The 113,814-nt window shown below is 47.7% G+C and overlaps 1 protein-coding gene across 1 annotated transcript; it reads right to left on the bottom strand.

Annotated features, from left to right (window-relative positions):
• Positions 1-28,222: 28,222 nt before the first annotated feature.
• LMCD1 (LIM and cysteine rich domains 1) lies at positions 28,223-86,412 on the bottom strand. The gene is made up of 6 exons (XM_061197174.1): positions 86,267-86,412; positions 57,381-57,469; positions 50,468-50,723; positions 43,771-44,100; positions 30,652-30,867; positions 28,223-28,899 (listed from the first exon to the last, which is right to left on the bottom strand). The coding sequence occupies exons 1-6, from the start codon at positions 86,306-86,308 to the stop codon at positions 28,741-28,743; spliced, it is 1,092 nt and encodes a 363-aa protein (XP_061053157.1). The 5' UTR covers positions 86,309-86,412; the 3' UTR covers positions 28,223-28,740.
• Positions 86,413-113,814: the final 27,402 nt, after the last annotated feature.

Here is a 113,814-nt window from a genome sequence, read left to right as displayed (position 1 = left end):
TAATTAGGATAAATTCCAAACATATCCAAGAGTAGAGAGAATGGTAAGTATAATGAGCCCCTTGTACCCGGCACCTGGTCTCAGCAATTATTAACGCAGGGCCAGTCTCATTTCATCTCTTACCACCTCCCTCCTTCTATTAATCCCACTGGGTTATTTGGAAGGAAATCCTAGAATTGTGTTATTTCATCCACAGGTACTTCTGAATGTACAATATTAGACGGAACCATATGCAATTGCTAATCGACAAACATATTTCTGTATACTTGGTTTGCTTGAGTGAGGATTTGAACGTGGTCCTTCATGTTGCTTCTCCTCCTCCCGCCACATGTCGTGTCTCCATCCTTTTTCTCATGTCCCCCAGGTTTATAGTCATTCCAAGATGGGAATTTGGGAAGGAGGTAGATTTGTCTTTGGAACCCCCAAGCTCTCCTGGGGGTTATCTGCCCTGCGGGCTTCCCACCCACCTCCTTTACCTGCTTAGGAACTTTGATTCCCAGCAAATTCTGATTCCCTGAAAAAAAAAAGAGGATCCAGGGATGAGAGAGCCAGTGGATTGGTTGGTAGAAGGGCCTCCTTGGTACTTCTGGGCCTAGTGGGGCTGACAGTTCTGTTTAAGAATTGACTGAGGCCTCGGCACTGCTCTGTGACCCTCGCCAAGTCACTTAACCTCTCTGGGCTCTAGTTGCCTCAAATGTGGCAAGAGAGAATATCTGTTCACTGGTTATTCCTTTCTTTTCCCGCTGTTAGACTCGAGTCACTGTAGCAGAATGCCTAGCACGTAGGGAGTGCTTACTCATCCGCTGGGTGAGCGGGTCAGATGCCCGAGACTCGCCAGTCCTGCCCCGCATCAGGATGTTTCTCATCCTACTCCTGGTTGTGGGGCATCTGCCATATCTGACTTTGCTTGGCTGATTGAGGAGAAAACAACTGCATACAACAGTGGAGGGAGAAGAGGTAGGCAGGGATGTTGGAGGCCACTTCCCCAGTGTCCTTGACTGGACGTCCCCTTCCTGGGTGACAGCCTGTATCCCAGCACTCAGCTCTATTTCAGTCGCCGTTTAGCATGGGTCGCCTTACAGGGGCCTGGGCTCTCGGGGACAAAAGGCCAAAATCTGCTACAAGAATGGTAATTTGAGGACCCTTGGCGCCCTGCCCCTGGGGCTTCGGTGTTCTTGGGACAAGTCAGTGATGATATCATGGACTTAATTACTTTCTAGAGCACGTAGGGCCCTTGTCTCTGGTCTCCAGCCGGTGTGAGGCCCCAGGGAACCTAATTTAGGAAAAGGAATCAGTGGGACGGCAGCTGTTGACAGTGCTTGGCTCCTGCCTTTAGCCAGGGAATTTAAGGGAAAGGCCTTTGGAGACATGCCGCTCAAGAGAGAGGTCTTCCCTCCCGAGGTCTCCCAGGAAAGGCTCAACTCGGAGATGAAAGGTCCCACAGAGGTCATCTTGGCTGGCCAATACCCTTCCCAACACCCCTAAGGAGGTGGTCATTCTTCTTGTACTTGATTACTTCCAGTGATGGGGAGCTCATTCTCTCTGGAGACAACTCGAACTGCTCGACAGCACCAACCTGACTTCTGACAGCCCAGTTTGCCTTGATGCCACTTCCATTGCCCTGGTTTCACCCTGTGGAGCCACAGGGAGCCCACTAAAGTCCCTCTTCGTTGTGACAGCCCTTCAGATCTCGGAAAGCCGCTCTCCTGTCCCCTCTGAGCTGCTTCTCCAGGCTAAACATAGCTCTTGCCGCCATCGCTCATATGACATGACTTCAGTCCGCCCGACTGTCCTCATCATTTTCCTGTGGATGGGTACCAGCTCTTTGCTGCCCTTCTGGAAGCGTGAGGCCCTGGAGGCGCTGCGCGGAGCAGAGAGAAGCCGGGCCCTTCCTTTATTCCGACCCTCGCGCAGCTACGGTCACAGCCCTGCTTGGCAGACACCCCTGCTCTGGACACACAGCGCAACCCCCATGCCTTTCTCACGCACGCTGCTGCTGTCAAGGGCTCCGCCCCCTCTGGGATTTGGGCAGCTGCCTTTCGGGGCCCAAGTGCAGGGCTCCCAAGCATCTGTCCCACTGAAGCTTCGCCTTGTTGGATTCATGCTCTTGCTCCAGGCTGTCTGGATATTTTTGGGTCCTAATTCTCTTGAGGTTGGCAGCCCCTCTCAGCTCTGTGCTGTCCACACCGTGGCTGAGAAACACGACCTGTGGGACTGAGCACGTGCGTCCCTGTCAGGCTCCGGTGAAGCCATCCTTCAGCGCCCTTTTGCTGGGTGGTCATTCGGCACCTTACAGGCCGGGCATCACGTAGCTCCCGTTTCTTCGCCCACCCACAGGGGTGCTTGGGGAAGCCGGGCTGTGGTCCAGATAGTCTGTGTCTATGCATAATCCCCACCAAAGTGACTTGTCGTTGTGTTAAAGCAGTGAGGGGGTCGTCCTGTGCGCGGCTAGCTGTGCTGCCCCTGGTAGTCCTCGTCATCTGTCTGGAGGACCAGGTCTTCAGGTGGCCCTGGAACCCAGAGGGAGGCAAGCCCGACACAGCAGCCGCGTGTGTGAGTCCTGGGGCCTGAGGTCACCAGGAAGGGCTGGGTCGGGGGTGACAGATGCAGGGAAAAGGGAGCCTCCTCTCTACAGGTCTGTTCACCTGTGGAACCTTTTCCAGGGGTTGGACTCAGTGGTTTTATAACTAGAGTGACTGTAGGTCTCACACTTCTCTGGTTTAGTTTTCTTCCTCCTTCCCGCCTTTTCCGCTTTCCCTGACTTCCTTTCCTTTTTCTCCTTTCTTTCAGTGCCCCCATCCCCAGCGCCCCCAGCACAGTTTGTCTCTGTACTCACCATCACCCAAGGTGCCTCTGTCCTCCACGTTGCAGGCCATTGGGCGAGGCACATGTCAGTCACCAGCATCCATGCCCCGGTGAGAGGCGGGCCCAAGGTGTCACAGGATGCTACGGGAACGCGGGGTTCCTGGGTAATCCCAGTGTCTGAAGTTCTGTCCCATGGTCTTCGTAAACCATTGAACTCTCCCTGGAAGCATCACACTTTGGTGTCCAAATGACACCTTCCTAGATTGACTTCACACTTGAAGGAGAATAAAATTCATCTGTTAGACTCTGGGCTTGTTTTTTGGCTTGGAAAATGTGTCCCTGTAATAGGTGACCTTAAAGTCAGCCCAGGTCATTTTGGGATTCAGAGTGCTGCTGAATTTGGGAACAAAGCCTGATAAACTGTAGGTCGCTGTGATAAATTGGAACCAGGACCTCCTGGGTCGCTGGGAGCCTGGGAGAGCCAGGAACTCTTAGGACCGTCTGGAAAGAATACAGATTCTCACATCAGTCTTGGGTTTGTATCGTGGCTCTTCCTTTCACTGTCTGTGTGACCTTGAGGCTCTTAACCTCTCTGAGCCTCAGTTTTCCACATCTGTAAAATGGGGGTAGTACTTTGCAGTATTAATTGTGAGGATTAATTGAGTTAGTGCAGTTTCTGGTATATAGCAGACAGTGTATTTATAACTTCACTCTTATGCCTCTAATAGCACTGTGAGCTCTTTCAGAAAATCTGACTCTTCTAAAAAGGAAAAAAAAATGTTGGAGAACATGAATAATATAGATTCCATAGGGTGCTTGAATTACGGTTTCAAAGTGATTTCTGATTTGTGTTTTTTATGCAGCTAACTGTAAATTGGCCTTTCTTTGCTCTTAGGTTTTGTTAGAGTCTTTTCAGAGGGGAAAGTACAACTGCCTCTCAGAAGAAAAATGCAGGCCTTGCCTTTGTTTGGGACAGCTGGACCCCACGGAGCAGGGGTCTGGGAGTTCTGATGACAGCGACAGGTGGGCCAGGGCTTGCCCTGACCTGTGCTATGAGATTGGGTGAAATCAGGGCGCCCCCGGGGTGCTGAGCTAGAAGAGCTTTTGCATGGCTAGGACAGGAGGACAGATCAGTGCCGTGGAGTGCCACACAGGAGGGACTTGGGGTTTTGCCACTGACTTCTCCTGGGCTCCTGTCTAGGGTTTGGGGTGGAGGAGCATCGAAGTGGGGACTTCCTCTGCTCCTCTGACCTTCACCTCCCTCCCCCTCTGACCTTCACCTCCCTCCCCCGTTTTCACGGCCAAGATCTGAGTTCCATGTTCTCCATCCCAGCCACCATCCCCACGTATCTCCGCCCAGGACTCAGCGCAGCCTGGCTACCAGTTCGCTGGAGGTCAAACGGACCCTTGTCTGAGGGTCATTACTCTCCTGGATTCACCTTCTTCCTTCCCCTTGCTCCTGGGTCCCAGCTGTGCACCATTTTATTAGCATTTCCCAACTCCGAATTCCATGACACGGTCAGCCCGTGCCATTCCTCACTGGGTCAAGGCAGTAGATTTCATCCTATTTATAGGATGAGGAGGCAATTCAGACCTCGCAGCCACAATGGACTTTGTTTTCTTTCCTCTTTTTTCTTTATTCTCTGAGGTTTTAAAAGTAATTATTCTCACAAGTGATATGCAAATATATTCTCACCAGAAAAGATTTTAAAAATAGAGAGATCTAGAAAGAAAACAGAGTGAAATATTTAGGTTACACTTCATTCTATTCTGACTGTTCACAGTCTGTAAGTTTCCTTCCAATCTTTCTTCTAGGCATTTATATACTTATCTGTGTAAGTACAAGCAAATATATGTGTGTATATGTAGTAAAGCGTTTCGCCTTGCCCCAAGGGAGGTCTGACCTTTACCCTCGGCTCCTGGGAGGCATCTTTGTTTGCCTGGGTCAGCCAGATAGTAACAGTGTGATTTAGGGTGGGGCTGGCCATTTCAGAAAGACCAACAAGGTGATTTAGGGTGGGTAGGTCAGTCTACCAGTTGACCTGAAGATTAGACCAACCATGGGGCAATCAATCAATTAATCAATCAGGTGTGCCTGTGTAATGGCACCACAACGAACATCCTTAACTCTGAGGCTTGGGTGAGCTTCCCTTGCTGGTGACACTCTGTGCATGTTATCCCATGTCAACATCAGGAGAATAAACTGTCCATGACCCTGTGCAAAGGGGGCAGTGGAAGCTCCACGTTTGGCATTTCTCCTGGACTCTGCCTTATGCACTTCTTCTCTTGGCTGATTTCAGTCTGTATCTTTTCCTTGTAATAAACCATACCTGTGAGTCTAAGAGCTTTCATGAGTTCTGTGGGTTCTAGCAAATTATTGAACCTGAGGGTTTCGGGAACCACTCCGAGTTTGCAGCTGGTGTCGGAAGTGAAGGTGGTCTTGGGGACAGTGCCCTCTAACTTTATATTTGGCTTAAACTCATCGCAGTGTGTGAATTTACACGTATGTGTGTGTGTGTTTAAAATTGCATAACTGGGAATTCTCTTCATAGCTCTGGGACTTGAATCATTTCATCTTTCACATGCTAGGAGACCTTCTTTAAGGCTCCTGTGTCTTACTTAATGTGTAAAATGGGGTTAATAGCAGCAGCTGCATCCATAGGGCTGCTCTGATGAGTAGATGAATATTTGTAAAGCTCTTAGGGCAGTGACTGCCGTGGAGTTAGAGCTACGTGAGTGACGATGATGGAGATGATGATGATTTCCACATCAGATCATTGAAATCTAGCTTATTGCTTTTATCACCTGATGAAAGGATATCACTTCTGTTGGTTCCCTCTGGGCTTCCCACAAAGAGAGTAGTAGGTTGGGGGCTGGGGTGCTTTATGGGAAAGTAGTCTTGTTGCAGGACAAGGTCGGGTGAATTAGCCAGCTGGTCTCGAACAAGTATTGATCAAGCACCCGTCATCTATTGAGCAAACATTAATTTGCCCACACTGTGTACAGAGGCCCTGTCCTGGTGACTGTGAGGTCACAAGCACAAGTGTGTTAGGGGAAGAAAGAGGAGAAGAGAATGACCCTCCATGGGAACTTTTACTAAGCGTCACACGCTGTCAGTCCCTGATTTCATTTTATCCTCACGACACCCTAGGAGGAAAATGTTATGACCCCCATTATCCAGTGAGAGTTTCAGGTTAAGAAATGGGCCCATGTTGACACAGCCAGAATATGGCAGGGATAGAATTGAAACCCAGGTATGTCTCGTATCAAAGCCTGTTCACTTTGAGCTGTGTTTCACTGCTTGACAAACCATGGACCTGGCCCTGAAAGAGCTCATTGTTTCTCTGGAGGAGGGGTGGGAGAGGGGGGAGACATGAGACAATTAAAGAATGCCCAAACTTGGGGAAGCAAGGTCCCACTTATAAAGTTGCCTTGTCACTCAGCATGTCACTGGACTGTTTAGAACAACTCTGACCTAGGCAAGCATTATGAGTCCCATTTACAAATGAGAAGACTGAGGCCCGAAGGGCTAAGCACCTTGCAGCTGAAACATTTCACGAGAACTTGCAGTTGAGTCTGCGCGCTGTGTCGCATGGGGGTAATAATATTGTGAATGACCATCTCTGCGACCAGGAAAGTCATGCTCCTTCAGGCAGGGGGCTCTTGTTCAGCCCCAGGACCTCTCCCACTGTCCCTGGAAGGTGGTCTGCCTCTTCTTTGACTCCCACCTCCTTTCTCCTCTGGTCTAGCTGCTCAAGTCCTCAGGACCCTGAAAGTAGATTCCTTTGGGCTCTTGGTAATGCAGCATTCCAAAACTGAACCTCAATTAAAAATAAAAGCCTTAATTAGGTTCCTTTGCAGCTTTATCTGCAAACAAATAAATGGCTGCCTCTGGAGGGTTTCCTTCGTTTTTCCAGGCATGATTCATTGTCAGATATACACATCCTCAAGATACAGTAGAAAACTAATGAGAATTTAATCTCTGCTGAGCAGAGTAGGAAAAACCCTAGTTGAAAGCAAGGACGCCCACAGGGCAGCCAGTGAGTGAGTTAGAATGCTTTTCTACATGACCTGAGTGTGGGCTTCGAAAGAGGGGCTGAGCTCTGAACTGCTAAAATAAGGTCATGAGTGAGATTGGCATTTAGTTTTCTATGTGAACTTCAGTTCATGAGACGCCCCATGGACTCTCCCCTCCCTGTGGAGGGGGCCTCCGTGGGCAGGCGGGGTACAAGCGCCACGGCCTTTGCAAGGATACCAACCGTTCCTCCCTCTGGCACAGCTGCTGCCGGCATAAAGGTGTCCCGATCTCTCCTGGATCTCGGGATCTGTTTTTCCTCTTTGGAATCACAGTTAGACCTGGGACAGATATCATGATCATCCTCTCAGGCTCTTGTCCTGAGAACCACAGGATTGCTGGGATTTGGAGAATTATTCAGGAAACTTCCGCTCTGAGCAAAACAATTAATTTGCCCATTCATCCAGCTTCTTTAAATTGGTACCTGCTATGTGGCATCCAAAGTGCTAGCAACTGGGAGCACAGCCAGGAACAGAACAGACGCAGACCTCCCAGGCAGCTTGTGTTCTCTTTCATCATGACAAAGGGTTGCACAGCCACAGTCTCAGCTGGTGCCCACAGCAAGGACGCTGAGGATGCAGGGATCGGTTATTCCCAGCTTCCAGATGAGGAAACAGAGGCTGGGGAGAAAGCAGAGTGACTCGCGGACAATCACAAACCAGTGTCGGAGCCAGGTCCTCCAAGTCACAGCTTTTTCTAAACCCTGAACTTCTAAGCCAATAAACTGTGTAGACTTCGGGGAAGTTTATTTAATGTTTCAAAACCTGAGTTTCCCCTCCCATAAGGGGGATGAGAGAATATATTCTGCAGAGTTGCTGAGACGGTTGAGTTTAATGAGGTAGCTGGATATTAATAGATAGATGTCTATCTGTAGAAAGAGATAAAATAGACAACGATATGCTTAAAGCCCTTGACATACTGCTGAGAACATAAGAATAACCACCATTACAGTAATAATACTAGCTAATAGTTATTGAATGCTTCCTATGTTTCAGTCAAGTTCCATTAGTATCTCCGTTTTACAGCTGAGAAAAACTAAGTGTAAGGAAGTGGGGTAACTTGCCTAAAGTTACACGGTTTATAAGGTGATAGAGCAAGGGTTTAAGGTTTATAATACAGGTATATTATATATGTATCTCCATCACCTCCTTCCCCTCTTATTTGTCCAGTGGAAAGAAAAGGCAATTATTTTGGAACCACCAGAGGAAAGGATACAAATTTTCATCAAATAATTTATAATACACATAGACTTTCCAGGGCTCGTGTAGGCTCCTGAAGGAAGAATGAGGCCTGTTTTCTTACCTGTTCAGTGGGGATTATTTTAATTCTCTCAAGGTGGTTTTGAATATGCAGTGAAAATGCCTTGCCCCGGAAGTGCTGTCCACACTTTGTATGTCTTTGCATGTCCAGCTCCCAGGACCACGACATTTTGTGTTCTAAGTGGGTAACGATGCCATTTGACACAGAGAGAAATCATTCTTCTGAGTCTACAGCCCAAAATATGATATCTTACTGGGGCAAAAGGACACCCAGCTGACCACCCTGGGAAAGTTCAAGTAAACTATTTAAATTAAATAAAGTAGATCACCCGAGGTTATTGATGCCCCGCTAGTCAAACGGAAGACCTGGCTTTTAATTTCATTTTTAAAACACTTGTTTCAGAAACTGTTTTCTCTTTCTCATTTTGCCTTTAACAACTTGTCTCTTAAAATAATGGTGTCACTGTGTTGAGGTACATAAAACAAAGGGAAACAAACAATAGAAAATTAAAATTTCTTCTCAGGAAACAAAAAAGAAAATAGAAATACCCTCTACTACTCCATCAGTTTTCAGATATGAAAGAAACTTCAGGTAATAATTTCGTCTTACAGATTTTCTTTTACAGAAGTTTTTTTTTATTGTGGTGCAATATACATAACAAAATTCACCATTTTAACCATTTTTAAGTGTACAATTCAGTGACATTAAGTCCATTTACAGCGTTGTACAACTATCATGACTATCCATTTCCAGAACTTTTTCATCATCTCAAACAAAATCTCTGTGACTGTTCCACACTAACTCCCCATTCCCCCTCCCCTCAGCCCCTGTTAACCTCTATTCTACTTTCTGTCTCTATGAATTTGACTATTTTGGGTACCTCATATAAGTGAAATCACATAATATTTGTCCTTTTGTGTCTGGCTTATTAGTTTAACGTTTTCAAGGTTCATCCATGTTATTGCATGTTAGAGCTGGATTTGGTGTCTCTCCTCCCCCCACCTGCTAAAATTCATAAGTTGAAGTCCTGATCCTCAGTACCTCAGAATATAACGACATTTGGAGAATGGGTCTTTACAGAGGTACTTAAGTTGAAATGAGGTCATGTGGATGGGCCCTGATCCAGTATGACTGGTGTCCTTACCAGAAGAAGAAATTTGGACACAGACGTGTACAGAGGGAAGACCATATAAAGACACAAGGAGAAGAGGGCCACCAAAAAGCCAAGGAGACCCTTTCCTCACAGCCCTCAGAAAGAACGAACTCTACCAGCACCTTGATCTTGGACTTCTAGCCTCCAGCACTGACTGAAGAAAATAAATTTCTGTTGTTTAAGCCATCCAGTCTGTGGTACTTTGTTATGACAGCTCTAGCAAACAGCATGTAGCAGAAAGTCCTTCCTTTTTATGACTGAAAAATACTCCATTTGTATATAGACCACATTTTGTTTATCCATTTATCTGTTGATGGACACTGGGTTATTTCCATCCATTGGCTGTTGTGAATAATGCCACTTTCAATATTGGTGTACAGGTGTCTCCTTGAGTCTCAGCTTTTGATTCTCTTGGATATATGCCCAGGAGGAGAATAGCTGGATTGTATGGTAATTCTGTGCTTAGCTTTTTGAGAAACTGCCAAACTCTTTTCTGCAGTGGCTGTGCCATTATACATTCCTGCCAGCAAAGCACAAGGTTTCTGATTTCTCCACATCCTTGCCAACACTTGTTATTTTCCTTTTTTTTTTTTTTTTAAGATATGTTTCTTTTAAAATTCTTTGTTCCATCAGAGGTGTTAAAATCAACAAGGACTTCCACCTCTGGGATGGCAGAGTAGGCTCCTAACAGGCTGATCCTCCCTCAGAGAACAACTATAAACTCTGAATAAAATACATAACCAGGACCTCAAGGCTCTGGAAAGTGCACAAAGTAAGTAGATTTTGGAGAGGGTCAAAACTTGAAAGAAGGGACCCAACATTGAGTAGTTTCCAGTTTTTATGGCTTTAGCTTGAAGGTAGGGTGCAGTCATGGTGAAATAAACAGTAGCTAAAACTCCAGTAGAAATCCTGCCATATCTGTGGCCTGGGAATCAGAGCTTGGTTCTGTGGGGCTACTGTGGCCACTGGAGAGTGACGGTGGAGTCCTGGGCAGGAGAGAGCTGGAGGGGAGAACCCCTAAATTCTCCATATTCTCCAAAATGTCTCTGGCTGAACACTGAAAATACATGTGCAGGGCAGATGTAAGCAGCTTCCAGCTAAGGCTAAACAAGATCAATTGTGTTTTTATGTATTGGCAGTAAACAATTAGAAAATGAAATTTTTAGAAATTACAGTATCACCAACAATTTAGGAATAAATTTAACCAAAGATAGCCAAGACTTTTATAATGGAAGACATCAGCAATAGGAGAATGAAGGAAGACCTGAATAGATGGAGTGGTATACCATATTCATGGATTGGGATACTCAGTGTTGTTGAGATAACAATTTTTCCCAAATTGAGCAACATAGTCCCAATCAAAATCGCAGCAGGTACTTTTGTAGGAATTGATGAGCTGATTCTAAAGTTTATGTGGAAATGCAAATGACCTAGAATCAACCAAAACAATTTTGGAAAAGAACAAAGTTGGGAAACTTCCTTTTCCTGGTCTGAAGACTTACTATATCAGAACAATCAAGACAGTGGTGTAGTATTGGTAAAGGGTAGACACATAGATCAGTGGAACAGAAGAGAGTCCAAAATAGACCTACATACATATGATAACTGATTTTCAACAAAGGCGCCTAAGCATTTGGATTGGGAAAGAATGGTCTTTGCATTCTATTGGCCACAGCAGGTCCCAAGGCTAGTCCAGATTCAAGGAATAGGGAAATAGACTATATCTCTTGGTGGGAGGGCAGCACATTTGCATTGCAAGGAGTGTGGAGACAGGGAGACACAAAGGACTGGAATCCTTCACGATGAAGGATGGATGAAGATCCATCTTTAAGATTCATTGGGAGTGGGCTTTGCTCGTGGCGCAGTGGTTGAGGATCCGCCTGCCAATGCAGGGGACACGGGTTCGAGCCCTGGTCTGGGGAGATCCCACATGCTGCGGAGCAACTAGGCCTGTGAGCCACAATTACTGAGCCTGCGCATCTGGAGCCTGTGCTCCGCAACAAGAGAGGCCACTACAGTGAGAGGCCTGCGCACCGTGATGAAGAGTGGCCCCCACTCGCCGCAACTAGAGAAAGCCCTCACACAGAAACGAAGACCCAACACAGCCAAAAATAAATAAATTAAAAAAAAAAAAAAAAGATTCATTGGGAGCACTCAGGAGATAACTCTGCCCGTGTGAGTTTCAGCTCAAAGGCCACCTCCTCTGAGAAGCCTTCCCAGATGGCTCTACCTCAAGGTGACCCACAATTACCATTTATCACACTACCCTGTTCAGCTCTTTCATATCTCTTCTATAATCTTGTTCATTTGTTTCTTTGTTTGTTCATTGTCTGTCTTCCACATTAGGATGTGATTATAGTTTAAGATGGCTTTGAAGAAAGTCAGAAGAATTGAGGCTGGAAAAGTAGCCAGAGCCTGGGCCATAGCGGGTTAGAATGCCCCAGTAAGGAGTTTAGATATGAAGTTGTAGAGAAACAGAGAATCAGAAGTTCACAGCAAGAGCATGACCTGATAAAATTGATATTTTCTAAAAGATTCTTGTGACAAGGGCAATGGAGTAAAATTCTTTGGGAGGTGTCTGAAGGGAGGATTAGAGGGGGTGAAAACAGGGGCATCTGAGGCTGTGACAGTCTGAGTGAGAGTGGACAAAGGGTCAGTGGGAATGGGGAGGCGGGTCTCTGAACTCTGATAAGACCAGACCTTCTGATTTTTCAACAGAATGTGGACATTTAGATGTTTTCTGTGGAATCTCACAATTTTTCATTGTTGGCAGCTAAAAAATGCTTAAACTCTGTTGGTGGGGAGTGGGGCTGGGCTATGGCCTGAGTCCCATTGGACAGCCTTTCTGCCAAGCATAATATAGTCATGATTTCACAGGCGTAATTGGAGTTTAACTTGAACACCCGGAATCCAGGTAATTGCTGCAAACGGCTTGTGTGTGCAGCCCAAGGTACGGCACTCAGGAGAGCAGGTCAGGAGGTGGGAGGGCGAGGAGCCAGAGGGGGCTGGGGGCCCTGAGGGGGGTGGAGGCCCAGCTCTTGGCCCTGACTCGGAGGAACCTTGGATTCTAATACACGATGAATAGTCAGGGTACAGCTCTGCCACTTCTTCGCTTCAGTGTCTTCCTCTGCAAAATGGGAATAGTAATCTGTCCTCAGAGCTGGTTGGTGGAGAAAACAAGGACATGTAATTACATATGTGGTGATGCCCACGTGCCACACGCAGCTCTGTACCCCCTGCCTAAACAAATTCACTTAACAGTCACAGTGACTCTCTGAGGGTGTTATTACCTATCCCTTTTCCCCATGAGGATGCACAGAGAAGTTAAGTAACTTGTCCAAGTCTGCACAACTAGAACGTGGCAGAACAGGATTCAACCCAGGCTTCCAGATCCGTGCTCCCACCCACTGTGCTATCCTCCCAGATGTGAATGTTCCTGGCACTTAGTCCTCCCTTGTTATTCATTTATTCAATTGGTATTTCTTACGCGCCCGCTCTGGGGTGGGCAGTGCGCTAGGCTCTGGAGGTAGAGCGGTGGGCTGGGTGGGCATGGCTTCTGCCCTCGTGTGATCTTTGTGGCGTGTTTGCTGAGTGCCAGGCTCTGTGTTTGGGGGTAGGAGACTGTATGAAAATGTAGGTTTCATTACTATTTATGTAGGATGCGGCCAACAGATCAGGAGAGGACGGCCATTGAAAAGAGAGTTGGGGGACTTCCCTGGTGGTCCAGTGATAAAGAATCCGCCTTCCAATGCAGGCGACGCGGGTTCAATCCCTGGTCGGGGAACTAAGATCCCACACCCCGTGGGGCAACTAAGCCTGCACGCCACAACTACTGAGCTTGCATGCCTCAACTGTAGAGCCTGTGTGCCGCAAACTACAGAGCCCACGCACCCTGGAACCCATGCGCTACAACTAGAGAGAAGCCCGCGCGCTGCAACGAAAGATCCCACGTGCCTCAACGAAGATCCCATGTGCCACAACTAAGACCCAATGCAGCCAAAAATAAATAAAATAAATAAATAAATAAGTAAACAGGTAATAAATCTTAAAAAAAAAAAAAGAAAATAGAGTTTGTTACTCATTCCCAAGAGGAGGGGGCACACCACGCCGTGGGGGGCTAGGCAGGGAAGCACCACATTCATCAGGAGGTGAAAGGAGAGAGGAGACAACGTGGGCAGGGGCCTTTACTGTGCTCTTCACGGGAAGGCACAGCGGAGGCAGGGTGAGTAAGCTCAGCTGCCGAGGGCTGGGTAGTTCGAATAATTTGGGAGGGCTCTGGGCTACAGGAGGGTCCCTACTGGTCACAGAAGGGTTTTGTGAATAGCCAGCGTACTGAGTTGGACAAACAGGGTTTTCCTTTAGTTGGTGTAGAGGACTTTTTCCGTCCCAGGGAGGGATATGACGCAGAATGACCAGGGACGGGACTTCCCTGGTGGTCTAGTGGGTAAGACTCTGTGCTCCCGGGGCCTGGGTTCGATCTCTGGTCAGGGAACTAGACCCCGCATGCATGCTGCAACTAAGAGTTCACGTGCCGCAACTGAGAGTCTGCATGCCGCAACTAAGAAGTCCGCATGTTGCAACTAAAAGATCCCGCATGCTGCAACGAAGATCCCGTGTGCCACAACTAAGACACGGAGCAGCCAAAATAAAAAAAAAAAAAAAAAAAAGGAATGACTGGGGACGGCCTCTCTGAAGAGCTGGCATCTGAGTCGATGCCCAATGGCAAGACGTGCGTGACGATCTGTGGAAGAAGGAGCATCCCCTTACACAGCAAGTGCAAAGGTCCTGAGGCTGTTACATCTCAGTGCCATGGAGAGGCCTGTGTGGCTGGAGCGTAGTGAGTGAGGGCGGGAGTGGTGGGAGATGAGATTGGGGAGGTTGGCGGGCACCGGATCATCCAGGCCATGACACGGGGGCTGGACTTGATTCTATGGGAGACACCACAGGGCTGTGAGTAGGGAGGGACTTAGGCGTGTCAATCACCAGCTGTGGAGAATGGGTCATGGGGGGACAAGGGTGCAGACCCGTTGGGAGGCAACTGAAGTCACCAGGTGAGAGGCGACAAGTGCCAGGTGCTACGCTGGACGATGAGGGTGCCCCAGGACAGGTCCTCCGGACTGAGTGGAGAAAAGAGCACCGGGGAGCAGACCCGTACAAACCTGGGACAGAGACATCCCCCACCCCATGCTGGCTTCGTGAGCTGGTCTTTCTCACGGGGCCATGGGGTTCCCAGAGTGCTCACCTTTCTCCTCAACGTTGCTCCCCTGCCGGGAAACCAGCAAAGCTTCTTACAAAGTGGCCCCCTGCGGAGCCTTCTTGAGGCCTGGCCAAGCTGGGCTTTTCCCTGAGTGCCAGGGAAGAGCCCGTGATGGAATGTTCTGGGCCCCGAGCTTCTGTCTCCACTGCCCTCGGAGCGAACTGTGAACAGAGTCCAGGGCCCTGGGCTCGTGCCTTGATCTGGGCGACTCAGCCGGGGTCGTGAGCCGTTTTCCTTGCCTCCTGTTAACACGTCCTCGTTGGAGTATGAGGCTCAGAAGTGTTTCCGGGCCAGCCAATATTTTAATGTGGATTCTGTGAGAATGGAGGTCATATTTGCCTCTCGGTTCATTGAACTGCAGTCAAACTGGCTAACACAGGGTTTCTATGAGCCCCTGGGGACCGGGCCAATGTGGATGAAACTAATTGGGGTGGTGGGATTTTGTTTACTTCTAAATTGAGAGCAGAGGACCAAATTGAACTGCAGGCAGAATATATGGGCAGAATTACAATAAAACAAGAAAAATGAGTGTGTGTTTAGGATCAATTCCTCCTTTGCTTGCCAACCTCAATTAAATTCTCTGACCTTTGGTCAAAAAATTACAAGGAAGACAACAAAAATAGTGACAAAAACATCCTTAATAACTGCTACTTGCTTCACCGGTTATCAGCACTGCTTTTTTTTTTTTTTTTCTTTTTTTTAAAGGATGAATCTAAGGTAGAAGTCCTTAAGCTTGTATGTGCATTAGAATCACCTGAAGAGCTGGTAAAGAGATTCCCAGATAATACCCTTTGAGGCTCTGATTTTGAAAGGATGGGGAAAGGACAGAAATCTACTTTTTTTTTTTTTTTTTAAATTACTTGATTTATTTATTTATGGCTGTGTTGTGTCTTCGTTTCTGTGCGAGGGCTTTCTCTAGTTGTGGCAAGCGGGGGCCACTCTTCATCGCGGTGCGCGGGCCTCTCACTATCGTGGCCTCTCTTGTTGCGGAGCACAGGCTCCAGACGCGCAGGCTCAGCAATTGTGGCTCACGGGCCCAGTTGCTCCGCGGCATGTGGGATCTTCCCAGACCAGGGCTCGAACCCGTGTCCCCTGCATTGGCAGGCAGATTCTCAACCACTGCGCCACCAGGGAAGCCCCCATCAGCACTGCTTTTACAGAGGAGGTGAAAGATCTCAGGACCAGGAACCAGGAAAACGGGCGTCCAGTCCCAGCTCTGCTACGTCCCAGCCGTGTGGTCCTCAGCAAGTCACAGTTCTCTTGGGGCTTCAGTTTCCTCATGTATAAAATCCCTACCACACAAGTTATCACCTCTCCTGGTTTGCCAGCTCTCCACCGAGTGACCCTCGGCTTGTTCCGTAACCTGTCTGAGCCAGAGTTTTATCATTTGCAAAAAGGAGATGAGTCACCCCTACTGCGGTGTAGGTAGAACATGTGTGAGGGTCCCCAGAAACACTGCTTCTAGGCTGCGTTACAGTACGGTAATGCCTGCCTACTTGAACTGTCCTGACGTTTTCCCCGGTGTAATCTTCCTTGGCTCCACACTGGATATCTGGCAATCTTCAGTGACACAGTCAAGGAAATAAACACAGTTGTTTTGAGCTTGCTTTTGCAAGAGCCACAGGGTTTGTCGGTTTGGGGGAAAAACAGGACTGAGCTAGCCCTTGCTAGCTATGTGAGGTCAGGAGCTGTGATGGTGTTTCACATTTAGGATCCGTTGTCTCCTGATCGAGTCCGAGGTCAGTCAGACAGAAGGGGTGACCCCCAGGGTAGCTCCAGGTCCTTTTCAAGGCTAGCTCCCCTCCTGACATCAGCATCTTGGGCGGGATGGGGCCCCAGTCCTCAACCTGCAAGACCCTGAAACTGGCCTGGGAACCGGCTGCTCCGAGGCCAAAATGCTTCTCCACCTGGTTGGCTAGTTAAGAAAATCGAACGTGTGCAAAGTTCCCTCAGTTCCCCTCTCATCCATCACCACGTGGGTTGTCTGGACAGAGCTTGGGTGGTAGTTCTCGCTTGCAGCGTGTGATGAAAGGCTGAGCTTGACAGGACTTGAAGGGGAGTCATGAACGTGACCTTTACAACCTGGGCCCAAATTGCCAGCCTCGTTTCAGGCCATTGGACGTTTCGGAGTCCTCTCCCCCAGTGACACCCCTTTCCGGCCCTCTGATTTGAACCATGTGGTCAAATAAATGGTCTGTTTTGCCTTCTCTTCCCTCCCAACGTCCTTCCTTAAGGAACTTCCAGAAGGAGATGGGTCTGGCTTCTGCTCCTGCCTCTCAAGGATGAGCCTTAGGGCACGATCTGGTCTAGAGCTTTCCCCCCTGGTTCCTGGGAGCCCTGGGGTCTGAGGGGAGGCCTCAGCTGTTGCCATCAGTTTGATGCGTAAGTGGATTGGGCGGGTCTCTGGCTGCCTGCCTCCTGCTCATGCTTACAGCCCTGCTTTAATTTATTTCATATACGAGGAAGCTGTATAAATATCATTGACATGAAGAGTTCGAAAAATGTTTGCACATGCCTGAGTTAGCCCATTATGGGCTGCTGAAAGAATGTTCATCTCAAACCGGATCAGGAGAAAGCCAATATTTCTTCTGAGAATATCAGATAAGCAGGCTGTGCATGAATAGGGCTCTTTACGATGTACACAAATCCTTCCTATCCGATCTCCCCTTTGGTCCACAGCAACGCTGAGGCGTGGGCGGGATGGATGCTCAGCCCCGTTTTGCAGGTGATACTGAGGTGAGAGCGCTCCCGTGACTTGCCAGGGAGCAGGAAAGCACAGGGCTGAGCTCAGGCTTTCTGCCTTCTGGGCCAGTTCCCTGTTGTCCCCTATCTAAGAACCCCCAAGAGAGAGGGCCCTGGCTAGAAAAAGTCTAGGTTAATGATGCTTGTGGGAATGCACCACCCCCACATGAGCTGAAGGCCATGGAGAAGCAGCAGAGGCAGGAAAAGCTGTCACAACAGGGCACAGAAGGACATTTAGAGTCACAAAGGAAATTTCTATTTGTAAAGATAGCTCCCTGTCGCATAATTGGAAGAGGAGGACTCTTAATAACTGTTATTAATGGAGAAAGCTTGGCCTTAAACCTGCCTAACAAACCGTCCTAAACAGCTCTAGTTTATTGGACTTGTCCCGGTTACCTTCCTGTAACTGCCCTGCCCCCATCCCCCAAAGCCCAAACCCCTTTGTTTTGTCTAAGATGCTCCATAAGCCTCATTCATCTGGCTGCCTTCTTGAGCCACAGTTTTCTTTGTGAACTCCTGGGCACAGGTATGCAATTAAAAGATTTTGTCCTCCTGTTAATCTTTCTTTCATCAGTTTGATTGGTGGGCCCCAGCCAATGAACCTAAAATGGGTAGAGGGGAAAAGAATTCTTCCCTCCCCTACCTTAGTCTGCCAGCAGGGCCCAGATACCAGGCCAGCAGAGAGATGGGTGCAGAGTGGTGTCCTCGTCATCAGGAACCTCAGAAAGTTCCTCTCTGTATGTAGCAGCTGGGGTTGACTCCTCCGATGGGTCCTTTGGGGCTGGGGTAATAGTGTGAGTTGTGTTTCCTCTTCCTAAACCTTTTCCTGCAACACTGCAGCTAGAGTGTTTGCAGAAGGGAAGAAGAACCCAGGTGTCTGGCCTCCAGATGTTACTGAATGCAAGTTCGTGTGCCTGACACACATCGAGACCAAACAAACTGAAATGTCAGAGTTTGGAGCAGAGAAAGGTTTATTGCAGGGCCACGCAAGGGGCGGGGGGGTGGCTCGTGCCCAGAAAACCCCAAATCCCTGAAGGGTTTCAGCAAAGTACTTTTAAAGGCAAGGTAAGGGAGGGGCGTGGTTGGTTGTTGCAGACTTCTTGGTGTTGGAATCCTTTGTTCTTGCAGCTGTCTACCTAGGTCGTAGGTCAGGTCGTGATGTTCCTGTAAATTTCCAATAAGACAAATGTTATCCTCTGTTCTGCAACTTTTTACCTCTACATGAATGGAAAAGTGTTATAACCTTAAAGGTCAGAGCCTTGAGAATGGGTTATCCTATATATTTAAGGCCATAGGCAACATTCTTGACTGAAGCAAAAGCAATAGAGCACAAAGGTTAAAGTAAAAGAAACAGATCTAATAGGGAGTCAGATTTGTTCTTCCCTATTACAAAGTTACTTGGGAGGGGGTATGACAACCCCTCTTCTTCCCTGCTGACAGGAAGCCCAGCGCTCCATGCATTTCTAATATGGTCCCTGAAATAATCATTCAGGTCACTGCGCGGTTGCCCGCAGATGACTTAGCCTTTTGAATAAAAGCCATCTAGTTTTAAAGAATTAGAGAAAATATCTCTAGTTCTTCATTATAAATGGAACAGATAAGGTTCACCTTTGCTCTCTTTCTAAATACTATTCCTTTCCTCTTGGAAAGTTTCCTAGCATGGAGGATGCCACATGGTGTCATAAAACCTTTGGAACTGGGTTTGCCTTTGGGATAGAAAGAAGTTTCCTAGAGTGAGCAGTGCCCCGACACCAGCGTGAGCTTGATCCCCAAGTCACTCTCCATATGAAGCCGATGGCCGATTTTTAGGGCCATGTGTGCATTCTCCTGCAGGATTCTCTCACCAGACATTAGAAGGCAGTCACAACTTGGGCAAAATCTGGAAGATCTCACCCTAACTGGCAGATGGACAGCATCTCAACGACCGAACCAAAACAGACACGTGTACCCATCAGAAGGCACTTGACACTCTGAATATGGAAGAAGCAGTAAGAGTTAGAAGAAACGCCGGCCTCCAAGGCCATGGTGGGCTGCCAGGTATTTTCTGACTTCACACCAGTTCAGTGGACGCGTCTCTGGAGCCACGTAAACTGCTGTTTGTCCTTCCAACATGAGGTGTTTTCCTTTTAGGACGTGGGTGTTTCATTTAGAACATTTGGCATTTTCTTCCAAGTCCTTATTTTAACAATCTTTTGGTTTTAAAAAGTGCTTTCTTTAAAAAATGTGAATATGTAGGTGCAATCATGGCTCATTCCCTCAGGCCCACACGCTCATTTGGAACTTGTGATAATTCAGCCTGTACTGAACTGATTCCTTTTAGGGAAGTTACACTGGTCATAAATGGTGGGAAAACCACTTTGGTGGGAGTAGGGCGTTGTGGTGGGTGGTGGAGGGGAGACGTGCAACTTCTGAAAGTCGACAACAATTTTCAATCTCTGGTTCCACGTGAATCCCGTCCGGTTACCAAAGCCAGCCATGCGGTTTCTCCTAGATGGAAAAGCGCTGGTTGCCCTGACCTAGAACTCTGGCTTGTCACACTCTGTCGCGCTGTGACAGAAGCCAAAGAACACCATGTCTTAGAGCAGCGCCCTTGTAGGAAGTTTTCCTTACATGAGTTGTTTCCAGTTGATGTGATGTCACCTCATCCGTGGATTTTAGCTCACTGCACGTACCATTCGCTCAAGTGACAACTTTGTAGGGGGCTGGAGGGCGAAACTCAACCACGGTAAACGTGCATCGTCACTCCGAGATGAGTCCCCATTCTAGGAATGCCGTGTTTTCATTTCATGTGTACTTTGGAACCAAGGAAACAAGATAGTTAACCTCTACAGACTCACAGAGGACAGCACTTTACATTCACAACTCTGTGTGTGTATGTAGAGCAGGATGCTGAAATGTCTCTCTCAGCGGGTAGGTTGGTCATATTTGGGCATTCGCCAGAAGGTCTCAGAGATTAGAAATAAGAAAAGGAAGTTTGCTGATGCACTTAAAATAAAAATACAAAATTAAAAACAACAGCAGAAAAAGAAAACCACTGTTTCCAAGAGTAGAGGAGATTCCAATTAAGCCATCTTCTTCCAAGGTCTGCTGTTGGGTAATACAAGCCACAGCGATGATGGAAGCCAGTACTTACTGAGCACTTACTGTGTGCCAGGGGCTGTTCTAGGTCTTTTAACATGCATATGCCCACTTAATCCTCAGAACAGCCCTGTAAAGGAAATGATATTACTATCCCCATTTTATAAAGGAGAAACTTGGGAACAAAGTGAAATGACTTATCTAAGTGACACAATGGAGTTGGGTTTAGACTTGAGGTACCTAGCTCCCGAGCCCGTGCCGTCAGTGGCTGTGCTTGCACTGCCAGACGTGTAGGATCTATTTGGTGAGCAAGGGAGAAACACCAGGCCTCCTACTGACCTATTTGCGAGGAGGCTGGGGAGACTTTGGGAAGGAACGCAAGCTGGGATTCTGCTGGGCTGCAGGCGTGTCTAAGTAGATGATGGTCTGTTATTGGTTGCTCTCCTCTGATGGATTTTGATGCCATTAGTGCAGAAACCATGTCTCCTTTTTCCACTATTGTATTTCCCAGGCCTAGCACAGTGCCTGGGGCATAGTAGGCCCTGGGTAAAAGCATGGTGAATGAGTGAATCAAAGAATGAACCAGTGAATGAGTTGCCTGTTGTTCGGAAGACAAACGTGGAGTCTGACATAAGTACAGTCTGGTCAAGGGCCACATCAGGCACACAGTTGGTTGAGACTCTGAACACCTGGAGGAATCAGCAAGGGCTTCCTGGAAGAGGGAGCGTTCCTGCTGAGTCTTGAAGTGGAGGCGGCTGAAGCGTGGCTTTTTGGGTGGGAACAAACGCTGAAAGCTCCGTGTTTACAAGCTCTGGCCCAAGATGTCACAGACACCTCCCCTGCCGAGGGGACCACACAGGCAACATACTGAACAAACACCTTCCTCCTTGGCCTGGGGCTCCGGCTGGAGCATATTCTTCTGTCCAGCTTTGGCACAGATGGTCTCTTTGCATTGGCCAAAGATGCCCGCCCACCCGCTGGCTCCTGCTCCCTCTCCCCTTATCAGCTGAAGATGAACTCCACAGAGCTCTCCTGTCAAACGACGCACAAACCATTCCCTTGTAGGGCAAAGGCTTGCAATTCCTTGCAACAATATTTCATAATTTATATATTTGATTAAAACCCGGAACCTGTGCCAGCAGCCTGCATAATCTAGCATATTGGGATCATTAGCTGCTTGTGTCACTCTTCTATTTTAAAACTTTCCATATTTGAACTCATGGAAGTACATCCTTCACATTTATTAAACTTTTCCCATAAAGACCGTTTAGTAAGTCTCCATCATCTTTCATGTAATTAAAAAAAAAGTCGCAATAAAATCCTTTAGGGATTACCATTTTATGCAGACCTTTAAAAACATTTGTCTTTTCTTGCCAGTAATTAAAAAAAATCAAGACAAATGAGAGTTTTAGTAGCATGATAATTAGTTCAAGATGAGTGTTGTGACTTGGCTTCTACCCTTGCTGTTTGCGGTGCTCCCCCCGGGAGCCTGCATTCCCCAGTCCCGGGATGGTCTTATCCTTAGATTCCTTGGCTTGGTTCTCTTCCAACTTCTCGAATTGCTCCTTCTCTGTGCTTTGCTCCTGTAGTTTTATCCGTCCTGTCTCTCTTTGCCCAGAAGGATTTCCTTTGCCACCTGCAGATCTAACAGGGACTCTCTTTTCTACAAGGGGCCTGATTTACGTGATTTGGGGGTGGCTGTCTTTTCTTTTCTTTTTTAAATTAATTAATTAATTATTGGCTGCGTTGGGTCTTCATTGCTGCACGCGGGCTTTTCTCTAGTTGCGGTGTGCGGGCTTTTCCTTGCGGTGGCTCTTCTTGTTGTGGAGCACGGGCTCTAGGTGCGCGGGCTTCAATAGTTGTGGCACACGGGCTCAGTAGTTGTGGCTCGCGGGCTCTAGAGCGCGGGCTCAGTAGTTGTGGTGCACTGGCTTAGCTGCTCTGCGGCATGTGGGATCTTCCCGGACCAGGGCTCGAACCCGTGTCCCCTGCAATGGCAGGTGGATTCTTAACCACTGCACCACCAGGGAAGCCCCAAGGGGTGGCTGTCTTTTCAAATCCCTTCTCCTCCCCTCAGGGGTTGGCTGGTTGGCACGTGATCAAGGCACTGCCGATCAGGGTACCCCGGCTGTCTGGGCACAATCATTGGTCGAGGGATAGGCACATGACCCATGTTGGGCCAATCAAAGTCATTCCCAGAAAGCCCCAGAAAGAGACACTCCCCTTTCATTGGGCTCACTGGCTCCAAGGGTGAATGTGACCTTTACTGGGTTCTGGGGGCCGCCATCTGCTACCATCTGGGCTGGTCTGCCTGAGGACGAAGCTGACATGGAGGAAAACAGAGGCGAGAGATGGAGAAAGGAAGCAGATTCTCAACGAGAACGTAGATTCTAGAATGTGGATTCCCTCCAGGTTTTTCTTTTCATTGTTGTTGTTTAAACTGGTTTGCATTGGACTTCCTTCCCTTGCAACAAGAGACGCCTGGATAATATTTCTTCTGTCTGCAAGTCCAAATCCTTTCTGCTGTTTAAGAACCAAAGTTGTGGGACTTCCCTGGCGGTCCAGTGGTTGAGACTTCACCTTCCAATGCAGGAGGTGTGGGTTCGGGGAGTTGAGATCCCACATGCCTCGTGGCCAAAAAACCAAAACGTAAAACGGAAGCAACATTGTAACAAATTCAATAACGACTTTAAAAATGGTTCACATCAAAAAAAATCTTAAAAAAAAAAAAAAAGAACCAAAGTTGTCCCAAACTCAGACCAAAGAAACACTGTATGCTGATGCGTGCAGATTCTATTATCATAGAACCGAGGGAATCGGTCCAGGAGATCATTTTGCTTCAAACTAGTAGCATCTGAATGAACACAGATCATGGTTGAGAAGAAGCAGCAAACACACTTCTTCCTTCAACAGCATCATCTCCAGGCTCAGCTCGTCAAAGGCATGGGTGGTCTGCACACATGCCATGGCACCCTCTCAGCTTCCATGGAACTGTCTCATATTTGAAGCCAAGCTTTTGGAGCCAAAGTCTGATAACCCAGTGAGTCAAGCACTCATGTCACTATCGCCTGTGTCCCCCCCAGACAGACTTGTTTAAACGTCCAAATGAACCAGGGGGTGTAATGGCTTCAGAAATGTTTAATTCACTCAAGCTAAAATGTGAAACATCTTGGGTATTAGTCCCATTGTTTCTAAAGAGAAACTATATGGTGAAGAAATGTATTACACAAGTAATAAATGTATAACCTAGCATAAAGAAGAAGGAAATTGTCTCATGTAACAAGAAAGCCAGAACTAAGTTCACTGGTATAACCAGTGGTATAACCAAGGATCTAGACTCTGTTTAAGTCTCAGCTCCATCACTCTTAGCTTATTAGCTTGGTTCACTTGTCTCTTCAAGGTTCTAAGATGTTCCAACCTGACAGCACCCAGCTTACGAAGACGAGACTCCTTGAGAAATGGCTGAATCCAAAACTGGGGCCGGAGAAGTATAAGATGAGCTGAGAGCTCCTTGTGGTGCCAGAATGTAAAATTATGTTCAAAGGATGATGGGGACCTGTTAAAAGGACATAATAGCCAGCTTGTAAAAGCTTTCGTTGGCCAAATTTGGGACAGTTTGAACATCAAAATAAATAATGATAATAATGGATTATAAACAATTTAATAAAATAGAAATCCATGACTCCAAACTGATATAAAATATGAATAAATACATAAATAGGGAGAAAACAGAGGTTTTCCTTATAGTAGAATGCTAACTAATAAACATGGAAGGAATGATTGAATTAGAAAAAAATCAACATTTGGCAACTGTCATAGTAATAATTCAGTGAAGAAACCTCAGTGGATACTGACAACCTATGGGTGGAATTTTGATGAGGAACAGGATGTTAACATAGTCTCAAAGTACCTTCCCACGAAATGCTCATTAAATACAAAGGGAAAAGGAGTAACTTGACAGTGGAAAAATTAAGTATAATCAAGTGTTGAAAATTAATAGAAACACTAATGGAACAAATAAAAGTATTACCTGATAGGAGGCAATGAAAAGAAAACAGCATCACTTCCATGGCCTTCCTGGCAAAAAAGCATAACCTGAATCTAATTCTAAGAGGATATCAAACAAAGCCAGTTTGATGGACATTCTACTCATTATGTGGCTTTTAATCTTTTAAGATGTTGAGATCATAACTGTCAAGGGAAGAACTAGGAACAGTTGAAGAAAACTAAAGAGACAAGTTAAACGCAGTGCATAATCCTGGACTGGATCTTTTTTTTTTTATAGAAGACATTATTGGGACAACTGGTGAAATTGTTATAAAAGACCTTATCGGGACAACTGGTGACGGGGATCTGAAGATTATATTGGTAGAACGTTAATCCCTAATTTTGATGGTTGTTTCATGGTTAGGTAGGAGGATGTCCTTGTTTGTAGGAATTACACACTGAAATATTGATGGGGTGATGGGGCATAGTGTCAGCAACACCCTCAAATGGTTCAAGAAGACAAGTCCTTTGTTCTCTTCTTGTGGCTTTTTTTCAAAGTTTGAAATAATATCAAAAGAAAAAGAAAGTAGGGCTCTTCCCTCCAGAGCAGCTCTTTTCATCGAGGAAGAGAATATTTCTAAGCAGCTCCCCAAAGGTGAAGCCCCGTTGGCCAGACTTGAGTCACACGCTGTTCCTCCAGCTGCAGAAGAGGCTGGGAAGGTGAGTTTGTACCGCGGGAAGTGTGCTCTCCCCACAAAGAAGAAGGAAAAGGGGCGGAGAATGGCCGCACATAGGCAGCCAACGGTGTGTGTCTGCCTCATTCTGAAGTTTTCATAGTTGATTTAGGCCCTTTTGGAACCCAGGGCCATTAGCATCAGTGAATCATTGAAGGGCCCTCGGCTGTTCATTCTTTGATTTTGTTGCTAGGCATTATTCTAAGGATTGGAGACTAAAGATGAGGAGAGTATTTTCTCAAGAAGTGCATGGGGGAGCCTTTCTCAAACTAATATTTATAGCACAGTAGAATCAGTGCAATCATCGCCGTAAGCCTGGGGTATTTTGAGAGCACAGATGAAGGGCAAGGGCACCTATCATACCCTTGTAGGGAGGGTGAGGCTGGAGAATGGGAGTGATGAGAATGGCAGCTGTGCTTCCTGCTGACATGGGGGATAAACCATGCAAGAATTAACGCCGTTACATTGTAGAGCATATGTCTTTCCAATTTTGGTGCAGCATCCCACTCAGTGATGGCAGCCCCATGGAAGAGGCAGTAATAGGGCACCGTGTGCGGAACTCCAGGCAAAGAGAACAGCCGGAGCAGCGGGCAGAGGTGGGGAAGGCTGGGTCACATAGAGGAACCTGCGTGCTATGCATTTGGCTTCTGAAAAGGGAGCAGTAAGCAAGGTGGGTTGGGGCCGGGAAAGTTAAGAAACTTGATTGCAAAGCTAAGAAGCTTTGACTTTCTCCCATGTGTGCACAGGAGCCCCTGTTCTGTAGAGGAGAGTGCATGGCGAGGATGTGTTTCTCAAGGGTCCAGCTGAGTGGTGTGTGGACAGGATGAGTTCGTGGCAGGGAGCCTCACCAGGAGATCGTTGTCAGTCTGGGCAGAAGATGTTCAAGGTGAAATACAACGTTGGGGATGAAAGGAAGAGGTGATGGGAGAGAGGACTGCACTGAGTGATCGTCAGAGGGGAAGGGGGCTGTCAGAGAGGATTCGGTGTTCCAAGTGCAAGGTTGGTGTCATTAGTAGACACCAGGAAGGCAGGAGCACATTCTGGGTGGCATCCACTGGGGTCTGTGGGGGACATTACTCCTGTCCACAGTGGTGTGGACAGAGGCACCAGGACAAAATCAGTCAGGCATCACGCTGGGGTTTCAACAGAGGAGAGATCATGTATCCCATAATATCTCTGTCCCGGCATTACCAACCCCTGCTGAAAACTCTCGGAAGGCTGCCCATTGCTCGTAGGACAGAAACCGGTCTTTTCTGTTGCCCACAAAGCTGGTGACCCTCTTGTGCCTCAGCATCCATCCTCCCTCTGTGGACCTGTCACACCCATCTTCTTTCAGTCCCATTCATGGTCACCACTGTATCTCCAACAGCAATAAGTAGATATTGAATAAACTGGTGCTGCTTCAGCCACAGGGCCTTTGCACATGCCATCCATGCATCCATCTTTAACCATCTTCCTTTCCCTCTTTGGCTACTGGGCGTCTACTGCCCTTTAGATCTCAGTTCAAGTGTCACTTTCCCAGGAGCACCTTTCCTGACATCCCTGATTAGATCCAGTCTCTTTCATTTGCTTTATAGAGACCCGATTCCCCACCCCCCCGCCTTTATACCATCCATAGAAGCAGTAATTTTACATCAGCTTGTGGGAATATTTGCCCAAGGCCCATCTCCCGCACAGACTGTAAAGTCCAGGGGCATTGTTCTTTCTGTGAGCACTGTACCCCCTGCACTCAGCTTGCGAATTGGAATTCTCTAGCGCTCAGTGAATATTTGTGGAATGAATGAATGAGGGAATGAACAAGTGCATGTTCCATGGGCGCTTCAGGGAGGGCTGCTGAGAAGCAGGTTATATTTCAGAAGCTCCTTCTAGGACAGATAGAATTTCTGTAGAAGGAATTGGTCTTCAAGGACCCAGCACAGACCAGGGCGGTGGTGGCAGGGGAGAGGGTCTTGATCAAAAGGAGTTTCTGAATGTTTAAGTGAAATAGGGAAGTCGAAATCTAGAGAAAGAAAGGGTTTTAAGACCAGAAAGACAGTTAAGCCAAGTGTTGGAAGGACTCACACGTCAGGGTGAGGACTTGGTTGTTAAGTTGAGGGGCAACAGGGATCCTGGAAGGATGGGTCCGAAAGCTCCTCTTTGAGCAGGTGGACGTGGCAGAGAAACACGGGGGCTGGAGAGATGAGCTGGAAGCAGAAAACCACCTGCGAAGGATAGGGCAATAGCTTTCGTCCAACTTGCAAAGCACATGAATGGAGGTATTGTAGACGAGGTAACGCGAGCGAAATTTGGGTGGTGAAATTAAAGAAGCTGGGCAATAGATGGGCAGTTTAAGAAAGAGAGGCCAGGACTTCCCTGGCGGTCCAGCAGTTAAGACTCCGCGCTTCCAGTGCGGAGGGCGCGGGTTCGATCCCTGGTCAGGGAACTCATGGCGTGACTAAAAAAAAAAAAAAAAAAAAAGGAAAGAGAGGCCGTGGTGATGAGACTTTGAGCTCCTAAGCCTCAGGTCTTTTTCACCCTTATATCCCCAGTAGAAAAAGAAAGGTCTTTTTTCTGAAATTGTGCGGAGGAAATGAATTTGGAGACTGTAAATGCACAGAGAGGCCATAAAAGAGAGACAGTCTCACCCAAAGAGCTATTCCGTTCGGCTCATTCAGTGTTCTGTTGGCAATGTTTAAAAAAGGGAGAGATTTCTCATAAAATCCACATGTCTTCAGGTTGGCCTGCACTGGTCACCGTGTCCCATGTGGCACCCGTTGGCTGCGCTTAGGTGGCCCTGTTTGGCTGCTCTGAGTCCCCTGCCTGGTCTTACACCCAGAGGGGCTCACTCATCACCTGCCGGGGCTTGGAGAACACCTGAGTTGCTGCTCCCCAGTTTTCAAGAGGCTGCTTTTAGGTGTCCCATGAAACACGACACGCTTGTTTCCATCAGTGCTCTCGGGGTACCCGGAACTGGGGGGATGGGAGTTCTGCCCCGAGGACCTTCAGTCCCCAAAGGAGTCTGATGAGACACAATTGATGAAGAGGCACACCGGCATTTCCAGTGCCTTCCGCTAGCACCAGCACTCAGGATCTTGGGGCAAAACAGATGCCGTGAAATGACTGCCAGGTGTAAATAATGAGATCAGGGCATGTGCGAACTTCGTAAAACTTTTATTGATATATTTATCATGCCAACATTTTTTTTATTTAAAATTCAAATTCCATTTGAAAGGGAGGCAACAAACGAGCGTTGGGATCCCAGGCGGCTCCTGGAGGAGCCCCCAGGTTCACGAGAAAGCACGCATATCCTCCAGCTACGTGATTTGATCACTCAGAGTTGCATTCTGGGAAACTCCTCCTAGAGAGCCCCACATCCGGGCAGGATGTGTTTCGTGGGTAGCTGGGAAACAACAACAGCAACAAAAACAAAATAACCGCATCCTAAGACTTCTCAGAACGTCTCCGGCTTTGAAACTATTGACCCTCAAAGATCCCTCCCCACCCGATCTAGAATATGTGTGTGTGTATATATATATATATATCCACTGAAAAAAGATCACTGTTTTTGTCGCTTGTTGGCTGTCTCGCCAGACCCTTAGGATGGCCTTGGCACACTTGGCTCTACTTCTCGGTGGGATCCTGTGGATTCCAGCCGTGGGTGGACAGCCCTTCAGGAGCGTTTGGACTTGCTGCACGTTGGGCACAGGAGCTGACCCTTGGTGATGATGTACGCCCGGCCACCCAGCTGCTGCTCGCAGCCCTCGCAGACGAAGTGCTTTCGGTGCCAGGCCAGGTCTTCCACGCGCTGGAAGTCCTCTGAGAATATTATCTGGGGAGGGGAGCAGAAGAATCGTACAGCTCAGGTTTTGTCCCTAGTAGACAGGGCATGGGAGACAAGCCGTAAGATGGTGGTCCCTCGTCCCCCATTCTTGTTTTGACCTTTCAGTGCCTCAGTGGAGAAATCTGACATAAATCTAAGACAGTAAGTACAGTATTTGGCGAAGGTCATGGTTGCATCTTAGCTTCTGGGATCAAAAAAAAAAAAAAAAAAATCCTCCGCTGTTGACAGGTTTTACGTATCTGGCATCTATGATGCTGTCTGGGCCAAATCCAAAGCCCGGTTGTCCTCTGAGACGGAATTACATACCCCAGTGAAGATGGCCTAACGGTAGCTGAGCGACCAATGGCCAGTCTTGAAGAGCAAGAACACCCAGAGTCACTTGGGCTTGGAATAAAGTAACACTTTGGAACATCTATACAATCTGGTGAGGAACCAGAGAGCAGAGCAGCGTGCTGGGTAAATGTGCTTTTCTGATTTTGGGGTCAAACAGGGACCAGGTGTGTGTTTTCACTTAAATACCAGCTGCATGACTTTGGGCAAATTACTCAACCTCCCTGTGCCTCAGTTTCCACATCTGTAGGATGGGGATATAAATACTACCCATCCCATGGGGTTTTATGAGTGCTGCATGTGTTGCTACAGATGGAGTACTCGGAATGGTAACAGAGACAAAGTCAATGCTGTGTGATTATCACTGACCTCTCTGAGCTGCACTTTTCTCAGATGTCAAATGGAGATAAGGATTCTCTCTCCCTGAAAGACTGTTGTGACATGTAAACGGTACATCACATACAACGACTGTAGCACATTAGGATGAGGTGTTGTTACCGCGAGCATCGTGTTGTCCTCACAGAAATGAGGTGGGTGGGACCAGGCCCGCTGACAGCCCTTTTCCTTCTGTAACATCCTTGCTCACACAGTTGTGAGGTAGGAGGATTACAGGCTCTTAACTTCACATGGAGACCAACACGTGAAAGGTGGGAGGAGGCAGATATTGGCTTAAAGTGAGGAAGACATTTCTAACCCTCGTATGTGCCAAAGATGAAGGTAGTGAGTTTCTCGTCACCAAAGGCATGCAAGCAGTAGTTATAATTGTCATAGCCATTATTGTCACTATTCATACACCTTAGAGTTTCTCTAGTCTAAACCCATGTTGGAGAGCTGAACCCCTTTCACAGCATCTCTAACTGTCGGATTGTGTTATGTTAATGCGACATGATTTTATTTTATCATCTTGTATTACATTATCCTAAGACTCACAGCAGCTTCCACTTGTTAGTTACTCGGGCCCCGTGCCAAGCATTCTCAGGCATGATCTCATTTATCCTCACAGCAATTCGGTGGGATGGGCACTGTTACCCTCCCATTTGGTAAGTTATAAAACTGAGGCACAGGAGTTAGGGACCCACATGCCTCACAGATGCAGAGCCAGGTTTGAATGTGGGCCATCTACCTCCTGGCGGCACCCCATAATGTTCTTCTGAGCCCTTACTTAGTGCCAAGCCTTGTGCCAAGGATGAGACTTGACAGGTCCTCTGTGTCTGACCCATCCCAACAGGCCCGGGGGTGGGAACTAATTTCTGCCCCACTTTGCAGATGGGAAAACAGAGGCTGAGAGTGTGAAGGGGGATCTGAGCCTCAGTTTTCCTATCTGTGGATCACATCATCACGAAGCCACACTCCCCTGGGCCTCTGGGTCCCCTCCTGCAGTCTGGGGGTGCCCCCCCCACTGGTCCTCACCTCGTCGCAGCCGGAGCACCGGGGCCGCAGGCTCTCGCAGTAATGACGGCCACACCAGGGCGCCCCGTCCTTCCAGAAGTAGATGAGGTCCACCAGCGGCTCGGAGCACTTGGTGCACACGAAGCAGGCAGGATGCCACTGCTTGCTGTAGCCTGCCCTGTCCGAGTAGACCACAGGGCTGTCGGCGGGGGCCACCCCCTTGCAGAGCTCACAGACCTGGAGGGGTGGGGGAGGACCCGAAGGACACAAGGTAGTCAGGAGTGCATCGTGACCTGGGTTCGAGTTTCGACTCCAGTCTCTTTACTTCCTGGGTGACCCTGAGCAAGTTACTATACCTCTCTGTTCCTCAGTTTTCTCATCTGCAAAGTGGGATAATAATAATACTGCCTACCTAGTAGGTAGTTGTGAGGACTCAATAAAGTACCGGTTTGGCCATGAAGTTCATTTGGCTTTTTCTGTAAGATCTTATGGAAAAGCCTGAATGAACTTTTTGGCCAACCCAATATTTGTTTACCACAGTCATTCTCACACTTTTTGTTCTCAAGACCCTTTAGACTCTTAAAAATTTTTGAGAACCCCAAAGAGTTTTTGTTCATGTGGGTAATAGCTATTGATATTTACCATACAAGAAATTAGAACTGAGGAAAAAAATTAAGTAACTATTAATTCATTAAAAAATAGTAAACCAACAGCATGTTAACATAAATATTTGTAATTAAAAATAACTATATTTTCCAAAACAGAAAAATTGAGTCAGAGTGTGGCATTGTTTACATTTTTGCAAATCTCTAAGGACTGGCTCAGTAGAGGATTTCTCAATTCTTATAACTGTTTTAGCTTTTCATCATTTGCATTATGTGGTTTTCTTTGAAATATATGAAAAAAATCTGACCTTACACTGATTAGATAATTGAAAAAGGGAGGCAGGCATTTTAAATAGACTTTCTAGATAACTGTGGAATATTTTTCTTTGCTATTACATCAAAATTAGACAAGTGTTAGTTTCTCAAAAGTTAGTTAATGTGGAGTCTGGAACCATATCAACCAACCTTCCATCCCGGTTACATTAAAACTCACTGGTCCACCTTGCACTTTGAATGGATCTTTTACCTATGTAGGATTAATTTTTAATAAACTTAAAATTTTAGAACAGTTTTCGACTTACAGAAAAATTGTGGCGATAGTACAGAGAATTCTCGTATACCCCGCACCCGCTTTCCTCTGTTCTTAGCATCTTACATTAATATGGTGTCCTTGTCACAATCAATTAACCAGTATTGATATGTTATTATCAACTAAAGTCCAAACTTCATCCAGGTGTGCTTAGATTCTACCTACTGTCCTTTTCCTCTTGTAGGATTGGATCCAGGATCCCACATTACAGTTAGCGATCACGTCTCCTTAGGCTCCTCTGGGCTGTGACAGTTTCTCAGACTTCCCTTGTTTTTAATAACCTTGGAGGAGTACCAGTCAGATATCTGGTAGACTGTCCCTCAGCTGGGATTTGCCTGATGTTATTATCGTGACTGCATTGGGAGGAAGACCACAGAGCTAAACGGCCGTTCTCATCACGTCCTATCCAGACGACATCCTCGATCTGTAACATCTTTCCAGTCATTTTGGAGTCTCACCTGCTCCTCAGAACTCAGGTGATGAGGATGATGCTGGCTGTCATCGCCCTGGGGCAGTTGTGTGTCCAACTCAGGTGCTGTCCCTCCTGACTGACACCCTTACGGAAACCCGAGAGAGTTACTTTCCCTTCTAGACTTATCTCCCTTTTAAGGAGACCTATATTTCCCCCCAGACATGGCCAAACCCAGGTTCACAGAGATTCAGTGATGGCTGAGTAGCAATAGCTGACAAGAGGCAAAGCTGGGATTTGAACACAGGCCAAGCCTGACCCCAAAGCCAAGGTTCTTTCTGCTCCACCGTGCGGCCTTTCCGTCAGAGTCAGCAAACTACGGCCAAACCCGGCGTCTGCCTGTTCTTGTAGGACCCACCGGCGTTGAATGGGTTTTACATATGAACTCTAATTTAGTGAAATGTTTTCTCCCCAAAAAGAATTCCATTTTTCTCATAGTAGACCGGGGTTTTGGACTGAATGGTGCCCCTCCCCCAGTTAACATGTTGAAGCCCTGACCCGCAATGTGACTGTATTTGGAGATGGGGCCTTTAAGGAGTTAACTGAGTTTAAATGAGGTCCTTAGGGTGGGGCCCTAATCAAATAGGACTGGTGTCCTTATAAGAAGAGAGACCAGAGATGGATGGCTGTCTCTTTCTCTCTCTGGGTGTACACAGAGGGGAGGCCATGTGAGGATACAGTGAGAAGGTAGCCCTCTGCAAGCTAGACAGAGGGGTCTCCCCAGAACGCAACCCTGCCAGCACCTTGATCTTGGACTTCCAGTCTCCAGAACTGGGAAAAAAAATACATTTCTGTTGTTTAAGCCACCTGGCCTGTGATATTCTGTTATGGCAGCCCGAGCTAGCTAATACGGCCTGTATTACAAAAACCTGTCTTAATTATACTACTGTATTTTGAATTTCAAAAAAAAATTGTGGATATTTATTTTCTCTCTTGTTACATAAAGTACCTACGTGATATCATCAACTCCAGCTCTTGGTCCACAACACCTGAGAGATAGATCACCTGGCCCTCTACAGAAAATGTTTGCTGAGCCCTGGCTTGAGATGAACACTCTGTCTTACTAAGCACAAAATTATGTGTCAGCCCAAATAGAGACATTTATTGTTTTGCTATGTAAAGATGAATAGGCATATATTCAGAACCTAAACACTTAGAATTCTTCACATACTTTAACTGCATACTTAATATACTCTTGTATATGAAGAGGAAATAGAAATTAAAATGGTGGCAATTGGGGAAAGAAAACCAAATGACCAAATATGTCCGCGTACTGAGTGTGGTCCCTAAGCACAGTCGTGGTTGAGCTCGTGTCAGGTGAGGAACGTGTTTGGTTAACTGCTCCCGGCTGCCTGACGACGATGTTCCTTAGCACGTGCTGGATTTTTGGGTTCAGTTATGCCCACAGGAATGACGGGTGTGAGTCCTTCACCAAAGTGAAACCCGTCCCTCTGCATGTGACTGAGCCCCAGCTCACCTGGAACTCATCAGAGGGTCTGAACCAAAAATAGGTGATGGGGACTTCCCTGGTGGTCCAGCGGTTAGGACTCCACGCTTCCATACCAGGGGGCACGGGTTCGATCCCTGGTGGGGGAACTAACATACCGCAAGCCTCACAGTGTGGCAAAAAATTAAAAACAAACAAACAAAACAAACCAAAAATAGGTGATGGATCCGCGTTCATTGACTGTCACATCTCCAGAAGTGTAAACTGTCTGGTGAGGGCTATTTGAGAAACAAGTGAATTTTCTGTCTGTTGGTCTTTCTAAATTTCATCGAATGAAATTTCCGGCCCCTTTCCTCCCACACGGAAGGGGCTTACTGTCCATCCACCACACCTGGTCGAGTATCACCAGGATACATCCGTGGGGCGCCTGACTCCAAGTTTCCAGATGTGCCTAACACAGAAGTGGGGAAAGGGAGGGATATAAATGCACCTGGATGTGTCTGGTGGGTACCAGCAGGCGCCCGCGACCCACAGAAGGAAACAGAGGGATGTGAGGTCAGGAAGCAGTTTGGAGGTGATCACGGGTGACTCTGAACTGTGGGTTGGGACTTCACTTTGGAGGTAATGGGGAGCCATTGCTGGTTCTGGAGGCCGGGAGTGCTGGGGTGTGGTTTGTACTGTGGGGAGATAACTCTGGGAGCGCTGTCTGAAAGGGCTTTGTCAGGAGCCTCTCTGGGAAGTGTCTCTTCCCTCGCTGTCCCCCAGCATCCCTGGCTGTGCACCCTGTTCCCATCAGTAGCCAGTCCTTTTTTAAGCAAACAGTGTCATTGACATTTTATGAAAACAGGCTGTCAGAGTAATGAGTCCTGTCATCAGGAACATGCATCAGGAACCAATTTCTTCTTCTGGCCTCTGAGCTATTTTCCATGCCCCCTTCCCTGTGGTCTCAAAGGACAAGAGATCTGACAGTGTCTTGGCTCTGTCAGCTGGTGGCCCTTCAGCCACTAGGGGCAGCCTGACAAGCAAGAGTCAGACTGCCCAGCCTGCCTGGGACCTGTGATCCTGGTCCTGCCTTTCTCTGCACAAACTGATTCTCCTACCATCCTTGGAAGGGAGGTTTACAGTTTCTAAATTGCAGTGGATGGTTCAGAGGGGGGCTAGCTGTGTGACCTTGGGCAAGTTACCCAACCTCTCTGCACCTTAGTTTTTTCACCTGTCAAATAATACTCGGAACATCACAGGTCTGTTGCATGGATTAAGTGAGATAATAGAATTAATGAACTTTACAAGGGTTCAGTAATAATTAGCGAAAATCTCCTGTTATCCCTACGAAGCCCTCCTTATAGAAAGTTGAGGAGCTAAATCCATTTCCTAAGATGACAAAGACGTCGAAGGCAGGATCTGCTTCTGGTTTGGAGGCCTGGGTTCCTTTCAGTAGCACCATGAGCACGTACATAGGCAGGAGGTCATTCCTCCCACCCATGAGCTCTGTGTTTTTCCATCTCTGTTCTTTCCCTCTGTGCAAGGCCAGAGAATCAAGTCATGTGAGTTTCATCTTCTCACTACCCCAGACTCAGCTACAGTCAGTGCCCGCCTTGGTGGGCCTGCTCCTCTCCCTCTCCCATCCCACCCGCTCCAAGACAGCGTTCTCAGCCTCGAGTCTGCCCCAGCATCCCTAGAGGGCTGCTCAAACAGAGTGCTGCACCTCCCCACCCCGAGTGTCTGATCAGTAGGTCTGGGAGGGGGCAGGGGAATTTTCAGACTCCCAGGGGATGCTGGTATGGTCAGGGGACCGCACTTCGAGACCCACTGTCATAGAGTGTTTGAACATGACCTTATATAAAAACTCAGCAAAAATGACATCACCAATTAGGTTCCGTTACAGCAAAAGCCAATTTGAATTCCTGGGATGCTTAAATTCTAGACTATTTTGAAGAAAGCCCAATGTGGTCATTCCCAGGCGACTTCCCCTCTGGAGGAGCCACTTTTGGTCGAGTAGGAGTCCTTTGGAACTAGGCTAAAAGGCACAGAGAAGACCATTGATCATTAGCATGTCAGTGGGTTCTCATTCAGACTCCCAACTGTGTAAAACTAGAGCCTTCTCATGGGAATCTGTCCAGCCTTTGCCACGTAACCTAGTTTGCAGACTCTGGTCCCTCCGGGGCAAGGAGCTGTAGCACAGACCTTTCATAGGTAGAACACATGACGTTTCTCCTGGTGCCACTGAAGTTTTGTCTTGCCCTGTTCAAATGGTGAGAGATTCTTCATCACAAGCGTCTAAATGAAAGAGTTTGTATATTCTGTACTTTGGGCCTTTGTAAACACTTGCACTGAGAAAGCTGAGGAGCATTCTAGATTCAGCTGCCTCCAAAGCTCAGACCCTGCAGGGCTGGGGTTCCCTCCGCCGTGATGTGTAGAAATGATGCCGGCAACTTCTTGGACCCTCCTCCAAGCAATACCCACATTCCCTTTCTTTGCATATGGTCCCGCCTTAATAACTCGCTTCTGTAGAACAGAATGTGGTGGAAGGGATGCTGTAGATCCCTGAGGTAGGTCATAAAGGCAACACAGCTTCCACTGGCTCTTTCTTGGGAGTCCTGAGGCCCGCATCCTAGGGCAGCCACACGGAGAAAACACAGAGATAGAGGGAGAGGCCGGGGCCCCTGCTGGTCCAGCCCTAGCCGTATCTGTCTTCCGAGCATCAAGGCCAGATGTCAAGGACAGAGACAAGCTCTCCCGCTGAGCCCTGCCCAGATTGCTGATCTGTGAGAAAACAGACGTCTTGGAACAGGTGTTCCAATCCGCTGCATCTCAGGGTGGTTTGCTGTGCAGCCCCAGGTAACAGGAGCGGCACACGTGGACACGCAGAGTTATTCAGGCTTCTGAAATGGAAGTCACCAAGACACAGAGTGTTTCAGGAAGCAGCAGATTCAGGACAGTGGCCCCGGGTTCCACGGCCAAAGAGCTGTCTCCAGGGATGAGCCACACTGGCCTTCAGGGACGGATCTGCAGATATTGAGAGCCCTGTAAACCAGCCGAAATCCGTCTGCCGCGGTTGCCAGCAGCTCTGTGCCAATCATGCGGTTCTTTTCTGGAAGGCCCTTATCCAAAGGCCTCCCCAGTCTAAACCCAGATTGCCTTGTGAAAAGCTCACCATTACAATACAGTAAATATTGACTCAAGGGCCTTGAATTCAGGCACTGTGTTCTTTCCAACACAAATACTCAACAATTTATTTATAAACAGCATCTCTCCATTTCCTCTTATGGCGATTATTCACCATCTTTGCTTTGCAGCCTCGTGTATCGGGAGTGTTTTGGGGTTTTTTTCCCTCTTTTTCTGGCCCAGTGTCATGGCTGGCATCTTTAGCCTCTTGCGTTCTCTTGCCCCACACGGGCATCTTCCCGAGGTTCCTTATGGTGCAGAATAGGTGGGTGGCCGCAGGCGCTGCGGTTAGGGTCCCGGCCTTTGCCCGAGGTCCCGCCGTAGCTTCATCTGGGGGGATCGCTGAGCCTCAGTTTCCGCATCTGTGACACAAGGTGGGCCCCGATCGTGGGAAGTGCTTTGCACGTGGGCTCAGTGCTGTGGGCCCACCCGTGCTTTGTCTCCCGCATCTTCTAGGGGCAGGTCCTTGAGGAGGGGGCTCTCTCCCAAGCGAGGCAGAATGTCAGGCGTTTCTAACCGCATCTCCCTCACTGGTTATCTGGTGAAGGGGGAGGATGGGGCCAGGAAGGCTTCCCAAATGCGACACTTGGAAGAGAGAACGTCAGCCTGGGGTGTTCTCGAATCCGGCTTTGACAAGTGTATCCCTACAACGGGATGCTGCTGAGTAGGGACAAGGCTTACGTGTGGTCATCTCTGTTGCAGAGGCCTCGCAAGGTGTCTGGGCCACACGGGGGCTCTGGAAGCGGGAGCTTCCGTCCTTTGGAGTCTGTGCGGGGTTTGAGGGGAGGCAGGCCTGAGTTCCAGTTCTGGCTTCACGGCTCACCAGCTAGACGACTAGAGAGGGGGATGATACATCTTGCCGGGTAGTTCTTGGGATTGAATAAAACAACCGTGCGAAGCCTCTGGCGTGCTGCCTGGCACAATGTAGGTCGTCAACGAATGGCAGATGACGCTATCCTCAGAATCATCATCATCACCAAGTAACCTCCAGCAGCATAATAAAATTGAACAAAGCCCTGGTCATTCATAAACAGTGAAAACCATTTTTTATGGCTCTTCTAGTTCCAGGGTCAGCAAAGTACATCCCTGGGGCCAGATCCAGCCTGCTGCCTGGTTTTGCAAATAAAGTTTTATTGGGACACAGCCCTGGTCATCTGTTGAGATATTGTCTTTGGCTGCGTCAGTGCCACAAGGACAGAGGCCAGTGGTTATGACTGAGACCTCGTGGCTCGTAAAGCCTAAAATATTCACAGTCTGCCCTTTATAGGAAAAGTTTGCCAACCCCTGTTTTAGTCAGTGGACTATTACGCAGCCCACTTTGGGGGGGAAAAAAAAGAGATAGTTGTGAAGCCTCATGTGGCAACACGGCAAAGTATTTATAGTATGAAAAGTAGGATAAAAGGAATTTTCTGTGGAAAATAAAATCTCCTTTAATGTCATTAAAATATCTCCCCTGTAAACAAGGTGGCAGGCAGATGCTGAGGAGCCTGGTAACCATGGCGATTTGGGGGCGGCTGCCTTTGATCCTCTGGCTTCCAGCTCAGGCAGGGCTCTCAGGCCTGGGGGTGCACGGTGGTTTCAAATTCGCAGAGAGGGGCTGGCAGGAAAGCCAGCCTGCCAGCCCACAAGCCAAACATCTGCTCGGACCAAGCTTTGGAAGTCCCTTGCCCACAAGTATGTCCCTTGTCGGGGCTGGAGTCGGGCTGAGCCGCCAGCGGCTGTTAAGTTTCCATCTGAGAGGCCCACCTCGTGGGAGGGAGGGGACCCACGCCTCCGATCCCTTCTTTGTGCATTCTTGTGGGGAAAGGGGGCAGGGGGATTACACTGTAATTTGGGACCAAATTAACACGTCTTTACGACTTCCAGCAATGTCTTCACTTCTTTTAGTCTCTTCTCCTTTTAATCACTTTTCTCTGGGGCCACGGCTTGGCCCATGAGGCAGGAGCTGGGGTCTCCCGGCAGGGATGAAAACTACGAAAGGGCGGAGAAGACATTAAATGCTATGTCCTGGCTTTCTTTCGTCTTTCTTCGGTTACAAGTTTGGGGTGTAGGGAAGGGCGGAAATTCCTGGGCAGGATGACCATGCCCAGGAAATCTGTATATTTAATTTCGGAGAAAATATCCAGTAAACTTTCTAAACGCAGGGAAATGGTCTGGTAGAGCTGTTTACCATCTGAGCATTGAGGTCCAGTGTCCGTAGGATCCATCCAGGTGGGAGAGGTCGGGAGCGGGGGCCTGGAAAGCAGATATGGGGCCCCGCCGTGCTGCTGTGGAATGGTCTGGGCTGCTGGGGTGGGCAGCTTCACGGCCACGGAACGCTTCGAAGCCCCCAAGCCCCCCGAGAACCCATGGTGGGTGGGACCGGGGTGGGGCAGGCACGTCCTTCCCTTGTTCGTGGCTCGCAGACAAGAGACCCTCAAGTTCTTCACCAGGCTGGGCTGGGAGTAACTGCACACTGCCACCCACCCCAGCAAACATAAATGCACGTGCCCTTGCTTTGTCCCCACCCCGCTGGGACCCGGCAGGGCTGGTGACGCGGAAGGACCTGGGCTGGAACCTCACCGGCAAACCAGTTAACCTCTCTGTGCCTCAGGCTCCACATCTGTGAAATGGGCATAACAACCCCACGCTGTCTTGCTGGTCGTTCGGAGGATTCAAAGAGATGAACGAGCCTGCTGTGCAATTCCCCACCACCCTCGCCGCTCCACGCACACACAGAGGGGCAAGTCAGGGAAAGAGAAGGCTAAATATTGGGGTTTTTTACTTGGCCTCACTGATTTAAAGGGCCTGCTTTGGGAGTGACAGCGGATGGTTAGTATCTGGGATTTTTGTGCCGTGGCGTTTCCTCATGAAGAGGGATGACTCTCATGGCATTTGCCATGCCACTGCCTCTCCTGAGCTCAGGGTCAGGATGACACTTTCAGGGACCTGCCCTGAGGTCGGCATGGGTGGCCGCAGCTTTGGGGTTCATTCCCAGACACGCCACGGCTGATTTCAGGTTGCCCGTCCTGTCACGGGGCCCGTGGGAAGGCCTGGCGGAGGGCCTTACTCAGATCTGAGTAAGTGAAGAGCCCCGGCCATGAGGGTGGGTCGGCTAGGAGGGCGCTGCTCCCGTCACCCAGCTGGCCCACCGCCCTCCGGCTTCACCCAGCGCTCAGCCCGTGGGTGGGGATTCCACACAGGCGACTTGGAAAAGCCTTTTGGCGATAATGCTCCTCTGGTCTGGACAGTCTGGTGGAGGGGCCTAGGGTTGGGGGGAGGACTTGGCAGCCAAGGTCTCCGAGGAAGGGCACGACTGTAACAGGCCGCCCAGCAGCAGGACAGAGCCGTGCGAGCTCCTGGGAGAACCACCGTGGGGTGTAGGCTACCGGCAGCTCAGAGAAAGCAGGGCTCGTGGCCTCCGGCTGCCAAGTGTAGAGTGTAGAGCGCTCTAGGATGGGGCCTTCGGGGCGGGTATAGAGCAGTGGGCTATGTGCTGTGCCTGTGTTTCCACCACTCCCCGTGGAAAGTTCAAGGAATTCAAGAGTGCTGTGCGGTGTTCTCAAAGCTGGACACCCTAAGCCTGGGGGCCGCATAAGTCTAGAAAATGCCCCTGTTAGCATCTCTTGGACCCTCCCTGTATACCAGATCGGCAGTATCATTTTGGCTGAGCTTAAACGTAAGGTCATTTTTAACCCTCTTTAGCAGTGGTTCTCAAAGTGTGGCCCCCAGCGTTGGCATCAACCTGGAGACTCGTTAGAAATTCAGATTCTCAGCCTCCGCCTGCACCAGCAAGTCTGGGGTGGGACCCAGGCCTCTGGATTTTAGCCAACTTCCAGGTGACTTTAGTTTGAGAACCACTGCCGTAGCCTCCTAAAGGCTCTGAGAAGTCCAGCCCTAAAGAAACCCATTTCGTTTTGTTTAGTCTGATGTCCCCTTTACATGGCCACATGGCCCGTTTATAGCTTCATGGCCATGAGCTTTCTAGAAATAAGCTTTGGGAAACAGAAAAGATGGGTTTGGGGGCTGACAGAGTTGGTTCGCATCCCATAGCCTCCCTTGGGCGGTTGGGAGCTTTACATCAGATACTCTCCTGCTTAGCGCTGTCCTCGGTCCAGAGAAAGCCCGCTAAATGGTAGCCGCTAACAACAGTAATAATGTCACCTTTAGGATGATAAAGTGTGATATGTTACCATCGTAGCTCCAGTGTAATACATTGCACATGTCCTTCTTTTTGCCGCCTTTTCTTTCATAAATCACTGTTTGATTTGGGGTGTCAATCCTATGCTTCCTCCCCGTACCTGGGTCCTCAAGTTGAATACCCTAACTGCTTCTAGCAAAGTTCGTGGCCCTCTCAAGGGAGCAAAAGTCAGGCTTCGTGCCTGACGCTTGTCTGTGGTAACTGTCCTACCTGCCCTTTTATGAGAACAAGAGGAGCCCAGAACACAGGACAGCCAGCACCCATGTCCCCTTGATATGCCGCCCCCTGGGGTAGAGCAGGGCGGTTCAGGCAGCGAGCCCACAGCCAGACCCAATGGCAGGGCTGCCAGGGACAAGCCATCTATGGCCTGGCAGGCTACTTAGCTACCTTAATAGAATTTGCTCCCTGGCTTCAAGGAGATAAACAGGGAGTTAAATACAGATAACAAGCAGGGTATTATAACTCAGCATCACGCAGTAGAAAGAGTATGATGATCCAGCTTCTGCCCTTAGAAACGATGGGGCCTCGGACAAGCCACGATTCTTCTCTGAATCTCTGACTGCTCACCTGTAAAATGGGGCTGGTGAAATCCACCTACCAGGTAACAGTTCGAATTAATCCAAGACCTGGAAGTAGTGAGCATAGCACGTGGCACACAGCAGGTGCTTAAGGCATGTGAACTTGAAATCTCATCGTCCTCTCAGGCCGCCCAAGTGGTCCCCATCTTTCGAGGGTCAATTTAGTTCGAACATGGGACTTCCCTGGTGGTCCAGTGGTTGAGAATCCGTCTTGCAATGCAGGGGACGCCGGTTCGATCCCTGGTTGGGGAACTAAGATTCCACATGCTGCGGGGTAACTAAGCCCGTGCACCACAACTACTGAGCCTGCGCACCACAACTAGAAAGCCTGCGTGCCGCAACTACAGAGCCCACGTGCCACAACTAGAGAAAAGCCTGCACGCCACAACGAAGGATCCTGCGTGCTTCAGCTGAGACCGGATGCAGACAAAAACCAAAAAAAAATTTAGTTTGAACATTCATTCACTCATTCCCTTGTTCAGTCATTCATGGATCGCATATTTATCAAGCACCTACTCTCTATATTATATTGATGGCTCCTGCTGCAGATACAGAGATGGACAAGACAGGACCTCAGCATTTAGAGGGGGTGACGGACGTGAGTCTACTAATGACATAATTCGTTATCTAATTAAGATTGGGGTTAGGGTCAGGAAGGAAAAGTCTGTCTTTCCAGCCAGCCCAACCCACCAATATCGGCTTCCTTCGGAGTCCCTATTTACTGCCTGGTCTTGTTTAAATGCTTCCAAAGTGTCACAGCCATTTCCTAAAGTTGACTGTTGCCAAGGCCCTGGGATCTCAGGCCGCCTCTGCCCCACTTCCACGCTGTCCAAACCCGTGGGCTGAGTCCAGGATAAAATACGTTCTCAGATCAGCATTTCTCTCTCGGGAATGGCAACTGGGAAATGTCACAGACTTAAAGACGTTGCGTTCCAGCTTGGAATTACGTAGTACTAATGTGTTAAAGACCGATGGCTGCTGGAGGGTGGATAGAAGGCAGGGCTGGGGAGGAGGCTAGTTTATGAAACATGGTAACTGGATCTAATGTTTTCAAAAGTTCCTGGCATGTGAATTCTTCCTGAGAAATGGGTCTTTTCAAGACCATCACCAATTTGTGCTAGTGAAAATCAATTTCATTCTTTTGTCTTTTTGTCTTTTTGTTCTTTTCATTGGATGGCAATCCCAAATGAATGTGCCCACAGGGCGGGGGTGGGAGATGCAGGATGCAGGTTTTGGATAACAAGTGTGAGTCACTACAGAGAAGAAAGACCCGGCCCCTTCTGGATGTACTGACAGCATCATTTGGGCTGGCATTTCCCTGGGGTGTCTGGCTTACATGGGTGACGGCTAGCCTGTTCCCAGCAAGGCAGGTGATTTGCTTGAGGACCCTATATATTGGGACTTTTATCTCCAAATGTCACATATAGGCATGAAGCCTCTTGGCTGATAGGGGTTGGGGGCCCATGAAAGTTAGCAGACAGCCCCACGTGGCCCCAATCTCAAGCCTGCCACCTCTCCCTATGGCCCTTGGAGTAAAGTTCTAAATCTATAGCATCCCAATACGGGGACAGCGTCCTCTGCTTGTTTGATTTCCTGGGGCTCGGTGGACAGTACAGGCCAATCAATGCTTGAGTGATGGATGGACGGAGGGCATGACTCTTCAGGAAGCATGCCCCTGCTGACCTCGCCAGCCTTGGGCCCCCCTGCCCCCTGGTACCACACTTTCAGCCACCTGGGACTTCATTCAGTCCTCTGACTGTGCTGTGCTCTCTGAGACTTTCACCTTTTTTTGCACATGATCACCTCTTTAAGGCAACACAGGTCTTCCCCGAAGAGCCTCAAGGCCTGGGGCACTCTTAATTATTCTTCCAAGGCCAGCGTGGGCCTCACCTCCTCCCCCAAGCCTACCCTCACCCCCAAGCAAGGATAGATGCCCTTTCTCTGCACTGCGACGGTTTGCTTGTCTGTGACCTCTCCTGGACCATGACCACGGATGAAGGCAGGAATGAGGGAACAGAGCCTGGAGCTGGGGCCCTGACCCTGCAGCCTGGGCCTGGGCGGTTTCAGCCAGACCCGATGGATGGCTGGATGGATGGGAGAGACTTACGTATTCCTTGGATGGGTCGCTGAGGCTGCCGTTGGTAGTCGGGGCGGCCGTCTCTGCGCCCTCGGGCTTCTCCTGCTGCTTCCCCTCCTCCTTGGGCAAGCCGCCCTGCCCGGGGAGGGCCACTTCGCCCACACCCAGGGCCTCGCTCTTGTACTGCTTCACAAACTCTTCCATCACTTTCAGCTCGTTCTCCAAAAGTCCGCGGCAGCGAGAGGGGTCCTGGTCGTAGATGGGCAGCTGGCGCGAGAGCTGGCGCCGGCGGTAGTAGGCACCCTCGGTGCCCGTCACTGGCTGCTTCTCCTTGGGGATGAGCTCCATGTACTGCAGGCCCTGGGGAAGAGGAGACCCAGCACCGTGATTCCCAAGCACCAGGCAGAGATCTGAGCCCTGGCAAGACCTGGGCTTCTTCAGGTCTCTGCAGAACCCAAGGATTATTCTCAAGGAAGAAACGGGGTGAATTTGGGGAACACTGGAAAGAGGCCTAAATAAGCTTCCACTCTCCCCTGAGTCACATTCACGATGAGAATCGGGTAATTTCAGTAGACGTTCCTTTTACATTTGCCGGCTTTGCAACAAGGATTTTGTTTCCTTGAAAACTGAATATTTTCACCTCATTTACCTCATGGCAATGCTTCTCATTTAAAACAAAAAAAGTCGATCTAGTTTAAAATTGCTTTTCTTGGCAAAGTATAATTAAATCACTATAGGCAGAAGGTATTTCATAGTTTATTAATTTAAAAATATGCAAAGGCACCTTCTAATAGTAGAATCGACAAGGTCTCAGGTCAATAACATTTCCACACCAACAGGGCTGGCAGAGATGGTAGACCATCTGAATATTAATATGTCCATGGATAACTGTCCAATGGCCTTTTGTTGGTTTGCTTGCTTACTTTTTTTTAAATGAGCAGAAATCTTACACTTGGGTGGGTCCCAGGGACGGGGAGATTAGGGGAAGATAAAGGTCAAGGCCACACAGCTTGAGAAAGTGTGAAAGGCCAGTTGTTTGTCCTCGACACCTGTTCTCCACCTGTGTGCCCGACCCTGACCCTGACGCGTACCTGACTCGCCCACCAGATGGCCTGATTCCCATGCCCCCATGGTTGCTGCCGTATTTACCCTCTTAGAATCTGGTGCCCCATATCTCGTCCTTGGGGCCGGACTCACACTGGAGTTGTGTTAACCAGCATGGAAGATGCGATTCATAATGGACAGTCCCAGCTACAGCCTGATTGTAGGGAGCGGGGGATGAGGACCTGGGGCTGGGGCGTGCTGGTCCAGAGCCTGGTTTGCTGAATGTCATAATGAATGGATTCCGGATAAGAGCCTTTTTAGAACAGGGAGAGGCAGGTGTGCGAATGCAGTGGAGGGGTGGCTGTGAGCGCCCCACCCTCGGCGGCTCAGCCCTAGATCCCGGGGGACCCGGCTGAGACCTCCCGGCACTGCGGGCTCACACACACCCTCTTCGTCCCTGTTCCTCTGCACAGCCCCTCACACTCTCAGGGCACTTTCTAGACACAGGAGATGGCCTGGGTGGTGCACAGAATCCCGGGGCGCCGGGAAATTTGGGCTTCTAGCTCCAGCCCTGCTGCTGCTACTCTCTGTGGAAGATCAAGGAAGCACCCAGCCTCTCTGGGCCTCCGTTTCCTCATCTGCAAAGTTAAGGGTAGAAAGCATGATCGTTAGGGTCTGGGCCATTGTGAGAAGTCAGTGGCGACCTCTCTCGGTCCTCCTCACAAGTAAGAGGAGAGCAGTGTCACTCAGCCGAGTCCGCAGCCCCGAAAAGGGGCCAAAGAGTCCCAGGCCCTTCACCCAACACTCAGAAGAGCCAGAAGCCCCGGGGAGTCCCCCAGCTGACGACACGTCTGGCAGGGGCTGATTCCTGCTGTGTCTTGGGAAGACCGTGGCTTTTCTCTTGATCAGTGTGAAACTGCAGGTGGCCTCCAACGAGAACAGGCCAGACGGGTAGATCTGAAGACCCTTGTCTCAAACTTTGGGGTGCATAGGACTCACTTGGCGACCTTGTGGGAAAGCTTCCCAGGCCCGCTCTGATTTAGGAGCCTGCAGGGGCCTGGAAGTGAGTGCTTGTATAGGTCCTCCTGGGGGAGTCTGAAGTAGGACATCCGAGGGCAGTGGGTGGGGGAAGGGATGGGACCAACAGAGGATAGGAAGCCGCAGCCCAACAGCCAGTAGGCTGGGGTGGGGCACAGGGCACTGGGGAGATGGATGAGGGTACCGTAGGGCACAGGACCCTGGGACGTGGGTGAGGGACTGCAAGGCACAGGGCCCTGGGGAGATGCAGCAGGGGCGGGGCAGGGGAAATACCCCCGCCAGCCCTTCCTATTTCTTGCCTGGGGCCCGCCCGGCTCCTAGAATCTCAGGAAGGATTTTGGAGAAGTGGAAACAGGAGCTTTGCTCATGCTGCCAGAATGGGCATCCAGACCTGGCCAATATCTCACTTACCCCGAGTGCTGAAGCAGCCCCAGTCGCACAGAGGATTCGGCTGAGGGGAGAGCAGCCTGTTCTAGGAAGGCTGCTTTCTTCCCCCAGTGGAGTGGTATGAGGAAGGGTAGGGACAGCTAACACCTACGTGCTGCTTACTGCGTTCCAGGCCTTCTTCTAAGCGCCTGACCTATGTTAACCCACTTAATTCTCACAACACCCCTAGGAGGAAGGTACTAATATTATCCCTTGGGAAACTGAGGCACAGAGAAGTTAAGTAACCTCCCGAAGGTCACACAGCTACTATGCAGCAGAGACAGCTTTGAACTCAGCAGCTTGGGTCTCAACTCCTTCTATACTGACTGTCTACAAGTTGGGTGATTTGCAAAGAGAAAAAAAATGTCCCCCAATCTCTGGGGGAGTTTCCTTTTGTCATCACTTCAGGGTGAGGGGGCTGTGGAAGCATTGCCTGGTGCCAGGATGCTGGAGTCCCTGGATCTGTGTGTGGCTCTGGTCTTCTAGGGCCTGCACCCTTCCCTGCTCGACTTTATAAGTCAGCCCTGTGGTCGAGGTTGAGCCTGCACTCACAGTGTCCTCAAAGCCCCAGCTGGGTACCGGCTCTCTGCCTTTGCATTGGCAAGGCCCCAGCATCCGGCTACCACGGGCATGCGTTCTGTGATGGCTGGCCTTGCCTGGCTGGCCTGAGACCCCTCCCACACTCGCTAGCCACACACTGATGGCAGACATTGCTAATCAACCCTGATGAGGGTCTCAGAACCCACGTCAAGGCAGCCCTCAGACGATCACTATCAGTTGGCATGGACTCGGGAAGGGAAGATGGGGAGAGAGGCTGGGTCAGAATCAGCTGCCGGTGCTGCTCAGAGCCTGTAAGAGAATCTCTCAGGTGTTTCTCCGTGAAGCTGACTAAGGTCATGGTCCCAAAACCTTTATTCAAGATGCCTTTTCTAGGATCAGTTGGAAAGATTGGTTTAGGTTTTAAGTTTTTCGTGAGAAACTTTCTGAATCATTTGGTGCTTTGCTGTCTGGCACAGCCATACTGGCTGAAGAGGTTCCTGGAACCAGGCTTTTTCAGGAGAGAAATCAAAAGAGCAGAGAGAAAAGTAGAGGAGAAAGATGCTCTTTTCCCAGGGTTGGGCAGTGGGACACACAGACTCTGGAGTCAGAAAACCCAGGCCTGATTCTGCACTTTCTGATTCTTCTCCAGCTGTCAGACAAAGACAGCAAATGGGCTTCACGTTCCATGTTAATCCTGGTCAATCATGGCAGCCTGGAGTGCTGTGTTGAGTAGGATTCTGAGGCCCAATGAGGGCTCAGTGGGAGACAGCGCTCTGACTGCCATGGGTACGGGAGCAGAGGATGGGGTGTGAGTGAATGCCAGCCCTGCATGCGCTCCTCACCAGCTTCTGTTTGCTCTCCTGTAAAATGGGGGCAGTAATGCACCCAGCGCACAGGGAGTGGTGAGGTGTTGATATCTTTCATATACAAATACTCCATGGATGCTTGTTCCCTTCATCTTCTCCGTCTTGCCTCCCCCCACATTCCCGGCTAGCTTTCAAAGACCCATTCACCTCTCTGAGCCTCAGTTTCTTCTTCTGTAGATGAGGGTGATAATAGTACAGCCCTAACAGTGTTGGAAAATCAGATGCGATTGTGCATGTGTAGCTCTTAGCGTAGTGCCTGGCTCATAGTAAGTACTCAATACATACTAGCAATTAGGTTTATTGTGACTTTAGTCTTTGAAGGCTTAAGCATTTCTCTGGCTTTTATTCTGGTTGGGAAGGGTGACAGAGCGCAAGATTCAGTCCCATTTCCAAAATATAATCAGCCCCGATCACTTGGTAATTAAAAAAAAAGTCGGAAGGGTGAGTGGGAAGAGAGTCGTCCAGTCTCAGAAATGCGATTTGCTCGGGCAGGCCAGACGCAGGGCAGACAGAGGGGCCTTTATCCCATGTGGTTTTATGAGCCGGCATTAATCACGGCCCGACGATGCCTTCCTCTGATTAGTCTGGGGCTGAAGCGTTTGGGGTTTTCACCAGTCAGTTCCTGACGCCCACAGCTGGCTCTTTTATGAGCTGCTTGATTTAGTTTCCACTGACATCTTGGAGACCCACTGATGGCTCACCCAGGCCCGGGTGCTGGAGGGCAGACCCGTGTTCGGAACCACCCGGCACTGCTGCTATTCCGTGCCACCCTCCGTGGCCCCCGACCTGCCCCTGCCTACCCACTGGAGCTGTCGAAGTCCAGTTCAGCATTCTGTGTTTCCTCACATGTAAACTAACCCTCACCTCACAGGGTGGCTGAGCTCATGCAGGCTGAAGTGTTCTTTTAAAATATGCTTCTCAAAAAGCAAAGCTTTAAAAAAAAAAGAAAAAAATCTTTGCCTCTCTTCACTTTATCTAGAAGGGATTTTTTTCCTCTCTTAAGCCCCAGCTTAGCACTGTGCTGCTCGAACCTTCTATGGTGAAGGATCAAGGTTTGTTTGGTGTTTTTTCCACGGATTGCAGGGTGATTTGTGGGCTCAGTGCCTGTGATGAGAATGTAGCTCAGGCCACATGAGGTTTCCACGTGAGGCTGACCACGCAGGAGCTCTGCCAGCCATCACGCACTTGGATGTCAAGTGCCACAGAATTTTCCCAACATTTATTCTCAATTTCCGTGCTTCCGATTGTGGACCAGTCACAAGGATTCTGTGGGGCAGTGCCAGCCCACAGACCACACGTGGAGTGTCCCTGGCTGGGAGGCGACATGGCACAAATACGCCTCAAGCCGGCTGCGTGCCCTGTGCGGTGTGAGGCGAGGGACGAGACGGTACACGGGACAGGCACGCGCGTGCTCCCGTGGGCCTTGCTTCACTCCAGTGTAGGGGAGAGGTGATGACGAAGCACAGACACGCGTGAGCCAATGACAGCTCGAAATAAGAGCTTCTAAAGAAACCATGGAGAACTGGGAGAGAGAAGAAATGTAGTAGGGGGGTGGGTGACATCTTCCACAGATCGGGTAGTGAGGGACAGCCTGTCTGAGATATGACTGGCAGAAGGAGCCAGCCATGCGAAGAGCCGGGAAAGGAGGTTTCAAGGAGAGGGAACAGCATGTGCAAAGGCCCCGAGGAGGGCAAGAGCCTAGAGAGCCCAGGCCTGCCGTAGAGTGGTCCAGGGCAGGAAGGTGGAAGGTCATTGCCATGCAAGGTACTCAGTGAGGGGGCGTAGCAGGAGCTGTGGGGGGAGCCTGCAGGGACAGGGACACACGGGTCTTGAAAGGCTCTCCTTTTCTCCCAGGAGAGATGGAATTCAACGTCAGGCTTGCATCTCTAACACTGTAGGGTTTTTTAAATCTCACTAACCTGTAGAAATCATCTGGGTCCTTGCCACTCCAGGTGTGCTCTGGGAGCCGGCAGCACCGGCATGACCTGGGAGCTTGGCGGGATTGCAGATTCTCAGAACGGGCCTGAGCCTACTCGATGTGTTTCTGCGAGCTCTCCAGATGGTTTATACGCTTGTGGAAATTTGAGGGGCGCTGGTCCACTGCTCTGGGTCTTGAAGGGGGCCCACGTGGGGTATTACCTGGGGCTTCGTTGAAATACTCGTGTCTGATAATTCTGATCCTGCAATCTGGAGCTTCCGATTTAATGGTCTGGGGTGAGGCCTGTGCATGGGGACTTTTCTTGGGTCCTTTTAGTGGGCAGCCACGGGGTGACCTTGTGCAAGTCACCTGCTCTCTCTGGGCCTTGTCCTTCTCTGGGTGCCTCTTCCCTAGGGTTGTGTAAAGCCAATTTACTTCTCTCTTCTAAGCCCAGGAATTAGGGAGAAGAGAGAAGTGTTCCTGTGCTCTCCCCGAGACTCGCAAAGGGCACATCCCAGGCCACTTTGAGGGAAAATGAAGAACTTATGGATGAACATGAGCACTCTGAGAGTTCTGAACAATAAACCATCCTCTGTTCAGAAGTGGGGAACCTAAAGGGAACCATGAGCAACGCTGTACTAGAGCTGGAAGGGCCCCTTAAAATTCACATGAACACCTCTACCCATTTCATGGATGAGGAAAACTGAGGCCCAGACAGTTTTCACTTCAAGATCACAGAGTGAGGCAGGAGCAGGTTTGAAACCATAGCTATTTTCCTACCATTTTTGCAACCTTGCCCTCTTCTTACCTTGTCTTTGACATCCAGGAACCTATGGCATGGCTCCTATTTACAAGGGTAGGGAAACAACCACTTGGTTGCAGGAAGCTCTCTTACCAGTTTCTGGGTGACTCCAGGGGGAGCCCACTCATAGGTGATGGTGTCAAAGGTGGGATCTTTCCCGGTGGCAATGGGGTTGGTCATGATCATTCGGTTCCTCTTGTAAATCCGGATGCCGTCCCCGCCTTTCACTCGGGCCGTGAGGGTGGAATACTTGGAGTCCATCAGCAAGCGGCCAATTTTCCGATCGTCTTCCAGGTCCGAGCTCAGGCAGTGGTCCTCTTGACTGCATTTGCATGACTTGCACATTTTCCTGGGGGGTGGGATGGGGACAAGTGAGATCAACCTCCAGAAAAGAGAGGCAGAATCTCCCGCTGGCAGCACCTACACTTTGGAAAGCAAGCTCAAAGTTTAACTTTAGTAACTTGAAAAGGTTAGCAGCAGACAAATGGTAACCGGAGACCAAAAGGCCTTTGAGATCAGAAACTCACGTCTTCCTATCAGTATGTCTATCTGTGGGGAATGTGGGTATGACTTTCGTGGGTAAAAAGAGCAGCACATTCTTCCTCTTGGTCATTGGGGTGGCAAAGGCTGGTTCGTCACTGGAGATGTTCTACAGCAGGAGTCTTCACAGCCTGTGGGCTACACCCGGCCCACAACTTGCTTCTGTAAATAAAGTTTTATTGGAACACTGCCAATAAATGAACACTGCCAATGAATGCAATGCCCATTCATTTACATATTGTCTTTGGGCGGCATTTGGGTGGCAACAGCAGATAAGTAATTGCAACAGAGATCACGTGGCCCACCGAGCCTAAAATATCTACTATCTGCCCCTTTATAAAAAAAAGTCTACTGATCCCTGCTCTAAAAAATTAATGAAATTGTCTCCCAAGATTCATGAGCCTCAGAGCTTCAGCAACTTGTAAACTCTTTAGCACTCATCCTGAAGTTAAAATACAGCTGGAAATTTTCTTCAAGAAACTGGTGGACAGGACCTGGGGGGAAGGGAATGAGTTTAGGAAACCCCTCGGGCGGGAGAGATTGATGTCCCTTGCCAAGGCTTTGTCCTGGGGCTGGGAAAAGAAAAAGCATCCTGGGGAAGCTTCACAGTGACTTGAAGGCTGACACTTCCCTCTGACAATTAAAAACAAAAGCAGTTGGCTGCTTTGTGTCCTGCTGTTAAGGTTTAGATATCCAGAGGGTTCCCTAGTGTGAGAGGAAAACTGCTCCCCTCCCTTCCTGGCCGTGTCCCCTTAGGCGTGTTGTGTCTCAGATGCTGGAACACACGTGATTTAGAGCTTGTTAGGTCAAGTGAGCTACATCGAGACCTACCGCGGGATGGGGCAGGCCTAAGCCAGAGACATGTCAGGGCAGTTGCATGAGCGCTTCACAGCCAGGCCTGCCTGGAGGAACCCTTCTTTTCTCTTCTAAACTCAGGAGATTGATGCATTTAATCATTTAGCACAAATTTTGACTGTGGGGCTACCAGACGCATGCCTTGATGGTCTACATCAGTGGTTCCCAACCAAGGTCAGAACTGTCCCCAGGGGACATTTGACAATGTGTGGAGACACTTTTTAAAAAAAAAATTTTTGTTGGAGCATAGTTGATTTACAATGTTGTGTTAGTTTCTGCTGTAAAGCAAAGTGAATCAGTTATACATATACATATTCCACTCTTTTTTTTTTTTTTTAGATTCTTTTTCCATATAGGCCATTACAGAGTATTGAGTAGAGTTCCCTGTGCTATACAGCAGGTTCTTATTAGTTATCTATTTTATATATAGTAGTGTGTATATGTCAATCACAGTCTCCCGATTTATCCCTCCACCCCCTATACCCTGGTAACCATAAGATTGTTTTCTACATCCATGACTCTACTTCTGTTTTGTAAGTATGTTCATTTGTACCCTTTTTTTAGATTCCACATATAAGCAATATCATATAATATTTGTCTTTCTGTGTCTGACTTACTTCACTCAGTATGACAATCTCTAGGTCCATCCATGTTGCTGCAAATGGCATTATTTTGTTCTTTTTTAAGGCTGAGTATGGAGACACTTTTGATAGTCCCAATGGGGTGCTATGACGTCTATAGCGTAGAGGCCAAGGATGCTGCTAAACATCCTACAATACACAGGACAGCTCCCTCCACAGCAAAGAATTATCCAGTCCCAAATGTCACTAGTGCTGAGGTTGAGAAATCCTAGTCTAATATGAAGAGAAGGAGGCCCCATCACAACCTTCAAGGAGACTGCAGTTGGGATGGGAGAGGGAGAGAAAATCAGGTGGAAACCATAACACAAGGTAGAATCAGGTTGGGCCACGTGGGAGTCGCATATGCTCTGGGGGGGTTCTGCTGCCTGGACCAGTTCCCCCAGGAGGTCAGGATGTGGCCCAGGGAAAGGGCTCAGCGGTGATGGAGGTCAGCAGGCTACAGAAGGTTAAACACATTTCCTCAGTGCAAGGCTGCTTCTTGTTTTTAACGCACGGGTGTGCAGTGTGACATTAAGGGGAAGAGAAGGCAGCATTTCCAGCGTTATTTGAGGAGAAGCTTCCACTCCAAGTTCACATTCAGTGGGCTGCCATTTGAGACATGTTAAAATCGCAGATCTCAATGATAATTCCAGAGAAATTATCTCTAAAGATGAATAGGACCCTAAAGACGGTACAGGGCAAATGCAAGAAGGCTTTTCTTTTCGTTCTCATGAGAAAGGGTTGCTTGTTTTATGGAACTGGGGCATTTTATTCATGACCCAATAATATTCTTTATGAGCCAGTCATGGAGGAAACTGATTCTTTTTTTTTTTTTTTTTTAATTAATTAATTTATTTTTATTTTTGGCTGTTTTGGGTCTTTGTTGCTGTGCGTGGGCTTTCTCTAGTTGCGGTGAGCAAGGGTTACTCTTCGTTGTGGTGCGGGGGCTTCTCATTGTGGTTGCTTCTCTTGTTGCGGAGCACGGGCTCTAGGCACGCGGGCTTCAGTAGTTGTGGCACGTGGGCTCAGTAGTTGTGGCTTGCGGGCTCTAGCGCACAGGCTCAGTAGTTGTGGCGCACGGGCTTAGTTGCTCCATGGCATGTGGGATCTTCCGGGACCAGGGCTCGAACCCGTGTTCCCTGCATTGGCAGGCGGATTCTTAACCACTGCGCCACCAGGGAAGTCCAGGAAACTGATTCTTTAAGAAGACAAGTGAGGGCACTTTTGGTTTATGGGGCGCGGTGAGGGGGGCAGCTGCAGAGCAGGAAGCGGAGAGAGGAGGACGAGGAAGGAAGTGAAGGAAAGCCCAGTGTCCCACCGGGTCCTCTGACGTCCCCAAACCTTCCATACGTGGAAGTGGGGGAGGAAGCTGCCCTTTGCTCTGTTGGTTCATGTAGACGCTCAGGATGCTGTGCGAGGCGTTGGGAATGCAGAACGCTTTGAAATGGAAAATGCTGACAAATAGATGTTCTTTGAGATTGTGTCCACATTATTTTTCCTTTCTTCATGCTCTTCATGTCACCAGACACGTTTCTGAGACTTTACAGATGAGGAGGACACCCCCTTGGTCCCACCCCACTCTTTCCAGGCACCCAGATTGCAGGGGACACAGACACATCTGGAAAGATCCTCAATGGTGTCACAACGGCCATTTCTGCAATCTGCCATAGGCAGCCTGGAATTATAGAAATGGCATGGCCTTGGGATCTAATCCCAGCCTGAACACTAGCCCACCACAGACCCCTGGCAAGTTTCTTATCTGTAAAATGAGAGGGTTGGTCTATATCAGGGGTTGGCAAACTACAGCCCACTGGCAGAATCCAGTCCATCACCTCTTTTTATATGGCCTGTGAACTAAGAATAGTTTTTACATGGTTGAAGAAAATTCAAAAGAAGGTTACTCTTTTGGGACACATGAAAATGATGAGAAATTTGAATTTCAGTGTCCCTAAATAAAGATTTATTAGAACACAGTCACATTCATTCATTTACGTATTGTCTGTGGATGATTTCCTGCTCCAAGGGCCAAGTTGAATAGTTGTGGCAGAGGCCATGTGGCTTGTGAAGCCGAAAACAATTACTATCTGGCTCTTTAAAGAAAGTTTGCTGACCCCTGATCTAGTTGATGAGTTTTCAAGCTTTGCTGCACACCCACATCACCTGGAGAGCTGTGTTAACTTGGGGATGCCCCGCTTGGCCTCCGCCAGTTAGATTCACGCGTCTGGAGTGGGATCTGGGCCCGGGCACTAGCGACCCTTTTCCAGAGGGGATTCTCATGCACCCCAAAGCGCGAGAGGCATGAGTATGTCCCTTTCAGGAACTTAGGCAACTCCGGCTGACTTTCTGTAGGTTGTCACTCCAAAAGCACAGGAAGCCCAGCTATTGTATTACTGCGCAGCCACCTATGAAGATCCTGACCCTGGTGAGAGGAGCAGAATTAACGTCAAAGGGGTGCCGCGATGAGGAGATTGGGGGAATCTATCCAGAGAGACCCACAAAGGATGTAAAATTTTGTAATTTGCAGAGCCAGTGGTCTCTCTTCCATTTTTCATAGTATGTCCCCTGCTTCCCTCAGATCAGGTTTTTTCCCTCTACTCACTGAAATTGGTGTGCCTTTAAAAAATAAAGCTATTAGAATGATGATGATGATGATAAATCTCTGCATGCGAGGAAGAAGCCTTGCCCTGGGCTCTCTCTGAAAAGCTTGGCCTTCTGGAGGCCCGCTTCCCTCCGCCCTGTATGGCAGCTCAGCATCCTGTGAGGCTGGCCATTGCAGGCAGGGAGTCTGGCATGGCCATTTGGAAAGCGGGATGCTGAAGGCTGCTGGGGGGACCTCCCCTGACATTTCCATGATATGTTTGTTCTGAAAGTCTGCTCTTGTCTTCACTCTGTACCCTCCTCTCTAAGTAATTCTACTTATTCTGTGCTGCGAATATGAAGACAATTCTAATTCTACTAACTACGTGAATCCGTAATTGGATTCCAGACAATTTGCCTGAAACTATGGAATTCTAAAGCTGGAAGGGGATCCTAGGGCCCACCAGCTCCAACCTTCCCATTTTTCAGATGGGAAATCTGAGGCTTAGAGAAGGGAAGTGTCTGTCTTATTCAAGCAGAGTCAGCACATGAATTCTGTTCTGTGATTATTAGTTAGGAAACTTTCCCATGAAACCAGACTGGCTGCCACTCTGATCCTTTAAATATCTTTCAAACTATTGAGAACATGAGAACTGAAGCATAAAAACGGTTTGACACGGTTTCCCTGCTAAGGTTCTGCGACCTCACTGCTCCACGAAGCCTCAAATTTGGGTCCCTATTAAGGTTGTTCCAAGGTGACACTGGATAGGCAGGACCTAAAAGCTGCAGTCTGTGTTTCTCAAGGACAAGTTCACTTGACATTCAAAGAACTTGTAGGATGATGAGGAAATGGGATGAAAACAATGCTGAGAGGTTTCTGCTCCTAGCCGAGAGGAACAGTGTCCAGAATTGCCCTCCTGCCATAAACAACTAGGAAACCAGACAAAATATATCAAACACCCATTTTCAGATGCCAGATAACAGCGCGGGACTGTGGTCCTTGAGAGAATGGAAACATTACTGCACTGACGCCATGTGTGCCTTTAGGGAACATTATCCCTCGGCTCCAAGAACTCTTGAGGGAGGCATCCTCGCTTGTCTTCAGAGAGCTGATGAGGGGCCAGCCTTGTTCTCTGACACCCTGGTGGCAGATTCAGGACCAACGGGGTGAAATGATAGGGAGGCGGACTCTTTTCAAGGCCAGAAGGAGCTCAAGTGGCCAAAATAGATGCGTGGGGAGCTCTTCGTCCTGGAGGACATCCTAGCTGTGGGAGGAATTTGTGCAGGGGACGGGTGTTGGGATTGGATGACCTTGACGGTCCCTGGCATCCAGAAGACCATATGAGCTCGTCTGAAGTGGGGACTGCCTGGGAATAGCGTCAAGGAACAATCTTGTGCTTGGACCACAGTACTGCATGCAGAATGGTTGACAGCATGGGATGGGGCTTCATACAGACCTGAGTCCGAATTCTGCCCTCTGGTAGCCGTTCCCCCATTACCCACCCTCAGTTTCCTGATCTGTAAAGTGGACATACTAATACCTCCTGCTTAGGGTTATTTTAGCATTTAAGTAGAAAAGATTTAGCTCAGCTCAATAAGTATTTTTTGTAACTGCTATCTCACAGTGGAAATCAACTTCTCTGAGACAAACATCTCCCCAATTTTGTTCTTCCACTGAGTACCCAAGGCAACCCTCTGACAGTGGAGACAAAAGCTCCTTTTTAGCTCTCGTGCCCTACAGGGCTTAGCCTCTCTCTCCCAGGGCTGCAGGGACGGTCCCCCAGGCTGTGCCCTGCACACCTCCAGGGCATACGATCCACACAGATGGTGATGTGAATAGTGCCCGGGGATTGTGCAGAGCGGCAGCCCTACCTCTTGTTTTCAGAGTCCTCGATGAAAAAAAGAAGAACAGCGCCGGGAGTCCAAGTGCAGCTCGATCTCACAGCCCTCCTGCCTGGATGTGAATACCAGGTCCTGGTTTCTAAGTACTGTGGACACAGTGACTTTTATTTCTGTCCCAGGGACACTCTTTGGTCAGAACCCCAGGGGGATGATGGCGCAGGAGGGGGAGATGAAGCCCATACACCGAACCCCAGGACAGACAGGTCTACCCGGCGTGGACCAGGCACCAGCTAACAACTGTCCACCGCTTCCCAGAGCACCCTCCCCGGGCTGAGCTTGGCAGCCTCCACCTGGAAACGGTTTATAAAGCTCTGAACTCCTTCTTCATCTTGGCTCCTCAAGGGCTTTTCTGTCATTTCTGAATTAAGCCAAGCAAGAAGGCATTCACCCCGGAGCCAGTCCACCAACAACACATGCATCCTAGGCAGTCCCAGCAGAGAATGGCCAGGGTTCCCAGAAAGGACAGCCAAGAAATGAAGGCAGGCAGAGCCTCTCCTCACAAACTCCGTTACCTCCATGAATGTGGCTCGAAGCCCGAACACGTCCCCTTGCATCTCAGACAAGGCACACCTCTTGCTGACTGCTGCTGGCCCAGGGACATCTGGAAAAGGAGACAGAAAAGAGGGTGTTTTCCTTCCAAACGTCTTGGACCGGGGATGCTTGACCTCTAAAGACTTGGCATGCCAGCAAAGCGATTGTGTGGGGTTCAAAGGTCTCAAGATGAATAAGCCATCACTTTACTGTTTACCAGGAATGGAGGAGACCAGTCGGGAAAGTGGCCATGGGGTAGGCAAGTGTGGAAGGGTGGAACTTTCCCAGTAAAAATGCCCTGGGGCTCATCCACGCCTTCCCCCACCCTCACCCACTCCCCTGATCCACTTGTCACTGGAATGGAATCTTCCAGTGAGTGCCTCCTCTCTCTCATTTATTTGTGATTTATTGATAGGGTGTGATTAAACCAAAGCTACAGGCACAAACAAAGGTTCATGCTGCCAAATGTTTATAGCTCAAAGCATAACTTAAATATTTTGCTAAATCATGGAAAATCAGGAGCATTTGAAATCTGGTCGTCTTTTGGAAGGAGAGCAACGCATGAGACAGGTTTTATTGTTCATTACCAGCCAAAGGTAACCAAAGTGCATTGGCTGCTGCTGGCTGATGTATTTAGACCCAGCTGGCTCTCAAATGGGGTCTTCAAACCAGCAGCATCACCAGAAGCCTGCAGGAAACGCCCCACCCATGAGGGTCTCAGACCTTTTGAATTAGAATCTGCACTTTAACACAATTCCCAGGAGATTCATATGATGTGAAACTTGGAGAAGCAGTGGGTTAGTCTATGGATCTGCCAGCTGAGAAATTGACCTGACTCTCCACTGGGGGTGGGCGCTGACTTGGGATGGGAACCGCATGTACCAGGAATTTATCAGAAGCAGTGTTCCATCAACTTGTAAGATAAAGGGATAAGCTTCTCATTCAACAAACTTGATTCATTTAACCATTTATTTAGCATCTGCTATGTGCCAGGCACAGGGATACATGGTAAGACTCGCGGTGCCCTAGAGGAATGCACAGTGTAGGGGGAGATGGAGAAACACACACTTATCCCCTTTCCTGGGAAGGGATTAGTTTGAGGCAAGGACAGCTGCCTGTTGTGTAGTAGAAAGGCATGGACTTTGGAGCCTGAGAAACCTGGATTCCAAACCCAGCTTCGTGACTTAACAGCCGTGTGGCCTTGGACAAACTGAGCCTCAGTTTCCTTACCTGTCAAATGGGTACAGAGATAATGCATGTAATGTGCCCAGCCACCTTAGCCACTACAAATGGTAGCTGCTATTATCTTGCACACAGACTTTAGGAGCACAGAGGAAGGTGTTAACCCGAATGGGAAGTCCAGAGAGGCTTCTCAGAGGCGGTGACTCAGGATTGGAGCTGTGCAAGGTGAGCAGGCAGAAAGGGAGGAGAAGGAGGTCCTAGCAGAAAGAGGAGGTATGCAAGGGCAGAAGGGTACAAAAGGGCTGGATGGGTAGGGTGTCACAATCTGAGCATGCTCTGTGGGGCATGACACCTCTACTCTCTCTGCTTGTAAGTGGGGAGAAGACAAGTCGTGAGGCTGTCCTCATTGCTAGTGTCAGAATTCAAAGAAGGACATAGGAAGAAACAGTTATCCTTCACAATATTTCTCTTCTCCCGCCCAAGTCTTCCCGCAATAATACCCAGCTCCACACCTCCTGCTTGCTGACTGTTGTTTATACCACGTCCTCGGACACTTCGCTGTTCTGTCTAATACACCTTCACAGCCTTGGGAGTAAGAGCCATGTGGCACATATTTGAAGGGATGCATGTTTATACTTGTGCCTATTCAGTGCTAGATTCATGTTAAAATGGAAAACCAAGACGATGCTCACCACCGTCTCGTTGTCTGAGCTGGGGAACTTTCATTCGTGGGCGGAACTTTGCTCCCTAAAGCTGTTGGCATAGAAAACCTTGCCTCTCGTTCCTGACACGTTGGATTCTACTAGCTGAAATACAACGATCCCATAACACTTCATGTTTAAGTGATTTGAAGTTTTGCAGGGAGGTGTATGTTTTATGAATCAGGCTTCATCACTGGATGGTTTTAGGTTTACCCGGAGGCAGCAAAGCCTGAAACAGAAGAGCTACGTGGGAGAATTTCCTAAGTGGCAAATCACCCCGCCCACTGGAGCACTGTTCTTCTAACGACTGTCGGATTTAACAGCCATCCTACAAGGGGATTAGCCCTGATGCTTGGCGGGGAGAGCTGAACTGCTGGCTCAGGGTTTGGTTTAGATGCAAGGCAGCCCAGTACAGCTGAGCTCGGGCCCGTGGGTCGGGGGGCTGGTCCTCTGGTGTCAACTCTGACATTTATTAGCTGTGCAGCTAGAGGCGAGTCGTTTCCCTGCCCAGCCCAAGGTGGTCCTCTGGGAAATGAGAAAACTGGCTTGGATCGGGGTGGCCCATATCCTGTTGCGTGGAATCGTCGTTCTGTGGGCTCTTACAAAGTGACTTATGGCGGAGGTGGGAAGGATTATATGATCAAATGAAAATGGTGGATGCTGGATAGACAGGGGCGTCCAGCGCCTTTCAAGAGCTAGCTTATGACAGAGGCAAGAAGAGAGATAGAGAGAAGGCAGCTGTTTCAAGTCAGGTCCGGGCTTCGGGGTCAGAGGTCTGGATTTTCGTCCCAGTTTTGTCCCTTCTGCTGGACTTGGGCCAGTGCCTGCATCGTGGAGGCTGTTTCTTCATCTGTGTCATGGGGACGATAAGAACCACCCTGCCCCGTGGAGTCACTGAGAGGGTTCAATGGGCTGCCGCACGGAAAGGGCTTAGCATGCACTTATCATGCACTGAGTGTTTGCTGTTGTCTGTATACCTCATATAAACATACTCTGAATCAGATGTTCTCACAAAAATTTTTTTCCCAGCTGCAGAGTTCTAGGCAACTTCAGAGGAACTACTTTTCTAACTGCACACCCCATATACTTTCTTATTGTCTCCTTTGTTTCATGATTATAAATGTTGCCTCTCTGACTGGATGCAGGAAGCAGGGTTGGGCTGAGTCTCTATCCTGCTAGTGGGACGGTTTCCATGGCAACAGAAGTCCGTGGGTGAGAAAAATAAATGGCCTTGCAAGGAAGAAACCGATTTGGGCCATCAGGCCACACTTGCTGCCGGTTTCCTGGCTGACAGTTTAACACAATAAACAGCCATTTGTCCACTACGTGCCATTCACCAAGGAGGCAGACAGACCCAGCTCTCCCTGACACAGAAAATGACCATCCTGTTTATCGACGAGGGGAAAACATCAACCAGAACAGGTGTTTCAAATGAGATATTCCGGTTTGTAAACAGTGGGTTTCTCTGATGTGGATGCCGTCTCAGATGAAAGATGGCAAAGTGGCTCACAGTAGCTGAGAAGACAAGCGCTTGAAAAGAGCCACCACTTAAAAAAATGGGTTCTTTGAATACAGCATCCATTCTGTCCTTTTTCCCGAGGGGAGGATAAAGTGTTTGGACAATTTTCTTTGGCTCGGGGTAGTAGGATGTGGTTCATCTGATGCTGTGGAACTGAATGGTGTCGGGGACTTAAAAGGACTTGGATGAGACCAGAAGCCCCTGGGATACAAAGGGTGGGGAGCGGCAGGGTCTCCTCCCTCCTCAAGCATTTACCTTCAGTGAAGCCCAAGGGAAGTCTGAAAGGGGAACAATGCCACCGAGAGCAATGGGGGGCTGAAATGAAGGGGAGCAGAGAAGGGCCAGGGTGAGATGGAGTTTCAGGACGAGCATGAGACTCGGAATTAGAAAACGGGATTCTCCTCTAAGCCCAGCTTCTCTCTCTCCTCGTGTAACTCAGTTTTCTCCTCTGGAAATGAGTTTCCTCTGCCCTTTTTGCCTCAGTAGGGCTGTTGTAAGCATCATGTAAGATGGAAAGGTTGTTTGTGAAGTGAGGTAAGTATTTACCATTGTTTAAAAAAAAAAAAAAAAAGTCCAAAACTTGGATGGAAGGCAGAAAGGTGGGTGGCACATCCTTCAATGTCATATGGTGGCAATATGACATTTTCTCCACCCCACCCCATCCCTGCAAGGATTATCTAGAGAAATTTACTTCTTGCTATTCTTAGACTCAGTGAAGTTCCATGTTAGCGTGTAGATTTTTGTCCAGTAGAGATACCAATACAAATAGTTTTTGTCCTTTTGAAAAAGATAACCCCAAGGGTTATGGTTGATTGTCCTGTAGGACATTAACTAGTTATATACCTAACCTATCAATCTTGTCCTAACATTAAATTGCCTGGGAACCCCTAACTCTTCAAATGCTTTTTGAACTGCTCTAAATAGCTTACTGGTTCCTTCATTATATAATGAGTTGAATATAATCTTTGCTAAGTTTCATTTTATAGTTGCACAAGAATCATGCTTTTACCTTTTGAAAACTGTATCTTAACACCCTCACATGCCCTCCTGACTATCCATGGGTTTGCTTTCTGAGCTGGGGTGTTCTGAACTGACACTAAATTCTCTTCCAAGCCAAGTATTCCGACTTGTCTTTTACAGGTAAACTCTATAAGCATACCTGTGTTACTGGTCAATGTGCTTTGTTACTTAAAAACGTCCCTTTTCCCCCCGGGGTCCCAGGAGAGAAGGTGTAGAGACAATGGAGATGGGTGGGGGAGGGGTGAAGTTATGAGAAGGTCCAGAAGAGAACTGAGATCATATACAGAAAAATGATCCCGAAATTACCTGACTACCCTCAACAGCCCCAAAATAAAAACAGCTCGACAGTCCACAAAGTGATTTCACTTCACAAAAGCATTCTCTTCCTTAACGATGATGACAACCCTGTGAGGTGTAGTCATTATTCCCAGTCAACAGGTGACGTAGGCCCGTGAGTCTGAGAGAGAAGCACCTTGCCTCTTCAGAATGGTCTGGACTGGAGCCCCTCTGGGAAGGGCGGTCTCCTTAGTCTGTCCTTACTTGTATTATAACTTTAAGCAAAACTCTTTTGTCTTTCCTAATGGTTATGATTGTTGCTAACATTGATTGAGTACATCTTAGGTGCGGGGTGTACACCAAGCATTTTCATAATATTTAATTTAAGCTTCTTGATGAACCCACCAGAGAGGCACTTCTAGTAACCTCATTTTCAGGTGAGGAAACAGGCCCAGAGAGGTTATGCTTCCGCTTCGAGATCCAACAGCCAGTAAGTGATGGAGCCCGGAAGTGAAACCAGGCACAGGTGTTGCTTCTTTGCTATGCTCTCATCTACTGTTCTGTGGCGCTTTCCGACACAGGTACAGCACTTTAGAGTTTACAAAGTGTATTCACATCCCTTATCTCACTTGCTTTTCACAACAACCCTAGGATGTCCATATCTTGCATTTGGATCAGGAGAAAAACAAGCTCACAGAACTGATAGGATACGATGCTCAGGACATGATTCACACTCATGTCTTTGGAATCTAGATCCTGTGACTTCTTACCACACTGGGCATCTCCAGACCCCAGACAGCCTCCCACGAGCCTAGCCTTGACTCGGGGCCTCGGGCCACTTGGGTCCAAGGGGGTGGGCAGCGTTTCTGGGAGGTCCTGGAAGGGTTAGGGGCAAGGGCAGTAGGACAAGGTCATGATCACCTTGGTTCCAGGATTTCTACCAATTAACCCTGTTCTGCCAAATAAAGTGTAGATGTTGAAGGCAACAGACAGGCTTCAGTGGGAGAGGTGGCAGCCAGAGGAGACAGAGAATCAGAACCACGGGCAGTGCCTATGGGAGAGAAAGCCAGGCCCTGGCTTCACCTAGTTTATCTGCCCTGCCCTGGAAGCCTGAAATGACTACTGGTGACGAATGCATAGGACCAGGCCAGGGAGCTGGCACTCACTGAAACTCTGACTGAAGTTTACATTTTAATTTAACCCATGCACTATAGGCAATGTTAAGAAACCTTTTCTAGATATTTTGGGGCCCGTACACTGACTTCTGTAATAACTCACATAAATATACAATTACAAATGCAATCCATGCCAGGAAGGAGAAAAGGCATGTGCCATGAGATTGTACTTGAGTAGGAGGATTTGACCTAGTCTGTGTGTGTGTGTGTGTGTGTGTGTGTGTGTGTGTGTGTGTGAAGCAGCGCTTCTCAAGTTAATCGACACTCTGATTAGCATACAGATCACCTGGGATCTGGCTAGTGTGCAGATTCTAGTCTAGCAAGTCTGGGGGACCACACTTTGAGTAGCCAGGGACTCCATCAGTGGTTCCCAGACTTGTCTGCCCATTAGAATCACCTGGGGATCTTTTCGCACTTCCAAAGCCTAGGCTGAATCCCAGGGCAGTTTAGCTCCTATCTCTGGGGATGGACCACGGGCTGTAGGCATTTGGGGAAGTTCCCCAGGGGATTTTAATGTGCAGACAAGTTTGGGAACATCGAGGCCTCACCACTGGGCCCTCAGCTGTCCAACGTGGGCTTGAAGGCTCTCAGCTCCTTGGCTTAATGTCTCCCCCTCCCATACTCCACTCGCAGACCACCCCCCCCATGTGAGTTTTTACAGGCCGCCTGAATTTTGCTATTGTCCTTGCATTTTGGTCCCATCTGCCCTGGCACAGGCCTGCCTCACAGGCTTCCTTGCCAGATGCAGTAACTTTCTTAACAGCGAGGCAGAAAGGAAACCACACCCTTCCTCTTCCTTTAAATTTCACTGGCTGCCTGAAGCCCCTCGGGGGCTCTCACGGATCCTGAGACCCTCTACCAGGCCTGAGGTCAGGGGTGGTCCTCCCCCTGCCCACCCGGGGCCAAAGCAGGGGCTGAGGGGTGGTGCCAGACGGAGGAGCCCAACCTGGCTATGGCTTCAGGTCTTGGCCAAGAGAACCCTGTTTCCCCAAATAGGAGAGGAAAGACTGGGATGTGTAGCCCAGACCCTGGCGGGTTCTGTCTTTTATTCCCTCCGCCTTAAGAGGACTGGCTCAGAACATGGTAGCAACAGACAAGAGTGTGCAGAAGCGAATGCTGGCAGTCTCTCCCCTTTGCCAAATTTCCATCCTGCGCCGTCTGACCCACGCTCTCTATGATGACGTGTAAGTCAGCCACGGAGACAGGTTTGGATAAAGTGCCCCCTAAAACCACAGCGAGTCCCAGAAGCAGTGGCAACATCCTTGTCTACATTAGAGGTCATATCTGGGGGCAGAGTGTGTGTGTGTGTGTGTGTGTGTGTGCGTGTGTGTGTGTGTGCGTGTGTGTGTGTGTACGTGTACGTGTGTGTCCAAATCTACTGTTTCTCCCCCACGTTTGCTCCTTGGGAATTTCTCTTCCTCTGTCTGGACAAGCACGGATGTGAAGAAATCTCTCCAATTAGGAAAAGAGACTCTCTTTTCGTAAATTGTGCAATGAGGATAAAAATGCACAGACTAAACAAATTCAGATGAGCCCTACTGATCTAGTGCTTAGAATTCTGTGCATGGAAAACTGTTTCTTTTTACTTTCTGGTTTTAAAGACCAATCCTATTTCAAGTGACAGAAAAGGAAAACATTGGGTGGGCGACGAACGGATTGCAGAAGTGGCTGAGTTGCTAGTATTTTAGGGTAAAGACTCAATTATTTTTCCTATTACATGTGTGTGTTGAAATTTATCCCATGGACTGGCTGTGGTTGGCAGAGTTAGTCTGATGGATTTAGCTCAGGATGTTAGGAGAGTCTGGTGTCCCAAAGAAAGTTGTTAACAAATGCCCAACAAGAGTACTTTTCACTCCTGTGAGAAATGATGTTTCATCTGGGTTTTGTTTTGGTTTTGTCCATCAAGATAGTTTGTACAGGTTCAGCTCTAGGAGAATTTGGGTTTGGGATAAAATATACCATGTTCTCCTTTGCTGTCCTTTTTTTTTTTTTAAGTTGAATATAGTTCCCTGTGCTATACAGTAGGACCTTGTTGTTTATCTATTTTATATACAGTAGTTTGTACCTGCTAATCCCAAACTCCTAATTTATCCCCCCCACCCCCTTCCCCTTTGGTAATCCCAAGTTTGTTTTCTATATCTGTGACTCTATTTCTGTTTTGTAAATAAGTTCCTTTGCATCATTCTTTTTTAGATTCCACATATAAGTGATATCATATGATTTGTCTTTCTCTTTCGGACTTGCTTCACTTCATATGATAATCTCTAGGTCCATTCATGTTGCCGCACATGGCATTATTTCATTCTTTTTTATGGCTGAGTAGTATTCCATTGCATATATGTACCACATCTTCTTTATCCATTCATCTGTCAATGGACACCTAGGTTGCTTCCGTGTCTCGGCTATTGTAAATAGCGCTGCTATAAACATTGGGGTGCATTAATTTTTTGAATTAGAGTTTTCTCTGGATATGTCCCCAGGAACTGTCCCCTGTCTCTCAATACCTCATGTTTAACAGGTAAAATTAAGTTAAAATCAGGGTGGCCAGGAAGGAGCATGGAATTCACGGATGCTCTAGAGCACGTGAAAGGTGAACAGGAAGCATGGTGGGCCCAGACCCTTTGTGGGGTGAGGGGCCTGCTGCTCCTGTATCTCCCACACCAGCTGTCCCTAAAGTGGGTCCCAATCATCTGCTCAGCCTCCTCAGCTCCAGGAAAGTTCTAGAAACCACCATCCAGTTCCTCTTCTCGCTTCCTTGATTTTCCTAGACTAGGTCCCCTCCCCCCTGCCCCCTTAAGTTCCTGACCGCCATATACGACCGTTTACGGAACATTTGTAATAGTTGTAATCACTTATTTGGTTCTGTTCCCCTCCGGGGGAGGAAATGATTGGAGATCCCCATGGTTCGCACCATGTGTGAACAAAAAGGGTTAATCTGGCTATGAAAACCAAGTAGGAAAACAAATCCATATGTGGACAGGGAGATATAAAATGAAAGCCTTCTCTGTTTAAGACCCTGCTTTTGCCTCCCCTCCCCCAGCCCTTGTCAGACAAACCTCACTGATTTGAGGCTGGTTCCAGAAAAGCACGAATGCCCAGACCCCCTGCCTTTGGGGTGGCTGGTTCTAAAACCTCACTCCACCCCCAGAGCTGACCCCATGCTCAACCGGCTGCATCCTGGAAGTTTCCCCCCGATGAAAAACGAATTATTGCCATCGTGATTGCCTCAGCTATCTGGCCTGCTTGGCTGAGTCTATTAGTAATGTCTGCCTTGTACCACATCATCACTTGGCAGGACGGTGCGGACACCGAATGCTCAGGCAGCCACGATAGGGGATTATCTACCCCTTTTTTCTTTGCCTTCTTTCTGTCTTTTCGATAAATTGACTCTTCTGTGTTTTTAGCACTTTCATCAAAAAATAATCCAAGAGGCGACAAGACTCAAATCAGTGCATTTTTCAAGGGTTGGCAGCTCATGGAAAGGCCTGACAGGAAGGCTGTTTGGACTGAAGAGCTGTAGCAATTCTATGAACCAGTTGGAGTGGCAGGGCTCCTCTCTCAGCTGGCACCGCCAGAGCCCTTGCAAGGGAGCAGCCTTGAAATATTCACAGAGTATCTTTTATTACCTTTCACAGGTGATGGGGCTGGGGTCACTTCGAAAAAAGAGCAGTACTGAGTGGGGCAAAAAAGTCCCATATCCTAAATTGAGCCACTGACGGCTGGGGGCTGGATCTGTGGGACAGCTATGGAAAATCTAGGGAGTTGTCAGCCCCGGCCCAGTACTCTGACTCCTTTGTTTAACATTCTAGTGGCAGGGCGGAAAGCAAACCAGCCTCTTGGGCTGCCAGCTTCTTGCTGATAGGGGATGTTTACGTGTGGTTGTATCCAAAGCAGGTCCACAAATCTTCTGTATGAGGGACCCTGCTGGACTCAGGTGATAGGATTTTTAGGACTGAACTCTTATTTCCCTTTGACTCTAGCTCCCTTTGAACCAACTGCAGACGCTGCCCGGGGTACCGTGCATAGCACATCGCCAAGCACAGACAGATCAAACCAGCCCAGGGGGCAAAACCCTTCTCTCCCGTTTTTGAGAATCGCCCGTTTCTAGAAAAGCCTGCCCATGATCTGAACATGTCGCTGGCTGCTTACTTAGTCAATGTGAGGAGAGGTCCTCCTGCCTCTCGCGCCGCCTGCCCACCCCCCCCCACCCTCCCCCCAGACTGTTTATGGACCTTTTGAGACCCTCAGCTTCCCAGAGCATGCGCACTGTTTCTTCAGCTGTGAAAGGGATTTGCACAGGGCAGGAGCTGACCTGGCATTTCTTGCCTAACTTAAGTGTTTCCAGAGGCTCCGACACAATCTTTTTTTCCTTGGAGTTGTCTTTTTTCTTTCTTAGATAGGCCCTGCCAGCTTTTGGGGAGATGTAAGTAAAGCCACCAGCCTCGCTCAGAGCCAGAAGTTATCCAGTCCTCCTGGGAATCTTATTTACAGGTTTACGAAGTAGCTCGGAGGAGTTGAGATAAAAGAAAAGAAAGTCCTTGCAGGGAGTCTTTACCGCCCCCCACCCCTTTCCCAAATGAGAGCAAGCTTGGTGCCCCCAGGTTACCCTCGGAAGTGAAAATCTCACTAGCTGCGGGGTTCTTAGGTTTGGACCCTTAATAGACTCCTCCTCAAGTATAAAACTGTAAGCTTGAGGCTGGCAATATTTACTCATTCTGTCTCCCCAGTTTTACTACGACTCTCCTGATTTTAGAGGCCTGATGTCTTAAGAACAGCTTCCTATAAGGATGTAATTTGGGGTGTGTGGTCGTGTGCATCTGAATTCTGAACTTGCAGCATCACTGAGCTTTCCAAGGATAACACACTGTTACTGGTGTTTTGGAAATGGGGGCGGGGCACTTAGCAAACCAAATTGGAGAATTTTTTATCTTGCCTATCTGAATCTTAATATCTTAAAAGGAAATGTGCGTGTAAATGTACAGCACTGTTATTAAATGTCTGAAGGCTTTGCTTATATAAATGATTCCTGCTGGGAATCTCATGGTTAACGTATAGGACAAGGGAAGCATTGAGACACACGTTTCCTTCAGCCGACACTGGTGCCTTGAAGGAAAAAAGCACTTGTGTTTTTGGGCGGTGTTTTTCATGAGACATTTTTTTGGTTTAAATCAAGTATCCTTCTTATAAATGACTTCTCTCTTCTCTCTTTATTGCTGTTAAAACTAACATTAAATACACTTTCAAATATTTTATCCTTTCCTTGATTTTCCCCCTACATAAAGCACTAGTTGTCCATACTCTATAGAGTTGAATTCAGCGTTTATGAAAACCTGACCCAAGAAAATCACTGATTCTTAGAAAGGGAAACACCTTAGAGAGGATTTAGGCCAAGTTTTTCATTTTTATGAAACAGAAGTTAGCAGATGGTCATTCACTTTGCCACTTTTCAAGGTCCCACCTTTGAAGCTCATGGAACACAATGAATATGTAAAATCAGAGATACTGAAGCCAAGTTCCTTTCCAGAAAATTATCTCTGGAGTAAATTTAGAATTATTCATTTAACCATATGCCCTAGAAAAGATGCCAAATTCCTCTATACCTCTAAGCCAGCCCATATGCAGTTCCCTCTGCTTGGACCATCTTCCTCATCTCTCTCCCTTCACCTAACACACTCCTGTTCGTCCTTTAGGTACCCCTATCACAGGGTCTTAGAAAAGCCTGTATCTTGTACTTCTTTGTGGTACCCATCACGATTGTAATTATTTAATCATGGATATAACTCTTTAATGTCATTCTTTCCTGCTGGGCCGTAAGTTCTATGGGGGCAGGGTCCCTGTGTGTCTAGTTCATTTCTCTATCACCAGTGCCTAAGGCAGTGCCTTGCACATAGTAGCTCCTCAATAAACATGGGTTTCAATAGCTTCCTTGGTAACGCTTTCAGTTTTGCCTTAGAGCAATGCTTCTTGGTGCCGTAAAAGCTAACACTTAATAGAGATCTTCCATTTGAGGCGGCTGTCTGCAGGACAAGTTGGAAGAAGATCCACCCTGGTTTCCTGTGGTTTCCAGAATTCTAGCCTCCCCTGGTCACCCAACCCGCCTGGGCAGCCCTTCTCTGCTCCCCTCACTTGCTCCCCTCCCCCCTCCAAGGTTCCAGCCCTGGCTCTGGTCTCCCCTTAGTTCTCAGGATGCTTCTCTCTTATGCATCAATCTGCTCAAACGGCTTCAACTCTTCCCTCCAGCTCTTGGCATCATTTCCAGGAGTGTGTTCAGCTCCTGCAAACTCTCTGTGGATAGACTGATGGAATTGCCAACTCACCTCCTTTGCCACCCAGACCCACTGGTTCTCCCACGTTTATGGAATCCCTGCTCATCCGGTCATCTGGACCTGCGGTCTGAACCCTAGTCAACTGCTGGAAGAAATGCTCTTCTTCCCGGGCGGAGGCTGGCTTTTCCTCCTTGAGGGGCCCATTTCTAGTTTGTGTCACCCCTTCTGTAGTGGACCCCAGAAGGTAGGAGATGTTGCCCTGATGGGAGGATCAGTTTCTGAACCTTCTGGAAGGGGACTCACTAGAAGGAGAGAGAGTCGGACTTCTCTAGAGAAACTCAGAATGGAGCAAACGCAGGCTTGTCCATGAAATAGAATATATACAAGCACGGGGAACTTGTGAAAACTCAGGCCAATCGGGAGAGTCATCAAGTTCTGCAGACTTTCCTTGGCCTTTCTGGCCTTGGCCCATTGCTTCGGAATAGCCCTTCATCTGCCCTTGACATGATGCGCCGGCGGAGTGCTGGCGGAGCACCATGCATGTTGGAGTTGACCCTGAACTCTGGCTGCTTTTTTCACTGCCTGTGTGACCATGGCGAGCAGTTCCTGCTCTCTGAACCTCGATTTTTTATTATTTTTTTAAAAATTTTATTTATTTATTTATGTTCGGCTGTGTTGGGTCTTCATTTCTGTCCCTCGCCGCGAGGGCTTTCTCTAGTCGCGGCGAGCGGGGGCCACCCTTCATCGCGGTGCGCGGGCCTCTCACTATCGCGGCCTCTCTTGTTGCGGAGCACAGGCTCCGGACGCGCAGGCTCAGTCGTTGTGGCTCACGGGCCCAGTCGCTCTGCGGCATGTGGGATCTTCCCAGACCAGGGCTCGAACCCGTGTCCCCTGCATTGGCAGGCAGACTCTCAACCACTGCGCCACCAGGGAAGCCCAACCTCGATTTTTTAAATGCATCATCTTGAAAATGGATAATTCCTACCAGCGTCATGGGGTTGTTGTGAGAATCCAATGTGGTAATTTATATAAGAGATATTGAAAATTGGAAAGTGCTGTAGAGATCAGGTATTATCAAGTATTAGGTGATTATGAAGCCCTATGTTCCTTCTTCCTAAATCCTATCCTCAGTATACCATCTGTGTGGTTGTTTACTTATAATTTTTCTTCAAACAGATCACTTTTAAAAAACCTATTTCTTAAAAAAAAACCTTTATCCCTAAAATGTATAAAAATAGGAATTAAGCCACAGACATAGAAAACAAATTTATGGTTACCAAAGGGGAAGGGTGGGGGGGAGGGATAAATTAGTAGTTTGGGATTAACAGATATATACTACTGTATATATATACTGTATATAAAAGAGGTAAACAACAAGGACCTACTGTATACAGAAATATTCAATACAGAAAACTATATTCAATATCTTATAATAACCTATAATAGAAAAGAATCTGAAAAAGAATATATATCTACACACACGTGTGTGTGTGTGTATAACTGAATCACTTTGCTGTACACCCGAAACTAATACATTACAAATCAACTATGCTTCAATAAAAAGTTGTTTGTTTTGAAAAAAATAGGAGGTAGCCATAAAAAATACAATAAATATGAAACAACAACATTAAATTCTAGCTAATACTCTTGCCGTTTTAAAGCTCTGAACCTGAGGACCGCTCTCCATCTGTTCAAAGTGACACTGGGCAAGGGATCCAGGTGTTAAAGCCATTTTAGCACCAGGTGCAGACTTCCTCCTGGATATAATCCAAAGGATGAAAGAACTGAAAAGGGAGACAAATTCTGACTAATGTGATTCAACATTGTTAATGCATGTCTGGGTACCAACTGAATTCATCTGTGACCAACAAGTTCATGGCCCATCGTTCTGGAACCCTGTAAACATGTTCGGTATAGATGAGAAATGGTTTAGAGGGAAGAGGGGGAGCTGAACATTTAATTCATGTTCATCACATTAGCTATGTCACTGTGGCAATTTACTTCATCCCTCTGAACCTTAGTTTACCCATCTGTAAAATAGGATTTGTGTAAAGATTAGGAAGAAACTATGTAGCACAATGCCTGGCACATAGCCTGTGCTTGATAAGTGCAGTTAATATGCCAAGTGCAAGGGCAAGGCTTCTGTTTTTGCCCCTCATACCGAGAGCAGAACTGGTTCAAGTTTCTGGTGATTTGGTTCCGAGGAGTATGGAATGACTAATAAAAGTGAGGAGAAAATTTGGGGCCATTTTTCTACTCGCAGAGTAAAGAGGAGAATTAAAGTGATTAACTGGACCATTCAGATTTTCAAAAGATGGGAAAAATAGCAGCCAACAAAGCAATTTCACCCAGCAGAGCTTTGAATAGGCTTATCTACTCTTTCAAAAAAGTGTTCACGGTCAGCACAGTGTCAAAGGCTGGGCTAAAATTGTAAAGTACCGAGAGGTGTTGATATTACGCATTTTTAAAGAAGGGAATGCCAACTCTGAGCCTTCAGGATGAGAAGAAATATGATGGGTCCAGGGCCTTCTCAGAATTTCTTGCACTTCATAGAGCATGTGCTTGGCAGTGATTCTGCCACTTTCCTGAGTTTGCTAACGTGGCTGAGGGAAGGCAAAACTCTTAAAATCCACACAGATGGAACTTTTCCACTGGCTCTATTTGGGTATAAATATTCATTAAGGACTAGAAACTTAAAGTAGATATCGGTCTGAGCTATGAGTGGTTTGGACTAAATTTCAGCCAATTTTCAGTCGTCCCTCTGGATCTTATCTCTCAGGAGGGCCAACCCTTCTGAGGTTCGGCTGCTGTTGTTTAGAGGTCCCAGCCAACTTCCTCCCCAGACCAGAGAAATCACTGGAGTTTGTTCTCAAGAGACTTCCAGCCAGAAACAGGGGGCCTCCAGGTTCAGATGAAGGTTTGAGTTTGTTGTCTGAAGGAAGGAAACAAATGAAGGCTTGGCTCATCTGCCATCTTAAAGTCCATCCTTTTATAGATGAGTTCGAAGGAGGAGAATAAAACTTGGGACCAGACTTCAAAAGTTCCGAGTCTGCTTTGCAACGGTGCCTTCCCCATCCCCCTCACTTTCGTTTCTTTTTCATCTTAAGATCCTTCCTAAATACTCCCAAGGAGTCTTCCTCCCACTCATCTGGCCCCGTTCCCATCATCTTGACAGTTCTGATCGTGGCCCACGAATCAGAAGGTTTTAGATTACGCAACGTGTATGGGGCTGTGAAAGAGGTTAATAGTCTCACCTACTCTATTCCATGTCTGTCTGTGTCCTCTGACCCCATCTTCTCTCTCTCCCTCTCTATCCTCTCAGGATTCCTTGTCTCTGTCAGGAAGGAGAACCAACTTGCTCTCACTTCTTTCGATACCTTTCCTTCTCTCTCCTGTATCCTGATTCCGTCCCATTTCCTTTTCTGTCCATAATATTACTGAGCCCTTACTGTATGCCAGCCTTTCCGGGGTGACACAAAGGAGAATTAAGGCATGGTCCCTGCCCTCAAGGAGCTTACTCATGGAGGATGTAGGGGCAAAAAAGATGTTACGGGACAGGAGTTAAGCGGGTGGGACAGTGATAGCATGTGTACCAGGACCATTTGGGAAACTAAACGTCCATTCAGTAGGAGAGCAAATCCATGCTGGGAGTTCAGAGGAGAGAGAACTTTATCTGCACTGCAGGCTTCATGGAGGAAGGCACTGAGGAATGGATGGGACTTTGGCCCATGGAGAAGAAGGCCTTTTAGTATGCAAGTGAGGAAGAACAAGCGTTTTCAGGGAAAAAGTGACAGATCAGGTTGGGAGAAACAGAATGTTGTAGTGATGGATAAGGCTGAACAGGGCCCCATCACGTAGAAACGGTAATGCCAGACTAAAGTCACTGGAGAGATTCTAAAGTGTCCTAGTGGCAGCTCCCTGGGACAAAGCTGTCTGTTAAAGTGGTACCTCCCCGGGGCTGAAGCAAGAACTCAGCCCTCAACCTCTTTGTCCCCACATCCTTCTGCTTGAATATGCAACCCATTCCAATTATTTGTCAAATATCGTCTTGATTATTTTCTAACAGTGCTTCAAGGTAAAATTTACATGCAGTAAAAATTCAGAAATCCCAAGTATTCACTTGACTACTTTATATGTATATCCCCTGGGACCACCATCCAGATAAAGAACACTTCCTGTGCTCCAGAAAGTTCCCTCATGCCCCTTTCTAGTCAATAACAACCTCTTCTTAGCCACTATTCTGACTTCCGTCACTGTAGATGGGTTATGCCTGTTTTTGAATCTCACATAAATGGAATTAGACAGTAGGTCGTCTTTTGAGTGTGACTTCTTCTGTCCAACTTACTTAAGATTACCCGTGTTGATGCATATATTAGTAGTTTTTTTAATACTAAGTAGTTTTCTGTTGTGTAGATGTAAAATAATTTATTTATTCATTCTCCTGTTGATGAAGGTATGAATTATTTCCAGAGTTTGGCTATTATGAATAAAACTCCTCCAACTACTCTTGTCCAAGTTTTTTGGTAGACATCTGCGCTCCTTTCTCATGGATATAGACCCTGCTGGGTCGCAGGGTAGGTGTATGTTCAATCCTATTAGAGGTTACCGAACAGTTTTCCAAAGTGGGTGTGTCATTTTACATTCTCCCTGGCAATGTATGTGAGTTTAGCTGCTCCACGTCCTTATCAACACTTGCTCTTGTCAGTGTTTAATTTCATCATTCTGTAGGGTGTATAATGCTATCTCATTGTGCCTTTAATTTGTATTTCTCTGATGAGTAATGAGGTTGAACACCTTTTCCTACGCTTATTAGCCATTTAGACATCTTTTTTTGTGACATGCCTATTGAAGTCTTCACCTATTAAAAAAAATGGATTGCTTTTTCAAAATGATTGATTTATAGAGGTTATTTATCTATTTGGGGTTACAATCCTTTGTCAGATATATGTACTATGAATATTTTCTCTCTCTGGGTTGTCTTTCGATTTCTTAGTGGTATCTTTTAATGAAATCGAGTTAATTTTGATGACCAGCTTTCATATTTATTTACTGAGCATTCCCTCCAGACGCAAGAGTCATAAGGATATAAAACTTAGACTACTTTCTTACTGTTCTAGCATTCCATATAGTAATAAGCTATGACAACTTTGCAAATCATCTTTAAAAGCTTTTCAGAAAGATATTACCCTATTTACCAAGGTTTTCTTCTTTACCTTCATAGCTGCCTCTGATTTCCTATTACCCGCCCACCCCCCCCTTACTTTTGATTAATCAGGTGCTTTGCATGTGGAACAGTGCTGATTTTTCATGAGTGTTTATGATATGGGTTTGGAGTTCTTCCCTTAGTGATTTAAAATTTCCTGTTTCCTCTCACTTGACATGTCTTTCCACTTAAAAAAAAAGAACTCTCTTCCAAGGAACGGGATAGTTTGGTGGCACAGAAGTGGCCTTCCCTATTGGGTGAGGATGGAAGTACCTACCTGGAGGCGGTGACACACGTCCCAAAACTGATGCCAAAACAAAAAGTGGGGGCTGTCTGTGGGCCATGTCACTCAGTTAAAAGCATATTCTAGGCCTCCCAGCAGGTAGGAAGTAACCCAGGAAATAGATGCTCTGACCTCAGTCTTGACCAATGTGTAGGACTTGGTCGGTGAACCAGAATCAGAATGTTAGAAAAACGTGGCCATTGCATCCTTGAACTAAGGAACTGAGGAAACAGAGAGGACCAATGGGGAGTGGCGGGAAGTTGCAGAGAGAGAGATTTTAGCTCAGAATAAGAAAGAGCTGTCTAATAATTAAAGGGGTTCAAAAAACCAGATCTCTTGATGAGGTTTCAGTGCTTGTCAGTGGTTCTTACAGCATCTGGCCCCCTGGTTCATCTCCCATTTAAGGTTTTGGATAGGCTACTTGGACAAAATAGTTTTTAAGTCCTTCTGAACCTGAGATGCTAAGACACCCTGAATTCTAATCCTAGCTCTTCTACTAATTACCTCTGTGACCTTGAGCACATCACCTAACCTGCTGGATCTCTCTCCTTGTTTGTTAACAAGGAAGTTGACCCAGGGAACCTGTAAGGCCCGTTCTACCTCTTAAAAATTAATTCTAATTGCTGAAATATACAGTATAATAATTATTCAAATAAGGATATGATGATTTCCCTTGTGATGGTCTCAGCCCTGGGCTGGGTCCAAGGAAGGGTACAGGGTGGTGACAAGAGCCGTTCTAATTAGCGTGAATCTTAGTATAAGGTGTGTTTTCTCCACAGGCTGTTTGGGCCTGTTGGCTGTGAATGAGGACAGACTTGAGGAAACACAACTTTTCCATCAAACCTCACCTCTTTGTCAGATCCTTGCAAACACAGGGATGGTCCCCAGAATTTTATTTTCCAGATAATTGGCAGGGAATCATCTGGGATTTTTATCCCCTCTCTGTGTAACGTACCACAAGCAACTGAAAAAATCAACTGACAACAATCATCCCAGTGGCATTTTGATATCCAAACCATATGGTTTTCATTTTGAGGCATCACCTGCTCAAAAACATGGCAAGAAGAGACCCACAGTCTCAGACCAAGTCAGAAATCTGAAGAACGGTGCAAAAGGAATTGTTTTGATGCAAGAGTCTGGATCTCGTTACTCAAGTCTCCATATTTCAAAAGGCTGATTTTCCTCCTCACAGTTTATCAAGGAATCCTCTGTAGGATTTCTTTTCCTCTAATTACCATTTAAATGACTTGAGAATTAGGAGGTGAATAAAACTTGGGGTGGACACACCATCCTACGGTCCTCTGAATTGTGTTTTCACATGCTGCTCACAAGGACAGCGTGCTGAATTTTGCAGAGGGTGTGTGTGTGTCTGTCTGTCTGTCTGTGTCTCTGTGTGTTCCTTTCTTTCCATATATGTTGCATATCCTCAGTTAACTTTTTTTTTTTCCCTTTGATCACAACACAAATCTACATCTTCCTGCAAAAATTCAAACTGACTGGGGGTGAGCTTGCTGAAACTCCTTTGCTGAGCTTAGGAGTTTTAAGCATGCTAGCTGGCAGGCTCTGCTATCCTATCACCCCCAAGGGTTTTGGTTGAGAGGCGAGAGGAACAAGTTCTCATACGAGAACGTTACAAGACATGCCTGATGGATGGATGGATACGTAGGAATGTATTTCTCTGTAGTTCAAGATGGATGATAGTCCCCAAATTAGAAGTCAGATGAGATGGAGAATATGCGTCTCAGACTTGGAACGCATAAAACTGGCCTGTGACCCGATCCTAATACTCATTCATCCTTGTCTTTCAACACTCAGCTCAGATGCCGTCTCCTCGGTAAGCTTTCCCTGACCTCCCCAGGTGAGGTTAAGTACTTCCTCTTCTGATCTCCCTCACTCCCTCGATTGCACCTCTGATCAAGGCCTTTGGCACCGCTTTGGTTCTCTTCTGGCCAAACTGGCTGTTCTGTCTCTCAAACCATCAGCCTCTGGGATTTCTTTCCTTTTTACTTCTCCGCTTCCCAGCTCAGTCCCTGGCTTATGATAATTACATGGAATACGTGTTTGCACAGAATAAATTCTTAAAGTCAGCCAAATCAGAGGTGGGTAATAAGTGTCATCAAAATAATGTTTTCATTCTCTTTACCATTTCACTCTTATTGGCTCTTTCAGTAGTGATGATAATTCTTGTGTAACACACATTCATTTGTTGTCAAATACTGTGTTAAGAACTTAATAGATTATTGTTGTGATGACAATTTTTAGGCCCACTTTATAGATGAAGAAACTGAGGCTCAGAGGTAATGTGATTTATCCAAATAGGAAACACGTGGCAGAGCTGGGATTTGAACCCAGTTTGTCCATTCTAAGGACCTCAGATCTCAATCCACTATGGTTGTGTGTGTGCATGTGTGTTTATATATGCATACATGTGTATATTTGTGCACGCGTGTGTGTAGAATACTGTTAAAGCTTTATGTCGACAGAAGTCTTAATCTATTTGAGCCCTTTTGACTGTCTGATATGGAAGTGTCCCTTCTCTGAACCATGTTTTAAATGCACAAATTAAAATATGTAGGATTACAAAGGAAATGAATATTACTGAAATAATATCAATATATAAAAACAAATCTGTAATTTAGTAACATACGGGCCTTTGTTAAATTAATTAACAAGACCAGCCGTGGATTTAATTACTGTTATTTCAGAATAAGGACAAGCATGAGCGGTATGCCCGGCATTTCTCTTGGCTGTAATAGGATTATGAAAACATCAGATTTCCATCGGTATGAAGGGAACGGGGCCTATTTCCAGTTATCATTTTCTAACTTAAATGTCATATACAAAAAAAAAAAAAGGCATAGGGGATGCTAAACTGCCAGGGCTTTTGTCTTCATTTATAATGGAAGGAAATGCTATATTTCAGTTAGAGGTTGGGTATATAAGGATGCAATAGTTTTCTTAATTTACGTCCCTCAATTCTATCCACAGATCCCGGGTTAAAAACCTCTCCTCTATCTACTAACAAGATTAAAAACAAAATCTCCCTCCCAGACTTCCTCTAAAGTAAGCCTCAAATGCTGACTCCTCCCCCCATCAGAGCCAGCCCCCTTAACAAGGACACTGGTGGCCACAGGGCCAAAGCTGGGGTGGGGAGCACAGGTGTGCCTTGGCAGGTGGGTGGCTCTCCTCCAGGATGAGGGCAGGGCTGGGCTGCACGTTCCCTCCACCTCTTCCAGCCAGAGGATTAGCCAGGCCAGTCACCTTGGTGGGCAGCCTCGTGAATTGGTACGTGGAAGTGCCTCTTAGTCATATAGCCCAAATAGACGCTACCTTCTTAAGGCAGGTTTCTTATGGGGCATTAGTCAGCCCAGAGCTCTCACCCCATGCTCCTGCCCTTTGGTGCCTCTGACACCAGCACCAGGAAGGACAGAGCCTGGGCTGTTGAGCTGCCTGAGGACGTGGACTGAGCACAGACAACTGGTCTACCACCAGTTGCGAGGGGGCTGCCGGGGCCGCTGCTTACCGGTGGTACATGAGAGCTGCCAGTAGCCCCCTTGCCTCAGACTTCTCTTCACTCAATGCCCTGTTTAAAATGCAACAGCTGGGGGCAGAACTGTCATACTTATTTCACTGTTACACTGTAGAGATGACTGAGGTTGGGAGTGGCTCAGATGTGTGCAGTGCTGAAATCTGAGGGTAGACAGCAAAAGAGGAGGAAGAGGGGTGTGTGTGTGTGTGTGTGTGTGTGTTTGTGATGGGGGAGGTCAAGGAACACACAGAGTGAAAGAACACTGCCATTATTTGGTTCTTCTCTTACCGTCATGTAAAACACATTGCACTGGACTCAAGTTTACATGGCAGGAACCAAAACTTTCTTACTCATTGCCTTGTACTGAGCGCTCAGCACATAATAGGTACTAAATAAATATCTGCTAAACGAAGAAATGGGTGACTATTACCCTGTCTTATAAGCAAGACATCCGAGGCCTTGGCGAGGGTAAGTGCCTGGGTCAGATCACCCAGCTGGGGCCAACGAGTGGTCTCAGCAAAGGGGAGGGCTGCTTTTTGGAAGTGTGGCAACCACACACCCAAGGCAAATTGTTGCCATTGTCATGATTTTTGCAGATGATGTGACCAGAGTCTATTTATGGCCAGGTCTAAGTTTAGCTACAAAGAGAAGTTCCTGCAGTCTGATACCTTAGAAGCCACCTGTGACGTCAGTAAGCTGAACTTGGTCTGCCACGTTCTAGCACTTAACTACCTATGGGATTTCTGCACTGGGTTGATGAGAGGGCATACCAATAATAGCAGGAGGCAATATTATTTTCAGAACGTACTATGCATCCAGGCACTTTACCTGCTTTATCTCATTAGACTCCTTAAATATAGCACTACTATTAATTCCCTTTCTCAAATGAGGAACTAGAGGTCCAGAGAGGATAAGCAACTTGGTTGCAGACCTAGAAAATGTCAGAACTACGTGTCACATCTAGATCTCCATGCTTGCAAAGGCTGCATGTTTAGCCACTTCTCAAAATGGCCTCTGAACCATGTGGCCAAAACTACGTTCACAGCCAAAATGTTCACCTGACCTGCTGAGCTTTGAAGGTATGAGGGTGACATGAAATCAGGGTACCATGGCCATGGAAGTGACGGAAGAGAGAAGATACCCTTTTCTCCTTCATTCTTAAAAGATGCTGTGAGTCAGTGCATCTCTGCTATGTCACATGTAAATTTTGGATGTGACATTTTCCCCCCATGTCCCATCTGCCACATGAAGGGATTGACCAAGCAGATCACTAGATTTGTCTCAGCTCTTTTATATAATGATTCCGTCACATTTTCTCCAAAGATTAATTTTAAGGACCCCATGTTTTAAAATAGGAGGAGGAAAAAAAAATCAGTCCATACACATATCATGTGGATTTGAAACAGCCGCCATGGGCTGGACTGTGGCACTAACTTTGTCCTTCAAAAGAGTGACTTGCCAAATACAGCCCTTGGTTTCTTCTCCCTCGGCAATCTTATTTCCTTTTAAAGCATGTCCTGGTGGGGGCTTGGGCTGTTTTGCTTGGTCCTGATTCCCGTGTTATTGGGTAGACCGTGAGTCAGGCTGACCAGGCATGTAGAGATACACATTCCAGAGGCCAAGCTTATCCCCAGGATAGAATTTCCTGGAAGCTCTGGAACTTGGATCTCTAGGATTTTTTTTTTTTTGTCACGTATCATTGCTTCTTCAGTAATTTCTGGATAATATTGTATGATTCTTTGGATTGTCTCTCTACCAGCCTTCTCTCTAGACAGTTCTATCAGACTTCTAGAAACCCAGGAAGGGAGAAATCTAGAAAGTCCTTCTTCTCTACCTGGGAAATAGCTTTGACTTGGTGTGGGTGACGGTATACACCTGGTCATGGCCAAGAACTATCAGAGAGGCACAGATGCCTGGTAACCTCTGGCAAATGCTGGGCCATTCCTGAATCACACTATCAGTGTGTAGGAAGGCCTTGCTCTCTGTGTGAAGCCTGTAGTAATAATCCTAGTCCTTCACCACCAGATTTCTGCTTCTGATGAAAGCCTTCTGGTTTCTTCCTGCAGTGGAAAGAGCTTCAGTTTTGGAATCAGAGAAGACCGGGTATGAGTTCTTAACTTGTCATCATATGATCTTAGGCAAGTCATTTGAACTCTTAGTGTTAATTTACTCATGTGTAAAAAGGATATTAATATTTTTGCACAGTAGTCCTAAAGGCTAAGAGAGATAGGATGTGAGAAAACATCAAGCATCCTGAGTGTACTCAAAAGACATCTTCCCTTCCTTCCTTGTGCCTTTCCGCCAACTTGTCCATCCTAACAGAGAACAGATGAGTCTTCCTGCAGATCCTTAGGGGACAAGAGTCCAAATGTATGATGAAAGTAAGACCAGCACATCCTTTCTGAGAAAACATGTAAACACTTCTCATATAAAAGAGCAGACAGTGAACAACTGGATTTCCACATCAAATATTCAGGCTTAGATACCAAATACAAGTTTCCGCCACTAAAAGAGTCTTGGTCCACATAGGAGACCTGACTTCTTGTTTCACTCTTTCTAGAAGAGCTATCTAGACAGCATTTCTGGAGCATCTGCAGATCTGTGCCATGGATACATGCTCAGCTCCCAGAATGGGTTCAGGATAGCCCCAATGTTGCATGTGAAGTTAAGGAAATGGTTCGATCTTGAGGGTCTCCTGTACAAGTGGCTGGTGGCCCTGCACCTGGTGAAGTCACGGCAGCTGCCAGCCACATCCTCTTCCTATTAGCCAATGAAAGGGAAGAGGGGGATATTTCCAGACAAAGGCACTTAGAGAGCAGCAGCTGTCTCTTCTTTCTGGAGGTCCCGAAAAGCTGTTCCCCAATTCTGCTTTCAGTGGAACTGAGTTTTAGTCCTGTTTTCCCATAATCATTTGTTATTTGGGAGACAGTGTGGTATCCAGGAAAGGTCAGTGGACTGCAGGGGGAACGAAGTCCAGTTCTCATTCAAGGTCGGCCACTTCCTAGGAAAAGTGACCTATCCAAAGTCACCGGTAAGTGCTTGCAGTTACTGTAAAGACTCGACCCCCGCCCCAGCCAGAAAACTCGTCTTATGATACATATTTCAATGGTGTCGGATGAACACTGGGGAGATAAGAACTCCCAGGGTCTGTGCTTATCAGGACAGATTTCCACTTTATTATACAGACACTATTTTGAATGTGCAAGTTGGAAGGAAAGATTCTCCTTGCCAAAGTCAAATGGAATACCTCTTGTGGAGCCCAGTTGACCCTAGTGGGTGGGTTACAGGAGGAACTATTCCCTGCCTTCTCTGCTCCTGACTTACCCTCACCGGAAGTAGCAGGAGCAGGGGTGGGAAAGGAAGATGCACATGTGAGTCTGTGCACCTGTCCCTCCTTCCTGGTCCCCAGGCCTTTGCTGAATCTAGCCCATTCTTTTTCTCCCTCGTCACCTTTAGTCAGTTAACATGGAGAGAAGATCAAACTTCGGGAAGATCCGTAGGGGATACCATGGGATCCAGAGGGGAATACCAAAGTCATTTTTCCCCTGTCCTGCCTGTAGAACTGTTGGTAAGCCCTGGGCCGGGAGAAGGCCTTGGAGCTGAGATGGCTTAGAATAAAGCCGAGAGATGATCTGCGAGGTACCTTTCCCTGCCTTCCACCACCTCAGGGGGTGGATGCATTGGTGAAAGTCAGCTGTCAACCGCAACCCCATATATTCGGACGTGTCTACACAACGTGACAAGCATCTGCAAGTTACAAGCAGTGGCTTCAGCATCTGTTTGGGGAGATCTTTAAGAAGGACTTGGGTAATTTCTTTCTTTCTTTTCTTCTTTCTTTCTTTCTCTCTCTCTTTCTCTTTTTTTTTTTTTTTTTTTAAATATGGCTCTCTTTGGGCCAAGTTGCTTATACACCTATGGGCATGTATCCAATGGCTTGGCTATTAAAGTCTTTAAGTGACAGCTTAATATATTTCTAAGATGGAGGGAGCCAAGGCCAATTCTCGAGGAGCCGTGTTGATGTTGGATCGGCTCGCCCAGGCAGCGTGCCAGCAGTTTTGCACGCGGCAGGAACTGGAGGTGAAGGCAGGAAGGGCTGAGTACAGAGGGGAGGGCAGAGCTGGAGGACAGGAAAGCCAGGAGGGGCGTAATGTGGAGGAGGGTGGAGGGAGACGCCCAGCTGAACCTGGCAACGCACTAGGACGAACCATTCTTTCACGCTCCTCCGACGTGGTGCCGAGGGGTGAGAAATAGAACCTCCGGAGCCGGTCCACTGGCAGACTCACAGTCAGCAGTGAACGTGCTCTCTGATCTTTTTGTTCTAGTCCTTTCCAAACTCCTGCAAATGGCTCTTTGGCAGCCAAGGGGCCTGTATTCTTACAGAGCCTAATGGGCCCTGGCCCACCTTCTTAGCAATCTCAGAGAAGGGGCTTGACCTCTCTGGGTCTCAGTTTCCTAACCTCTAAAGTGAAAAAAGCTCCGTGTCTGCTTCCAGGCCTACCATTCCAGCACTCCAGAGTGAAATGCTCAGTGACTGATGGTCTCTGTTGTGTAAGCAGATTTTGTATCTGTTGGGCTAGAATGAAGACAGGGTCATCGGGCATTGTTCTAGGTTATCAAGGCTGAGCGGCTGGCTTTCGCTCAGCCGAATGAAAATTAGTTACTCGTCAGATGGGCCAGTCAGCCGAAGAAAAAAAAGCACGTCCTTCATTCACCAAAAGACTCCTTTCAGCAGTCACACACCCACTGAAATACACAACCACCACTGACAATAACAATGGCTAAATCTATTTGCGCTCATGTGCTGAGCCCTTTGTATGCATCAGCTCATTTCATGATCACGGACGGACCCCTTGGGAGGGAGATGCTTTTGGTGTCTCCCAATTTTCAGATGAGGACGCAGACTCAGAAGTTAATCAGCTTGCCCAAGAGCACACAGCTAGTAAGTGGTGGAGCTGGGATTTGAACCCAGATCTGGTTACAAGAATACTAACCGCTTACTAAACAAGAGAAGAACACATCCACAGTGGTGGTTGATTCCACCAAGAGAAATGGCATTTGGCCTTCCAGGCTTTTTGTTACCAGGGCATGGTGGCTAGTTCCTGATTCTCAGGGAAACTCTCCATGCTAGGAAACCTCTTTCCCAGTTGAAAAACAAATCGTGACTCAGGAGCCGCCAATGGGAGCATTCGACTCAGCACAGATGAGAGGACATAGGGAACTATTTCTATGCCCTGCCACGAACTATGGATGTGACCCACGGCCAGTCGCCCTGTCTGCCCGGAATTGGATAGATGGTCTCAAAGCCTACTCCAGGTTTGGGATTTTATGTTCTCTCTCTTGAAGACTTTTTTCTGACTTTCCAGCTGCTAGGGATTCCCTGCAGCGCCCATCCCTTTGGGGGCAGGGCAGTGGAGTCAGCTTGTAGGCCATTTGAAATCATTTCTCATTTTGTAAATAGGTCCCTTGAAGCTCTAAGGGTCCATGAAATTGTTTCAAAATGCCTAAGTGTGATTATGCCTCCTGAAGCCAGATGTTAGAAAACCCCCCACTGTTGCAGATTTTAAAAGTAAATTATGCAATAAAAGTTTTGCAGCATGCTGTTGATGTGACCCAGTGTTTAATCACCGCTGTACAGCTCAGCAAGTACAAGCTTACACAAAAGCAAGTGGAGCTTTCCCCCCATTCCCTTCCCTTCCCTTGACTTTCTGAGTTGATGACATGGGTTAATCAACCAAGTGGTGATCCTCCTCCACTGTCACAGTCCCAAGGGTAAAAAATATCCACCCTTTCATCTCTACCCACCACATTCTTTCGCTAAGCCTGTAATTGGATCTAAATGGAAAATAAACGCTTTGCAGGCCAAGGAAGTTGGCACTAGAGGGGGACAGGTAGGAGACTGTGTTCCACCTCTAATCCGGATAATCACACTCTCCCATGCAAAGGAAAATAAAAGCAAGCCTTCCTCCGAGTGGTGGCCGGGGCTGGTGCTGAGGAGGGGTGTTCCGTGTGTCCTGTTTCCCTTCACCCATTAGCCGTCCACTAGCTTGTAGTAAAACCACCCCGAACCATCTGGTTTTCCAGTGGACAGTGAGACGCTGCCCCTTTAGCTCTGAACTCTTTTACCTCGGCTGAATATGGGGAGGCAGTTCAGACACACAAATATGCCAGTTGCCGCCACAAGTTAGAAAACAATAACGCACAAATTGTACTGTCCGAGAACACCATGGTCTTAGCCCGTTCACTTGTAGTTGATTGAGTCCTGCTGTGCATGGCATGCTGCGTCAGGACAGAGATGAGCGAGAAAGGTTTGTCCTCAAGGAGTTTAGAAAGGTGGGTAGAGAAGTGAGAGCAGTGTGTGCCTGACTCACTAGTGGGTAGAAATTACCGGGTATCTTACCAAGGTCTAACATGCTGTGAGAATTCCAAAGGAGGAGAGATGACTGGATTCTGCAGATAGTCTGGCAAATGCAGTGGGGGCAGGTACATTCCAGAGAGATGCCCTGATGAAGTCTGCCCTGGTGTACACATTCAGAAGGGTCTGATGCCCTCTGTGTATGCGAGTCTGGGGCAGGCCAGCCATGCAGTGGCGTAGCTGTAAATCAGATGCGTGAATCCTGCACCTCTTAAGTGGCTGGCTTGCATTTTGATTCTGACATAGTTGTTTTTTTTTTTTTCCCTCTCATTCTACCCCTGCACCCACCCCACCCCCCCCACGCCTCCGGTAATGGCAGATGTCTAAAGAGGACTTTGCCCTGCAAGACCAAGTTCTCTTTGGGAGATGACCCTACAGGGTACCATCGCTGTTACTGCTTCTGTGAGGGAGGTGGGACCTATCATCCCCCCATGGGAAACAAGGGAACTGAGGCTCAGAAAAGGGACTCGGTCATTGTGATGCAGCTAAAAAGTGGCAGGGCTGGGGTTTCGATGCCTAAGGTTTTCCTTAGGCTCTGCTGCCTGCTGGGAGCAACTCTTTGTGACCCTGGGCCTCAGTTTCTCCACTGGTCTAGGCTGTCTCTCGGCTTCCTTCCAGCTCACAGGTCCTCTAAGCCTCCGGCCTGTGCCCCCTCCCAACTGCCTGCAGGTACGTAACTGGCGGTGGTTGGAGCTAGGGCACAGCTGCAGGCCCCGCAGGCAGTAATTCACCCGTGACCTTCTGGGCTCCCGGCCAGCCCTTCTTGAAAGGGAAACGTGCAGACCCTGGGGACAGAAATTAGTTCCCGTGTGCTGGAATTGCTGCCACTGCCAATATCACCAACTAAAGAAACTGGTTTCTCTCTCTCTCTGTGTGTGTGTGTGTGTGTGTGAGTCTGAAAAACACAAAACGCTAGGATGACAGCAAAAAGGGAGATTCCTTGTGAGTAAATATAACCCCCTCCCCAAACCTTCACCTCAATCACAGGAGGGGGAAGATAGGGTCTTTCCCCCGCTACAGACCGGAGAATTACCATTTCAGAAAAAGTTTTACCTTATTTAAATTTTAATTAGCATCATCAGAGAACTAAGATCCTTGGCAAAAACTTTACACGACGACCTTTAAGAGTAAAATTTGGGGTGTGTGCCTGTTAGCTCAAACATGTATTCCCAGCTTTTCTATTTTCTGTTAAGTCTCGGAATTTAATGAATTTCCTTCTCCTTACTTCTAGGTAAGGAGGAACACAGAGGAGAGGGAAACGGGGAAAGAAAGAATCTGGGTAAGTACAGATCGCAGCTCACCTTCTGAACTCCTGGGTTGAGGTCCTTGGCCACCTTTGCCATCCTCTTCTGGGGTGGACAGACAGCGCCTGGCTTCTCAGGCAGAGGCGCGAGGGCGCGCAGCGGGGACAGCGGTGGCTGAATGGCCAGGATCGCTGGCCCAGGGCGAGCTCTGCTCGCAGCCCGGCGCGGCGGGGCCCTTTAATTGGAGAGCGGGACTCCCTCTAAAACCTCGCCAGCCAATCGGCGCGGGCGCTCGCGCTTGGCCAGCCAATCCCAGCGCGCGGCTCCCCCCTCCCTTCGGTTGGTCTGGGCCCGGCCGGGAGGCTGCAGCGGAGTGAGCGCTGCCCTTACGTCAGTGCGGCCGCGGCCCCTGCCTGCCCGGGCGGCGCACATCTGTCCCTGAGCGGCAGGAATCCGTCCCCACGCCCTTCTCCTTTAAAGGACAATGGGCAGAGGGTGGGGCGGGCCGCCGGGCCCCGCGATCCATTCAGGTCAAAAGGGAGAGTGATCAAACAGCAAGGCTCGGGTATTTTTAGTGAGCTGGGTCCAAAAATAAATGCTGAGCTGTGTTCCCCTGCCCACCCTTTCTGCCTTGTCGTAGAGGGGTGGGCGGGTGGTATGCAGCAGCTTTGACTAAGCTGGCTAGCTTTTCCCAAACCTGGGCAAGTTTTCCAATCATCGGAGAGGAGGTGAGATTGCAGTGAGTTGTGATTTGTGTTTTAAACTTAATGTTTGTAAAGTATTAATCTGCCTTTTATAACTTGCTTTCGTGTCAGTCCTCCCCATTCAGGGAGGAAGAGAACACTGTCCTGATTTTATAAGTGGCAGCATGTACATCTTCACTCCTGTAGTCATATTTTCTCATTGTTATCTAATAATTATCTCAGGTATTGCTCTTGCTAACATGATAATGATGATGATTGTCACTCCCATTTAACAGACGAGGGAATAGGATCAGAGAGGGTCACTGGGCCAAAGGTGAACTCTTCAGCAAGGCTTTAACCTGAGAGAGGGAGCGTGAGAGCTCATCTGGGGAGAAGGGACACAGGATAACAAGACATAAACTAGGAAATTCTTATTTTTTTAGATTAATTGAGTCATGCAGGTCTGGACAAGCAAGATTCCATCTGTGGATTTCTCACATCCTTGGGAGGAAGTCTCTTGCAACATCTAACATCACAAGTCCTAGAAGACAAAATCGGCCAGGTCTCACTGTGTCATGCTGTCTGCCTATAAATCCACAGCTATTAAGCCAGTTCCACAGACCTGGGTTCCCAGAGCCATTTTCCCAGCCTAGACAGAGGATTAAACACAGCCCTTTTTCACCTTTTTCCCCAGACAGGAGAGTACTCTGTCATGAGGTTTTCGTCCTGTAACCCACATTGGCAGTGCCCCCCTGCCGGAAACCAGGGCTCAAGTGGGCTAAAATAAAACCCGGTTGCAAGGAGAATGCAGGGTGGTTTCAAAGCACATCGTGTGGGACTGATTTGAGGGGACAGGGAAGCTGCAGGTCACATTCTAGGGCTTTTTCTCTTATTGGAGACGCTTTCCTTCTTAAAGCCTCCTCCAGTTTGGTTTTAACACATCATCATCCTCAGCAATCCCGAATCTTGACCCATGATCCCAAGCTGTGGTTCTTTTTTCACATTCCTGGAAAGGGCTTTCTATCTGTGACTCCTTTTTTCCAAGACGCGGGATGATCTTTTTCTCCTTTCATGGATTTCCGCTCTGATCAGTGTTTGTCTCGCTTGCTCCCACCTGTAGCCCCGACACCTAGCCCGTGATTGATGCTCAGAACACATCTGGGGAATGAATGGAGGTTGCGTTCTGGCTTTGAATCAGCAGTGAGCTGGCAAGGTGGGACTGTGAGAGATGGCTCAGTGCCACCCCTGGCCTGGTTTGTCCAAACTTCCTAGGTGGGCTGCATGATTAAACCAGGGTGTAAATTAACCGTGGCCAACGGAAGCCTGGACTGGGAGAGGTTTCCACGTGAATAGCCCTTTCAGTAGCAAATCCTAGAAACAACGGTGTTGAACTGGGATGTCCTGCCAGAAGCCTTTAGACTTCAGAGCTATGGGAACAGAAGCCAGGAGAATAACAAAGGCAAGCTTTATCCCTTGCAAACTAGGCAGAAGCCTACCCAGTGAAGTCATTTCCCACTCTCTTCCCAGCCACCCTCCCTGCCCCATTTTGAGAAATTATTGTTCCATGGAATAATTTGACTATTATGAACGGTAACACTGTTTAGCTCCAAACAAGACAGTCTTCCCCTCTTCTTATTTTTACCCTTGGCTACAGTTTCAATTAAGGAAGCAGGTATTGTGGCTCTTTCTCAGAATATGAGTATCAGAAGCTACTGCTTGGGGACTTCCCTGGTGGCGCAGTGGTTAAGAATCCGCCTGCCAATGCAGGGGACACGGGTCCAAGCCCTGGTCCGGGAAGATCCCTCATGCCACGGAGCAGCTGAGCCCCTGTGCCACAACTGCTGAGCCTGCGCTCTAGAGCCCGTGAGCTACAACTACTGAGCCCTTGAGCCACAACACTGAAGCCCGTGCACCTAGAGCCCGTGCTCCACAACAAGAGAGGCCACCGCAGTGAGAGGCATGTGCACTGCAGCGAAGAGTGGCCCCTGCTCGCCACAACTAGAGAAAGCCCGCACGCAGCAACGAAGACCCAACACAGCCAAAAATAAATAAATAAATAAATTAAAAAAAAAAAAAAAAAAGAAGCTACTGCTTGGATGGCCTTGTCTCTCCTTTCTGGAAAAGAACCTGTCGCAGGCAGAAAGCTGCTGCCTGCTTCCTGTAGTGCTTAGTCTGTCCTCAGCTGAGGATGCTGACTCTGGCTCTTTAAATCCTACTCTCAAGCCAAGTGTTCCAGGGGACCTATAGTCAGAGTTTTGATGGGACACCTGGACAGAGTCTTATAATCTGGACTGTTCTGGAAAATGGAGGCAGTAGGGCCCATTATATCTCAGCCTCACTCCATCTCTGTGGTTCTTTTGCTTCTCTTTGGGAGAAAATGGGGTATCTTTTCCAGGTTGGAATAGTAAAGAGATCTGATTTCCCCAAGGTTCATTGCTTGGTGGTGCTGGGGCTTATTAGAAGCTTCATTCATCCATCAAGTAGTTTTGGGGGCACCTGCCTTAAGCCAAGCCCTGTTTTAGGTGCTGGGGACACCCAGGTAAATAAAAGAATTCTTCCCCTTCAAGAATGTCTTGGTCTGATAAATATCACTGGGGCTCTTTGATTCACAAAGCTCTTATCTTACTTGACCTTCAAGACAACCGTGGTATAATTCTAATTTTTCCATAATAATTCTGATTATATCTCTGGGAGAAAATGGAGATTTGGGACAGTCAAGGGCTCCATCCAAGGTCATACTCCAGCAGGTGCCAGAGCTGAAATTCAAACTCAGGGCTTTTAGCCCCAGACTGTGTCCTCTGAGTTATCACGCTGCTTCCTATAGTGACTGTCAAGGATTGATTACAGGACAAGAGTCAGCATTCGGAGCAAGGTGATGGTGTTGTTATCCTTGTCATTGGGTTTGTCCTAAGTGGGATTTTTTGACTCTGAGTTTCATGCTCTTTTCACTGTTCATTCATGCATTCAACAAACATTGAGCTGAGAACTCTAATGGGTGAGGCCCTGAGCTGTAGGTATGACATAGACTGAAAAAGACCGGAAAGGTTCCTGCTCTCATACAGCTTCTATTCTGGTCGGGGGAGACTGGCATGGAACAGGTGAACAGATCATTAGATGAGGGAACTAAGAATGGCAATGAGGGCCTCAGAGGAAATAAATGGAGGAGTGAGTCACTGGATGTGTGGTCCCTTGAGATCAGGTGGTCCAGGAAGGCCTGACTGAGGAGGTGATGTGTGAGATGAAACCTAACGAGGGAGTTCGAGTCAGCATGGCGATGAGCAGAGTTGCCACAGAAAGAACATTCCAGAAGGATGGAGTCATGAGTGCTAGGACCCTAAGGTGGGCATGGGCTTGATGTGTCTGAGGGATCATAGGGTCATTACAGTTGGAGAGTAATGAGGGACAAGGAGAAGTTGTGAGGAGACCTTGTCGGGACTGGATCACCTTGGATGCTGATAAGGAGTTTAAATTTTTTTTTTTTAATTTATTTAATTTATTTATTTTTGGCTGCATTGGGTCTTCGTTGCTGCACGCGGGCTTTCTCTAGTTGCAGCGAGCGGGGGCTACTCTTCGTTGCGGTGCACAGGCTTCTCATTGTGGTGGCTTCTCTTTTTGCGGAGCACGGGCTCTAGGCGCAAGGGCTTCAGTAGTTGTGGCACGAGGGCTCAGTAGTTGTGGCTCACGGGCTCTAGAGTGCAGGCTCAGTAGTTGAGGTGCACGGGCTTAGTTGCTCCACGGCATGTGACATCCTCCCGGACCAGAGCTTGAACCCGTGTCCCTTGTGTTGGCAGGCGGATTCTTAACCACTGCACCAGCAGGGAAGTCCCAAGGAATTTAAGTTTTTTTCTGAGGACAGTAGGAAACTATAGATCAGTGCTTTCCCACTGAGATATAATGTGAGCCACATATATCATTAAAAATTTTCTAATAGCCGCATTAAAAAAGAGTTATAAAAAGGTAAACTATATTTTATTTAACCCCATATATCTGAAATGGTGTCATATCCACTTGTGAATGATGTAAAACATTATTGAGATGTTTTATATTCTTTTTTTGTGCTACATCTTTGAAACCTGGTGTGTGTTTTATATTTACAGGGCATCTCAGCTAAGGTCAGCTACTTTGCAAACGCTTAATAGCCGTGCGTGGCCAGTGGCTACCATGCTGGACAGGATGTTATAGAGCTTTAAGTAGGGGAATGGCAGTATCTGATTTGCTAGTTAACTCACAGCAAGGACACCCAGGAGCTTCCAATAGAAACCCAGTTGGTAACTAACAACCCCTGATTATCAGAGCGTGAGGCTGAGGGGCTGGGAACCCATAACTGAGTTTCTGGCCTCGTATGTGTGTTTCAAGCATTGAGCTGGGAGGGAAAAGTGATTTCCTCAAAGTAACAGAGCTAGAAAGAGGCCAAGCAAAACCTGGAACCCAGATCTTTTAGTTCCATGCCAATTTAGAAAATCCCCAATCATCATGGCTCACAAAGCTGATGTTTTTACTGTTATAATGTAGCAAATGTGGCTTAGTTGTTTTAATATGCAAACATGCATGATGGCTTCTATTTGGTTATGATTTTCCTTAACATATTGTTTTCATTAAAAACACCCAACACTTAAGAGTAGGTAGATATCAATAATCTGTGAACCACATAGTATATTTTAATGTGTATTAATTGATATAAATATACCATGAACTACATCATATATTTTAATATGTATCAGCTTGGACTATCATTTGTACCATATATATGTGAATTGTTCACAACTTGAATTTTTTGGTTTCTTTCCTGCCATGCTTACAGTAACTTTTAGAATAACTATCTAATTTTCTCCAGATTTTTGGATGGACTGACTCCTAGATCAAGAAAGGCTTTGCCTGTAAGGCCAAAGCATCTGGATGAAAACAAAACATGATTCTTGGACCCAGCTATTCTCCTGCCTTAGAGCCTGTCTTTGACAGGGACAGTGAAACGCACAAGAAGATCTGTCCATTGCGAAGGAGCACTGGGTCACGAGTCCAGAGCCCTGCATTTGATTCTAGCTCTGCTGAAAGCGGTGTGGCTGCTGTCATCCACAAGGCCACTTGCAACTCAAATTTGTCATTAGTTACTGGGAGCACGTGATCAATTTCCTCTGAACATCAGATATGTATTGCACCTGATGGTGCGATGGAGCCATTCTCTTCTTTGCCAGGTTGACAAGGGAGTGGAAAGAGCACGAGATTGAGACCCAGAAAATCTCCGTGTGTGTTTCAGCTTCATCACGGAGGTGAGCTCAGTGATTTGGGCAATATATTTGAGAGTCTCTGCGTCCTTGAAAAAAATGAGGATAACAATATTTATTCCTCTTTCCATACAAGGCATATCCATATGTTCATCTATAACTATCTGTAGTGTCAGAATTCTAAGATGCTGTCCAATGACCCAGGCCCTTATATAATCCCTTCCCCATGAGTGTGCGTGGTACCTCTAACTTGGTTCTAACCAACAGAATGTGGCAAAGGTGATGGGATTCCACTCCTGTGATGATGTTGAGTCTTATGGCCAAAGTGAAGGGATTTTGCAGATGTAATTAAGGTCCCTAATAGGGAGACTATCTTGGGTGGGCCTGACCTAATCAGGTGAGCTGTTCACAGGAGGAGCCAGAAGTCAGAGACCGAGGAAATCTCTACCTCCGTCCTGCTGGCCTTAAAGAAGTTAGCTGCCACGAGTTCCACGTCTGTAAGGAAGTGAATTCTGCCAACAACCACACGGCAGGATGATAAACGAGTACCGTTCTAAGTTGCTAAATTCGTGGTAATTTATCACACAGTGTATTGAAAACCAACATACTATCATCCTCCTCACTCTTGGATCTGGTTAAAAGATTTACTTCTCTGCTACTTCCTGGGGAGAAGATGTTTGGTAACTATTTTTAAAAGAAATACATCTGCTCCCCTCAATTCTTAACGCTTCCTGGGGCAATAAGTTACATGAGTTGAGTGTGTCCTTTGGAAAGCAGCATTTACTCTTACCAACGAGAACTATCTAGTTACGGTCCTGGAGGACTGAACCATATCCACATTTAATGTCCATAGGTGTAGTATTTACTGCTACCTTCCGCCTATCCATCCTCGGTGTGTATGGGTGTGTCTGTGTGCGTGCGCATGCGTACGTTTGTGTGCTCGCACGTGCGTTTGTGGGCGTGCGCGCGCATGCGTTTCTGTGCGCACGTGCGTTTGTGTGCGCACGCGCGCATGCGTCTGCGTGGTACGAAGGAAGTGAACAGGTGCTCCGTGTTTTCTCTGTGCCCGTCAGCATTTTACATGGTTAAGCCTTAAGACCACCCCAGGTGGCAGGTATTGTTAATCCTATTTACAAATGAGAAAACGAAGCTCTGCTGTGTTATGTGAGCTGCTCAAGCCTCAGAGCTAGTTGGGATCCAAACCCAACAGGGATCACTCAGGAGATGCCTGGCTTCGCGGTAAGGGCTCAGCCTGGACGATGGCGTAGAGACAGGCAGCTGGGGGTCATTTTGGATGTTCCCTGTGACCCCTCCAAGTCCCCTTTTCCTGTCGCCTCCAGCTCTGGGCCTGGGAGGCCGACCCGCGTTCTCCATGCACAGCTCAGCCGGCGCAGGAGGCCCTGGTGCGAGATCAGAGGTGGGTGTCTTTAATCTCCCCGCTTCTTCCCTGTTGGCCTGGGTTTTGGAGGTGGTCGTGTTCCTCCACCTGCGGCCACAGCTCCTGTCAGCCTGGGGACAGCTCTCTCCCTCTGCCCCTTCAGGCCGGGCGTGGTCCCTGCCTCCTGTGGTCGCTGGCCCCGGGATGCTTGCTCCTCCCAAGTGGGTTCATGGAACGGTGCTATTTTCTCCTTCGTTGATTTGCCCTTTCGTTAAACTCCCTTCAGTTACCCCTTCGAGTGTTTCCAGCTAGCCCCCTGACCCATCCAGAAGCTAAAATGGGCTTTAGAGAGGACCCCTTCCCTAGGTTGTGGAGATACGGGCTGCCCTGTGCTTTCTCACATTGTCTTTTTGGCTCTTGGCATGTGAGTTACTTAAAAGAATCTGAGGCTTAGCAATTAATTAGAATAGGAAAACTAGATAGAGATGCTAGGAAAGGCAAGACAGAAACTTGGCAGCCTTCTCTCGGGCAGATCTGCCGGCTGCTTTTGAGTCTCGAGGAGAAGACTGACCGTGGAGTGACTTTGGCCAGTGATGATGACTTGAGGTCTCTCACTCCCTTGTGCCTCGGTCCCCTGGTTTCTGAAAATGGCTTGAGGAGTGAATGTGGGGCTGTGTGTAGCAGCTGGGTCTGGGCCCCGATGGCCCTTCCAAACGTGAAGCATTCCCATGCCAGGCCCCAGCTAACATGGTGCTAGTCTTGAGTCTTTGAGGATGAGGCTTGCGCGTGAGATGCTGGGGAACCCGGAGCAATGTGCTGAGTTGGACCCTCTTCCTAAACTGGAATCACTGTAATTTGCTGACCTGCATGGAGTTTGCAACCAAGCGGTAGCAAAATATTGATGCTTGTTGTGTTTGGCGTGGCACACTGGCGCAAAGTGTTGATATGACTCACTAAGGACAAAGGCGGTTGAATGGGATTAAGGGGCAAACGTGCAGCTCTGAGTTCCTAGCCTGAGAATGATTGTGATCTTGGGGGTAGGCGGGTCGTGGGAGGGGCGGACTAGCTTGCAGGGGGTGGGGTGGAGGATTTACAGTGGCGTATCCAAGGGGGAATTCCCAGCTTCAAGGGATGTGCTCAGGATAATTGGGTCCAGGTGCCCTTTCTGAGCTCCCATCAGCACAACTCTGCCAGACTCTGTCCCTGAGCGATTTCACTGCATCCTCCCAACACCTTCCTGAGGCGGTGGTCTTGTCCCCCTTTTACAGGAGAGCAAACTGAGCCCTAGGGACGTTACATAATTTTCCTGAGGTCACAGAGCTGGTTGCAGAGCCTGAAATTGGACCCACATGTGTCAAACTCCAAAGATGGTATGAATAAAAACTACAGAACAACAGCTAAAGCAACAGCAACCATTTCTTGGGCTGTTCTCCACATGTCAGGCTAAGTTCATCACATTTAATTCCTACAGTGTAGGGTCTGAATCCCTAGCGTAGACATAAAAAGCATTTCAGCCCTCTGTGCCCACAACACACACTTAAAACCTGTGGTCCAATTGTAGGTAACCCTCAACAAGCTAATTATAACAACTATTTAGAATAAAATCTGTCTTAGAATAACTTTTACATACCAGATAATGGGGAAAATCAGGCCTGTTCAACCCATCATGAAATCTCTAATGAGCAAGAGGTCGGGGGGAGCCGGGTTCCCAGGAGAACTTAAGGAACAGAGAGGAGATAAAAATCAGTATAGTTAAAGCAGTCATTAACATCCTTTCTCATCATCATGTTTTCCATTCTGTCTGCCATATTGGCATTTTATTTTCCAAAGCCTTGTGAACCTGTGTTACCTGGTAACATCTCCTCATGGGATGTTGAAATCATTCTGTACTCTGGAAAAAAATGGTGATGGTGCTTTTATATGTTACCTTTGAGGGCAAAGTTGACATATGTGGGTTTTGTTCAGATTGAAGTGTCTGAGGTCCCGTCTATGAACCTGCATTATTGGCAGTTTGGAACCAGTTCTGTAGCTTGGGCTCTAGGCCAAAATTAGACTGAATTGTGAAGGAGGTGATTTCTGGTTTGATCCATTTCCTGATTCTTGTCTTTCCTCAGTGCTTATAAATTAACTTGTCTGAGCAGCCCATTCTGACCTGCTCCCTCTGTCTTATTCTACGCTGCAGACTTATCATTCCTTTTCTGCCCATCACAACCTACCTGTCCTAAGTACCGTGCTCTCAGGGCTCTGCCCAGTCTCCCCCTCCCTGGGTTCAGCACGTACTTTGGAGAAAAGAGGGATGGTTTTGAAATCAGGCCTATCTGAGTTTGAACCAATTATCAGCGATGCGGCATGGGCAAATGAAGTTCTCTCTTAGATTGTTCTAGCTGTAAGATGGAAATGATGAGCCCTACTTCAAGAGGGTGGTACCCAGCTTTAGTAAGGGAATGTACCCAATCCATTGCAAGCAGTACAGTAATACCCATAGTTTCATTCCTCTCCCAAGATTCCTGTCCCTTCTAACGTCCACCCAATTCTTCCTTGTTTAGCACAAATAGGTTCAGAATAATGGTTCCCCATTATTGCTTCCTCTGTCCTGAGAGAGATGACACTGTTGCTATGGACCGGTTCTGCAAAGATTGTTTTACTAGCATGCCTGCGGCAGATGGGGGTCGGGTACACGCAAGGGTAGCATTGTCAGATGCTTAGTGAGCATTTCCCCAGAGCAAACAGAGGGGCTGGGAGTTGGACAGGACCTCCGAGGTACCCCATCCCCACTTCTGTGGCACCCACGAGGGTGTTTCCTACTGTGTGCTTGAATGCTTTCTGTGTCCAAGAGCTCATTCTCTGACCAGATAGTTCCAGCAGTTTTGGACAGCGCTCATTGTTACGAGGGGCTTGGTTACCTTGGGCTGACATCTGCCTTCCAGGATGTCACCCATCTGTTCTTTCCAGCCTTTGGAATCTCTTTGGAGGGCTCTCCTTTTCTCACGTGATGACGGTTGCTCTATTAGAAAACTGTGGTCCTGTGTTCACGGTCTTCTCTCCCTTCTCCCCGCCAGAATTTAGGTACCACTTTATCCTGCCTAAGTTACATCCCACCCTTCTGTTCCACTTCGTCGGCGGTCACCCTTCCCTCCTATCTCGGTGGGCTGTGGTGCAGCCTCTAGAGGGGTAGGAGCACCAGCTTTGATATTAGACAGATTCGGGTCAAATCCCTGCTTGGGCACCTACTGGGAGCCTCAGTTTACCTATCTGTAAAATGGAAACAATAATACCAATCTTATAGTACTGCCACGCAGGTTAAATGTGCTGATGTCTAGAAAGCATGCAGTCTAGCGCCTGGCATGGAGAAGGTGTTTGATACCTGGTGGCTGTGTAATTATTATTTAATTATTATGCAGTTACTGTTTGCTTAGTTTCAGGTAGGTAGTCATCATGCTTCATTCACTTAAAATCTTCCCAGGGACCCTTAAGGTTTTGCTCAGCCTGGATGTGGGGGTCCTTTCCTCCATCACAGCAGGAAGATGGCCTTAAGTAAGTGTTTCAGTTATTTCGTTACAATCACAGATTCTCAGGAGGATAGGATAGTCAAAATACCATCCAATGGTCATTTTAAGTCTGTTAGTTTGAGGCAGGTTATCATTTAAAAACAATTTGCATCTTCTCTGGCTAACTGTGTATGTCCTGAGAGGCTCTCTGGGAATGCAGCACAACGTCCAGACGTCCGTGGGCAGAATTCCAGAGCTGCTGAAAGATGAGCGTGTGTTCTGTGGCTGATGAACAAGGTATGAAGACACCAAATCCCCCGCTGGAGTCCAGCAAGACTTTGCCCCTGAGCCGCCTTTCTGGAAAGACTGGATGAGTTCACCCAGAAGAAGGGGTGGGCGATTTCAGGGAAGATTCTTCGTTTTCGGATGTTAGGCAGTGAAAGATCTGGGCTTGCTTCCTCTTGATTCTCCCAGTTGTTCTCACAGCCCAAGACGACATGGTTTGGCCATGATGTCATCTGACACAGATAGACACGCCGAGGCCAGAAGCTGTCAGGCAGATCCTGGGTTATGATGGAGTGGGGGAGGGATATGCAGTTTGAGGGCTACATGAGTATGGAGTGAGTAATGTTTTCCAGTAGGGTATTATCACCCGTCCCATCACTGATAGCGGGGAGGAAGAATTGAACTCCTTAAAATACTGAAAACCAACTATTTTATATCTCCCCAAAGATCCTACTTGTCCAAGTTAAAATCCTGTATTTAGTAGTCTTGTGTTTTGTCGTGCTAGGAAGTATTTTCAGATCATCCAGTTGAATGTAGATGATTAATTTCAGTCATTCATCTATTCATTCATTCATTCAGTCACTCAGTGGGTCATTCAGTCATTTGGTCTGTGGTTCAGTTGGTCACGTGGTCTCATTCCATTGGTGCCTTGATTTTTCAGTCTTTCAGTCATTCAACAAACAACCATTGCACATCTCTTTCTGTACCGAAAGCTCTGCTGGGTGTGGGGCATGCGGCAGTGATAAAAAAAATTCACAGGATCTACTCTCCTGGGGAAGACAGATGTTAAGCAAGCAATTACAGCAAAAGGTGATGAATGGGGATCATTGCGATAGGAAAAACATGGGCCGTGAGGGGAAAGAAGATCAGTTTGGCTGGATATTACAGTTCTCTATTACCTAAAACATCAGATTCCAGTGGCTTAACTTCCAGGGTGTCTAAATAAATGACTCCAGACAGTCCTCCATTAGAAAGAATTAGAGCTCACATTTATGAAACTCTTGGTATGTGGCCAGGTACTGAGCGAAGTCCTTTACAAAGATGGTCATACTTAATCCTCCCAATAACTCTGAGTTAGGGACTCTAATTATCCCCATTTCACAGATGAGGAAGCTGAGGCTCAAAGAGGATTAGCAGCTTGTCTGTAGTTGCACAGAGTGAAGTGACAGAGCCAGGATTGAACCTTGTTCTGTCTGCTCCCAGAGCTCATGGTGATAACCATAGATGCTTTTTTCCTCCCTGTGCCCAGGAACTGGGAAACCTGTAACAAAGGCACAGAGAACTCAAGGCAAAGAGAGCCTCTGGACCTTCCTAGCTTACTTCCAAAGAGCCAAGTGCTCTGCAGTGAGGCTGGCAGCCCACGGGAACAAGAGCAAGAACTTGGGGCGACCAGGTCAGAGAGCATCTTGGTGTGAGCTGTGTTCCTGCCTCCCAGGAGGCATGAGAAGTCTTTGAGGGAAGCTACATGTAAGAGTAAAAAGACCTTAGGCAGTGCAACCCAGAAATAACTCTATGTTATGCTCATGCGTGCATTTTAAATGTAGCTAGAGTAATACAAACTGAGTTAAGAACCTGCTGCCCACATGACATCTTTATTTGGTTGTAAAGCACTCCGTTACACACACTCGCTTTCCTTTTCGATGATCAGAAAAAGAAAATGAGTCAGTCATTTTTGCATAAATAGGTCCTATATTTCAAAAGAAAATAGTTTTCTTAGAGAACATAGCCTTCTTTCTATTTTTTCTCTGTCCTTATGTCCCCTCGTCCAATTCAGTAATAAATATCTCCTGTCCAGATGTTGGATAACTGTGAACTAATTTGGAAATCTTCATGCTTAATTTAGCAGTGATTTCATCTACACATTGAGTAGTACCTAAGTTTGGCCAGGGATGGCGATAGTTGTAGCAGTGTGGTGATTCAGGCTTGCCAGTGAGTGGTCAGCCTTCTATCACTCGAGATGTGACTGAACTGCTATGATGACTCAGCTTGAGTCTGTACAACTGTGAATATAATGGTGAGCGCGCCCAGCAGCTTCTCTTGGTGTCCCCCACGTGGTCTGAGCTGACCCTGTGCTCACGGGGGCATATTCTCGGTGGAGGCGTGAGTGAGTCATGTTTCCTCGTGTCTCCCTGTCCTTTCTTTTCGGTGTCTCCAGTTACCACAGGCTCAGTTCATCCGTCATCCCTTCCCCAAAGGGATTCTTTTACTCGATGTCTCATTATCATGAAAGATGGCTCCATCATTAGAGAGGGATAAATTTGGAGTCTGAGATTAACAGATACACACTACTGTATATAAAAGAGATAAACAACAAGGACCTACTGTATAGCACAGGGAACTATATGCAATATCTTGTAATAACCTATAATGCAAAAGAATCAGAAAAAGAATATATTCTTTTATATATATTCAGTTATATATATAACTGAATCACTAATATATATATATTCAGTTATATGTATATATAAACATATATATATATAAACTGAATCACTTTGCTGTACACCTGAAACTAACACAGCATTTTAAATGAACTATACGTCAATAAAAAAAAAGACGGCTCCTTCTTTTCCAGATTCACAAACAGTGAGACTCAGAATCCAACTACTCTGCCTAAATCCCATATAATTATAACGGTACTGTCTCTTCTTGGCAACTAGTACTGCTCTGCTAATGCAGTACTGCAGCTATCACCAGCACTCCTGTTAGTACCAGCAGGTGATATTTTGTAACACTGTGTTACAGCCACTGGTTGAGTTCTTTATATGCTGTGTCTAATTTCATCTTTGTACCAATCACATATGGTAGGTGCTATTTGGATCCCTCTTTTGCTGAAGAAGCAAAACCAAGGCTCAAATAAGCAAAGTAACCCACCTGAGGTCTCATCGTGAGTAAATGGAATTATCTGAACCCAACTTGTTTGACACTGTCCTTTAAGCACCACAGCAGTGCTTTCTACCTTCATGATCTTTCTCACCACCTCATATCAAATCACCTCTGTGCTGTTATTTATGTAATAGTGGTGGCCTGGCACTCACCACACTCAGAGAAACAAGGCTGCAAAAGCAGCAGAGTCATTTCCAGAGTGCATTGCTTTCAATACACTGATACTTGGACTACAGTCTGCATCGCCCATCAAAGTAAATCCCATGAAGGAAAGCAGAAACCTGGATTAGCCTGGACTCTGCAGGAAGAGCTTGGCAGGTTCCCAGTCTCCTCTCTGTCACTGATACTTTTCTTATCTATCTCCAGGCAAGAGAGCCTTTCTCTAAGAACTTCCTTTTTGCCTCATGACTTTTTCCCCCTCATCATACTATAATTTTGTTTCCTGTACAGAGGACCTTAGTTCCTTCTTTCTAGGAATAGTCTAAGGGCATCTAAAAGGTTTTGTGTAAACTTTATTTCCCTGGGTTGGTCAACTCTGACCTCTGCCCAGGAGGACCTGGTGTGTTTGGACATTGGAAAGTATTCCATGGTTTCAATTTCAAGGGACCTCCAGGGAGGGATGAGTCCCAAGGGCAAGAGTGGCTCCTGTCCTGGGGACCCCACCCTGGCCCTCTGGTCCCCCACTCCTTCCAGGCCAGGCTTAGCTTCCTTAGACCCCAGAATTTCCTGCTTGAAAGACGCTAATGCCACTTGCAGAGCAGAGCGGCCCTCTTCTCTGGGACCATTCTCCTCTGAGGATGGACCTTGGCACAGTTTACCGGTAGGCCTGCTGGAGAGCCAAGAGGGGGCTCTTTACGGGATGTGGATGATGTCTGAGAATCTGCATACGTGTGAGCAAGATCCCTTAGAGTGTGGGACAGATCTCGGAGTAGATAAAGAAGGTGGAAACAGAAGTCACAGGAACATCCAAGAGCTTGGAATTCATACCTAGCCTTCCAGGTAGTTTTAAAGACATTTATCATGGTAGGAAGATAGACCATATTTTTATTGAGCAGTGTGTCAGCTTGATTTATAAATTCTGTATATTTAGACATACCGTATATAGACCTCTGCTTGTACCCTTTTCTCCTGGGTTCCTCAAGTATTAGGGATAGGCCTTTGGCTACCACTAGGGTGACCAGTTTGTCCTGGTTTATCTGGGACTAAGGGGTTTCCCAGGATGCAGGATTGACACTGCTAATGGAGAAAGACCTGGGCAAATTAGAACAAGGTGAGTTGATAACTTGAGATAACCACCCACTATCTGTAATATACTGATTGCTATTGATTTGTATAACTACACAAAACTCCTTTTTGGGGCAAGAAAAAGCTATTTACATTTTCATCATAATAGCACACTAGAAATTCCATTTAATGAGAGATCTGTTCTCAGAGTCAGGAGAAAATTAAAGGTCATTTAACCACGGGCAAGCCTCCTGTCTCCAGCGCAGGATGCTGCCATTAGCAGTGGCCTTTGCAAAATTCCCACAAAACCAACAGCGAGTGTTTATTGACCACTAAAAGAAGACGCGTCATAAAAAGGAATCAAAATAGATTTCTATATCTTGGACGGTCTTATCTTCTCCCAGAACATGGAGACTGGGCTGGTGCCACTGGCATTATCCCTATCCCAGTTCCGACCTTGCTGTCCAGAGTGACTCCGTGCCAGACAGAGTCTACAGGTAACCAAGGGCTGTGGATGTTTTGGGGCGTTTGGAACCTGAAAGAAGACTAGGTGGGAGCATCTTTAACCAGGCAATATTGGGAGGTAGGCAAAGTTTGTCTCTCCTCATGTTGCTGTTTCTACTTTTCCTGAGTTCTTGGGAATAAGACATTCATTCATCCATCAGATGAGGCCAAGGGTAGTAGCTTTCCAAGCAAAAGGGACTGCAAGAGCCAAGGCCCTTTGGCAGGGACATGCTTACTTCAAAATCTAAAAGCAGACAGAGGGGTGCGCTGGGAGAGGGGGAATATGGAACAAGATGGGGTCTGAGGGTCTGAGAGGTGGGTAGGGGCCAGATCACAAAGGACCTCAGAGCCACGGTAAAGGTTTTGGATTTTAGCGAGGGCAATGGAAACATAGTGTGGTAGGCTAAATAGTGATCCTCCCAAAGATATCCACATCCTCGTCCCTAGAATCTGTAAATGTCATCTGATAGGACAAAAACAGACTTTGCCGATGTGATGAAGTTAAGGATCTTTCGGTGGGGAGATTAATCCAGGATTATCTGGGTGGGCCCTAAGTGCTACCACATGTATCCCTGTGAAGAAAGAGGCAGAGGGAAAGTTGTCACAGAAGAAGAGAAGGCAGTGTAACCAGGGAGGGGGAGATTGGAGTGATGCGGCCACTGGCTAAGGAATGCTAGCAGCCTCCAAAAGCTGGAAGAGGCAAGGAACAGATTCTCTTCTAGAGCCTCCAGAGGGAGCGTGGCCCTGCCAACACACTAATTTCAACCCAGTGACACTGATTAGGACTTCTGTTCCCCAGAACTGTGGGACAGGAAATTTTTTTTTATAAGCCACCATGTTTATGGTAATTTGTTAACAGCAGCCAAAGGAAATGGATACAGGCAATTCTTAACTTTAGGCTGGGATGTGACGTGATAGGATTTGCATCTTTCAGGGACCACTTTGAGTGCTTTGTGGAGCAGAGAGCAGAGGCAGGCAGAAGTGGAAGCGGAGAGACCAGCTGGGAAGTTCTTGGCAGGCACACGTGAGCTGTGACGCAGCAGTGGAGGTGGAGAGAAGTGGAACTTTCAAGGTTCTCTCTGGAGGTAGGTCGAATGACAAGACTCGCTGACAGATTGCCATGGGGAGAAGTAGGCTCTGAAAAGGCTCGTCACCAACTGGGTCTGAATGTAGATGTGCTTTTTCTTCTGGGGAAAGCTTATAATTTTAAGAAGAAGCACAAGGAGAACACAGTGATGGGCTTTTGGGCTCTTTAATAGCCCATGTGTGGAGAAAGGCGCTGAGTGGGTTGTGGGCTCGGGGAATTGCCCCACAGTCCATTGTGTCATGCTGCTTAGCTGGCCTGCTCTGTTTATAAGCTATCACCAGTCCTTTTCCAGAAGTAGATGGGCTACAAATCAACTGATGATACCTTTCTTGCCATCTCAAAGGAAATTTTTGGGTTGCTCCTGGGTGCAGGAGGTATCTGAAAGATGTGGTTTGAATGCCACAGTGATGGTGTCCTTATGACATTTCAAAGCTCTCCTGTCCTGGTTTTCAGTCTTCAGCATGTATCTGATTCACCTGGGGAGTTTGTACATCAAGCAGATTCGAAACGTATAGCTGCAGAGGTTCTGATCCTAGGCTGTGGCACCGTCTAAGGCAGGGCTTCTCAGGCTTTAAAGATTCTGATGCAGCAGATCTGGGTGCAGCCTGAGATTCTGCATCTCTGACGAGTTCCCAGGTGATGCTGTTGGCTGCTGGTCTCTGGACCACACTCGGAGTAGCACGATATAGGGATCGTTTTCAGATTGTTAAGCCCTGTGTGCCAAGGATGAGCCTAACTCTTAATTTGGGTGCGACGCTACACGTATCAGAAACAGAGGTAGCCGGACACACTGCCAAGCCCTCCCGTGTGAGGGCCCGGCTGTGATGGGGATGCAGCAGATCCTTTTCTTCTCTAAACCAGGGACACTCAGCATTCTCTCCTGCTGAGCTCATAGATGCCTCCTTGCCAAGCCCAACAGGGCCAGCTTCCCAGACTGGGTTACGAGGCTGAGGTCTACCAGGCTCACCCCTTCTGGGAGAACCGTGGGCCAGACGACTTCCTCATCCCAGCGGTGTCCATCTTGCTTGGGGCCTCCTGAGGGCTGGCTCGCCATCATCAGCTTGCTGTTTCTAGTACACAGTCCTGGCCACACTCCTTCCCCAATTCAAATCCTGCCCTGGCCTGGATTTGGCCAGGGTCAGGCTCACTGGTCTCCCCACCAAGCTCCACTCCCATCTCCAGCCTCTACAACCCACCCATATATTAGTTCCTCATTTCATATGGTCACTTCCTCTTCTCTCTAGGCCTGAGGAGTCACAATTTAACTCAGAAACCATCCTTCATATCCCATAGAAGGATATCTGTAGTGATGAGAGAGAGGAGCAGAATTTGGGCATAAAGAGAGACAGTGCCGACTGGTGGGTAAGAGTGCAGATTTACTTCAGTATAAATCCCAGCTTGGTTGTACCTCAACTGTGTGGCCTTGGGCAAGTGTTGAGACCTCAGTTTTCCCATCAATAAAATGGGGAAAGTAAAACCTTTTTCTTAGGGTTGTTGAAAAGAGTCACTGAGCCATTGCACATTGAAAATTAAAAGGCTTTATTTTGCAAGGGGCACATTCTAAGGGTGGAGATGAGCAGTTCAGATTAGCTGCTGCTGTTTGTCCTTCTCTTCTCTCTTCTCTGCTAACCTTGCCGTCTTCTCCCCTCCTCTCCTGGCTTTTAGGCTCTTGGGGCCTTCATGGAGGTACAGTCCTTGGCATTTCCTCCAGGTGAAATTCCACAGAGGTGGGCAGAATTGATTGTATTCCAGAGGCTGTTTTTGAAAATTGCCCGTAGGCATGGTTTGGGGCTGTCCACTCGGCTGGGCTAAACACAGCCCTTTAAAAGGAAATGAAGGGAAATGCTCACGATTCCGGCTGTTCGTCCAAACTTGGAGCACACAGGAATCTCTAGGTCCAAACATTTCCCCTGTAAAGCTTTGTTTACCTTGGAGACCAACATCAACACAATTAGGTTTCAATATCAGCAACGTGGAGGTCAAGGGCAGCGGAAGCCTTTTATAAATCTGGTGTCCGGGGCCACAGTTAACACCTTCCTTTCTAGATGGGGAGGAGGAGACATTTCAGGGTTGCCCATCAGATTAAATAATCAGGAGCCGACCTAAGTTCCAGATGTGGTCATCCCTAGACATGTAGTGGTGACTCTTTGAATCCGTGCAGATAGGTCCCAGGATGAGCACTGGCTGGGGCCCTGCCTCCTCCACGGCCGGCCAGGTGAGACATCGTGGTCCCTGGGTCACCTTAGGAGAAGAAATAGAGGCTTTGGCTGGCGTTCATTCACCTACATTCATCAGCAGATGTTCCCCAAGCACCTAGCACGTGTCAGTCACTGGTGGAGATGCTGGTGCTACAGCCGTGAAGGAAATGCAGAAATCCTTGGCTTCATGGAGCCCACATTCTACTTAGGGTACTTGTTTGAGTCTAAGAAAATATCTGCTTGCTTCAGCCTGAATTCAGAGACATAAAGGATTCCAGGACCTGGGGCCTGGTTGGGGGAGGAACCTTAAAGATTATCTGGTCTGTTGGTTCATTATCTTTCTTAGGGTCTCTTGGGCTGCACCCCACAGGCATACAAGCCCTGTACTTGCTCAGCTTTAAGACTGGAAGAAAGAGCCCGGAGTCAGCAACAGAGACATCCATGGTTTAATGAATGGGGGAGCTTATATGTCTGAAGCAGGGTCCTGGAGCAACACCCCACTGTGTGAGACGGACAGAGGGCAGGACACGGCGGCAGTCTTTGCTCTGGGGTCGGGGAGGGGAAGGTTACCAGTTACAGGGGAATTGATGTCAGGTTGGCTCATCAGTTACCAAGGAAACCAGCAGAGGGGCCCGCCCCTCACCGCCCCTTTGATAAGCTATCCTGGTGGCTAAAGTTAGACCAGTCATTATATGGGGCCTGGGACAAGTATGTAGGAAGGTCAGTCAGGTGAGTAGGGTGTAGGTGAAGCAGGCCCTGGTCCAGCAGAGCATGTACAGAGAGCAAGAGAACAGCTATCTTGGGTCACACGCTTCTTTGAGAATATTGTAGAAGCTGTGAACCTGCATTCCAGTTCTGCAAACTTCTGCCTTTAGTTTCAGAGGGTTTTATTTCATCCTCTCTACCTCTAGCTTCCAGCTTCTGATCTGGTTCTACCAGAACATTCCACATTCCTCAGCATCCTTGCTAAGAGGGGCTTATCACAAGGTATGGATTTTTTTTTTTTAAGAGATGGGAACTTGCTACCTCTCCAGGCAGCCCATTCCATTCTAGAACTCTGTGGACTGCAGAACAGTTTCTTCTTCGACCCTGTTCCCTTCCTCTAAGCCCTGAGACTGGGATCTGGCACAAATACGTCTGCCACCCTATTCACTGGTGTCCTGATTTTTTTCTTGAAGGGGCAGAAGGAAATCCTACTTCAGCTACACTCCGGGGTTTGGGGGTTGTTGTGGGCTTGGCTGCCATCCTTTTCCCTGAAAGGGAAAGACTCCAGTAACATTTCTCCTCCTAGTCTCTTGGTAAAGATACTGGCCTAAGATAGGTCTCCTTAATCTCCTCCACGCTCTGTTTACCTTCTTAGCTGAAAATATGACTGGATTTGCAAGTTAGCTACAGGAAACAGAGATATGTTTTTAAGGCTGGCGACTTGCTTTTTGAGCCTGCCAGTATGTATAAAGCTTAAATGACTTCTCTGTCCCTTGTGTTACATGGGAGGAAAAACTCTTACCTGCAGCCGCTGGGAGAGCGGTGTCAACAAGCACCCCGACACACACACACCCCTTTTCTGCTGAAAGCCAGCTTTCTTTTAACCCGAAGTCCAGGCCGGGTGAAATCCTTCAAAGCACAGGGCCACAGACTCGACTGTGAGAGTTCTTCCTGTAGGGAAAGCGCGGGCACATCACGAGCTTTAAAGAGGTTGCTGTCCAAAAAAATGTCAGCTGACGGTTTTGGAAGTAACTGGGTCTTGTCACCTACTGGACAAGAGCTGGGTGATATTTAAACGCACCAGGCCCAGGAGAGCGGAAAGGCTGTAATGATTCACAGGATCGGTGGAGCCCTGAGGCAGAGGGAGTCAGAGTGAAAGGAATTTTATTTTCTTTAGCTCACTTGAAGCTGTCTTCCAGCCACATGCGGATTATGGGCGTGTGCCAACCACCAGCCCGCAGCCGGAGCCTCCCAGCATCCCTGCCAGAAGGAGTCACTGTTGTCATTGTCACTGGTCCTCAGCTTCACAGGATTAAATTAATAACGACTCTAAGTTCATGACATGTGAGAACTTACATATTTTAATAATGCAGTGACCGCTCATGGCCTGGACTTCAAGTGCAGACACTCAGTATATAGGGGTCCCTCCCCCATCTCATCCCTGCCACCCGCTCCGAGGTGGCCATTGTCCTGAACCCCATTCCCACCACCCTCTGGCTTTTCCTCTTGATACAATTGTATCTCATGTGTGTACATTCATACTACATGCGTATATTTCATTTTAGTTTTTTTAACTTTGTATCAAGGGACTCATAATTTGAGGGATGTGGCGGAGATCATCTGTATTGTGCCCTTCTCGTGGTATATCTATAGAGATGGCCTTAGAAGATTCCACTGGGGAATAGCCCACAGTTGATTCAGTCACTGTTACGCTCCGGGGTTTTGGGTGGTTGCCAGACTTTTGTTCTTGGTCAACACTGTGGCCTTTGAACATTCTTCTGTGTCTCAGTTTTCCAAAGCGGTTGCACCAATTTACACACTTAGCAGCAACTTATAAGAGAGCCTTCAGATTACATCCAATTCAGTGTTTGGAATTGTCACATTTAAATGTATTTTCCAGGCTAATAGACATAAAAAAGTTGGTCTCCTGTTGTGGTACTGATTTGCATGTCTCGATCGCTAATGACGCGGAATATCAATTTATTTATTTTTGGCCTTATGTTTCCTTTCCTATGAACTGTCTATTTCTTTTCCCTGCTTTTTCTGTTGCGTTGGTTGTATTTTACTTACTGATTTTTGGGGGGTTTTGTTACTAATCCAAATGGAAGAATTAATATCTGCACTTCATCAGTGGAGAAACCGAGTGTCCTAGAGGTGAAGTGACTTGCTTGAGGTCACGTAGCGATCCACGGAGGACCTGTTTGACCCAGTGTATATCCAGGATCTCAGGGCCACACTGTCTTCCTACTGCAAAGTCCGTGGGCCTGGAATGCGAGGTATGGCTCCAGCCCCTGTGGTCCCACCCATGGGCTGGAGGTCGTTGGATGGGTCCCTCCATCTTTGGGCTTCAGTTTCTCCTCGGAACCACGACAGCCTTTCTTCCAGCAAAGCTTCGGGACCTACCTCCAGCTCCTTTGATTCTTCTGCTTGTAGTACCTGTGTGGCGGATGCGCTGGGAGGGACCATCCCCCGCCAGCCCACACTCCAGCTTGTCTGGTCCACAGCGTGGGGTGGGTTGTCTTGGAAAATTGTGTCTGGATTGGCAGCACCGAGGAATTTCCTTGCTTTGGGGTTTGGGGGTCCCGGGGTGAACAAAGATAGTGCTAACGTCTTTCTTACTCTTCCTCGGTTTCATTTGCTGTCTGTCTCCCTGTTTCCAGGAAGCCATTGACTACACCTAGCAGAGGGAAAATTAAGGCTAATCATCAGGATAGTTTTCGCTTCTCTTGTGCATCCAAGAGATAACTTTTTTAAAATAATTAATTAATTAATTTATTTATTTTTGGTTGTGTTGGGTCTTCGTTGCTGTGTGCGAGGGCTTTCTCTAGTTGCGGCAAGCGGGGGCCACTCTTCTTCACAGTGCGCGGGCCACTCACTATCGCGGTCTCTCTTGTTACGGAGCACAGGCTCCAGACGTGCAGGCTCAGTAGTTGTGGCTCATGGGCCTGGTTGCTCCATGGCATGTGGGATCTTCCCAGACCAGGGCTCAAACCCGTGTCCCCTGCATTGGCAGGCAGATTCTCAACCACTGCGCCACCAGGGAAGCCCCCAAGAGATAACTTGTTAAGCACCGAAAATGGCACTGACGATGGACCAGGCACACTGGGTGCATAGTATACTTAGTGTGACAGAGACTTGAGTTGAATGCCTTTTACTAGTTGTGGGAACCTTGACCAAGTTCTCCCATATTTCGGGTGGCTTCCGTAGTTTGGTTATGGTGAGTAATGCTGCCATGAACAATGGTGAGTACTTTTTATAAATAAGAATATCGGGAGGTAAAATGAGATACGATATGCTCTGGCACATAAGAACTCAGTAAATAGTAGTGGTGATGAAGGGGAGGAGATGTCAGTGAGAAAGTTCCAGAAGACTGCCGGAGGGACGAGCTGGAGTCCTGGAGGTCACCCAGGTACATGCACACTTGAAATCACACAGATTGAGAGAAATGCATCCCCACCTAGTCAGAACTTTTTATTTAGGGCTAGACACTGGAGAGAGAGACTAATGGTAGCAGTAAACATTTGTACATGTGCCAGACCCTGTTCTGTGTGCTTTAATATATCAACTCATTTAACGCTTACAAGAACCTGATGAGACAGGAGACAAATCCCATTTTACAGATGAGGAAACTGAGGCACAGAGAGTAAAATTAATTTGTCCCAAGTCACAAATTATAGTCAGTGTTTGGGCCAGGGTGGAATCCAGACTGAGTGGCACCATGGTATCATTACAAAACGTAGGAAGCCAAATCCCTGTCCTTGGACTGTCGCATGTCCTAGGACATTTCAGCGTAGTGCAATTGAAAGCACCTGGATGGATTCACACTGACTGTTGATGATGTTTGCCTCTGGGGAGAGACATTGGGTTGAAAGAGAGAATTTATCTTGCTTTTTGTCTCGTTCCCTCGTGTACTGTTAGGATTTTAATTTATTTTTACATTGAATATTTTTACACTGCTAATAAAAAAAAAATCGCCACATGGGCAGATATGAAACAAGGAGGTATGACAGAGGTGACAACAGAGATGTGGACCCATGCTGTGGGAGCCCAGAGGAGGTGGCATCATACTCTAGAGGAGGCGGTGATGGAGGGTTTTGCAGGATGAGTAGGAGTGCACTGGATGGAGATGAGCAGAGATTATTCCAGGAAGGACCACTTGAGTAGAAGCAAGTATAGTTGCCCTCAAAATAAGAAGAGCATTGGCCTAGGGTGTGGGACATAGGACATACCCAGTTAATACTGGATCGCCAGTCCAGCGCCCCAGGATATAGGCTGTTTGTGTCTCTCTCCTGGATTCTACTCATTATTATTCTGTGAGCTAGGATTTTGGGTAGCTGTTGACAAAGAACCAAGCTGTGCATTTCTCACGTTCAAATCTGGCCATGCAGGGAGAACTTGAGGTTATCCCTCATTTGGCAAAATGAGCTCACGTAGTCAGGAATCAGTCTCCCTCCATCTCACAGGTTCCCTTCCAGGCAGGGTCCCCCTGACAGTCCCCCCCGCACCATCCCCTCCTGCAGCTGCCGGTACTGGCAGGGGAGGAGGGGTGCTCTTCCGGGAGCTTCTCCACAAGCCTCGGACTCCCTCTGGGTGGCCCAGACTGAGCTGCCAGCAGGTCCTGAACCAATCCTTGTAGCCGGGACCATGAAATATGCCAACTGGCGAGACCTGGTTACATCAGGTGCCCTTGGGACTGACAGTGGAGTTCTCCCCTCCTGAAACCCGGGAACCCGAGTGGGAGATGGTAGTTCCCCTCCAGGAAAATGAGGGTGATGCTGCCGGAAGAGAGGAGAGATGGTCGGCAGGCAAAGCCGAACCAAAGCGAAAAGGCAGCTTTTGAGAGAGAAAAATGGTTCCATCTACTATGGTATGAGCTCAGGTAGGGAGCCTCTGTTGTGTCCATGTGGAAAACCCTGTGTGTCTCTTTCCAAGCTCATGGAGACTGGGGTTAACGAGGGGAAAACTATCCTAGAACATGGCTCTTTCTGTTTCTTCCAATTTATCTCTCTTATCTCCATTTTTGGATATTTTCAGGCTGGGGAAATGTGACCCTTTGGAATACATTTTTAATATTGTTTCTCATCCAAGAAGTGCCTTGCTTTTATAGCCACTCGTTCAAACCTAGCGCTCTCATTGTTTTCATTCTTGCTGTTTCCAAAGGTGAGTTCCAAAGGCTGGGTCAGGGCATTTGCGTGAGGGGGTAGAGTTCATTCCCAAAATATTTTTGAAGCTTCAAGGTTGCCATAGATGCAGAAGTTAGCAGGGTCACATGTCTCTAAGAGGTCTGGGGTGTCTCTTGTGGCTTTGAGAAATCTACATTCTTTAGACAGTTCTTTTCCTGACTCGTGAGCACTTCTCAACAGGCCGGATTCGGTGGTAATGCACAGACATCTACAATCTAAGGAAAGGGCATCTGATTAGGGATTCAGACTCTGGAATCAGTCTTGTGTTCAAATCCTGGCTCTACCACTTACTAGCTGTGTGGTCTTAGGCAAGTTGCTTAAACCTCTCTGAGCTTTACTTTTTTCATCTGTAAAATGAGGATAACACTAGCGTTGAGAAGACTAGATGAGACAATTTGTGTGAAACTTAGCCCCGGGAGAGAACAGACCCAGTCTTTGTCCTCAGGAAGTTAATAGTAAAATGATGATTAATACAGTAGACAAGCACCTATAGTGTATCACAGCAAGAATGCCAATGGTGGCTTCTAGCTCAGTCTGGATTCCAGCGCTGGCTGTCCACTTAACAGCTATGTGACCTTACCTCCCTGAGTTTCAGCCTTCTCGTCTGTAAAATGGGGGTGAGGATACCACCCCGCAGAGTGAAGATGGGAACGAAAGCAATTTATGTAAACCACTTGGCGTGGTGCGTGGCACAACGCACGTGCTCAGCCGGCAGTGTTACCCTTCACCTCCCTTTCTTTCTGAGAAGCTGGGTCAGCTCGCATTCCTGTGCTGGGGGGGTGGGGGTGGCTGATGTTGTCATGGCACGAACCAGCTGAATTCACTGGGGTAGAGAAGAGAGAGTATTCACAGCCTGTCTCAGACCCTGGCAGCCCAGTGTGGAAAACCGCCAAGTCCCCGCCTCTGGGTATCCAGGGAGTACTTGTTAAATTATTTCCCCTTTTGACAGAATTTGACTTACAGGACAAATGCCATTGCTGTGCGCGTAGCAAGCATCATTCGCCATGTGGGGAAGTGTGTGCCGATGACCAGGAGGAACCTCAGCTTTTCCCACGTGGCCAGGGTTGTCCTGTGGCAGCTAGCATGTTACACGTGCTGCCTCTCTCACCATCTGAGTTCCCAGGCAGCTCGGAGAGCCCGTGTGGTATTTTACTGCTGTGACGCCAACTAAGAGAACACTTCAGGAACGATTAATTGCGGTCTAAGAATCTGGGTGGGAGTACTTGGCTTCCAGAGTGAATAATTCTCTCAATACAAACAGTGCCCAGCCGCCTCCCACCTAGAGGATGCTGCTTCTCATCCGGGCACTGCTGCAACCGGGCGTGCTAAGCAAGAGCCAGGTGACAGGGAAGCCTGGTCAGAAGCAGGAATAAATGAAGATGGGTTTGCCTGGAGCTGAGAGACTTACAAATTCCCTTTGGGGGCCCTCAGCAGTGGGACATAGTGAGCATATAAAATGATGCTTGTTGCTGGTCACCTTCTTCTCTCTCTAACCTGCTGTCTCTTTTTCCATTCAAACTCATTCCTGTCTTTCCTTCCAGTCTTGTTTCCCACTCTGCCTTATGTAACTTTCTCATCGTCTGACCCAGTAGTGTCTTGCAGGGCAGCCCTGCTCACAGTCTGCTTGAGAGAAGTGGAGAGCTGCCATCGACCAAACTGGTCCTCTTAAAATTTATTCCCTACTGTCTCCTTTCAAGGGCCCGAAAGTCCTACTCTGCCATAAGACACTGGGATTTCAGGAGGCTCATGTCGTAGGTGAAACAGATCAACCAGGTGACTGGCACCAAAATCCACTGATGCGCAATGTACTGGTCAGCTATTGCTGGATAAGAAATAAACCCAGAATCTTAGAACAAGAAGTATTTTGCTCATCGGTCTGTGCATCGGCTTAGGTTGTGCTGGGTTGGCTGTGCTCCACATGGCTTCCTTCTGGGATCAGGCTGAGGGGGTCATGTGTCCCTGGGGGAGCCCATCTCATGGGGATGGCAGAGGTGTCAGAGGGTAAGCTCAACTGCACAAGCACATTTCAAGCCCCTAATTGTATCACATCTGCTAACGTCTTGTTGGCCAAAGCAAGTCACATGACGAAGCCCAAAGAAAAGGGAAAGGGTTATATAATGTGCCTTTTGTGGAGGAATGGCACCAAATGCAGGGAGGGGTGAAGAACTGGGGCTGATAATTCAATCTGCCATTAACCATTAACACCTGAGTATGAATTAGGTGGCTTATTTCCAGGGGGAGTAGTGATGGAAAGGCCTGGCAGATAGGACTCATACAATTACATGAGGGAAGGTGAGAAGAACATAAAGCCCATTTATCCTCTAGATGTGGCAGAGATTTGGAACCTGAAGACAATGTGAGGGCATTGGATAACTAAGAGCCATGGTTCTCAAACTTCATTTATCAGAATCACCTGGAGAGCTTGTTAACACAGACTGCTACACTCTACTCCCAGAATTTCTGGTAGTAGAGAATTTGTACTTTCAACAAATTTCCAGGTAATGCTGATGCTGTTCATGAAGGAACTACACTGTGAGGACCACTTCCCAAGGGACGTGGTTATGCCTGAAGGCAAGTGATATTCATTAGTGATGGTCATTCCTCTCCCCTTTGATTTCATGCCAATCCTATTTCAGCACCTTTGTCCTTCATTCCCATTCATCTCCCTCTTGATTCTGTGCCCCCTTTTCTTCCCAGAGAGCTCCTCAATCCTTCTCCTGCTCCCTAACACCTTGACATGTGTTCCCCTTCTCTTTGCCCCT

This window comes from Eubalaena glacialis, chromosome 7, assembly GCF_028564815.1.
Source record: "Eubalaena glacialis isolate mEubGla1 chromosome 7, mEubGla1.1.hap2.+ XY, whole genome shotgun sequence".
Lineage (NCBI taxonomy): Eukaryota > Metazoa > Chordata > Mammalia > Artiodactyla > Balaenidae > Eubalaena > Eubalaena glacialis.
Note: the sequence above shows the minus strand (reverse complement) of the source record. Positions and strands in the feature narration are given on the sequence as shown.

What these genes read in the sequence shown, in the direction of transcription:
- LMCD1 (XM_061197174.1), bottom strand. Translation starts at nt 86,308, where the DNA reads ATGGCAAAGGTGGCCAAGGACCTCAACCCAGGAGTTCAGAAG. An exon ending in TTCGAGCCACATTCATGGAG is followed by an intron (nt 50,724 to 57,380) that starts GTAACGGAGTTT and finishes CCCACCCCCCAG; the next exon opens with GAAAATGTGCAAGTCATGCA. An exon ending in GGTGCTCCGGCTGCGACGAG is followed by an intron (nt 28,900 to 30,651) that starts GTGAGGACCAGT and finishes TCCCCTCCCCAG; the next exon opens with ATAATATTCTCAGAGGACTT.